This window comes from Manacus vitellinus, unplaced genomic scaffold (assembly GCF_001715985.3).
Source record: "Manacus vitellinus isolate BGI_N305 unplaced genomic scaffold, ASM171598v3 scaffold_19_pilon, whole genome shotgun sequence".
Lineage (NCBI taxonomy): Eukaryota > Metazoa > Chordata > Aves > Passeriformes > Pipridae > Manacus > Manacus vitellinus.
The window spans coordinates 13452088-13596266 of NW_021939395.1; the positions used below are offsets into that span (position 1 = coordinate 13452088).

At 36.8% G+C, this 144179-nt stretch overlaps 1 long non-coding RNA gene across 2 annotated transcripts; it reads left to right on the top strand.

Moving 5' to 3' along the window:
* Positions 1-1333: 1333 nt before the first annotated feature.
* LOC108639323 lies at positions 1334-73250 on the top strand. Of its 2 annotated transcripts, XR_001920382.1 has the most exons (7): positions 1334-1441; positions 14008-14135; positions 23585-23856; positions 25746-25930; positions 38675-38881; positions 49996-50154; positions 72789-73250. It is a non-coding gene; the product is annotated as an uncharacterized LOC108639323 (long non-coding RNA). The 2 variants fall into 2 exon arrangements; XR_001920383.1 differs by lacking the exons at positions 1334-1441; positions 14008-14135; positions 23585-23856; positions 25746-25930 and adding an exon at positions 29984-30086.
* The last annotated feature ends 70929 nt before the right edge of the window (positions 73251-144179 follow it).

Below are 144179 nucleotides of genomic sequence, written 5' to 3' on the forward strand. Positions count from 1 at the left end.
TAAGATTACATATTTAAAGTTGCTTCTGTTGCTAGGTAGTGATGAACTTGCTATCCAACATATTAATTTCCCTTCTGAATCTATCTAATGTATCCTGTAAAAATTTCTCTTCATTTAAGCCATAAAATCAGTTTCTCACTTGTTAGAGCCAAAATCTGGAGCCCATTGATACTTCGAGTGAGCTTAAAACCATACTTTTATAATTGAACATAAAAAGGTAAATATGTTCATTTTTCTATAGTTCATACAAGGTAGTTCCCCCCTGCTGTAGTATTGTGTCTTTTAAATTATGTTACAGATAGCTCTGTTTGCTTTGTTGATTTTCCTTAAATGACAGATGACTGTGGGCAAGTTCTCAATTTTTCTTCCCAATTCTCCAACTTGAGGATTGTCATCCCAAGTCTTATTGTGTTTGCAATGAAATTTTTCCTTGGGAGGTACTATTTTGAGCACAGATTTTCTGTAACAGTGGGAATTATTATCTGTGACTAATAACAATCTCTATGGAGCTTGTTATACAATGAAGACTGGTCATGTGAGTATATTCCTGTGATTGCTTGCAGCTACAAGTAGCTTAAATTTCTGTAAGTTGCTTTCTTATCAATTTTTTTTTCTCTCTACTGAAATAAGGTAAATTATTTAAACTACTGTTTTAACTCAAGTTCAATAACACTTAGGTGAACTCTCATGCAACAATCTAGAAAGATGTGCAAATTAACAGCAGTTAAGCTGGTCCCTAAACTGTTCTAACAGAAATTTTAATTGTCATTTGAATGACAATTAGCTTAGCTAGCCTATTTCTAAAATACCACTTCTTCAGAAGTGTCCCATTGGTGTGCAAAAAATCAAGATACCAGTAGTGAAAATCTTACTTGGAATCCATTTTCTTCCTAATTATTTATTTTTAAACAACTCTTGTTTGGTACAAACCTTCTGAGAATTAGGTATATAAAATAAAACCCAGCAATCAAAACATGAAATCAACCAGGGAAACAAACCTGAAATCCCCAGCCTGTGGGTGGCATGGTCCATTCTATCTGTCATATAAATCATCCTGTGTTAATTGTATTGGAAACATAAATTGAAATGATCATCTCTTGAAAATAGCTTTCCTGTCCTGTAGTGATGCTAACTGATTTATTAACAAATCAGTTATGCAAAATATAGCCATAGCTTGATCAAGGTTTGGTTATTGCCCAGGGAATGTTGTCTAATGGAACTGAGTGTTGGATTTTATAGCAATCTGACTAAACAATAACTGTCAGGTTGCTCGTGACATTCGTTGATACTTCAAACACTAAAACTGGCTTTCATTGCAGAACTACCATGAAGTGTCTCCTGCAGTGATGTCATTACACAGGTCTGTCTTCAGAATAATTCTAAACTTTGGCTACTGTTGAAGGAGATGCTGGGTGTTGTTGCGATGGGCCACCAACGTGAGGTAAGAGAACATACACAGTTTTTGTAGTCAGAGTTCCTCTGAGAGATTAGGTTGTCCAGAGAAACTGTGGTTGCCCCATCCCTGGAAGTATTCAAGGCCAGGTTGGATGGGTCTGTGAGCAACTGGGTCCAGTGGAAGGTCTCCATGCCTGTGACAGGCTGTTGGAATGAGATTATCCTTAAGGTCCCTTCCAAGCCAAGCCATTCTATGATTCCATTACAGCAGACAAATTTGCACAGAACGTAGCAACTGCTACTTTTCATTTGCTTCTATCAAATCAATACTGAGGATGTAAAATAAAAGTGTAAATATGCAAGAGCTTGTTACTCAGGATAAATACCACAGGTGAGATTGCAAACCAGGTGTCATTAGTGAGAGCCACAAAGAACTTCTGTGCTAGGTAAGTCCAAGTAAAAACGAGGATGCAGGAGGCTGTTCCTGGGGCCATGTTGGTTTTCTGCAGTAATTACGCATGTGATGGATTTGATTTATTTTGGAGGGCCAGGAATAATGAAGTGTTTGCTTACTTGTTCAGTAACACTTATGATCTTGTTGACAACATGTTAGGGGAGGAAAATTGGCTGAGCACTGGCACTGCCACCTCATTGGGTACCTAATGTTGTCCTGGGAAATGGGGTCACAACAATTAGTGTGCTGCTGCGGAGGGGTGGTAACGGATGGGAACTGCAAGCAAAGCAGGGAAGGTAATTAGGAAATGAGAAGTAGTTTCAGAAACTCTGTAAGGATTTGATTGCCATTTATGTACATTTGAGTTCTGTCACTTTAGAATATGAACACAGCAGGATTATTGGGAATTAAAGTGTGTTCCTACTGTGGAACACGAAGCAAGGTCAAAAAGCAGAGTGATTTGAATTGTGCAAATTGGACAATGATTTTGAGAAATACACCAGGATATAAAGCTATCAGAAAATGGTAATTGAAGAAAAGAGACCAGAGAAAAGGCTGTAACTGTATATTCTTAACAGTATGAAGTTGTCAAACAGTAGAATAACTTACTTTTAATGAAGTACTAAGACTCCACAAAAGGTCATGAACAGTCAAGTAAATAATGTCAGTTTAATAAAGGTTTTAAAGGTTTCAGGCCTCGTTGTAATGCTGGATTTTGCTCATCTCTGTATAACATGATGGTATCTTAGGAGCAATATCATTCTGTCCTGGAGGACTTTAATGTTGCAGTGAAATTGCAGAATAGAAATCCAGTGCTACACAAAAGTATGGTCTAAATTTTGTAGCTTTCACCTACAGTGAGGTTCAAAAAAAAAGAAAAAAGAAAAAAAGGTAAAACTTTGGAGCAATAAGCTGTAGGGGAATAAACAACACATAGCTGGTCTCTACTTGGAGGTGGAAATGTCTTCCTTTTCCTACGCTCTGGTTCTGTCATGCTGGTTCTGTGTCTCAAGTGAAGAAACCTCTTCAAGCCTTGAAATTTTATTCCAAAGTCGGATGATGATGATGATATGAAAGAAAAATTCTAGTGTTGCATAACACACTAGAAACAGCTTCATCCAATAAGGCAGTCAAAATCCATGGTGCTAAGCAAAGTAGCTGTTAAGTGTGTGCTCATTATGTAAGACTTTTGCCATGAAATTAATCCAGGCAGAAATTCAGGTTTATGTGACCCCTGTGTCTTGTCAGTGGGACCTCAAGCAGAAGAGCAAGGGAAGAAATCAAGTGAACTATCTCCAGTTACCTTTTGGCCATAAATCCTAGTAGACTGAAATAGAGAATTCAAAGGAAAGAGCAGAGAGCAAAAAGTTTCAGCAAAATTGGTTTTCAGCACTTTTTGAATATGTGTTGCTACGATGCAACTACGAAGAAGGAATGATGATCTGTAATTCACTGGAGTTCCAGAATTAAAGTCTCAAAACATTTAAGTTACTGCTATGTGAAGAGAACTCTTTCCAGACTGTGTGTAGTACGTAACTGAGGAGGCATTTATTTACCAGGATGGCAAGCTCTGCTTATTGCAGTTAGTGTTTCTCCAGTAAAAAAAAGAAAATAGAAATGTCAATAATTTTGCCATCTATATTGATTCATAGTTTCTAAGGTTGTGATTTCTGACTGAAAGACATAATATTACTACCAAATCTCTACAGTTTTGTCTCATAGCTATAACCAAATAATTCAGTCAACTTAAAAGTGCTTGAAGTTGACTTCTCCCTTTTTTCTGTTAGTTTTTGTTTCTTAATTTTTGTTCATCAACTTTGGGCTTTGCCTCGGAATTTTATTTTTTTTTTCAGAATAGCCTCTATTTCCAGAGGTTATTCTGAAACATTTGTGATCATATAGCAAAAGATTGCTGAAGTCCATTTTTTTTTTTTTAAAAATACATAATCTTTTAAGAAATGAAGATAGGGAACAAATTCCTTAAAAAAAAATTTGTGTGTTTGTGTGATATTTTGAGAAAATAGGTATTTATCAAGTATTGTTCTTGGGGAGTCCAGTCTAATCCCTTCTATCTGTGTGTAGGTGGATGAGAACATAAAAAGCAAAAAACACTGGAAATGCATTTCTTCATCCTGTTCCCAGCACCACCCTCCCCCCCCTCAAAGGAAAATATAATGCTGTTTCCATGGAAAAATCAACATGACAGAGGACTGCTGGATAGCCAATACCATTTTTTAAATCCAATGGGTTGCAGCTGTACTGAGAGGGAACAAATGTTTTGCTGCCTTTGCTGCCAAATAATAGATTATATTTGGAAGCATAAGACTAATGAAAAAATACAGTTCAGAAACACAGTGATTGCAAAGCTTCAGGCATAAGAAAGGAAACTGTTAGCTTGCTTTGTAAAGCAGACGGGGCTCTAAAAAATTTAGTTTTTTGTTTTTTTTTTTTAGATGCAGTGTTAAGTTTATATATAATGTTGTTTCCTGAGGATCCAGTTTTTCACCATGGCAGTGATCCTAAACTTCCTGCTTTCTGCTGGCTATAATTTATCTACTTACCAGCAGCAGCCATCTGCTTGGGAAATCATTAACTCAGACTTGGGTGGAGGAAGGCGGGGGCAGTGACTGGGAGATGGGATTGTCCTGTGAAGGGATAGCAGGCATGGTGTTCCTGATTCTCTGGCTGTGTTCCATGCTGGTGGACAGCCACCTTCTTTGTAGACACAGAAAAGTGACATTTCCCTGAGATACTACCATGCAACAAACTCCAGTGAAATGTGAGAACCTGAATCACATCAGGGTTTTGGTGTCTGGAAGAGTGTGTTGTTCAGTAAGGGCCTCCCCACCACAGCTTGCAAGATTTTTAACAAGCTTACTGGGTTGAACTTGTAGGTTTGGGCAAATTCCAAGACCAAACTTACTGAAGCTGACTATTGCTAGATAGAGTTATTGGTGTTTGGCTTTCGTGGGAGTGTAAAATGATGTGACATCAGCCCAAAGGGACCTGATCTGTAGGTTCACAAGTTGCTGCTCACCGGCTGAGGTTACCTGTGTCCCTGCAGGGTGACTGCAGCCAGTGCTTTCCATTTTGCACGTGGAACATGCCTGGCACTGGTTTAAGGTTTAGCAGAGGACCAGCAACTCTTTTAACTGTGGTGATTTTACCACAGGTGACCAATATTAGGTCACTCTAATGGTTTTATTCAGTTGTGTAGAATCTATCGTTTCATTACTGAAAACTATTAGATATAAGAATGAAAAAAGAAAAAGTTGTTCTGTTAAGCTCTTTATAATGAGACAAAAGTTAAGTGTATGCCATTAAATCCTGTTAAAGCAAAAAACAGGTTATCTGCTTTTCAGTCATCTGTTCATTGTCATGACAGAAACATTGATTTGTATCTTTAAGAGATCAATAACTGCAGAACTGGAGCTCAGTTTGGTGCAGGTGGATGGAAACACTTCTTCAGTGCTTCTGTAAGAAACTAGTAAACTGAATCAATAATGCCACATGACATAAAGGAAAGAAGAAATATCTTTACAACATCAAGCAGAGGTTTAGTAATCTGATCCACGTTCAGGGTATTGAGCAACTCATCAAATATGTGTGCAACAAGCAGTAATTGATTTTCCAGTCTCTGACCACCTGACGTGAATATGTGTGTGTAATATCACTGAGTAGCTCATGCAAACTTTTGTCTATTGAATTGCTGGGAAGATTTTGCTAAAACATGCTCTGGTTCATGATTTTTTTTTTTTTTCCAGTTTGTTGGTGATGAATGATGTAGGAATTTAAACCCTCACCTTTAGAAACCAGCATCTGTTATAAAATAGATCACTGATGTCTCCCTTAGCAGCTTAAGGCAATGTGATTCAAATTGCTGTTGCCTCTGACAAAGAGGGAACTGAAGAACTTTGTGTTACTACACCTGTAGTATCCTTAAAAAGCTGTGGTTTGTTTTCTGTTGGGAGTATATGGATCAGGCATTTTTAGAGTGATGTGCACAGCAGTGAAAAGCAGTGAGAAATTCACGTCAGAGATCTGCAGCACCTGGGAGTTGGGGATCACAATTGCACCTTTCTGTTGGTTGTAAACAAAGAAGGAATTAGCACCTTGCTGGTCAGCATCTGTGGTCAAGCTGAAGCCTATTTGGTAACATGATTTTAGGTGGGTTAATTGCAAAAACATGTGCTTTTTCCTCCATTATAATGAAGCATATTTTATACCAGATGTTGGATATCATGAAATGCTTGTTTATATAAATAAAAAAATTATCTTAATGGAAAAATGTACTACTTGTACACTTTTAAATGCTGGTGTTACCTGAATTCTACAGTTTCTATTGCTCCTAATATGTATAGAATCACTGTAAATTATATAAAATAGAAACGTTTTAAAAAAGCAGACTGATAAACAGAATTCAAAAACTTATTTTTCCCCCCTTTTCTTTTAATTGAACACCTATGCATATGGACATTGTGCTGGACTTTTCACTTTGGACACAATAACTCCTGAAAGAAAATTCAGATGATGAAAGCTTGCCTGCTCCAAATACTTGATGTTTTTTATCAACTATTAATAGTATATTTGGGAATCAATTAAATTCTAATTAGTATTGTTCACATGAATTTGAATTCATTTCATGATATTTTAATTTCTCAAATATATCCTTTGCCCTGCTACTGCAAGGCCTTCAGGCAAACACAGTCATAACCATGCAGGTGTGTTTAGCAGATATAATAAAACTACGATAAAAGTGCAGGTGTGCATAGCAGGTTTATAAAGTGAGGCTTCCATGGACTGCAACAACCTCTGTCTTAAGATGAGTTAGGAGGTAATCACTGCTACTGTGACTTTCTGATTGCCCTTCCTCCACTGTTTTCCCTCCAGCTCCAGTGGCTGTGCCATTTTGTCAGGGGATGCAATGACTCACTTCCCCATTTTATTTTCTCTCACAGATGGCATAATTTGATCTCATGCTCTCAAAGTGACAAGTGACACCGTGGCACTGACTCTATTGTATTGGGCTGTGCTGGCTGTGATGAATACATAGTATGTGGTGCAACTTTCTTTGTCTTTGCCTTACGCAGCAGTGGGGGAAGTAGGAAAACACAGGGAAGGTAATGTGAGGCTTCATGTGCCTCTGCTGTGACTGTGCACAGAGGCAGGATCAGTAACACCGTTATTGGTCCCCGTGTACTGCACGGATAATGGTTGTTTTTCTGTGTGCCAGGAGCACAGAGGCGTTCAGTGACTCACTGACTGACGTTGTCCTTTTGGCACACTAACAGTTTGTACAGTGCTGCCAGTTCTGTCTTGCTGGGTTGGATCTATTTGCCCAGAGCTTTTAAATTCCTTTCCAGTACTGGCAGTTTCAGTGGAACTGTAACCTGTGCATCCCACAGCACTCAACTTTTTGGGACTGTGAGATGTGGAAGTGTTTGAGGTGTTGTCTAAGTGCAAGATATTCCAAAACCTTGTGCTAAAGGTTTGTTCTTTTCATTTTTATGCTGGTGTTATGATAGGCAGGCACTGAATTTTGTTGAGGATGAAGACATGTGCTGTGAAAGACTTTGCCACCACCATCACCCTACATGCTGTATTTTATCTTTCCTCAGGATTTTCTGTAGCCAGCTGATTTAGAAATAGTTTGATGGGTGATGAAACAGATCTATATTTGTGCTTGGTAACTAGGGAAATCCATTTCAGTGTCTCCACATGACTGTAACTACTCTTGACGGCGTAGTAGAAGGGTTATAGATGGAAAGGGATCTCAAATAAAACGCACACGGATCATTTGGACTGAAATCTGGGCACCATTTTTTGATGATGTACCTGCAGGTGTTACTGTCCAAAAGTCTGGTCTTCAGCTTTAGAACAGTTTTCTGTGTTGTGCTGTTCTTTCTACCACTATCCCTGTTGTGAAAGTCCCAAGAATATTGTCCCTTGGAGCCACATGAGAAATGTTGAAAGTGTTCACAGAAAAAACATTACTGGCATCAAAATTATTTCTTTTATGCTTCCCCTTCAGTAAAGACTTGAAAAAGTCAATTTTCCTGCCCACACTGTTATTTTTCTGAGCTTGCTTTCAGTTGAAAGGGACATTCTGTAGGAATTCCACTTCCATTTGTGTGTCTACTCTCTGCAGTGACTTTATTGACCACATAAAGAATGATTTTTCTTCAGTAGCTCATTCAAGAGACTCTTCTGAAGCTTGGTTTTATTTGGAGAGGGAAAAGGGTTCAAGATAACACCAAAAAGCTTCCAGGTAAATAAACGTATGTTCTTGCCTGCAATAACATTTCTTTACCAATTTCCCTGCATAGTGATCTAATACAGACTCATAGTATGGTTTTTGTACCTAATGGTTTAATAGATATTTTCAGGCTTTCACTGCTTTATAGTGGTGATTAATTTATTAAGCAGATCAGAGAGCTTAAATTGGGAGCCGATTTCCCTGGTAGAATGTAGGGAAATGGGGCACTTTTAGTGTTCTGTGGTAAACTGGAAATTCACCTTAGAGGTCAAGGACTTGAATCTAAGGTGAGATGTGGGCATTTTTTACCACTGCCAGTTGATGTTCCCCTTTCTCTCAAGCTCTCCAGTTAAGCTTGTCAAAATAATATTTGCTGGGACAGAACAAAAACTACTCAGGAATTTGAAATGGTTATGGCAACTGGAAATGTCACCTTTTTTTTTTTTTAATTTTAACAATATTTTTTCCTCTCCAGTGTTCTCAAATACTGCTGCTCAAAGGTCCTTGTCCAAATAGATAATGGAAGCAAGTTGCCAGAGCATGGAACACAGAATTAACCAGATTTCTTTTCCAGGGGACTCTACCAGGGATGAGTGTTCAGCCTCCTGAGAACAAATGCCTGTCTCGATTAGCAAGCAGTAAGAGTAAATATGTAGACTGGAACATGATGCTGAGGACTATGTGTTGCCAACCAGCTCTAGTCTGATTGGGAGATTTGCTTCCAAAGTGTTCTCCTTATACAAATGAAAATGGTAATGTGAACACACTCTTGATATGAAGAATGTGTATTTTAAGTAACCGTTTTAAGAATTTTTTTTTTTGTCTGTCTTTGAATTTTTGGTCTTACAAGTCTGTTACCAGTAGCTTCTGGAGATGATTACAGATACTGAACAGCAGATGAATCTGTTCTCTTGAATTTTTCAGGCAGACAGGAATGCCTGCCAGGCCAGCACTGAGCCAACCAGAAGCTGTGGCAATATGGGCAATATGAAACAGAATTTGATTTCACGTTAGCATGCCTTTCTGTGGGTTTATTGACTTGATTTCTCTATTGTGCTAACTTAATCCATGCAGCTTCCAGTTGATTTGGAGTGATGACTGCTTTTGTCTGCAAAATGCTTTCCAAACATATTCCTAAACCTGCCAATAAACAGAACTACAGGTGAGAAGTGTGACTGCTGAATGAAAACAGTGGGTGAAAAGGTAATTGTTAGAGGGTAGAGCCTTAGAGAAAAGATAAAAAGAACCCTAAAAGAGATTAAAACCATAATTAGACCAACACAGTGAGAAGATAACCAAGTCCACTTTCCAAAAGGAGTGCTTTTACACTTGCTTAGCAAGAGGACTTGTCTCATGAAAGTTCTGGAAGCAGAATAGTCCATTGTTTATAAGATTGATTTGCTATTCAAATTAGTGTATGTAGAGCATTTTACATCTTATACAAGGCTGAAAAATATTTGCATGCGTTAATTATGAAATAAATCTTATTACAATGTTATAAACAGTCTTCAATACTATCATCATCTCTAAGCAGAGACCCCAGAAACAGTCCTGTGTGCTTCAATTTGCCATGTTAATAGAATTAAAATTTACTGTACCCAAAACGAGGTCATATATAAATCTTTTTTGAGCAGGGATCTGTGGTGTTTGTTTAGGTGATGCCACCTCTGTAACCTTTACCAGTTCCACCGTTTAGGAGAAATATTAATGTAATAAACGGGAATGCCTCCCTCCCTCCCTGCCCCCATCCAGCAGTTAATAGTGAATTGGATAGGAACTTTAAAGTATGTCATTACTAGAAAATATGAGCTACTTCTGACCCTTAGATTCACCCTAATATTTCAGGAAACATCCAGAATTAACAGCATTATTGGTGTAAAGATCTGGCTGGAAAGGGGTTATTTGTTGTGTAGAAAAAGTGCATGTAGAAAATGTCTCTTATGGCCTTGTTTCTTAATATACATATAAAAAAATTCCATTTCACTGCTTTAATTGCTATGAGCACCATGAGTAAACTAGTATTTTGCATAACTTAGTCCAGTGAATTAAGTGTAAGTATTATTAAAACTGCATTTGTTACAATATTTGGAGGGAAGGGGAGAAAAATGTGCAAGTCAAACCTTTCTGCCTTGGAGGACAGAGGCCAAATAGATATAACAGAAGTCATTGATAAATTGGGCTGTTCAATTGGGTTAGTGACAAATGACAGCTGAGTAGGAGTCACTGCAATGAATCTAGAGGGCCAGTATTCAAAATACCATCCTTTACTGCAAACACTTTATCAATTTCTCCATAGTTAGAGAGAAAGATGGAAATAAACCCAATCTATATTTTTAACTTTAGATTAGAAGCATAAAGATAGTGCTGTTGTCACCATTTAATCCTTCTAATGCCCCCATAGTCAGAATCTGATGTGGCCAGAACTTTGTGATTAGTCTGTTCTGCTCTTTCTGTACAGGAAGTTTTTCGAAAGATTTTTAAAATGAAAAATTCAGATTCATTAGAGTAAAATTTGAATTCTTGAACTCTTTAAATAGCATATACAGGTGAGATATAGCACAACAGATCTCCCTCTTTTGTCTTCTGCTTCTTCTACATCCTTTCAGGACAGGTCCTTGCTCCAGGACTGGTTTCAATCCATGTGTTTGTTTTAGGAATACTGTCAAAGTCCACATAGCCTGGTGTAGTCATGGGGAAGTTTTTCCTTGTCCCTGCTTTCTCAGAAAGGGGAAGGTATGGTCCCTTTTCAAACCACAGGTTCTCAGCAACATTTTCTGACTTTCTTCCCCAGTAGAAGAAAGCAGAAACCCCATAGTTTCTGGCATCTTATTATCCAGTGGTTTTCCTGGAACAGCTATAACACCAGAGGCCTGCCCCTATGTCCTTCTTTTCTTGGAATGTAACACAGGCACTGAGAACAAAATGGTCTGGTTTAGTCCATTTTAACATAATTCCACCTGCTGATCAAAAAATTAACAGTGGACAGATTGATATCTAATGAATGACAGTGGTCAGATATTGGAGATGCATTTTAAATTAAAAAAAAAAAATTGAAACTAACTTAGGCGTTGAACAAACAGCAAAATAAGATTAATAAATTTCTCTTCTAAGAGAAAAGACTGTCTACAGGGAGAGCCTGGCCTCACTGCATGATAGGTTTGAACCAGAATGCAGAGAAGAGAAAAATTCCTCAGGGTGTGCTTTGGCAGAATTATGAAATAAATAAAAAAATGTGCTGGGTGGGAATATTTTTCTCTCTTTGAATGGTTTGAAGCAACTTTAGGATTTTTGGCCAATTTAATACATAATCCTTTAACTATAATGTTCTTGGCAAAGAACATTCTTCAGCTTCTGTCTCTCCTCTTCCTCTCAGAACTGGTTTATTTTAGTTTGGTGTGACATTAGCTGCAAGGCTTTTCAGTAGTACAGGCAGAGTTTGGTTGTTGCAGGAGGTGCCCAAAACCCTGCTGTGAAAGTGAAAAGGGTGAGAAGTGGCAAAGGAGGGTAGAGAACTACAAGGGAAGAAGAAAAAGTTGCTGAGAGTGAAATTTCCATGTTACTGCTCCGCACAGACTGAGTGCTGGATCCTGCTTCCAGAAGACTCCTTTTATTCCAGCAGCAGTGGCTGCCCTTGCAGCACCCTGAGCCTTCCCTGTGAGCAGCAGCACTGCCTGACACCTCAATGCTCCTGTCTGGAAAAGGAGCCCTTTGCTCTTATGCTGCACAGCAAGCTGTGCTCTAAGGTGTTGAACAGCACTGCTCTCACCAGGGTTTAATGGAGAGAATGCAGAGGCTTCATTTCAGTCTAGGGAAGGACTGAGACTTGACCTGAGTCTCAAGTTTAAGGAACTTAAACAGATACTTTATTCTGGTTTGCTGTTTTATCACCAACACTTCTCAGTTTTCTGAGCAGAGACTCGAGGGAAACATGCTCAAGGATTCCCAGCTGTGAACAACACCTAAGGAGTGATAGGATTTAATTCCATAGTAGTTGTGTGTCTCTCCATCTCCCTGAAAGAGGTTATATCGAGGTGCCTGTCGCCACTGAAAGAGTGGACAGGCACTGGAATAAGTTGGGGAGGTGGTGGAGTCCCTGTCTCTGGAGGGATTGAAGATGTGTCTGGATGTGGCACTTGGGGTTACAGTTTAGGGGTGATGGTGGTGGTGCTGGTGGATGGTTGGACTGGATAATCTTGGAGGTCTCTTCCAACCTTGTTGATTCTGTGATTTGTAGCATATGAGTGATACATAATGGCTTTATAATTGTGTGCAATAGGGCACAAAATGACAGAAGTTTACATTAATACCAGCTGTGTTTATTAGCTCCCTTATTATTTAATAGATATATTTGATTTTTAATGGTGGGTTCCTTAATAAATATTGTGATTTCTTAAATTAGTTACATATTTGACCTGCAATTAATAAGGTGGAGTCAGACAGAGCTGGGTGTTGCTTGGGCTTAAGCTGCATCTCAGGAGAGTTGGATCCAGAGATCACTCACAGAGAACAAAGGTTTCTGAAAGCAAATAGACACAAGGGAAATAAGGTTAAAACCAGTGTATATCTTAAACTCTCCAAAGGATTATGAATGATGTTTTTATAGTGGCAAGTGGGAACTCAGGAAACTAGATGTTCCAGTTTTAGTGACTACAATGTCTGTGTGCTGATGTTAACACAGCAAAAGGTCTCAAGTAACAACAATGAAAAATTGCACTTGCACTGTTGTCTCAATTTTGTATCGGTATCTTGGCAAAGCACTCAGATATTTTGAGCAGAGAATAACAGTTTTCTGCTTCTATACTCCAAGTAAAGGTTTAAGAACAAATTCTTAACACAAGGAGTTAATATAAAATTGACTTACTCCATTCTGATAAATTGGAGAATAAGCAAATTCTGGTACTAGCAATGCCTTTAAATATTTTGTATGAAAGCATTTTCATTATAGAAAGAACAGGGCTGAAGGAAGAGGTTATCTAATCCATTGAACTCTCTCTTAAATCTTTATCTCTGCTTAAAAATCTCTAGTGAAAGAGTTTCCAGAATTGCATTAAGTGGCATGATGCAGGTTTTCACTGACTTACAGTGAAGAGTTGCCTACTGCTGATTCATTTCCCTGACAGCACTGAAAAGTCACCAATTCTGTGGTGATATTCTGTGGATATGGAAGTGATGTTCTCTTCTTTCTCCTTTTATCTTTTTGGGAGATTTTCTTACATTTTGAAGTTTTTTAACATGTATTTTCAATCTAAAGACTGTAAATTCCCCCCTGCCCCTGAGAATGTATTTTCTCTTAATTTTGTTGCTGTAGTTGTGACAACATTATAGCAGCTTTCCAGTACCTAAAGGGGGTTTGCAAGAAGGCTGGATAGGGTCTTTTCAGAAGGGCATGGTGTGAGAGGATGGGGGGGAATGGCTTTAAGCTGAAGGGAGAGCAGGTTTAGAATACATGTCAGGAAGACATTCTTCCCTGTGAGGGTGGTGAGACACTGGCACAAGTTGCCCAGAGAAGTTGTGGAAACCCTATCCCTGGAAGTGTTCAAGGCCAAGTTGGATGGACTGAGCACCTTGGTCTGGTGGAAGGTGTCCCTGCCCATGGCAGGAGGTTGGAATGAGATCAGCTTTAAGGTCCTTTCCAACAAAACCATTCAGTGTTTCTGTGATCTTACACGTATGCAGACAGTGACATTACTGGGGAAGGTGGGTGAATGGATTGCCTTGCCTTTTGCATGTGACATTCCAATTTATATCTGCCAATGTTTGTACGCTTTGACTGGTTTGTGTTGGTGATTTTGTGTATCTGTATCTGTTCAGCTCGAGCTAGTTCTCATTTCCATTATTCTTACTGCCCTACTCTATGCACTTTTTGAAGTACAGTCTACTCCTTTTTCTCCCATCTGTGCAGGCCAGTGCCAAGGCACCTTCTTGGCAAATGATGCAATTTGGGTGCTTGCAACCAGTTCTCTGGAGATATTGAGTGAAGACTGAGTCGATTGTAGCTGAACAAAGGGAAGATGAAAGAGGCTGTGAAAGGTACAAGTATTCTCAGTGTGTTTGCTGTGAGGGAAGAAGGCACTGTAAATAGGCTAATGGATGGTACAACTACTATATCATCCAAGAAAAGTGGGGGGGGATTACAGTAGAAAGATGATCAATATGTATAAAGCTCCAAGAAATGTTTTTTGTCTTTAAGATTGGTGCAAGTTGAAAACTTGCTGAGCAAAAATATTTAGAAATAAAGGCAATAGAACTGGCAGGAGTGTAGCAAGTCTAATCAATAATAAAAGGATAATCTGTCTTTCTTTGTGGTACACAAAGCAATAATCTGTTGTTCAGATGGATTAAATGCCTCAGCTCTGTTTCGATTATTAATCAATCTGTAAAACAGCTTATTGTGACTATAATACAAAGTACTAGAGATTATGGATAGTGGATGGTGATAACAGGATGAGGGAGGGGGAGTCTTTTTTTTCTTCATGTGAAAAAAGTTGAGCTGAAGTGAGGTGGAGGGTTTCTTTGGACAGACTTTCTGTTCCTACATATATTAGTGGCTTGACTGCAGTGTCAAGTTGCAGAGTTCTAAAACAGGGTCTAAAAGTTGAGTTTACACAATTTGTGGTGATTTTCATCTCTGATGTGCAAACACAGGAAGGGCCACTAACTGGACAGAGAAACAATGTGAAATATGAGGACGAAGAAATAGGAAACTCTTGGATAGAAAAAACCTGACCAGTTATCTTTTGGAAATATGCCATTGTCTGATATGTTCTTTGCACTAATAATTTATTTTATTCTTACAAAAATGCATGTTTGTTTGGTTCCATTCTTCTAAGGTAACACTGAATATGTGGTTTACAGACTCATGTTGGATCTTCAGAAGAATTTTCAACTTATGAACAGTACTGACCTGCACGATTAATGATGGATTATGCTGACAGTATAAATTTACTTGCATCCTCAATCTTGACTCCTTTCCAGTTGTGTTGTTTTGAGGGTTTGGACTTTAGGATTTTTTTGTTTGTTGGTTTGTGGGGTTTTTTGATGGTAGAATAAAATAATGAAGCTGATGATAAAATATGCCTATAAAAATTCTGGCAAATTCATTACAAAACAACATGGCTTGATTTCTTATTTTTGTATCCATCTGGTCATTAGGCCTTTCCAACTGTCAGTGTCTAATATAATCTCCTTTAATAGCAGCATATAATTAGCTCTATGCTGATCAGAGGCATTGAGGATGGTGGTGGTAACATTCAAATCTGAATATCAAAATCCCAGAGAAGATAACTCAAAGAGACATATGTCTAAGCCAGCATTTATGACTTTTAGTCCTAAAGTCTGTAACTGTTGATTTAGCATGTGAGCTTTGAACTGTGGTATGGAAATTTATCAATTAAGAATCCTCAGGAGTTCTGGAAGGAAAGTACAGATGTCTCTCCAAATGTGGTAATATTTCAATTTTTTTCTCTCTATACAGTCCTGGTCTCTCTTCAAATATTTGATTTTTTCTTATTTGTTTAGTTTCTTATTTAAAAAAAGTAATGAAAGCTATAGCCTTGACATTGCTCCATTAGGAACAAGTTGTCTCAATTTTTAACCTTAATCCAGAGCTCTATATATATGATCTATACACATGTACTTCATGAAGTGTTTCCTTAAAGGCTGTTACAGGAGTCCAGTTTTCTAGTGTTTTTTACTTTTTTTGGGAGGTGACTTGGAGGTGTTTTTACTGCACATATCTGATAAATGCATTGCAAATATAACATGGTAGCTGTTGTTTAGGAAGGCCCTTGAAGATTGTTGATGTTGCTGAGACTGGAACTTCATTCTAAAAGTATGAATTTCTCTCGGTTCCTTTAAAGAACATTTGATTTTAACAGCTGTCTTCCAGAAGTATTCTGTCTTGCATATGGAGTTGGACAAGCCAGTTATTTGATCATAAAAGAGCTAATTATGGGGCAGGATTTCAAACACTTCAGATAGATATTTATTGACTAGATCTAGCAAATTATTTGACTCATTGGAATGTATTGGAACATCAACCTCTGTATTCTGCTCTGCAGTCAACCAAAATAAACTAAACAGGGCTTCAGAAAAGCAAATACACCTTGACAAGTGAAAATTACATCTCTTGCATTAAGGCTGGAAGCGTCTTTGAATTTAGGCTTTCAGTTCTTCTATAGAAGATCACAGTTCCCTTTTTGGTCTCTGGCATTGTAATCCATTTGAGGATTCTGTCAACACCCCTTTCAAAAAAATGCATAAACCTATTAAGGTTTGTAGGAGAAAAATCTATACAAGTTACCTTTTACTCATAACCTGAAGTGCACAGCTGCAGCTTTCTCCAAGAAGTGTTTCAATACCAGAAAAGGAAAAGCAGACATCTATTTCTTTATGATTCTGTATTGAAAGTAAGTAGTGGTAGCACTATAGGATTTATTTTTGGCCTAGACATTTGCTCAGGGATTTTTTTGGTTGTTCACTACTTGCTGACCAGACTGTGAGGACACATCCTAGCTCTGACAGGACAGTGGGATAGATACCAAGAGAGTCGCTGCAGCACTTGAAACATCAGTGAGATGGGAAGCACACTGACTTCTCCCCAAAGAGATCTGTCAGGATTCATTGCAGGATCTATTCCTTACCTTCCTCCTTTAATTTCCTGCATCATTTAACCAGTGTTTTCTGTGGCAGAACTGCTCTGCACATCACTGCTTTCCTTTATGTTTGTTAATAAATAGTGGCTTCTGCTACACAAGGTTTTTTGGCAGGCAGTAGTGAATATAATCTCTCTGGGTTGCAGATATAAACTAAAGACAACTCCCAGACCTTTTAATAAGAAACCAAAACCTGTTAATGATGCATAGGAAGCATCCTGGAAGTCACTGGACAGCTCCCCACTGTGGGCCTCTCTCTTCTTTCCCCCCCTTCCCAATAAATTTAGTTTAAGATTAAAGTCTTTCCCTGTTCTTTACAATTATATTTTTTGGCTTTTCTCTGGAGATTATTTCCTCCAATGAAGCTTCCTCATACCTCAAACCACCTTTGGTCAAACTGTAGTTTTGGTGTGTAGAGTGGGGAAAAGGGAATGCTACATTCTAAAGTAAATTGAAAAAATATACACTTACATACAAGAGCGGGTAAGAGTGTTTTATACAGAACTGAACTCTTTAAAAATAGTACTAAATATTTTGAGTTGTTATAATACGTGTACCAAGCTGTATATGCAAAGATATTAAAATATTGAAACCCTACAAAGATCCTAAAAGGCTTGCTTTCAAGCTAAATTTAACTGAGTTAATTTTTAATTCAATTTCTTTTTTTTCTTTAATACTCAACCCTGAAACAAACAAACAAAAAATATTCCCAATGCTGTTTAGAGATATGCTGTGTCTTGAAAGGCTTGAAAATATCCTCAGAGGTCAACATTAACAGTTATTGATAATTTGAGGTATATGCCCTACAAGACTATAAGAGAAAGCAATAAATTGGATAACTTTCATCAAAACAAGTCTGTCCTTTTTATTCAGCAAAAAACAAAACCTTCAGGAGTGTAGAGGTGGTATGAAAAATTGTTATAACAGAAGCATCTTTAGTGCTAGTTTGGAAGGTGATGCTTTTTTAGGCTTGTTCCATTAACAGTTCCTTAGGAAACAAAAAAAACCTGAATGATGTTTCAAAACTCCAGTCTAGTCTCTTTACTGATGTTCTTGACATTATCTCTTATACATGCAAAACAGTTCTATGCAACTATTAGTTGGATCTTTTGGGGAAGATCAGTAGAATTTCTACTTTTCAGCAAAACCAAGTGGCTGTAACTTAAGGCTATCTGAGATCACTGTAAGAATATCAACCAGGGGAATTTCACTCTGAAGAATAAGACCTGTAAGAACCTTTATCTCGTGGCTATCCAAAGCTCATACATTTTACCACTGAAAAGCACCCAGAGGACAGTTTGCCAAGGGGTTCTGTGGTGCAAAAAGTTGGCTGAGAGCAATGAACACCAATATCAGAGGAAGGGAAAAGAAGTTTGTGTCTTGTGAATTGTTCATGTTTGAAGAGAATGTTGTTTGCTGAATTCCTTTTGCCGATGTTGCCTTAATCTAGCAAGGTGATTTGAAATACATGTAATATGGAGATTGGTTTGTTACTGGTGGCTGCTTCTGTGTTTTTAAGATGTTGACTGGATCACTCTTATTGGTATCTCTGCACTAATCTGTTATGAGACTGCAGGCTGTTCTTGCCTCCTCCTGGCAGAGAAGGATATTTCCCAGTCTTGCTGCTTAAAATTCCTTCCAGAGCTGAATTCAGGCACAGTCTAGAGGGTGTCAGTCCACTGAAGAAAGAAAGAAACAAAAAACTCTGGTGCCCTGCAATCTAGTATTGCTCTTCTTTTAAGTAAGGTGAAAGACCTTCTTCTAGGTAAATTATTTATCAGTCAGCTCTTTGAGCCACCTGGGAATTGACTCTGTTCAAGTTTGTCAGTTAAGAAATAAACTCCTGGAGTGATTCTAAACATCTTTGCATTTTTGTCATGGAGTGAAGTCAGCTTTTTTGCTGGTCCTAATTACAATCTCCTATATATCCAGTTATTGGACATTTAGAACTCTAAGTGGAGTAAAACTACAGGAAGTACTACCCAATACACTCTATTTTGTTCAGTGGTTCACCTGCCAGAATTAGAGAAAGTTTCACTTTCGTTCCAAAGAAAATAAAGGCAGAAAGAAAAATTCTTGATACCAAGTAAAATATTGGGAGGTTATGGAGGTGGATTGGCATGCAGAGAGCATTTGTTCATACACTGTTTGGAATTTGGTGTATCAGCTGATACATTACAGCTGTTTTGAAACACTTCCACCACTTCCATTCTACCCCCAAGAGAAGGGAGCTGATTCATAAACTTAAGTAGAGAGTATTACTTATACAAAAAAGATACTACACATCAAAATTCAGGAGTGTTGTGTATTAAGCCCAAGTGCAAGACATTAAATTTTATTAGAAAGCTATGAAATAAAACTAGTTTACAGGTTAAATCACTGGTATGACTTTTGTAGGACATTCATCAAAATCTACTTACACAAATTAAAACAAAGAAACACATTTGTTGAATGATTGCAGTTCCTGCTACCTGAGAATTCTTTTTTATTGCTCCTTGAAAGGCATTTACTTAATTTTTCTTGTTCAGTCAGGTAGGTATCATAGCTGATTATGTACAATAATCATTTTAAATTGTGTTGATGCATCACTTAGAGAATGCAGTTGCTAAAATCGCAGTAACACAGCTGATAAAAGTAGAAGAAAGGAAAGACAAGGAAGAAAATGGATATAAACATTAGTGGACTCCAGTAAGATTATTGATTTCTTTTGAGTTGTTTGACAGATAAAATGGAAAAGAAAAATGTCCAACTTCAAAGCATCTCTTGAAGAAAATAGGAGAATGTAGTAAAGGAGGAAGAAAATGATGAATGTTACTTAGAGAGAGGAGCAAATGCAATCGTTCTGCATGAAGTGTTCATCATTTTCCTTTTTTTGTTCTACAGCATTTGATAAACATCCATTTAGCTGTAGTAGGCAAAAAAATCATGTTTGAAGAAGTCTTGGTTCATAGGTCATCTTTCAAAGCATTATATCTTAATAGCTCAAACCTTTATCAGGTTTTGTACAACAGTTCCATGTCTGAGGCTTCAAGCAATTCTCAGAAGAAAGCAGTGAGGCAGTTCACTCTGATCAAGGAGGACATAATGCATATGCATTCACATCAGGGCTAAACAGATTTTATAGAAATACCACTGGAGATACTGATCTCTGAAGAGAAACACTTTACTCCAAATACATGTATTCAGAATAGCAATGAAATTATCCTCTGAGGCTTTCTGTGTGTTACACGTGGACTGTGAATGTTATTATTAGGTAGGAAGGGAGGAGAGGACACATGAGTTATAGTGTTAAGTCATATGCAGGCTGTATTGCATATACATAGAGATGTTTCAGGTGGAAAAAGAAAGGAAGTAAACAAAGATACTGCATGTAGTTTTTTTGTTTTTAAAAACTGCTATCTTGCTTATTCACAAAGAATTCACAAGTTCTATTTCTCTAAAAAGTTGGTGAAAAATGAGGTGTGAATGAGAGAGAAAGACTTTTGCTGGTAGGCGTCAATCTCTTAAACAGCATCTTCACCTGCCCCTACAAAATGCTCAGCCAGTCTGAATCCCTTTTGTAGTCTCTAGGCTTTTTTCTAATATACATTTATATGCAAAGCACTATCCAGCCAAGTTTTTAGTTGTTTCTGAGCTAAATTGCCATAGCAGATTTCCATGTGCTTTTGGGAAGGGACAGGGACAGTGGTTCTGTTCTTGAGGCAGGTACTGTTTCGTGAAAGATCTTTACTATTTATTGCAGCTATCCCTGGTGAAAGATTGCAATTACTATCCTACTTGCAGCAACTCTACCCGAATCATGACAGCTCTTAATTATGTGTGAAAGAAGAAGTTATATACAGAGAAATTTCTCAGAGAGAATTACCTCTGAAATGTATTCAGGCTTAGAAGGGTCTGCAGCAGGGCTATTTGTCTTGTGCTTCTCATTTGGTTATTTTTGCTTCAGGAGCTGTGAAACTTTGCCTGACTTTTAATACGAGAATTTGCATTGGGAAGGAATTTCTGCTCCCCCTTTCCTAAAGTTTCTTCCCCTCTTTTTTTTTTTTTCTTTTTTAATAATCAGATTTGGCTCTGTCTATATTTCTTCCTTTATGTAAACCTCTTGCAGTCTACTGCTGAGTTAGTCTGCTGCTGAGTGTACTGCTCAAGGAAACACAAAGAAATAAGTAACAGGCTTTCAAATTTCTGATCAAGTTTAAGGTTAAATCTTATTATTCAGCTACATAACTTTAATACCCTTCAGTTATAAATGTTGCATTTTCTCTTTAAGTATTTATTGGCAGCAATTTATTACTGTTTATACTTAGAGAAATGTACTGCAATGGCAGTCGTGTTGGAGTTGATTTTCAAAATAATTTCAAGCCTGCAGAAGCTGGCATTTAAAAAATGTTCTATTCCAAGGCTTACTAAATCCAAGATTTTAAATGATGTCCAGCTTCAAGACCATCTTAATGAGTAAAGATAACTGAGCCAGGACAGATGTACAGCTTCCTGGTCCAGAATAGGTAGGGTGTTGGGAACTCTGCCATTTAGTATGGGATAATGTATTTCAAGTCTGTTGCCACACAAAGGCAAGAAAGGAAGTTCCAGTCAGATCTCTTTTATGCCAAAAGAGAAACATCCAGCTGGGCTATTGTGAAAAGATTTTAATGCATAGTCCATCTGATGAGATTTTTATTTCTTTGTGAAGTTTGAGCTTTATTGCACTGATATTTTCAGATAAACTGTTCTCCCTGAAAACTTCTAGGAAGCTCTCAATATTGTACCACAATTAAATTGTATTTATGATAGTTTATTAGTTCCTGACCAGTCTCCCATTATTGAGGGTTATTCAATTATGGATACTAGGTCTGATTTTTGATAAAGCTTTCCAAATTTGTATTTCAACATGAGACCTAAGATGGCTCAAAGTAAACCTCATTTATTAAAGGTAACCTTGACAGCACAAGGTATATTAAATTATAACATGCAAAGAGTTTCAGGAAAGAGATGATGATTGGAGATTGTAGTATTAACTTTATTTTGTGGATTGACTGTCATTGATGACCTGACCATTCCCTAACTGATGTGCTATGGGAAACAGCTGCGTATGTGATGCTGGTTTATCTTTGTTTTCTGGTTCTGCTATTAAATTATCAATATAATTGTCAATAAAGGAGCTGACCACTTGGTGGAAGGCTTATGTCCATAGAGAGTATAGAATGTTCCTGAAAAAGGCACTGGTCTCAGGGCAGCAGTCAAAGTTGGGTTTCAGAAGCCGTGTAAGGGTTTGTACACTGATGATTTTCCACAGTCGGGCCAAGCGTTACAGGGACAAGGTCATCCTGATGCCCTCAGTGGAAGGGAACAGCCCAGCTGCTTGGGGGCCTAGAATTACTGGCCTTTTTTTCCTGCCTAATTAACAATATTACTTTATATTTTGCACATCTCTCTGCATGCAATGGGAAGAAGTCTGCAGGGAGCTCATTATGTTCCCAACCTTGTAGTTATAGGCTCGCAGAGTTGTAGCTTCGGGGGGGTGGGAGGTGTCTTCAGTGGAAAAAATTCCATATCCAGACTGAAACACTGCTGAAAACTTGTAGGAAGTCTGTATGATATCTCCTGGGGGGCATGGTTTATCCTGCCCTGTGTGTTCCTGCAGAGAAGCTGTCCGGATGAATCTTCTTGTCATAGTTTTACTTTGAGATAATGGCTGAGGGCAGAATTTTGGCTCAGATGTCATCTGTTAATGAGTCTCTAACCAATGGATGGGTGTGGGAAGATAAAGGAGCCAATGAAACCTTTCTTATTGCTGCCTTGGTGTGATTTTTTAGAGCCCAGTGTAGTTCCTGTGACTGGTACTTCCTAGCAATAGAATTTAGTGTGAGGGGGCTTTATTTTTTTTCTCCCCTCTTTGGTGGAGAGTGACTGAAACATGACAGGATCCCATTGTCAGCACACTGCTGTGCTAACAGACTCCAAACTGTTGCTGAGAGCAAGACAAGAAGTTTTCAAAGAAAGGATAGAGAGCAAGAGCTTATGACCACCCTTTGAGGACAATAGTGTGAAGGTTTGTTGCAAGAATGTCTGTCTGAATCCAAACTCACTCAGTTCTCTTTGAGTTTTCTTTTTTTGAAGACTGGATCCTTAAATCAAAAAAGGTTGCACGACATACACCGTGGAATTGTTTTGTGTAACCAGTTTAAACTGAAGGAAGTACTGTGTCGTTGTTTTCCAGCCATCATGGAGCTACACCAGAAGATGCTCCTCAAAAAGTCAGTATATCTCTACCCAAGGAAGATGTTACTGTATGAAGTCCCAATTGCTAGAGCTGATCAGCACTTTAAGGAGAATTATTAATTAGATGCAATCAGAATGTCATGGACATTCCCCAGTTGATGAACCACACCTTTCTTACTCTCACTACCATCAGATAAACAATTTTGGATTTGTACAGACATTTCTGTGGGCACTATCCATTATCCTGTGGAAGAAGTTATTGTCTAATTTAAGTGATCAGAGACATAAAATGGTGTTATCAATATACCTTTCACTGAAATACAGTGCACAGGCCCCAGAATAACCCACAATTAAAAGGGCAGTTTCATTTTAATGGAATATAGTTTGGACAAGAATAATTTTTAACAGTTGGAATCTTGATTATAACTGCATTGTGATACGGCAATATATTTAAAAATGTACAGCATACAAACATGCTTTATGTAATGTGTGGTATTAATGACACACATAATTTTAAATTTTAAATAATTTTAAATTTTAAATTGTAATAAATCATAATTTTAACTGTAGATAATTTTGTCATAAGAGTTCTTCGTTTCTGTGCAGAAATCGTGCCATTGAGAATAGACGACTTAATGGAGTTGTGGAGGTGTGTCAGATGGGATTTGTCTTCATCACTGTGAGCTGCCCCTTTGTGCAGCTTCCTATTGCTTAGATCACTCCAGCTTCCAGCAAACTGAAGAATACTCACTTTGTTCAAGCCTGTGAGTTGCAACTGACTTAATTGCTTAGAAAAACATCTTTACAGGACAAAGCAAAAGCAAACAAAGTGCTCCAAGAGTGCAGAAGAGTAGACTGAAAGAGAACTGGCACAGAAGGTAAGCCAGTTCAATAACCATGTTATTTAATGCAAATTTAGTGTAAATGAAAGAATACAGACCAGTAGTAATAAAGCAATTTCCACAGATGCAAAATGTCTTGTTCTTGGAGATTCAGGGAAAACTGTGATGTGAGGTATGACTGTAAAATTTCTGAACACAAAAATATACTAATTTCTGCACTGTACTAGATCTGTCATTCTAACACGTTCCAACAAAAGACCTCTGAGATGTTTTTTAAAACGTTATTTGGATATTTCTTTCAGAGTGGGTATTCCTTCTACACTTCTGCTCTGTGGTTTGTAGAATTACAGTGCAATCTTGTATAATTAACATGTCAAAGAGAGAGGAGAGCTGACAAGTGTGTCCTAATGTATTTATCAATCTTTACCTAATAGCAAAGTGTTCATTGACTGCATGTGTGACTGACTGGGCCTTCAACCAAGTTCACTTAAAAGGTTTTAGAATGTAAAACTGGCTCACCCAGAAGTGCTTTATCTGGAAGTAAACATTACTTGTGTACTCCTAATTTCCACATTTATATGTAGTTTGTCTTGAGATAGGTGGACATTTGTAGTTGTGGTTGTTTTTTTTTTTCCTAATTGCATTACTACTGACCTGGAAGATAAAAAAAGTACAGATCTGGAAGTAGAATTCAACTGCCAATGAAAGTAGAATTCAACTGCCTGAAAAATGATACATAGACATGAATAACATAAATAGTATCCACAACTGCGGCCCGAGACAGGCTAGGCCAGATCTTAAGCTGATCTAGACTTGATTCTCCATGATATCACACTGTTACAGCTGTGATAAGCTGATATCAGCAAAGAGTTTGGACAAGGAAAAATGACCCTCCAAGAAAGAAATAAGTGGGTGAACTGCCATACTTTTTCCCAAAAAATACTTGTTTTCTCCAACTTCACCTTGATTGAATTTGATATTTATTGTGAGATTTTAATTTGACTTCAGAATAAAAAGTGCACTTAGAAGTGAGAGGATGGGATTAAGCTGAAACAAGGGGTTAAATAAATTTATTGCTGTAGTTGTTTGGGAACCTGGCATTAGATATCCTGTGGATTTCTGCAGTCTGGGGCTAATGAACATGTTCAGAAATGCTGACTGAAATATGTTCCCCATTCTGCAAGACACTGGCAGGTTTCTGAAGCTGTGACACTGCCTGCCTCCTCTGATTACTGTGAACAGTTCCAAATTTGATAATCCTTCAAGAGAGAGGCCATGTGTGCCTAAGCAGCTATTCCAACAGCAGTGCCTGATTAACTGGGAATCGAGCACTGACCATACCCAGCAACTTATGTTAGAGGAAGATTTAACTCTTGATTATCTCCATTAAGACATATATAATTGTAGGTGCATTTTAATAACTTTTTGTGTAAATCTAGTAATATTTATTTAATATATTGACATTAATAAATTTGTATTTGTAGTTGATTAAAGGAAGCAAGCATATTGTTAATGTTTAAGAAAATTAGTTGAAGTTCATGGAAGTGAGTGGGTAATCTGTCTAGGGAGTGTAGAGCCAAGGCCTAAATTTCTGAAAGAAAGCACAGAGCATAGGACTTGCCACAAACTATCCTGCAAATGATTCCAAAATCAGTAATGTACTTTTGTTGCACTTTCCTTCTTCTGCCTCATGATAATAAGAGAAGTTATGACCAGATGTGCTATGGGCGATTATTTTGATGAAAAGCACAGAATTTCTGAGACTAGGCACTGTTTGAGCTCTTAAGAATTGACATGCCAAGAGTTGTCAGCTCTCTGTAATTCGAAAGCAACTTGTCCCAAATATGTACTGATGTAAGAAGCACAAATTTGTGCATAGTCAATTAAAATGAAATTACTCTAAATTCTGCAGTGGTTTTCTTCAGCTATCACTTTGTAAACATGAAAAAACTTCTGGAAACACCTCTGTGGAAGACAGGATCCAAACTCTCATCTCCTCCCAGTGACCCTTTGTGGTGACAGTTTCAGTATCAGCAAATGCAGGAGCAGCTTTGGTACCAGCACTCACTGTGCTGTGCTGAATCCTTGGGGGCCAAGCTCAAGTTACAGGGTGAGTAACAGGTCAGCAAAACTTTCTAAGCAACATATATTCCTGGATGCAGTCATTTCCTAAAGAGAAGGTATCAGACTTGAACTTAAAAGTGGCTATTATGGAATATCTTGGTCAGCTAAAGGCAGTGGAGGGTACAGCCTTGATATTCAGTAGAAGAATCATTTGGGTTTCTTGTTTTGCTTTTGGCTGACTGCAAAAGAACAATCTGTTTCCAAAAAAGACTGTTGGAAGGTTTGGCAAATGTTTTTGGGGGAGCAAGTCTCATTTCTCATCACTTTGTTTTCCTTTTAGAAAGCAGTATCATGCAATTCTGCAAATCTTGTCCCTGATAGGATATATTTGGAGGTGGTGGAAAAGGAGTCTCAGTGTCTACAAATATTTCACTTATAACCACAGAAGAACTGAAATACTGACATTAATATTTTTTAGGTGTGTAACTGAGCCCCAATAGCTATTTAGTAGGAAGCCAGGTGGTTGATAAGGAAAATGCAGGTAGCAGGAGACAATTAGCACACACACTGCTTCAGATTACCTGTATCCTGCAGGACCAAAAGGTTCACTGATCAGGTAACTCCTGGGAGCTACCTATTGTGTTTTAGGAATGAAAAATGAAAATTTTTTCACATAGGGAAAAAGAATTGCTACAAAGCTGTTTTGTTTGGTCACAAACAATTTGATTTGGGGATGATCAACCTCGGTATTTCTGGTTTTATTAATCTGACAGGCTTCTAACCACTTAGTCTGTGAGATGTAGAATAGTTTGGGAAGCTGGTGAGAAAGAGGCTGTCACACGATGCCTGAGTTATTATGCAGATAAAATTTACCAACTTTCCTCCTCCAGTTTATCTTATTCGGAAAGATGCACGAAAAAAATGAATGGCTGTTTTAGGTGAAAACAAGTGCTACTTCATTTAGAATAAGCATTCTGTCATTTAGAGATTTACAGCCTTAGCCATTCTCCACTGCTCTTTGCAATCACTGCTTCTGCTCTATCTTTTTCACTCTACTTCTTCTCTGCTCTATTTTCATTTTCAAACCCCTCTCATTTGCCTACTAGCCGTTTTTTCTCTTTTTTTCAGGTAACGTGGAAGGTGAAGAATGACCAGGCAGAACTCAAATGCCATTTTGTTATGCTTAATAGCTGACTCAAAACGAGCTGGCCCATCTCTGGTGTTCACACGCAAATGCTCTCTCTCGGGTTTTTTAAATTGAGTCATAATTGCCTGTGCCAAAAGCTGTTAGTACAACAGGATAGAAAGCAGTCAGCTCTTCTCAGTGTTATATAAAGTTGTCATTTTGGAAGAATGAGCAATGATAAAGAACTGTTCAAGTGCTTTTGCCCATTTTCACAGTAAACCATGATGTTTGTGTTGCTTGTCGTGTTGGTCTCTTCTAATAAATTAAGTTTCTTCTGCAAGAAAAGAATTTAAAACAAAACAATAGGAATTTAAGCACAATACATAGGGAAAATAAGGCATATATAAAGTATTCTCAACTTTGTATATAATATATACAACACAGTATACTGACTTACCTAATTGTGTGTGATTTAGCGAGTAATATAAGGTATATTAATATTTATAGTGTTTGAAATCTTAGCAGAGGATGCTCTCACTGACTTCTGCAGTATTGACATTTTCAAGTGGACAACAGCGTGCCTATTTTGCTTTCTCATTTACATTCTCATTTCTTTGCTTTCTCATTAACATTCAAATTACTTCTAGGGCGATTATTAATGAAAATTGACGTTGTACAATCTAACTCAGCAGCCACTGTTGATTTTTTAGTAAGCAGTAATTTACTTTTGGCTCTCTGAAAACAACAAGGTAATGCTTCTGAAATTCTGCATTTCATAACCATAGCTGAAAATCAGTCTTTAGAGTTCCAGCATCTGTGGCAACATGTGTTCATGCATTAATTTGCTGAGTCAATGCCCCCGCTTTCTGATTCACCTCTTTTACTGAGGTGATAACAGCTTTTCTGAAGCTGTTCTGCAACAGAACTGACTGCTTTTTCCACCACTAACTCATTGTTTTGTATATGATGCTTTATAAATTTCACAGTGGACAATCCGTCCCCATTAGACAGACATAACTTCCCAGGGTTGCTCATCTGCCTCCTGGTGCTATTACTTTTCTGTTGTTATCTGACTGCAGCTATCAACTATATAGACATTAGAGTAGGGAAATATGTTCAGCTGACACACCAGCAGAAATCTACCTGACACGGCAGGCTCTGTAAATCTGCTTTATAAATGCCTCTTACCTTTATAAAATATTGAGCAAAACTAAAAATGGTCAAGTTCTTCTGGAAAGCAAAAAATACTAGAGCATGCAGGTGGAAGGCTTAGAGAGAAAACATTAGATGCACGTGTTTGTAGAAACTGAGAGTTAGTTATAGAAACTTAAATATGAACAAGAAGGTAAGTCTATTCTTATAGATGATAAATTCCCAAGATGGAAATTATTCATTATATTCATGTAATAGCAAACTAGTTTTATGAAGCCAACTGCATCCAAAGAACCTGATTTGCTTCAGCAAATCTGTGTGTCAAGTAGTATAAGTAGGTGGTGGGATTTACTTATTTTTTTCCCAGATAAATAAACAAAATGGTGAAGGCTGGCCACCACAAATTGGCTATTTCTTTCAAGTTTGTAAGTATCCAGGTTATGTTTGATAATTTGAAATTTAAATTTTTTGTCTGGGCAATTCTCAAGGTTGGAATCATAAGAGGATGGCTTCTGTGTATAATTAACCCCATTCCAAACATCCCTAGTTACATTTTGGTCAGACATAAGTAATTAATTATCCTTGGCAGGAGAGTTTTGACATACACTAATGAAAATCTGGAAAATTTAGTAGCCTTGCTGTGCAGGACCTGAGAGGAGCTGAATATTTGGATAGGATTAATATATCTCCCTCTTGCTTCTAAGTTTGACTTAATACTGTGTGATTTCCTAATGAGAGGTCATTGCTGCACTCAATACTCGGAATTCCTTAGAACTCTTTCTCGAAACTTGTTCTAAAGCAAAGGTATTCCTTTGTTTGTCCAGGACTTCTGCTGTTTCCATTAGCAGCCTGTGGCTCATTTAATCCAAGGAAGTTTGTTCCAGCCCCACACCTACCCCTGTAGTCTCTGTTCCCAGCAGGCTCGTCTGCTGGTGCCACAGTTCCCCCCCAGCAGCCTGAGCAAGTGACACTGGGGGATAAATCCGTGAATTTTGGGTGCTCCAACCTTGGCACTTTCCAACCTCAGCCATCGACTTCCTATTTCCCACAGCACTGTGCTAATCTGCCTGCCTTTGGCACAGAAATATTCCTATTTGGGCAAATTACATAATACTCTGATTGCCAGGATGCCCTTGAGCTTATTAAAAAAGGAAAAGAATAAATTTCCTGTACTGTTCAAATGGAACAGGGGTAAAGGTCTTATAAGCGAAGGCTTGACAGTTCTCCAGTCTCTCAGTAGAAGAAATACCACAGCTGGGTATTTTTGGCTTGTTTCATCTGTCACATTTCAGATTTAACTTGATTTATTTTTATCTAAGTTGATTTTTCATATTTAGCTTGATTTAAATATTTTGGAGGAAAAATATCTTCTGGGGCATATCTGGTTTTTTGGATGTTTTTCTCTTTTCCAAGTTGGCTTCTATTTTTGATTAATTTTCTGAGCAACAATATTCTGTTTTTCACTGTACACATTTTATTTAAAGTCCTGAAGCTGAGGTGTTAATATTCAAACAGAACTGTATCGTTGTGTTTATAATATAAAGACATTATCAATCTGTTCATACAGTATTTGATTTTAAAATTATCCCTATTTTGCAGGGGGAATAAATATATAAAACAAATATTTTTTTCAGTTCTGTATTCAGCAATTATGATTATGTGCTTATTGATATTAATAGATACTATATAAAGTTATGATTAGTACTTTATGAATAAGAAAGTGTGGTTTTTATTTTATAATAGGATACAGAGTTAACTTTATTTAATACCCCTCAAAGTGTAAGTACACCTAAAATAGGAGGAGGTTTCCAAAACAGGGACTCTGATACTATAATGTTGTTCATTGCAGAAGTCCAGTGATCTGTGTGGTTCCCATCTCACCCACGAATATCCCAGGGCTGAAATCTTCAGTTTTGGGGAAAAAGTAGGTGAACCTTTTGCCCTTTATCCTTTCTCCTAAAGTAACAGACATACTTGAGAGTAAAATGGAGTCACTCCTCTGTCATCTTGTTCTGATCTGGATGAAACGTCTCTTAGCAGCTTATTTACCTACAAATAAATATTTGGTGATGCTGGGCTTTGGTAATGCTCTCTTCTCTCTTTAGAGAATTGTCTTTAGACAATTCTTTCTTTAAAACTCAGTATTATTGTCTCTCTGTTTGAGAGTGCTTCATAGTTTCCATGTAGCTATGTAACAGAAGAGAGAATGAAACAGCTGAAGCTCATCTGAGCTTTGAAGACTTACATGGATTCAAGTAGTGTAAACTCAGCTCTTGACTCAATGGGATTTCTTGTGGTTTGTCTGCTATGCCCTCAAGAGGCTTCTCTGCAACTCTGGCAGTAGCACAGCAGGTTCAAAAGGAATGGAAATTTTAAATCTGTTTCTTTAAATTTTTCACTTGACTTATAGTTTCCCCCTCACTCATTTAATTCTTTTCTCAGTAATAAGTTGGACAAAATTAAAAGTTAACACTTTTTTTTTTTTGTAACTCTGTCTCTCTTTGGCTTGCATCAAAATAATTTTCTTAATAATGTCACAATGCAGAGCACTTGTACAAATTAGCCTGAGAGATACATGTTAAAATCATTGTGAGACTCTTGCATTATTTACATCATGACATTCTGTCAGTGTGCTAATACTCAAAACTGTTTATATTCCTGGATTTAACAAATATGTAAATTAGGTGTGCATTTCCCTAGGAATGCAAATGTCTCTAATGAGGAAAGACAACAAACTTCAGAACAAACAAACAGAAGAAGAAAACATGTTAAACAGCTCATGTGAAAGTGGGGATAGAAAGTAAGTGAACTAGAGACAGTGGGATATAATCCTTGCCCTGGGATTGTTTAATCAGCTCATCTTGAAGCTCTGACAGATTAATTGTTTCTTAACAGGGAGAGAGCTGAGCAAGTATGGCAGCCAGACACAGTTTTCCCATAAGAGGGCATGAAAATCTTGGTTTTCCTCTTTGTGGCAATCCAGAGAGCTGAGAGGATTGAGTTGCACTGGCTGAATTCGTTAACTCTGGTACAATACTACTCCAGAGGGCCCCAGGTCCCTGAAATACTTGTTTGTATTGCAATAATTAAAATAGTTGTTTGATTTCAGCGCAGAAACACAGAATGGGAATAGCATCATTGTGAATTGAGTTTTAAGTATTATGGAAGGATTTCAATGTCCTTCAGAGAAGCATTCAGCTCAGATTTCATGTCAAAACATACCCCTGATTTAGTAAGAACGACTTATATCCTTGAATCATAATGCTCTAGATTGAGTATATGTATAGTGGGAATGTTCTTTATTGTGCTGTGGTTGTGCTATGCTTTTTATTATGCACTGCTCACTGAAAATTTTATCTTCCATTAAAATCTGAATTCCTTTCAGAAGTGTAATTAAACAAAGTTTGCTTACTAAAATAAGACATCATTTATTTCAATCTGGCTTCTATTTTGAATTTTGATGGCTTCCTGCTAAATATGCAAGCTTTCTTTTCTGTGAGATTAGCTCAGTATCTAAAAATCTGAATTACTTGGTATTTTGTCTTTCATCATGTAACTTCAGCCCCCAAAGTACTGGTAAGCATTATATTTCCCGATTAACAGCCATCTTTAAAAGATCATTATGGTAAAATTAGTTTGATTTCTTAAAACTCTATGAATTATGAATACTGTAAGAGTAACACATGCAGTAAAATATTTTAATTAACATTCTTCAGTAATCCTTTAGCTGCATATTGTATGCAACTATTGCCTTTTCTGTCCAGTGTCAGACTTTTAGCAAAAAATGTGCTAAAATGTGCTAAAAATGTTCTGTTATGGAACATCAGTTGGATTCTGCACTGACAGCACCACATTCATGATGCTTCTATCTCATTTGTCTCTGTCATTCTGTATCTGCTCCTGCTTTAACACATCCTCATTTGTTTGTACTGGCAAAGCTGATGGGTAAGGGTCATTAGTAGTGGAGCAAAACCATCTTGAAAAATGTTATCTTGAACTTCCCATGTGCTGCTTAATTTCTCATGCAGATATAGATATTAGAGGGCTGGAGAACAAGTTATCTGAGCAAAATTATTTCGTGACAAAATCTGTCCCAAAGTTATGCTAAATCTCCAAGCATCCAAATGTCTAACCATGATTTATCAGAAGTATGTGCATGTGGTAATTCTTTGAAATGAGAGCACGTGGTAACACTGACCTCTGTTAACCTCCCTTCCACCACAAAAGAGAAAAGGTTTGCAACAGTATCAGCCAACACAACGTTTATTTCTCATTTCTTTCTCAGTATTACACTTCCAACAACTTTCTACTTTCCCTTTCCTACAAGTTAACAACACGTAGGAGGTGCCAGTTTTGTACTCTGTGCACTCTGAAACCTTGTCTCTGGAGGAGTGAGGAGGCCGTAATTACTGTGAGCTGGTGGGGAAGGAAAAGTTGATATTCACAGAGCTCTCAGTAGAAGCTGGACTAGGACTTCATTAAATTGATACCTCTAATACCTCTAATTAATACCTTCGCTGAGTCTCCAATAGAGCAGGAGTTCAGTGACTTTCTTAAAAATTATTGTTCACTAGATTCACATTAAACTGACTTTTCAGTAGTGTACAATTTCTGTCGACTAAAATACTGCCCAGAAATCTGAACTGCCAGATGCCCTTAAGTCTTGTTGCTTTGGATTAATGTCTTAAGTGCTACCAGAAATTATATTTACAGTGTATAAAAGCAATCTTCAAATGTAACTGCAACACGGAATATTATTGGAAGTCTCAGACCCTCCAGATGAGTATGTATATTTTACCCTAATTCTCTGGAAAACTGTAATAAAAGAGGATGTGTAACAAAATAGCAGATAAGTGCACTGGTAGTTTATGGTAGCAAATGTCTATGGTTGCAAATGTCGGGATTTGCAACTTTACAAAAAAGAACTTTCATGTCAGGCATTTTTTAATTGTTATATTAAGAGCATCTTTCACCTTTTGTACTTTATTCTTGTTTTCAAACTGCTCATTGTGACTATAAAATAAATTAAAGGTAACCAAAATGGAAGATGTGGAATGAAGAATTCAGGAAAGAAAAAATTGCAACTTTAGTAAACGACCTTCCACTTCATACTGTTTGAAAAAAACTTCTTGATATGATGTTTTTGTTAATTTTAATTTGAAATTTTAATGTCTTTTAACTGAGACTTTTTTTATCAGTTAGTTGTCATCCTTTGTGACGGAAGTTGAAAACAAACCTTGATGTAAAATTGTCAAAAATAAGATGTGGATTTTAAAACTACAGGATTGAAGAACAGATTAACATCTTCTTTGTTCCTGTTTGTGGTTATTTCAATATATTTTTCTGTATAGTGTTATTTGATTTTATTTTAAAAGAATTTTGAATTAATTTTTTTTAACTTTTTTTTTTTTTTTCTCCATGGGCAAGGGTAGTTCCATATTTCAAGGACAGTGGCAATAAGGTTTTTTCATCCTGAGTTTATTTTGTTCTCTTTTTGGAACTAAACCTTATAACAGTAGTTTTACCAGCTTTTCAGATTTAAAAGTTTTCTGAGGGAGAGGAGAGCAGAAGGGCTATGTGAGAACAGGGATCGCATGTAAGTTTGATTTTTCTTATGAAATAATCATGATTTCTCTTTCTATATGTTTTCTGCCAAAAAGATTTGAACAGGTATTTAGCAGTAGTAAATAGAGACTCTGTGGATTTCAGTTATGCAGGTTTAAAAAAGACCACCTCACAATATGAAAGTTATCCCATGAAAGCTTGCACGTGAAGTAGCACGTGCAAGTGATGGTTGCCTGGAAAGTTAATGGACAGCAATTATTATCAGAGAACTGAAAGACTGAATCAAAATCTTCCGGTTTGAATTGGATGTTTAATAACTCATTTTTGCAGTTTGAATTTTTGTAATGTTCTGTTGGCTTGTGTGTGCTTATACTTCTTCCTTTACTGAGAGTGGTTTCTGTTCCATCTCAGTGTTTCCTGTCATCCCAAACTGTATCACTTTCCTCATAGTTTTGAAACTTAAGGGATTTCTGAAAATCCTTCATTCTCAGAGTGCAAAAGCTTCTGTAAACCTGGGTAACTCAGCTGTGCTGGAGCTATTTGAGGTAATATTGGTTGACAATCTATCTCCCAAATCTCTTGCTTGCCTAAAGTGTCTGAGCCAGTTAAGTAATGCTAGAAATTTGATCAGTATTCTTATTTTTCACCTAGGTCTTACCGCTGCTGCTTTAGCCTTGATTCAGTTCTCCTCTGACCAATTCTTAAGAAGTAGTGGTTGTTTTCTGATCCCAAGTGGTTTCAAATTCACTTGTTTGTTTGTTTTGGTTTTTTTTTTTTTTTTTTTTAAGGAGTCATTTTCCCATATTTAAACAGAAGACTGTAGTGCTTCAACAGGGATAGAGTTGAATATATTTCCTTTTGAGCTCAGCTAACTTGTGGCCTTTAATTTCAGTTGGAGCTCTGACTACAGTAACTGTAGAAAAAACAAATTCCCCTCTCCCAATAGGAGAGAGTGCTGCAAAGTTAGACAAAAAAGGCAAAATATCCTTGTTTTGCAGTAAGGAAATGGAAGAGCCATACATAGTACTTTTTAGTTTGTACCTTGTCTTGTTTACTCTTAGTTTTTCTTCTGTAGAGTGTAAGGATTGTTTAGAATACTTTGGAGCTCCTCCTGTTGTAATCAGTGTGTTCCACTGCATTCACATTGCCCCAGTTTGTCTTCAGCTTACTCTGTTTTTGTTTTGCATATTGGAGCCCTTGTGAATAAGAGACACATGAGTTGTTTGCAATTTGTGTTAAAACCAGCAGGACGGGTAAAATACGGAAAAATGCAGCAGAAATGAAGGGAAGGTTCACATGAAATGGTCTTTCTGCAAAATAAAATGTTTCCCCTGACCCTGGTGAATGCAAAACTTTACATAATTAAAATTTTGTGTTTTTTTTTTTCATTTTTACAGAGTGTAACAGGTTTCAGCAGTACCTACCCAAATTATACAGAACTGCAGCTGACATAATGATAGTTTTCCAAGGAATGTAGAAAAAGCCTAACTAGCATAATATGTGAACTTTATGGGTTTCAGAATGGTTCTCTATTCAATCATGCTGTATTTCAGAAGTTTTATGTGACCCTGGGATATAGTTCTTTTTCAGAAAATGCAGCTTTAGATTGGCATGTTTGTTAAGTTTGAAGAATGAATTGTGAAAAATGAATTTAGAGTCTTTCCAATACTCTGATGTTCCCAGACTGGATGCCTCTTCCTTATTTTAAATGGTCTCTTGGGTTTCTAGCTGCTGTTTTACAGGTAGATGAGGAACTCATCCAAGCAGTCTGTTTTCAAATATGGTCTTTTATTGCTGGGTTATATCTAATACAAATTCCTATGTGGATTTAGCCAACACTGGATTGTGTTGCTGCATCTGAGTGCCATCACTGTTCCTGGTAGTGATTGCAGACAAAAAGTGCTGCCCATAGCTGGAACTGGATTGGAGACTCTGTCATGGAGAAAGTTAAGGGAAAGACAGGCTTTCATTTGTGAAGCAAACAAAAAATCCTCTATGTTCATTTCAATTCTTCCAGCAAGAGCAAAATAATCTGAGCAAATCAAAGAGGAATCAGACAAGGCATCCCACTGCTCACCCACTTCATGCCTATCACTCAATTTTTGTGAGGAGTAAAAATACTGTATAAAAAGTCTCCTCTGAAAAATATTTATGTCATTCTTATGCCAGCTTGTTTCCTTGTTTTATTTTTTTTTTATTTTGTTATTGAAAGTAAAGGATGACATATTCCTCTGTGGCTTATATCTTTAGGAATATTCGGGGTAGTCCCACTGATTAAGTTTTTCATATTAATACCAAATTTAATCAGCACGAAATTGCTAAAAGAAACCCACTCTTTCTATTTTGACAATAAAAATACAGAATAAACAGTTCAAACTGTCTTCTGTCTACCTTAAATACGTGATGGGTTAATCATTCAGGAACTAATCACTATCTTACAAGTATGACTTGCAGCTTAATGGAAATGAAAAATAAAATACCATACTAGTATTTGTCTTTAGTGTTGGAAGACATTCCATGGTGTCAATGCATGCAGGGAATGTTGGACAAGTGTTTGAAGAGATTAAGGCTACTGTTTGGGAAGGATTTTCAGAGAAGACTGGAAAAGCTATTATGCAGTGTGCTACTTCATATTTTAGAAGGTTATAAAAACACAGAATAGGTAACAAGACAGAATAAACAAATATTTCAAAGCCTTCTGAACTGAGGGTGCATTTTTGCCTAAATAAGAGAGACATAAGCTTTTAATTTTTAATACAAGTAAAATTTCTTTTAAGTACCACTTTTTGTGGTATAACAACTGCAGATCATAGAAAAATATGGTTGAAGGAAGCTTTTCAGCTTTGTATTTTAATTTATTCCTCACCCATAAGAAAGGAGCAACAAAACTATTTATGATCAGTATTTGCTCTGTTTTCTAAATATCTTTCTTTAGTACCTCAGGAGTTTTAATACTTCTTTTTTACAGTTGGGTTTTCCAAAGACATTACATACATAGGCTTTGGGCTTAGTCTTTAGTGCTGATTTTTCCTCTCTGTTTTCTAATGGACTGATGCCATTGCCTGTGTTATATCCCTGTCCAACTTTTCAGCTTCTGATAAGGTTCTGATACTTTGAATTCCTCTCTAGTTTCCTCTGTTTTTCTCTCTCGTGTTTTCTAGCTTCTGTTTCTCATTTATATTAAGCTGGATCAAATCACCATAAATTTTGGGTTGGGTTTGGTGGTGGTGTTTTGGATATATTTGAGCTTTTCATTTATCTGAAATTAAAACACCACCACAAACACACCACAGAAGAAAAAAGGAAACTTGGATATATTTGAGCTTTTCATTTATCTGAAATTAAGTTTCCTTTTTTCTTCTGTTTTCATTCATCCACTCAGGAAAAGGTGACATTTTAGTGGTGGGGCTGAGTGAGGTGTCTGCTGCACCAGCTTGATTTCTGCTCCCTCGGTTACTACATTATGACCCCTCTCCAAATGATTTTCGTACTGTGTACTAGTATTTTTCTTTGGCTCATCTCCCAGTGTTCCTTTCCTTTTTTTTTATTTAATTAAACTATAAACCAGTTCACCAGGTTCACTGTACCAAGCTACAAACACATGATGGTTTGGACATAAAAAGGAAAATTCATGAGAACCTCAGGGAACTTTATATAGGAAGTTGTATATCTAGTAAGAGTTTGACTTTTTAAACTCTGTTTTAAGGGGTATCTAGGGAGAGCAGGAAATGACTGGTAGAAATGTCTAATCTTTTTATGCTTAACAATCTTTTGCTGCAAAAAAAAATCAACATTTCTAGCTGTGTGTAGCCATTATTCTCTTAGTATGTACCCCCCCTTTCCCTCCCCAGTAAAATTTATTTGGGCAAAAAGTGAACTTTGTGGAGCTTAATAATGACTAAGAAATTCTCTTAAGAAAATTATGGCTCTGCCCATCATTTTTAATCTGTATGAGGAGGCATGTGATGGGCACTCCAACAAAGCCACAGAAGCACAGTAGAGATATGAGCAGAAGGTGAGGGTGGTTCTGTGGGAATGAGACTTACTAATGCTGGGTTTCAAAGCCAACGTAATTTTGTGCTGAAATGGAACTATGGGAGGAGTGTTTGAAAAATACCAGTATACTGATGTGAGGAATAAAGCAATGGAGCAGTTCTTCTGTTTGAAGGGCTGCTTTAAATACTCGTCTCTGAAAGCAACGTGTCTGCCAATCTTAGCATTAAAATTGGGCTTTTTCTATTTTGTAGGGTTTATATTATTGTTAGCAATTATGTTGTAATGACTTCTATCCATTAGCACCATGGGGGAGTTAAATCAACTGGCGTGTGCTCTGGGAACAGCCGTGGAGTCCTCGGTCACTGCCAGTTTGTTACAGTATTAAAGGATGTCATGGTGGGTGCATTTTTATGTCAGAAAGAGTCACAGAGTTAAGTAGGATAACATTACTGTGTCAGGATAGGGGGAAAATGAATGCATAACGGTTGTTATTAGACACTGCAAGCACAAAATAAATCTGTTCCCAAGAACACCATTGTGAATGAAAAAGGAGGGAAGGAATTATCCCTTGCTGGTAGCTTTTAGCGTAGCAGGGTAAGCTTCTCTCCACTTTCTTTCGGATGTTTTACAGGGTTTCTCCAGAGAGACTTGGTATTCTTACACAGAAATTGTTAGCTTGGCAGGAAAATTCAGATGTCTGATTTCTATTAAGATTGTTTTTACTCAAGATTCTGTAAACTGCACTCATGGCAGATAAACTAGTACTTATGGCAGATTTGTGTGTTATTTGGTTCTGATAAAAATGTTGGGTTTGCTGAATCTTTTGGAAACTTCAGGAGGAAGTTGAAGGGGAAAATCAACAAATAAAACCCAAGTTATTTTTATGCTTCTGTTGTTCTCTTTGTGATTTCTACTACTTTTTAATTGATGCTGGTATGTTTTTATGTTTAGGTGCTGCACTGTTGTGCCTGACCCACTGCCCTCTCTGAGTTCCAGAAACTGGATGTATGAACTTGCAGTAAACATTTTAAATGCTTACAGCCCTGGAAAGAAGAGTGAGCTACATATGAAAAGGCATTAAAGTCAGTTCATGTGATGCATACCTTTGTGATTCCACTTCCCATGGGAATACATCAGAAGACAAGGCACATTATTAAGGTAACCAAGCACAAATTTGTCTTACAATTTTTTCCATTCATTCAAATGGGACATGAATATTTTGTTTCCTAATCAGCACAATTACCCTGGAGCTCGTGTTGCCAAGTGTCAGTACAGTGACAGCTTCCCTTGAATGACAACTCACATCTATAGTGAACAGTGACAGGATTTGTAAACCAATGTTGTTTAAAGAAAAAACTCAGTTCTTGAGTGACTTTTTCCCTGTTAATCATTGCTGCATTTTACAATACACTTTAAATACACTTAATTTAAAATGGATCTAACTGGCCTACTCAAAGGGACTTGTAATGACATATACCAGAATATTCTGTTCTAACCACTACTGACAGAATATTGTGGATGGCAATTAGAGGATGCTCAGAGACATTCTACACATTTTACAATGTGATCTAGTAAAAAAGTCAGTAGTAATAGGTCTCAGAGTTTGTAAATGCTCACCTTAGTGGCAAGCTGTTTTATCATGCCTCTATTATCACTTGGGCAGTTACTGTCAGCAACTGTTTTTCTAATGCAAGTCTTATTTTTTACATAGTATAAGCCACTACTTGTCTCTCTGAATGAGTATTTGTGTGAAACTCTGTTTTATATGATATATAATTCCATTTATCCTCAAATTTCTTTAATGGCATCTTGCTTAACAAAAAGGCAGAAACGAGTATTTTATACTCTTGAGTGTAGGAGAAAAGTCTTGAACAGAGAGCTGACTGGGAAGCTCTCACATGATTTTTCTTCTCATGAATATTGCTAGAGTTCTGAATATAGATCACTGTAAGGTTTGCTATGTATGTTAACCACAAGTTTTGGAGCTTGAATTTGTATCTTTGCTGTATGTAGACTGTATTGAGTTTCAGATCTTGGGACAAGGGATCGACTCAGGGATGTTTGGATGGTAGCTGGCATAGGCCTCTATTGCAGACTAGGCAAATGGCTGCAAAATATGTATCTAATCCTAATAATAATTATGTGATCCCTCCTCCCAAAATAAGAAAAATAAACCGCAAGTTTGTAAGTGCTTTTGAACACTTTCAGAATGTTCAGAAAGTCTGCAAATTGTCAGAAAGTTTTAAGGTGTAGTAAGGCAGAAGTCTTAAGTATGCTGCAGACATCAAAAAGACTAATGCTGGTGTCATGCTGATTTCATTTTCCTTTTGTTGTATAAATATATATATAGTACGTTAAAAATATAGGAGGTGATCTGAAGTGGTTCATAAAACCTTCCTGGTCTGCAAATCACTACGGTATTTTAACTGCATTGCCTGGTTGTGAGTTAGTATCTGTAGGCATCTTGCATTATATTATACCTTGGAATTGCATCTGAAACTTGTGGATACTGATCCAGAAACTTGCTATTTAAACTTTAAGGAAAAGAGCAACTTCTATGTAAGATCTCTGAAGTGAAATTCTGCCCATGGTGACTTCAACAGCTTCTCCTTTGTTTAAATAATGATGATTTTGTCTTTCGACTGCACTTCAGTGGAAGAAGCTTTTCTTAGGCTCTTTACTCTCAGTTTTCCAAGATTGTTCATGTTTATGGCCATTGATTTTCTTGAGATGTTCCTGTAATGCTTAAAAAATTCTTTTCCAGTGAATCATGTGATATCTTTTCAGTACCAAAACCCAGAGACACTGAAAAGAGCACTCAGTTCTAGTGCATACACCTGTACACTTTATTCAGTACATGTTTGTATCCATGTTTGGTAAATATTTGATATGTTGACAGTTGAAGAAGGTCTCTTTGAAAATAATGACTGAATGATTTTGAATTTCAAGTAATTAAATGATAGTCAAAGAATTTCACCAATAATAAATAATCTTAATGAATAGACAAAATTTCTAATGTTTGACAGTTAATGACTAAGACAATTTGTTTTCAGCATTTTAAAGGCACTTAAAATATTCCAACATTTTACTGTGTTAATGCTTAAATTACATTGCTTAGGATAATAACAGGACTTCTAACATGTCTTTCTGTTACTTACATGTCTGTAAGATTTCCCCAGATATTTAGCTCTAGCCACTGTGGGACAGCTAACTGTACCTAATTACCATTCTCAAGATCCACTAACTCCTTTTCCCCCACTCCCATGCTATATTTACTTTTTCATGTGATGGGTTATAAAAACTCTTATTCTGAGGACTCAATAATCCATTTTTTAGTAGAGTTGGTTCAAAATGTTCTGCAGTCACAGATAGTATTGCCTGGGCGTTTTACATAAAGCAAAGCCAAGTTTATGTAACAGAAACAGAATATATAATGTATAGCAAATAGTATTTGTGATCTTACTTCTCCCAAATTTTAACCTAAAACTGAGTTAAATTTGTTTTGCTTCTTTTTGTGCTCACTAATTCACATTTCTCCTATGTCCCAGGATAGCTGGCCACAAGTGGATGAATCTGTCTAATGAGCCCAGCAATTATTAGAACTACTCTAAAAGCATTTCTTAGGGTTGCTGACATGATGAGATTAGACAGAAAAACACGTAATTAAATACTGTGTCTTAAGAAATGTGTAAAGTTAGTGTCATCTAACGCTTACTTGATGATACATAAGCTAATGTAAATGCACAAAATAATTGTCATCACCTGCATGAAGATAAATAGCTTTTCCTGCACTAACATGCTTTTGCATATAAAATGTTACTATTTTACTAGTTGTCCCCATTTTTTTGACAACTAAATTTTATAATGACTGTAAAAGGAAAGTGTGATATGTCTACTTAAGCATTACAGTATTAACAGTGGCCATTTCTGTGGTTCTATATAATTGAAATCAACGGCTTTGTTATCTTAGAAATTGTTTTAAAGCAGTCATTTGAGAGAAATACTGTTTCTTTCCATTAGCCCCCATATCTAAATGTCAAAATGTGTGGAATCGGATGCACATGGATTATCAGTGTGTGTGTGGCTGGAATTTTATGATCATAATGCTACCTTTTGCTGTAAATATCTAATATGGAGATCTGCATCTGTTGTCCTTGCAGACTGGGGTCTGCACAAGGCTGTCACCTGGAGTGGTGACAATGTGTGAGTGGAAATGTCAGTTCGCTCTGTTCTCTTAACAGCACTACCACGTCCCAAGGGTTTGTGAGGAGAAAAGTGTCCATAACACATTGTTGATATAAAGGAAAGGTCAAGTAATATTATCAAAACCATTCAAAAAATATTATAGCAGTTTCAAAGTTTTTTGTTATGAGTTGGAAAGTGTTCCCCCTCATGCCTGTGTACAATGATGAATATTGTACATGAAGAATATTGTAAACGTGAAAGTTACTAAGAATTCTGGGCTAAACTGAGTTTACCACCAGGCAACTACTTCATATCATATTTGCTAGGTTGATTTGGGGCCCACAACCAGTTGTCTGAAATTTTTACCAGAGGTGTAGTGAATGTCTGCATTACATCTGACACAGTGATGTCCCACACTTAATGAAAGCATCATTTCTAATACTTCAGTAAACATAATCAATACTCATTCACATGAAGGATTAAATTACTTTCATGTCTCCTAAGTACAAACTATCCTGGACATGTTTGGACACCTCCTTGCTCTTTTTTTTTTGGGGGGGGGAGAAACAGCTCTCATTTTGGTTTTCATAGCTAATAGCAATTTAAGAGGTAATAGTTGGCAGCATTTGAAAATGGACATATTTCTCTAGATCTCTTACTGTAACTTTTTCTCCTCAGCCTCATCAGAAAGATCATGATGCCTAGTCTGGCCTCTTCAGTGTATTTGGAAGGATGCCTTTTATGTAGACTGTCTTCCTCTTTTTCCTGGCTTTTCTGCTTTTGCCTTCACTTTAATGCCATAACCATCAGTCTTCCTAAAATACCCACATAATTATACAAAATAGTTATATAATCTAGTATTAGACCTCCCACTTCACTGCTGATACTGAAAAACATCTCCCTGTGAAACACCAGGAGAAACATCCCTTCTTATTTAGTCGCATATGGAAACAGTGTCTGAACGGTTGGGTGTGGGACACCCTGTGTTTGGTAATCACAGGAGTGGGTCCAGCACAAGAGTAGCAGTTTATTCCCACATGTGATTATTCCTAGTTCATTCCATTAAATAAGTAATGCAGTTGTTGTTGGTACGCTAACTAGAGAAATAACAGCTGCACTCTGTTTTTCCCATGTGTTTTGTGCACTGACAGTCCACGTGGGTGTGGTATTAAGGCCTCTTTGACAGATGTTTTGGATGACTTCAATATTCACAACTTCTCAAATGAGTTAAATAGGCTTCTGTAAAAATCTCAAGAGGCTGGGTGGCACCTTCTAAGCAGCCAGGCTAGTGACACTTTTTCCTTCCTGGACAGCTGTAACTGTCCTGTACAAAAACAACAGAAGCATCCTGAATAAGACCTTATTATATGTGATGGGGAACGGAGACCACACTTTGTTTTTAAGCTGCATATGCCTTTTAATTTTCCTCATAAGGAGATATGCACGAATGTACTTTCACACAGCTCATTGGATTTCAACTCAAACGGTATTTTAATATTTGTGTTACTGTAACTGAAGGGGTCATCACTGAAGTACTGGGACCTAGTAAGCACACCAGTTAATGATGCAGAGCTTTCTGGCTTGGCTGGAAAGAGATTTTACTCTTCTTGAGTGAGTGCAGTGCTATTGACTGTCTAAGGCACGCTGATAGCAAGTAGAACATTGCCACCCTTTGGCCATAAAGAAAAAGCACACGAGTAAAGCAGCAGCATTATGCAAGTTGGGGATGCTGCAGCAAAACTATTTAAGAGTATATTCATTTGTAAAGTAGCTGCTCAGCAATGGTAGCCCAGTTGGGTGGAGGTTGTAGGCATCATTTGCTTTGATTTAGTGTATTTCATACCACGGTGATGTGTTTGGAGAGAATATATTATGCTACGCACTAATTATGTTTTCCTGAGAACTGAATTACATATGCATTGTGAAGATAGGATGAAGGCTACCATGGTTACCATTGTGCACCCAGGAACTTATTTTATACAGTGCCAATTAATCTGAGGTAATGCTTGAGAGAGAAGAACGTTGAATAAGAAATGCTAATGTCTCAGCTGAAAGATGGAAATTAGATAGAAAAGCACAGCTTTTATTGAAGATTATATGTCAGGGTCAGCATTTATAAATGAATCCACCTGTAAGACTAAAATCAACAGTTCTCTCTTACATTGAAAAAACACGTATCTCTCTAGGCCTAATCAACCCACAGCACGCTCTGCTGCTTTATCAAGGATATTCTCTGAATAGGAGGTTTTTTCCCTTCTCATGATTTTAACATCATACTCCTGAAGTTGAGACTATAATTGGGGATTATTGCTATGTCAGAAAGAGAATGTGTTTTGTGTTTGCAAAATGCAAAGACATCTAAACCTTATGCAAGTTAGAGTTGCTGGGGACGAATCTTATACCTCTATCCAGAGACTTCCAGATGCTGAGGACTGAGGGAAGCAGAGCTCTGACTCCTTCCTGTGCCTGACAGCTCACTTTGGCTCATGTAACGGTGCTGACATGGCTTTTTACCACTATACTGAGTTTGCATGGCAAGCTTTTGGTAGCAAGGGGGATACAGGGGGAGCTTCTGTGAGAAGCTGCTAGAAGCTTCCCCCATCCCCAGACAATACCAGGCTCCAAGATGGACCTGCTGCTGGCCAAGGCTGAGCCCATCAGTGACAGTGGCAGTGTCTCTGGGACAACGTATTTCAGAAGGAAAAGAGTTACTGCACAGGGGCAACTGCGGTGAGAAGAGGAGAGTGAGAATATGAGGGACAAACAACCCTGCAGGCTCCCAGGGCAGTGCAGAAGAAGGGGCAGGAGGTGCTCCAGGCAGTGCAGCTGAGGTTCCCCTGCAGCCTGTGGTGCAGCCCGTGGTGAGGTGGCTGTGTCCCTGCAGCCCACGGGGGAGCAGAGATCCCTCTGCAGCCTGTGCAGGAGCCCACGCCAGAGCAGGTGGATGCCAGAACAAAGCTCTGTTCCCATGGGAAGCCCACACTGGAGCAGGTTTGCTGGCAGGACTTGTGACCCCATGGGAGATCCACTCTGGAGCAGCCTGCTCCTGATGAACTGTGCCCTGTGGAAAGGGACCCACCCTGGAGAAGTCTGTGAGTAGGTGCAGCCTGTGGGAAGGACTCATGTTGGAGTAGGTTTTTTATGATTAAATTTGATTTTACCATTTTGCAAAAATGTACATGACTGAACATTTAATCTTTAGAAGAAACTCTTCTGTTCCTTTTAATTCACTACAATGCAGGACCAGTTGGATTGAAGTTAACTTGGCTAACATTATGCTGAAACAGATGAGGAAATCCTTGTATCCTGAATTCTGCTGGCTTAGCAACATCCCATTCTATGGGACTGGCAATTTTTGGCAAAAGAGTAATGCTAACAAACAGTTGGGAGGCAGCAACTTCAGCTTCCACAGATGTTCCAGCAGTGAATAGCAGCTCAAGGCAGAAGTTTCGATGCTTAAGCAATGGAATGTTTATCTTTACCAGAAATTTAACTCCTAAAATGCATAGATACCTTTTCTAAGTGTTATTCATTAAACATAGTCCACTGGCTTATGTGACTTGTAGCTATATTATTATTATCTTTCAGGAAAAACTGACTTGCTGTACTTTGTAAGGTACATCAATGAAAATAAAGCTTTTTCCAATTAAATTGCTAAAAGAGAATATCAAGTTTCAATAAGTTTTCATTTTTTAGTGATAATCACTTTTAAACTGATTCTACAACATTCTTAATACACTGGTATTAACTATGATTGAAGATGCTTAACTCTGCAGGACAGTTTACTCGACACCTTTTACCATGTTGTATAATAAACATCTCTCTTGCAATGCTTTGAAATGTAATATGGGTGGGAATATCTATCTCTAGATGTAAATCAGAACTATTTTTTCCTGCTTACTTCATCCTTTAACAGAGGCTTGAGATTCATATATATCTTTCTTTGGTTTCTAAGAACATGATATAATATTTCTGATTTCTAATCAGAATTAATTGTTCACTCAGGGGGATGTAAAAGAGAAAAGTTATAGTGATTTATGATAATTAAACATTTTACTTATAAAAGTTGTTATGTATGATTTTCTTTTTCACGTGAGGACACTTTCTTCTAAGGTATTTTCAGAAGAAATTTCTGAAGGAAATATTTACCAGCCAAATGTTTTTGAAAATGATTAGCTTCTGGTTCAGATCTGATGTACTAAATTTTGTATTGAACTAAAAAAAGAGCTGCACAGATGTGTAACAAAGAATCAAGGGCACTTCTATATATCTGTTGAAGCAAGTTCATATTTAATCATCAGGTTCTTGGCAAGAATATTTCTGCAACCTGTCAGTGGGAGATATATGAGTTTAGAAAGGGAGTTAATATAATTATCTCATTCTCTAATCTCAATAATAAAATAATTGAGTTGTCTAAATGCCTATCAGTGGAAAACCAGTGGTAGATCTGTAGTTACAAATAGAAACCTTAGCTTGTCATTCTGATGGAATCTGCCTGTTCTCTGAACTACTTTTCTTCCTGAGTGAAATGGTTACTTTCTATTAGTTTTTGTTATAATGCCTCCAGCTAGTGATTTTATTTACTAATTATAGTAAATAGTAACTATAGTAAAGAGACCTTTTGCAGGTCTCCCTTTAGCTCTGGCAGCAGAACAGTTGACTCATAAAGAAAACACTGTTTGTGACCAGGCAAACAACTGAGGGCTCCAGGTAGGCCAGTTGTTACTTTTGCTGTAGGGCTGGAAGTGGCAGCTATGGAAGCAACATATTTTGGGTATTGATATGCCAGGCAAGGTGGGTGAGGCATTTTGAGAGCATCTGGTTCTCTGGATGGATGGACACACAGATGGAGAAGTTCTGAGTGACTGAACATCACTGAGGTTATTCAGCAAGCTGGCACAAATTTGTTTCTCAGCTAGGAAGCCTGCAGGAGGGTTGAAGGCCATTACAGCTGAAAATCTGGAACTGAAAGGATGGAAGGTAGTAGGGGAATACAAAGAAAACTATATTAATTAATATTATTTTTGGGAGATTAGCTTTTAAATTAAAATCTTAAGTAGTTATAGAGGAAGTTTATACATTAAGAAAAAGTAGGACACCGAATAAAAGTACCTTACTTCATTTACAATCTAAATGAAGGTACATAAAATGATTTTTTTTCTCAATTTATGATGATCTTAGAAATTAGAACTCATCCTACAAATATAAATCATTACAATGGGACCAACAAAATAATCGTGGTTTGTTTTAACAGTAGCTGTCACAGGAGAGTGTCTGCTACATTATATTCAAATTAATGAAAACTTGAATTATTTACCTGTTGAACAGCACATTGAATTGTCCTTTTGAAGAAGGCTAACCATAAGCTAATGGTATTAGCTTATCCCTCCTACCCCTCCTGCTTTCCCAATTTATAAATTCCTCGATTTTTTGGCAATTTTTGGTTTTGTACTTGGGCAGTATAATTTAGCATCATAAATAGCTGTGACTGGCAAGCAGTGTGTAACTGATAATGTATCCAGCAGTTTCTTTTATGTTCTGGGTAATTGTAAACAAAGAATAAAACTGATTATTTCAGCAAATGTAGCAATAGACACAAAAGTTGGTTTTAATTTTAGATTTTTGTCTATGGCCAATTGAAAAAGGATGGTGATTTGTATTGGTTAACCTCTACTGAGGATGGAAGGAGCCAAGAACTACCATAACTACATTTGTAAAAGGTTCCCATGAATGTCTTTGTTTTGTAGCACATTGTGTGACTGTGGAAAAAGAGTTGAATTTGTGTATTGCCTGCAAGCCCATCATTTCACTGCTGAGTACTTTATTTATCCGTTTGCTGTGAAAGATGCAGTTTGTTGTCATGTTTGATTGTTAAGACTTTTTACAAGGTCTCTTAAGGCATAACTCCATTTGGAATAACTTTAAGGTTATTCTGTCCTTAAGGCAGTAGTAGTAGGACTGTGTTTTCACTGGAGCGTGGGTAACATACAGGAAGATAGTGTTGCCAGTGAACTAAATTCTTCAGTGTGGAAAAAAAAGAGAGTCCCAGTGAGCAGAATTTTGCTCATTTACTCCCTGCAGAGAGATGACATTTGTTCTCCACAGCATTTTCTCTTGAGAGGACCAGTTATTGGCTTATGTCACAAGCAGTCTACCATTCCTCAGTGATATATTCCTTAAGGCGTACATGGATCATTTTCGATACTCAGTGATCCAAATTTCCCTCTTATTGGTTGTATGAATGTGTGATGGCTGTGAGAACAGAAACTGTTCTTCAGCATGTGTTAAAGTTCATTTGGTTTTCCTTCTGATGCAGTGCTGCAAGGTGTTGCTCCCTCTAGGTGTTTGTGTGTATGTATAGACATGTATATGTTTACATGAATAAAGGGCTCCAGTGAACTTTTACTATTAATTAGCTGATCCTAATTCTACCCAGGCCTCTGCCACCGATATAGACTTATAGAATCTGTCTAGATAATCAGAACATCAATGGATAATCAGAATGGCAAAAGTTCCCCTTCTTCCTTTAACCACTGCAGCTGGTTTGAGGGTAAATAGCAGACAATAAATATAAATAACAGACAATATGATATTAACATATATAGGCTAACTTCTTGTTGCTTCAAGGACATTTAAAGCAACCAAATTCAAGACAAGTTGAGGGGTAAAAAATTAGAATGACAAAGTGATGTTAAAATTAGATGGCAAGCATATGGGCACATCCCCACTATCCCCCTATTATTGGAGTTCTCTGTTGACATCACGTTGGTTTCGCTCCTAGAATAAAACTTGTATGCCCTTTTCTCGGTAAAGTTTTAACATTTCTACTCTATTTTGCTTTCTGAAGGAACCATTGTAGATGTTAACTGTAGAAGAATGCAGTAAAATAATTAAATGCTCTGGTACCTTTTGTGATGAGAAAATACCCTAAGGTTGGCTTGGGCCAAGTGTCAGCTCAGTGTCAGGAATACACCCAGTGTGATACAGTCAGCTGGGACTCAGCTCTGACTGGGACTTGCATTGTTGTTATTGAGGCACTCCTGTATTGCATACGGTTATTCCAGAATAGAGCATGAGGGGAAAAATAAATAATTCAAAAATAATCTAAAATATTGGGAAGGTAACCCATTTATGAACTTACTCCAGCCTAGGCTGTTGGCTTTTTTAGCCTTCCTGGTTAAATATACTAAACCAATTGTTCTGGTGCTTTAAACAGTACATTAAACAACTTAATCATACTGTCCTCTCTTGCATTAATAAATTTAGTGTTTGTGTTCCTGAAGCAGCTGTTTTCTTCTCTTGCTCTACTTTAGTTCTTCTTCAGAATACAAATTCCAGCTCATTTCCATTTTTTCCAGACCTAGCACTTTAAAAGTTTTGTTCTCCTGTTTGGTTTTTAACCCTCTAGACCAATAGCTGAGTGCTTTGAGGACCACTCTCTTATTTTTCAACTAAATATTCACTTTGCTGTTAAATATTTCCCAGTATTCTTGATCGCCCTTCTGGAAGGAAGGACAATATATGTGAAACAAAAGAGTTTGTTCCTTTTCTTGAATTTTACAATATTGATTGCTTTCATGCAGAATTAATTGCCATATTTTCACAGGTAAGTCATTCTGGTTGCACATCATAGAATAAGAGAGACTATAGAGATGGTACTTTTAAGATGGAAATTAATAGGGTCTGTGCTTTGTCCTTCAGAAAATCTTGGATCATGTACTTGGCAGTTGAAATTTTTTGTCCTAGTTGCAGATACTGATATCTCCCCCCATACCCCAGATGCAGAACGAACTACTGCAGAGTGAAATCTGCTTCTCTTTAAAATATGGAAAAGATTGCTTAGAGGTGGTGAGTTTAAATATCAGGCTTAGATCAAATTACTTAAAATGAATATTTTTTTATCAAGACTTTTTTTTTTTTTTTTTTTTTTAAAGTTCTGGGCTTGTAGAGGCTGTAAAAACCAGGGGTACACCAGAAGATCAGATGTGCCACAACCAGGACAGGTGACCCCAGCTGACCAAAGGGATATCCCAGACCATATGGCATCGTGTTCAGCAATAAAAGCTCCATGTAATTTGTCTTTCCAGATAACTGTTACATCGATGAAGCCCTGCTTTGTAGAACATTGGTTTGGGAAGTCTCACCTGATCTATCTGAAATAGTCATTGCAAGGAACCTTGTGACAAGCTCCTGTTGCCACCCAGACAGCCACCAACCACCCCGTGAAAGAGATTTGATTCCAGCATGTAAGTGTTACTGTATGCCAAGATGATGATTGGTTTTATTATCATTATTCTTTTGAACAAGCAGTGTCTCTGTGTAGCACAGGATGCAGCTGGGGAACCACATAACAGGTTAGAGATTCGTTTTGTAGAACTCCTTTACTTTAACCTACTACAGAAGCAGACTGCTGACTAGACCTTGAGACTGCATTTTTAATGTGCTTACTACAGTGGATGTTGTGTGACAGTGTCTGAAAGTGCAGGAAGGAGCAATTTAGCAAGAATTGCTTGTAGCTTTTTGTTTTAAACACAGCCTTCCAGGAGTTTTGCATACTATTGCCAGGCCAAAACATCATTTGAACACTGTAGGAATTAGCACAACGTGCTCCACAAAGACTTTAAGGAAGCTGTCTAAAGTTCTAACACTGCTAATGCTTGAGGAAAAAACTTTTGCAAACACTGCAGGATACTGCAAATGGCAGCACTGGAATCTATTTTATTTTAGCTGACTCCCTTCTAGTGCTCTCCTATTATTTTTCTTCAGATCCTGCTTTTGTGTACTACACAAAGGGAAGCGTATGTTTTGTTTATTGCCTTTGCTGTGCCAGCCAACATGCAGAATAAGAATGACTGATGTTCTCTGAGCTTTCTTATCTTTCATGATATGATTTCTTTAACAACCATTCTAACTCTTCTCCCTACATATTTTGGTGCTGAATGCAATTCATCATTTCAAATCGTTTTTTTCTTACTGCCTTCTCTGCATTTTCTACTTTTTCTGGCTTAGAGGACAGCAAAGTTGTAACAATCATGGTTAAGAAAAGGAAAGGAAATGAGAGCTCTGTATTATTGTCAATACAGAGCTGTTTTATCACAGCAGATATTCAATAAACCTTTACTAGAAACCTACATTTTCTTTTAATAGCTCATTATTAAGGAAACTTTTGGGTCTGAGAGTCTTTCTGCCATTACTCCCCTTACCCCCCCACAAAAAAAAATAAATGGGGGGGCGGCAGAACGTTTCAGTCTTGTCCAGGAAGGACCATACTTGGAAACAAGTGACAGATTTGCATTTCATTCTGCTTTTTAATTCCTTTTTTCCTGAACTGAGTATTCCCTTATGAATCCCTGTAAGTGGGAAGGGTTTGATGCTACCTGTTGGCTGGACAGCTGGAATGCCTCCATCAAACCTACTTTACAATAAACCACTTCTTAACCATGATTTCAGAGTAAGTGTCAGTTTGTTATACTGAATTTTGCTATTGATAAAAAGGTGAAGGCATTTTAATTGCATTATGCTACTTATGGATCAAGCTTTTAACAGGACTGAATTGATGCAGAGATTGTTAGAGAGGAAGAGTGATGGTGTTTACACTAAGGAGGTTAAAAAGCCCAGCTTCCAATTATAAAGTCATTTTGCTGCCTTAGAAGGTCACTACCTGTATACAGCAAAGGGTGTCAATGAAAAGGAATGAGTGGAAGTGATTTTTATTGAAGGCACGCAGCAGGTCAGCAGGAGAGTGAGGAATAAATTTCAAATCTTGTGAGTCCCAGCCCTATGTCTTTGCAGCAAATTCTGCTGTTCTGGGAATCTCATTACTTACTGAACAGACCAGAAGGTAAATGTTGGGTTGCACACACTGTGTCAGGTGCCAATCACTGCACTCTGGTTTAAAAAAAAAACACCAAACACAACACTGTATTAAACCTAATTAACCTTGGCCTATCTCTGATTACAAAAAAATCCATGAAAGATGAAATGTCACCTCTTCTAGCATTTTATGATCTCTTCTGAAATAAACACACTTGGAGTAATGGGAGAGCTGTAAGCAGTCCCTGAGAGCAATAGAAATGTATCACACACTGAAGGACTGGGTTGGGAGGGACGAGTCTGCAGACTTCCCTCAGGTTTCCTAGTTCTCAAGATTTGGGGATTGTTGGTGGTTTTTTTTTTTTTTAACTGCCTATTGCGGGTGTGGTTTTTATTTTTTTATTCGAACTGTCTCTATTTTTGTTTCAAAAGCATCTCATTACCTTTTCAGACAAATATTTTTCCCCTTTTCCCATTTTTTTTCCTTCACCACTCATAAATCACTTGGAGTGTGGTGTTCTGTTCTGTAAACCAATGCTCAGAAACCAAACTCTTAACTTGTGATTATGGTGCTCAAACAATTCTGCAAAGAACCCTTTAAAGTTATCAAAAGAGTTGCAAATGTGTCACTCTTTATTTATACAAAATATATATGCATTCACTAAAATAACTAAAAAATCAGCTAAAATTATTGTTCCTTTTTAGAGATTTACAACACATGCATAGAAGAGCTTTCAGAAGTACTTGGGGAAAAGATCTGGCAGAGGCTGTGTAGATTAAGAGCCTAATACAAAATGTGGAAAAGCTTGTCTAGCTTTCATTAATGCCATCTTCTCACTTTGTCCCTGTTCCCTCCCAGAAGGCCAATCTGTAAGCATAGACAGACAACTGTGAAGCAATTTGCAGCTGGCTGGCAGGCTGCAAAAAACCAAACTGAATATCTAAAGTTCATAAGGAAAAAAATAATTTTAAGGTCAGTTCTACTACACCACCAAGGTCATAGGACAGTTGAAAAACAGACCAGAATAACAAATATTCAATCACAACTTAAACTACTCAAAAATGATAACTTTCTTAGTTGGAATTGAAACACATAATTTTGTATCATATGAAATACATAAGGCTCTTTTTTTTCCAGGAAGAGCTTTCCCATATACTAATGTATTTGGATTTCCTTTTGGAATGGATATTTTGATGGGATAGAAGAACATAAAATCACAGAATGGTTTGGGTTGGATGAGACCTTAAAGACCATCCACCTCCAACCCCCCAGCACAAATAGAGACACCTCCTACTAGACCAGGTTGCTCCAATCTCCATCCAACCCGACCTTGAACACTTCCAGGTATGGGGTATCCACAGCTTTTCTGGGAAACCTGTGCCTGTGTCTCAACACTCACAAAAAAGATTTTCTTCCTAACATTTAATCTAAACCTGCCCTCTGTCAGTTTAAAACCATTACCTTTGTCCTGTCACTGTCTGCCCTCATAAACAAGTCCCTCTCCCTCCCCTTTATAAGGTACTGTAAGGCCACAATGAGAACATGGAGAACATTCACTGTAGTTCAGCTGGACATGGCCCTAATCACCCACAAAGCTTGGAGGAAAAGAAAGAGCTTTAAGAATCAAAGCAATTTTACAGACCAGGAGTTCTCTAACATCTCCCCTGTGCTTCTCCTCTAAGTATCATAATCAATTATGTTAACAGGTAGGAATGAGAACTGGGTTGCTGTTTTGATAATTATAATTACTAGTGGTGACCAGTCTGTCTGTATTTTTTCTTGCTTTCCTTTTCTGTCACATATCAGAAGTGCAACAATATTAAGAGGTTTCAAGAGGAAGATGGCCTAGACAGAACTGACATGTTAGTTTAAATTCAGATGCTTCCTACATAATAAAACTACACACAAATGTACAGACATGAAAACTGTTAAAATTTATCACCGGTAATATTATAGATGATTGTATTTGGCACCTAGTGCAGAACATACCTATGAAACAGGAATTACCATCTAAATGACTCCCACAGAGATGATAGAATGTATTTATTAAGTAGCTGACAAGCTGATAACAAAGACTGATATAACTGTAACTCCAGGTTTGTTGATTTAAAGTAACAATTCTACATAAACATTATACAGGAACATAAACTTGAAGATGGTTGAGGGTTTTTTGTTTGTTTCATTGTTTTTTGATTTTAGCAAAGAACAGGTATAAATGATATGCCCTGGAATAAACTTAGACTGGAAACAGCTTCCTTAACTATTAGACAAGAAAGTAGAATTACCTCTGAGGAGGATGAATCAGAGCAAAATTCATTAATTTAAAATGAAGCGCATCACTTTATGAAGGTTTATTTGGCATGGTTACCTACAGCAATGGAGGACTGTACTTGGTGATCCAGGGAACCTTTTCAGTCCCTGTGTTTGTAAGGATTCTGTAGAAATTCCTCTTCAGCTGTGAGTTTACAATATGATGCATTGTCAGGCTCCTGAGGAGACTGTTTATCTTAGTGATGCTTATAGGTATATGATGCATAGAGGTTTATGCAATGCCATCTATCCTGAGATGATACTTGTCCAAATGTTAAATCTTCCAGGTATTTATATGTATTTCCTTGGTACATTTTGCTTTCCTGTGATGAATCACACAAGCTGTGTCACGTGGAGCTTAAACCCAAGTGGAGCTTACTGCTGTGAGCTGGTGGCACAGATTCCCCTTTTCCACTATTCTCAAGGAAATTTAATGCAGTAGCTAAGGCTGAACCCTGGGAGGCCACTGCTGTCACTGAGAGATCTGGATGCTGGGTTACAGTGGCAAAAGGTGGTGTTCAAAGACAGGGAAAGTGTTTGGAGCCTATTCTTTTGTTTACTCAATTGGGAAGAATCTCCTTACCTTGAAGTAACAGGAAATGAAAAAGAGCTTGGTTGTACCATTCTTATTACACAGGGCTTCAATCATGTAAGCCCTGGTGCAATTTTGGGAATATAAATAGTTATGGACTGAAGCTGCTGTTTTATTTTTTTAGCATTTTGTTCCAGCTGTTAGTAAAGAAGTGGTCTAGATAAAATTAACTATTTTCTTATTTCTGTTGTGCTAGGAATTGCTCAACCCAACACTATGTATGTGTATAAACACATCTTGCACATGAAAAAGACAACAGTTCTTTCAGGATGCATCTTATTTCAGTAGAATCTTGATGAAGGGATGGTGCATCACATGCACGACTCTGTGTCATCCCTGAAAGGGCAATTTGAGACATTACTAGATGAATTCTCTTCTGTTTTCTCCTCTCTCTTTCCATGGGAGAGGATCATGGCTTGATTCTGTTTCCTGCCACATGGGAAAACCCCAAACCAGACCACAGATTTACCAGGTAACTGTATAAGTATAAAGCAAGAAAAACTGGGTGCAACTATTGTGAACAGAATGTGCAAAGATCAACACAAACATGAAACTGCTCCTCTCGTATTAGACTGGCGTGAAAAGAAGTGGAGATTTTGCACATTTGCTCCCAAAATCTAAGTGGCCCACTGAGAAGTTTAAAATGCTGGCATAACTGCACTAGGCTTTAATTAACTATGCTCCTAAAGCTTTTCAGTTCCACAAAAAGATCAGGAAAAAAAAGTCTTAGGCTGAAAATAAACCTAAGATTTCACAAAAATACTGGTTAATCAATCATGCTGTAAGAGTTGTGTGTGTGTAATCATATATCCACAATCATATGCTTATGTCTAAAGTAAAAGTTAGAGGCAAACTCTTGGCCAGAATTTTTTCCAAGATTCGTTTCATCAGAAAGTGGCAATTTATTAAAAGGTTTTAAGAAAAGGTCAGTTTCTGATAAAGCTTCAGAAGAGAAGTTATTTCAGGTCCAGCGTGATTACCTGATAATGAGAGACCTAGCAGGCTGCTTCTTATGGCATTCATTAAGGGGTGAGAGAAGCAAGATCTTAGGTCTGATTTAATGGCTATTCCTGTCTTCTCCCTTAGAAAACTTCAGGTTAGCAGAAATACAGAAAGTGAGTAGAAAAAATAAATTATTTTTGCGTAGTTATCTTGCAGCACGAAACTTTTTACAAGGGCATGTGGTGCCAGGACAAGGGGGAATGACTTCAAACTGTCAGAGAGTAAGTTTAGCTCAGATATTAGGAAAAAATTCTTTACTCTCAGTGTGATGAGGCCCTGGCACAGATTATCCAGAGAAGCTGTGGCTGCCCCATCCCTGGGAGTGTTCAAGGCCAGGCTGGATGGGGCTTGGAGCAACCTGGGATAGTGGAAGAGATCCCTGTTTGTGGCAGGGGGTTGGAGCTAGATGATCCTCCAACCCAAACCATTCTGTAATTCTTACTCCAGTCATAGTCCTACCTGAGTGGAACCCCTCCCTCACTTCTATCACTAACTCAGTCAGTTGCTTTACAGCAGTTTGATTTTCAATATTGCCTCTTTGCCAGCACAAGTGATCATTTCAGGAATGGATAGGGAAGTACCCAGTGAAGACCAAGATCACTTACCCTGACATAGCCATACATGTGAGTCAGGTGGCAGCTACTTCTACATTAACTGTGAAATGCCTTCCCCTTCCCTTCCTTGGTTCATTCTGTCCAAGCAGATTTGCTCTGTACATGCTGAAGTTGGGAGTTCTGAATGCTCTCAAACTTTTCTTGTGGAATCAAAAGTAAAATCCCCTGTCTTTGTGTGTCATTACAAAAATTCTGTTTGTGACTGGAGAGAGCACCACTGTTTCATTAAGGATGCAGTCAGAGTCAGATGCCAGCACAGCTCGTTAGATCACTGGAGCAATGAACTCTTAGGCAAGAGGCAAATAATAGATTCAGATATAGATTTTTCTTTTATTTCATCTTTCTTAGATATCTTTATTTTCAGAGGGAATCACATAATGCCTTTACACTGATAAAAGTCAAAGCAAAAATACTGGTAAAAGAGTTCAGTGGTGTTTGAAAGCAACTACTACAACTTTCCAGCATCTGAATTTCTGTCAAGTGTCTCCATGCATTTGATTTCTGCCTTTAGCAGCTTTTTCAAGTCAGAGGCCTTGACTTGTATAATTTAGTACTGATTTGTAACTGGGATACATATGTCTTCAGATAAATATAATATCCAATTCAGAGGTCATAATTACCCTGTGCTCAGCTTCCCAATTACAGAGCTGCAGTCTCATTTACATTCAACCCAGTTACCAGTGCTCCATCTTTTTCTAGAGACAAGAGGAAGGTGTCCTTATATTTAAAAATAAATTGTCTGATTTTCTGCTGGAGGAACAACAAATTAAACCAACTTTGCACTATAAATGCTGTATATTTTTGCATCAGAAGGACTATGTGTTGATACGGAATACTTTGGGAGATATCTTAAGATATTATGAGTTTAACAATGACAGAAAAGTCCATGTGGAGATGCTGAACAATATCCAAGAGAGACAATTGTAGTAGATTGCTTTCACAAAGGTGGCAGGGAGGCCATAACAAGGTGTTTCTTCTTAAGTGAAGGGGGAAATAAGTGCCATGATAAAAGCAGACCCAGATGCACGTGTTATTAGTCTTTGTGGCTATTTCCATGCTTCATTAGAACACAAAGCAAGACCAGTAACTAAAATCTATGCTGACAGGAGTTATAGAAATATGTGAAGCTGTCATTATCAAAACTTATGTAGGTCTCCAGCCATGGTGTGGATAATTAGGAATTTGTAATATTTTGCATTGGTGCAAAAACTGAAGCAATGAATGACAATATAGATTTATAGGCAAATACTATCAAAAAAGTGTTGGATTTTCAGAATTTTAAAAATGCCCATAGCAATGTAATTGATGGATGGATGAAATTTATTTCTTTTTAGGGTGGGATTTAAAGCTTTTTTAGTCCTTTACTGCTGCTTCTTCATTCTTTCTCTCCACCTCTCTTGTATGTCTCAAACTAAAATACCACATGAAAGAAGTATAAGTGTACATTTGTAATCCCTGTAACTGAATAGCTGCAAGGGACTTTAATTAAAGACCTCAACTTCTATTTTTTGAATACCCAGATGATGGAGACATACACTGCATCAAGTCAGACTTCATAACCTTTGTCCCTCTCAAAAAACAAGGAATCCTTCTAGAATATAAAACGGGCTTTGGCTGCAATGAGGTTTGGCAAGTGTTCCTGACTGCCACAGCACATTTGTAGCTAAACTGACAGTGCAGATTCTCTAAACATCCAAACACAGCCAGGTTTAACACATCCTCGTTCTTGATGTTTGTAAATTAGTTTTGCTTCTCTCTAATAAAAGTCCTTGTAGCAGAACCAAGCATTCAGCAATTCGATGACAGGAGACAGTATTATTTTGGAAGCACAGCTATTTTTTTTCAAATTATCTTGTTGACAGAGGAAAACTATGCTGGAGTCACTCAGAATGTTTCCTGCTACATGACAAAAAAAACTACTCTATCACTTGCAGTTTTAACATCCTTTTGTGGATGAAAGAACTTTATACATTGACATCTCAATGCCGCTCACATCTTTATATCTCAAAAATATCAAACTACAGGTCAGTCCAGGAAAACAATTCCAGATCTGCTGAAGGCTCAAAAATTAGCTTTTGTCTCAATCTTGACCAATCTTTGGGTTGACATCCTTCTCAGTCTAAAGGTTTAAACTGCTTCAAATTGTTGGTATAAACTTCCCATTACAACAGAAGATAAAAATAAAGATCATCATGTATGTTATATAAGATTTAAGCTCTACCTCTCTGAATTAGATTAAACTAAAAACAAATGGACATTGTTGGTTTAGTTTTAAGTGTTCTGCTGGTGAATTCATGTTATGAAGCACTACAATTTAATACTAGAAAAGAAAACAGTATTCAACCAGTTCATCTGCTTTCACAAAGACAGACAGAGCATCAGAATTGCTATCAGTCATTTTTACTTAAAAACCTCTAAATTACTTTAAAATGTGTAGTAACTTTATGCAAGTGTATGTCCAGTGGCACTGACTGAAAAACAACTGACATGCAGGAGGGGCCTTGCCCTCCCCCTTCCAGCAGCCTTCTCAAAACCTACAGTGTTTCCCCAAATGTGTGGTTGGCAGTTGTACCTGCACAGAGCAAAAGGAAATGTCTGTGATTCCATAAATAGTGAGGAAAAAAAAAGAAAAAAAAAGGCCTTAACAGCCTCCCACCCCCAAATTCACACATTTCTGCAGCACAGCAAGAAACCCCCATCCCAACTGCATCTGCACACAGAGTAGAGGGAGACGGAGTGATATTTTTTGTTTTGAAGTGCAGAACTTACATAAAAAGTTAGACATTCCACAGTTTTGCCCCTTTTACATTATTTTAAGTGCAGTGTTGTTTTCCAGCACTCAAAAGAAAAGCTATTCTAAGCAATAGCCTTTCCAGGGAAAGTGCTGCAGCAATGCTCTGGAGTATAGATTCTGATTAGACTGTGGTGAGCCTTGCTGTCAGTAGCCTATTTGCTGGCCTCTCTTCAGAGACAAACAGGGATTTTACATCTGTGCTTTTCTCTAAAAGCAGTTAGTGACATGAAAAGATTTGATTTGTAAATGTCTAAGGCAATAGACTTCATCTTTATAGCACACAGAGAAAGGAAGTATGAAGCACTGAATTGCACAGCTGCCTGGAGAAGAACCACTCTCTTTTCCAAGATCACCATTTATCAGACAGATGAAACAGGAGTATTTCTGTGAGAATTGCCTCAATAGCACTCCAGAATATATCTACTACCTCCTCAAGCATGTGCAGTTTTAATGAGTTTCCACCTGCCAACAAAATCTGAAGTTCTGCAGACTCCCTTGCCCTCCTGCTACACCTTTATTTCCACTTGTTAAAAACTTATTATTTAAGCACTCTGCTCTAACTTTATGTCGTGGGCTGAATCCACTGTATAAAGAAGTCCATCAATAATGACTTTTTTTTTTTTAATAAGTAAGAGTCAATAATCAGTTGGGATATTAGGAAAAATTTCTTAACTGAAAGAGTGGTTAAGCGTTAGAATGGGCTGCCCAGGGAAGTGGTGGAGCCCTGGATGTGTTCAAAAAACAAGTAGATGTGGCACTTCAAGTGCATACCTCCGTGCCCACTAAACCATGTCATGAATGTTGGACTTGATGATCTTGTAGGTCTTTTCTAACCTTAGTGATCCTATGAGCACACTTTGTATTTAGTAAGAATCAATAGTTATCAGTAATCCCCCTTTGTTTTAGGGTGTGGGCACCTAAAAAAAATAGTGTATGTCAAGCTTTAATAATATGCACAAACTCATGGCAAATTTTAGATATCTGCAGATGCAACCCCCAAAACCTTAGGTAAAGAACCTCTTGGAAAATTGTACTTAATAAAATTGCATATTTGGACAGCGGTAGCATGTTCTTAGTAGGACACGTGTATTATCAGCTGTGAAGTTCTAAATGGAAGATCATTTAAGGCATTAAAATGCTCTTTCTTTAACTCTCTGCAGATGCACTCAATGCACAGAAGGAACAGTGAACACACTGCTCTTAAATTCTCAGAAGTTCAGACATTGGGGTGGGTGGGAATACCATCTATTTTTAGAAATGGCAAAGGATTTCAGTCTAAACTTCAGTAACTCTTATCCTTTATTGAAGTCAGTTATAGAAAACAACAAAGGGCATAAAATTATAGACAGAGCAGTATTAATAATTTAAAAAATTATTTCAGTGACTAAAATTTAAAAAATGTTTAAAACTTTTACACTGAGCTACACAAAGAAGATAACATTTTCCTTTAATAAACCCCTCCTAGATATTGATTGCTATTTCTCTTAGAAGAGTTTTGCTAGATATCTCAAAGAAACTGTCCTTTGAGCATAAAACCAGTAGAGACCAATTAAATCACAGAACATCCTCCAGTAACTTACATTGGACAACCAGAACTAAAATATTTTTAGTGCAGCTTAAAAAGTCAGAGCGTTCTGAATTTCATACTCTGTTTGATCTTTCTACAGATAAATGGGTAGAAGACTCAGAAGAACTAGCATTTATTTGAAAAATTGCTTTTTATATCCAGTAATAAAATATGCAAATACATAAAGTCTTTCCCTATCCCATGTTTAAGTTATCTGAACCAGCTCCCCACGTATTTCTTTAGATTTTAAGTCAATTTTAATTAAATGTTTCACATCTCGTGAAATCAAGAGAGACGTCTCAAAACTTCAGTCAAATATTTGAAGATAAATTTCACAGAAACACAAAATTTAAACTTGCATAAGTTACCTCTTTCAAAGAAGTTTTAAACACCCGAGCTACCTAGGATGTTTAAAAAGTGAATCTTAGATTATGATATTGCACAGTGTCCAAGTTCTTTGACAGAGAGTTAGTAAGGCTGTAAGAGTCAGAAATATTTATTGTTTAAACAACCCTCTATAATAAGTGTTGGCAAAAATTGATTTTTTTTTATGGCATATCATAAGGGTTTTTCACTAAAACATTTAGGTCAGAGTTGTCTATCAAGGCTCCAGTGTCCCATTTCTGTGCTTTTGAGGGGTCAGTCAGTATAAACACTGGACAGGGAACATCATCTGTATTCTACTGTACATTAACCTATTTCTGGTTACTTTATAAATTGAACAGATTTAAGGAATTTATAATTTGACTCTCACAGAAGAAACACAGCTAATCATTGGATGTTAATAATCCAACTTTTTCTATAGCAGCAGAAGAGTAGTAAACCAGGTCCCCATCCCTCTGGCCCAGGTGATGTTGGCAGTCTGATACTGTTAGTGGCTCATTTGTCTGCTATTGTCCAGCTCTAAGTCCAAAAGATCATGTGGATGAATTCTTTTTCCTGTTTCTTAAATTTGATTCTTCCTACTGCGTTCTTTCCTGATCTTTATTCTACTTTCGCTAAGGTTTATTTTGTCAACTGCAGTCTGAAAACCTCCTGGGTCCCCCACTTCTCCCTCCTGAAATTTTAGCCTCCTCTCAGCCCCTTTTACTCACCTTCATATCTGCAGTCCTCTCAAATCCTCAACCTTTAAGTTCCATTTCTAAAATTTCTGCAATTACTCTCCTCCATTCCACCCCATTTCTCAAGAGCCCAGTCAATTGTCAGTGCAAAAAAAAAGATGTTATTTTTTTCCCTACAGTGCTGAAAAGTCTCGAGCTCTGACTGCACATCACAAAAGTCCTCTTATCTCCCCACTTCTGTGCTGTCAGCAAATACTATAAAATCTAAGCAATCTAAGCAAGCTTTATATCTCCATCAGGCACTGCTTCATGTCCTTTGCTGCTGTTCAGCTCTAAAACTAATGTTCCCAGACCAAGGTCACACTAACTGTTGGTTTTTTAGGCTTCTGTCCCTTACTCACAGATCCTGCCCTATTTTTTTCCCACTGTGTCAGCAGGGGATTACCAAGAGCAGAATATCCCAGCTCTTACCAAGAGCCCTCTCCCTGCTCCCCTCCTTCCAGCTCGAAGCACCGTGGAGCAGCTGTTGCACTCCAGGATGGCAGATTTCCAGTCCTTTCCCTTTCCTGCTCAGTTAGTCTGAAGAGCCAGTTCATTAAGAGTCTGGACATGTAGATGCTGTGTGAGAACAGACAATATCCAGCCTGCTCAGGCAAAAATAGTCGTGAAGGTCTTACCTATATTAACATGTACCTGTGCAAGAATTAACTGAAGTTCTTAGTCTTGTGATTTAGAAAATCTGGACAGCTTTCATGGGGTCACCAAAGGCAGGGAAGTGCTAAAGTCCATCAAATGTAGTTTCTGCAGCAAAGCCTAAATTTTTGAAAAAATCAAAGGCTCAGGAGAATGAAGGGAAAACAAAACCAAAACTCAAAAAACACGCAACAAAACAGTGTAGTACTTCCTGCAACTGCCTTGTCTGAAATAACAAAATAAACTAAAACAAAGCATTACAGGGAATATACCTCTGTGTGGGTGTGTGTCTAAAAATCTAGGAAAACCATTCAGAATGGAAAAATTCACATAGCTTCTTGGCAAAGCTAAGAGCTATTGAGAACTGCTTGTTACTAAAAACATATTAGAAAACCTTACTGATGGCCATGCTGACATTCCCACCTCAAATGGGTGGGAATTATCGGGACAGCCAGCAAAAAATCTCTTCCTAATGGGGCTGTGTAGGCTGTGTACAGTAGTCTGGGTCTTCAGCTCTTGTAAAATGGAAGACTGTTCCCATTCCTAAATGGTGTTTTTGGGAAAAAAAAACAGAACCCTGAACCCCCTGCACAATCTCTTGTGTGTTTCCTTGACGAGCAGCCTTTATTTGCATTATCTTTTCACAGAAAGCTTTCTGCAGCAGAATTGTAACACCCCCCGGGGAAATGCATCAGTTATTCTGTCCTCGGAGAGTACATTTATGCCATATCATTGGTACCTTAAAAGAGGTTGCTTATTGTCCTCAGGAGAGCAGTTCAGCTGCATTATCATGGCAGTGCCTGCTTCCAAATGCATTTTCATCCTCAGGAAGAGCTGATGATCGTCCTTTTGTTGATAAGAAAATCAGAAGATTTTTCACAAACATTTAAATTCTGCCCTACCAGAAATTACTTGTCAGTAAATAAAGTATCTTTGAGGAGGAAAGCATTGTAAGCTTTTTTCTGGTGTCACAGGGATTTGTGTTATTGGAAGGACAAGACACTGAAAGTTACTCACAGAAGTACAAAGAAAAAAAACCAGTGTCACAGTGAGGTAAAAGTGGACATCCCAGAGCACTACTTCATCTGTGCCACATGAGCTAAGGAATGTTAAGAATATCCTGTGCTTCAATCCTTAAAAAAACCCAAAGTGTGCCAGTCACTCCTGAGACCAAGGTAACTCAATAAACTAAGGCAAGTCAGGACAAGCTGAGTATTTTATACCCGAGGGGTATTAGACTGAGGGAGGATAGAAATTGAATCTGTCTTTTGTCCAAGTGCAATTGTGAGTGAAATTCACAATTTCACTGCTGCTTTTCAAGGTTACATTTGTCTTTATTCAACTTTATTAATAAAACAAGGGAAAACAGCTTCAGAAAAGACCAATCCCCAAAATATTCTAGTTTTAAAAATTATTTGAGAAGTATTTAGTGGGATATGGATTTCCCCTACAAAGCATCATGCAGGCTGTTGGGATAAAAATCCCTCATTCCACTTTCATTACTAAGGCAGAAAAGCAAAGCAAATGGGAATGGCTCTGTAACCATAGCAACATTTGCCATTATTATTTTTTCAAAGAATTTCTGAGGCACTACAATTTGGGTTCTGCATTTTGAGGATACAGTTTGTATCAAGAAAAGAATAAAATAACTTTATTTGGTTTCAGGTCCTTATGGAAACTTTTTTAAAGAAGTAATTTAAAAAAGAAGTCGCATACAAATAGAAAAAGTGTAATTGCTTATACTTTTCCTAAATATGGAGCAAGACATCATAGGTAACTTTCAGGAGATAGTGTTTGGAAATTATTATTATGCATGAAAACTTACTTATATAGAATGGTTAATTAAAAGAAATTTACAATAATGACAGGAAGTGTGGCAAAATAATTATAGTTTCCATATAGTATCTGCTCACTCAGAACATGTTATTTTTCATAACCATGAACATAAATTTCCTAGATGCTGTTGCTGGGGTCAAATACAAGAAGCTTTCTTCCTGACTCCCTTCACCTTGCTGGGCACATTTAATCACAACTTATATTTGTTATGAATAATTGTGCTCACAATAGCTTACAAGCACAGCCAGTTCTTTTATCAGAACTCCTCAACCTTCGATTTTACAATTAATACTCATTGTTTATGAAAGTTCATAGTCAGAAATAAAGATACAGTCATAAAGTAACACAAAAAGTATTTAAAATATAGAAGGTTATATGTATTCAAATTCTAAATCTTTCAACCTATGGGGCAATGTGAACTTATTCTTTACTGTTCAAATATTCCAAACAGCTCAGATAAGCCAAAGCTACTGTTCCAGGATTCTAGGAGATCCACTGGATCTCCTTCTAATACCTAGACATGTATGGGCAGAGAGGGAAGGGGACAGAAAGAGACTTACTTACTAAAATAGATTCTATTTATCAGTAGAAAGAGTAGTGGAAGGAAAAGGACAGTGACCAGCAGTTGGAAGACATTCAAATGCAGGTTGAAAAGCCCTTGCTCAGGTTACTTTATCTACATATTCCATTTTTATTTGCGAAGTGAAATAGTACAATAATGACACATTACAGTCAGTAAGGGACTCAAGTACCACCAAAATGGTAATCATAAATCCGTGACAAACACTGCCTAGAGATCCTTACATCCTGGAGCAACATCTTGATAAAATCTTGCATCCAGTTTCCTTTTCCTTTATTTACTTTCTTTAACATTTCTTGTTAGTGCTCACAATTAGGAATGTTCTTCTAAGCTTAAGGTGGTCAATTTTGTGTGATTTATCACCCAATAAAGGTAAAGCATTAGGATTTTGTGTAAACGGTCTGTAGCTCCCATAAGGTAGCTGTTCTTTAGGCAAAACTGAGCTACCAGTTTTTCTCTTGGATACTTGAGAATTTATATCTCCTTTAAGGACTAATCTGTGCTATATGGAGCAAGATTTATATGGATTTACATGAAGGTCATGTTGGCAACAAGAGGACTAGAATTCCTGAGATATAACATACTTTAATGCATGAAGCAAAACGAGGAAAATGTCCTTTCAAATTTTTATGAGAATATATCAGAAAAGAAAACATGATAAAACTGTGCATGGAGCTGATATAATTCATTTGTCCTGGCAATTTCAAGCAAACTGAATATTTGACTTCAAATGAGCATAGTATGAGTGCCCATACACTGCAGGCACTCGTACAAGGAGAGAGGATATTCCACTCTGGGATCCTGATCTGGGCAAAGTGGATGTTTTAAGAATTGGCCAAAAGAGCCCATTTATTATATTGAGGTTTGATCTGCTTTAATGTGTTCCAATTCTAAGTTCACTAATTCACTTCAGGCAAAAAGTTACTATTTAAACTGTTCTGTCCAATTCTGTCCAAGACACGAGAGAGAATTTGCATGAATTGCTTCATCAGCAGATTACTGGTGCATGGCAGTGTAATCTCCAAAAAGAGAACAGCAGCAAGCAGCTGCAGCTGAGAACCCTTTTTCCTTGCACAATTACCTCTGGAAGATATTCATCCACTACTTTACTCTCTGTGAGCACCCACTGGAAACAGAGCAAAGATGAGATGATGTTTTTGAGGAACTCCTATGGCAGACCCAGCTATCTGGCCTTCTGCCAAATCATCTGCCACGTCATCCTACTTCCCATTGCAATCTCATCCTCACGATAAATATCAGCAAGGTTACTGCAACTACTTGACCTAGAAAATGATAGATATACTGACTGAAATCACTGTCCATGTTTGTTTGTCTGTTAACAACAGGATTTGGTTCCAACAGGGAGCCAACAGCTCTAGAAATATTGCTGATGGTAAAAGCAAAGGGTCCTCTCTGGCATGCCAGTAATTTGCTGTGATTTTGTCATTACAGTTTTCACCAAACCCTGGCCTCTTCCAGTGCTTTTCCCAACAATATCATCTCGGTGCTGCTCTGAGAGCGTGGACAGAGAACACTTTGCCACTACAACAGAATGGATTGTGCATAGAATGTTTTGCAGGACAGAATCCTCATGGCCCCTGGCTCAGCTCTGCTTAGTTGCTGGTAACCAAAAAGTTTGTGCAAGTTTTTTTGCAACCAGTGGCTATTTCATCTGCTCCCAGTCAGCAAATTCTGTTTACATAATGTCCTTGAGGTGATAACTATCATTCTTTCAATTATGCAGCAATGACAACTTCCATCATAGGCTCCTCACACATCAACTTGTTTGTATCAGATCTTCCTTTCCTCGGGTTTGTGATTCTTAACCCATTCTAGTAGTGTCTGGTAATAATCTCCTTTTCCTACTGCATTAATTTTTTCATAAGTCATAAGACAGCTTCTTGCAAGGAATGTTAGCAAAGGGAATTCCAAGGTTTTAATCAATAGGAGATAAACTCACAATATCACTGTCACTTTAAATTTATGACTATACTGCAGCTTCGTGCAGTGTCTGTGTTATATTTCATGTATATTAGAAATGTAAGCAACCAGAAACATGCACACAACTCACTAAAATAACTTGTTTTCTTGCTCTTCTAACATTTAAAACTTTAATTTTATGCTATGTAGGAGGCCAAGTATGTATCTCTTACTTTTTTTAAAAATGCATGAAGGTCACGATGTTTTGCCACAATGACAAGTTTCAGTAACATCTGAATAACTCAGAGACTTTTCAAACTTCAAAATGTTAATTTGGATGAAGAAAAAAATTAGTCCAAGACTGGCTTATTTAAAAGTTTCTGGAAGCAATTGTTTACACTTGTAAAACAATTTAAAATGATAAACTCTCAAATTACATAAGAAATCCAAAACACTCAACACTCAGGTAAGACTTTAGCAAAAAAGGATCTTTCAAATATGATTTATAGGAAAATTATTTAACTAAACTTATCTGAATCAAGTGATGTATATTTACCAGAGAAAACTGAGTAATCTAAATGCCAAAGCCTGCCAGTATATCAGTTCCCCCAGCACATGACAGATTTTCGGAATCATCCCCTCACTTATTTTCAATAGGAACAATTTTGTGCGAATCAATCACGCAAATCTTCTTAAGTGATGTCTGTACAGACACTACGTTGCAATTTATAGAACACTGCATTCAAAAAGGCAATAGTTTTGTTGTTGTTGTTTTTTTAAACTTTATCCCTCTTGGTTTAAAAGAGAGACACTAGACCAAGAAAAATACCAGTGTTGTTTGTGAAGGAGCTCTTCTAATATCCTAGAGAGACATCAAAGGCAAAAAGAAAACCCCAAACCCACCTTGAATAACAGTCAAGATATCCATTTAGTAGATTCAGAAGAAAAACCACAGTTGAAATATGAACTTATTTGGTACATTTTATTATATGGCAGATCAACTGGAAGGAAAGTAACAAAGAAAGCAGAGGACGAGGTAAGAGTGCCTTCCTTCCCTGCAACAACAGCTCCTTAACTTGTAACAACACTTATTGTGCTTCATTTTAGATGGGAAAGACGACACTTAAAAATCTATTTATATCCAATCACAATTGATTTAATGAACATTAATCAGATGCAGAAGACTATGCCAAAATATTAAATTGTTAATTGAGATAATTCACTGCAGGTAGACAAACCACCTCATTTCTTCAAACTACCTGTTAAAAAAATACACCTGACCAGAGATTTGAGTCTGCACAGGACATGATGCACTGATACAACAGAACCTAAGGCTTATAAGGGGAACAAGGCACCTTGAATTTCTTCTCTTTAATGTTTTTCTTTTTGCATGATCCAGACATAAATGACTCTGTGACAGGTAGACACAACAAACTATTGGGTCTATTGTGCTAATCATCTGCAAATTAAACTGTAGTAAACCCAAAATAAGTCTCCATGCTAAAGTTGTTAAGACCTTCTCTATCAATATCCTGCAGAAAATGAATTATACAATTATACCTCAGTGCAAACTGTAATGACTACAAATTACAGCAGTAATTGTATTATACAGCAAAGTGATTTGATTCATTGCTTACAAGGCATAATTAATAAAATGAAATAAGATTATCTCTATATTCCATCTTTAGAGTCTATTTTTCTGAGGAGAAGTTTGTTGGGGGTTTTTACCCAACACCTCACTGCTCTGACTGCCAGAAATATTTAATGCATTTTTTTGTGTGAAAGTCGTTGAGCATCATCTTAAATTACTCAGATGAGTCTGGTAGGGTTTGTAAAGAATCAGGATGCATCACTACTCCCAGGAGATGAAATAAAGAGATAAACAGAGATAAATAGAAGGTAATCTTGTATGCAGAGAGCTCTTTAAGGGTGTCTGTTGATGAGCAAGGGCAGGGAAATGACTGAAGCAGATTACATTTGCATTTCTGTTAGGTGACAGTTCATTTTAATTTCATTGATTGTGTTTCAGTTAGGATAACAAAATAGCCTTTATTATTTCCCAGGGGAAAAAGAAATAGGAGGATAAGCCAGGCCGGGGTGACACCTCACAGTCCCAACTCCCCACCCCACACAAGAAGAAATTAGGTTTGGCAGAAAAGCCCCTCTGAGCAGCCCCTCTCCTATGGGCCTGTAAAAACTGAGGTAGCAGAGGAGCATCCATAAGGCAGCCTAAACTGCTTGGTCTAGAGCTCACAGGAATGACATTCCATCTTCAGGACATAAGTAAAGGCCTCCCTGTTTAATATCCAGTCACCTGTGCTGAGCTCAGCATTGGCAGAGCAGCAGAGACATTTTTTTGCAAAACACTGACATGTCAAATTTGGAAGCAGTGTTGAACAAGAAACTGTAAAACAGAGAGAAAAATATCTTTACTCTGGACTGTAGGAAACTTATTAAAGGTTCTTGATAATGACAGGATGAGTGGAGATGATTCATCAATAGCACTCCCCAAAATGCTTCATATTGTTGCCAATATTTCTCTTAAAAATCCTGCTTTATTCTGTTAAGATATTTTTACGTACCAAGAGGTGATCAGCTAAGAATAACAAAGAGGGTAACATATGCAATACTTTCCCTCTGTGTCCTGGTGTGCCTCTCTGTTCATTTCAATCAAAGATTTTGTTGGGATTTTGTTACTGGGTTTGATTTTGTTGTTAAAATAAATGGTCTTGCTTTTGTAAGCCTCCACTAATCTCCTCATTGCAGAAGTTTTTTCAGTGGCTTCCAGCTAGATCTTTCTGTTCTTAAGGACAATATTAAATAACACAGCTGCCATGGAATGCAGTTATCCTCATGCTGCGGTCAAATGAAGGAAATTTGTGAGCTCCAATATTTGGGAAGAAAAGGCTCACAGATACAAAAGGTTTAAGAGTTCTCTGGTTGCTATTTTGCTCCAAAGAAAAAAGACTATTAATTTGTTATTAGAAAAATCTCCTTAATCAAAATGCTGATTCAGCTTGCTATTTATTAGATGATTATAATGAAGTCTATGAAAATCAGGAAAGAAGCCAGAACAGCAATCAACTCTATTTTGCAATACACTAAAGAACACCTGGTGCTTTGCAACTTTGTCCTTTGACATGATCTGTCAAAAACAATTTTAACCATCTTCAAACAAGTATGTTGGTCACCAGAAGCTATGTTAGTTTACCTTTATTTTTCTTTACTGTGTGTTTGATAACATTAACATTACTATATTAAAATGTTATTATGAAATTCCAGTGAAAAGTCTGAATTTCAGAATGCTTGTATCTCTCCATAACAGTCTCTGCAGTTGCTCTCAAACAGGGAGAATAATCTGGATGTCAAATATTTGACAAGACAATTTGAGCAGAAGTAGGTAACTGTGGAGTCAGGAATTATTTTTAATAATTGATAACGCTTCATATCGTGCAAACTACATATAAAAAATATACTTTTCAGCCCAAGAATAAGGTTAATAAACCCTTAATTTTATAAGGATTCTTTCTTCTCCCCTTGCATCATGATCTTAAAAATGCATTACTGCTGTATCTCATTTTTATGCAAATAAAAGGGGGTTTTGGTTGGTGTTGCTTTTGGTTTCTGTTTGTTTGTTGGTTGGTTTTTTTTTTCCTATTTACAGGTAAGTTACCATCAATTGTGATTTAATTGATCTCTGATAGAAGTTCTTTATGCATGTGCAGTTCAGGAAAAAAACTTTGTTTATTGAATTTTGATTACAGCTGTGCAGTAGCAGAAGAGGTTTATCCACATAGCAATTATTTTCTCATTTTAATTAAAAAATTAGATAAAGGGGAACTATTATTTAGAACATTATTGCAGGTCTTCCCATTTCCATCCCAAGAAACACAGCTTTTTTTTCCTTCTATTCAGTAAGCCAAAAACATAACATGCATTCACACATACACAAGAAAAAAAAGTGAAAGGAGACTGGAACATTCTGATGAAAAAAAATCAAGGCTTTCAAGTCATGAAAATGACTGCTATTATAAAAGTTGACATTATAAAGCAGTCTATGAGTGCTAGACTCCTTTTATTTAATATACATTCTAAACCCACTAATCTTAGAAAGTATTTTACCATTAACACAGAAAGCACAGACTTCAGTTTTTATACTTGAAAATTAAGACCAAGAATTTGATATCACTGCCTTCAAAGCTTTTCATTTATTCTCCCAAACACAGCTGTGTTAACTTCCAGACACCAAACACAAAAGGTTGAAAAACTCCAACTGCTTTAATTATGAACATATCTAAACGTCTTGGTGATGTAGAAGAGGAAGTCCTAGTGCCTTACAGGAAATCATTCTTGTAGGCTTAAAAAAAGCTTGTAAGGGAAGAAAACTTTTTAAGTGCAAAATTGTTTTATGGTTTATTAAAATGATCAACTATAGGTGTTTGCTATAAAATGTACTGATTTTAAAAGGCATATTTGAAAATTTATTTTAAAATTTAAATAGAAACCAAAAAATCCTAGTAAGATCTTTGCTTTGAGAGAACTTTTCTTCTCTCACTTGAAAGCAGCATCACCATGTTGTATATTTTGTACACTGCTTTTTTGCAGGACTAAGTTCAAATTAACTGAGTGCAGACAGAACTGAGTGCACTTTTTGCACCTGAAGTAATTTAGCTTTCTAACGTGTATGATTTTTGACAGCAATGTAAGAAACTGAACAAACCCTAAACAAACAAACCAACCCCAAAACTCTGACTTGAATTGCTCCTTCTTCTTTGTAGCTCTGCGTAGTAGTAATTGGCACAGGAATAGCTCTACTCCATTAAAGTTTCTTCTTTCATAAGACAGAGATGAGAATACCTCCGAACGTAATTCAAATAATTGACTGTCTGCATCTATTTTTGTTGATATATGTCAACTAACAGAGCTGTTATTTAGCTAAAGCAATTGCATTGTACCAAAAAATGCTAACCAGAGCAGTACTGAACATGAAATACTTCCTTTTGTTGACATTACTGTAGAAGTATTTTCTCTATTTCAAAACAATGCAGGTACTCTTCAACACCAAAAAGAAAATCAAGTAAATATACCTGCAGGCAAGGTAGATTTTAGGCACTGTGACATGCAATTATACATCTTACTACTTTTCAACTTCCAGTTTTAGGGTAATGAAAAATCAAAGTTCACTGAATTACACCATGCAGACTTCTAGGTTGAGATTCAATTAAATAATCCATGAAGTAATTCTTTTTCAGAGCTTCTAAAAAAGAAGTATAATCAACAGGGTGTAGAGCTATTGAAATAATGAAAGTCAACAGCTCTGAATCATGGCACAGGATCAGCACTATGCTGGGATTTCTGTGTGTACAAGTATATGTTCCAAAGTGCAATGCAAATGTCTTTCAGTATGAAAACCTTAATATTATTTTACTTTTCACTGTGAAACCAGCAACAGTTCTGATATACTAGTCAGCACAAAGAGATGCTTTCTGTCTTTTTTGAGATTGCCCAGAGAAGCTGTGGCTGCCCCATCCCTGGGAGTGTTAAAGGCCAGCTTGGATGAGTCTTGGAGCAACCTGGTCTAGGGGAAAGTGTCCCTGTTCATGGCAGGGGGTTGGAACCAGGTCATCTTTAATGTCCCTTCCAAACCAAACCATTCTGTGATTCTATGATTCTTTGTTTTTAACACCCAGTGATGGAAATAGTGCAGCTTTTTTCTATTCCCTACTTCTTAATTTCCAGATTTTGCATTGAATTCTGTAAGCCTTAGGTGACTATAACTTATTCTAACGCATTTCATTTGTAATAGTTAAACCCACAATGCTGCTTCTTTGACTGGCTGTTTCTAAATCTTAGTTAAAGCTCACTTGTTCTGGTGTTTCAGGGATGTTTAGCTGTTACATGTCAAAAAAAAAAAAAGACTAAACCGACAAGATAGTGAAGTCATCACAACCATACATCACTCTCTAGAGGCAGATAAGGAGGTCCATATTTTCTACATTCTTCCATGTGAACACACTATTCCTTGAGCAGAAATTGGACCTCCCAAAGCTAATGCACTTCCTAAGGCATTATCCCCACCTTTTTCATTTGCTTTCAGATAAATTCCTGTACAAGCAAGTCTCGGCATAACAAAGCCCTTCATCAAGATGAAGCTGCTGCACGAGCTTGAATTATTGCACTCTCAGCCCTGCTGTGAAATCAACATGAAGAACAGGACAGTGCAGCACATCCGTGGAAAATCTGCATCTCTGCATGACTTCACAGATCACAGCACCTCCTGAGATACTATCAGTCTCCTGCCAATATCAATACACCACGAGGAAGTTTCCCAGTGAGCTGTGGTGCACTGGCCAGACCTTTGGTCGAGTCCAGAACTGCGCTGATGTTTTTTTGCTGCCCAGTCTGTCAGACAATGTCTGTGTCTGTGGCACCTCTGTGACACCAAGCCAACAGTGCTGACGGCACCTCATGTCTCACAAAGCCTTCACTGTGCTGAAGACCCTTGGATGCTGATATCTTTGGGTGCTGATGATTATTTTTGCCTCTTGCCAGCTTTTTTTCCTCCTTCATTTTCTTCATTGTTTTCTGCAACAATTGAAAAGGCTGAACAAAATAAATACAAAAATATGTTACACTAGCACTAAATGCTGGTCAGCTACTTGCACTGATTAGACAAAGCCAATACAGTTGAATTTGAATTTCACTGGGAATCTAAAACTTAAATGTACAGAAAACTGTGGTGATACATGCTTTATTTTTAAGTGTTTGCAAAAAAAAGCCATAACTTTATCAAACATTATAAACACTTTCACTGCTGACAACCCTCTTCAAACATCAACTACTGTAATTTTCCACACATTTACATAATACTGGCTGATTAAGCCGTCAGAATTTTCATTGCTGCTTGCCTCAGAAATCAAAAATAAAAACAGAGTTTTCAGTGGTTTGCCCTCTTAAGATTCTGACACTAGAGTGTAAGAAACAGTAAAATGGCTAATCTGAAGCATGTAGGGGAATATTCTCCTCAGTAACTAATTCCCTTATTCTCACATAATTAAGCTTCTTTTCCTCAGTATATTAACTGCCCCAGGTGGCAACAACTCACTTAACAACAACCCAATCCATGGGTCTGCAGCCCTGCCTGGGGAGATCTCTGAACGGACATCTTCCTTCACGATTCTTACTAAACTACAGGGTCTCTTACCTTGACAATTTAATTCTCACAGGAACTACAAAGCCTCAAGGTCTGAATTGTCTGGGAACCCAGAGGGCTGTTACATGAACAGAGCTCTCCCCTGTGTTATTTCAAAGTAATGTGATGTATTTCCAGTCTGTCAGACTTGTCTTTTCTGGGTTATATTGAAGCAGCATTGATATTCATCTCAAGATGCATATGGCAAGATATGTTATCGTATGGAAATACAAGATTTGTAACAAAAATTACCATGTAATTATCTTTGTTTCACTGTCACGCAGTTTCCTCTCAAAAATAATACATATTGTCTCACATCTTATAATTAATTCATCTATTTAACTTCCACAGTAAGACCAAAGTTTTGAAGTTGAAAGGGAGGTCAACAGAGAACTATCAATAATACAGAACATCCATACAACCTAAGAAATACTCTGCTGTGGGTAAAAGAGTAGTTTGAATTCCTTTCCTTTCTGCAGAAAAGGGTAAGTACAAAAAAATTTACTCGGGAACACTTTTGAAAATAAAATTTTTAAAATATCACAGAAAGATAAAAGTGATCAACTCATTCCCTATGAAATCATCCCATCTGGTTCCAATGCACATTAAATTAATCCAGGACAGTACACCCACACCCATACACACATGTACCAGTTTAACACTATTTCAGAAAAGATTTTTAATAATCCACAGTAATCAACCATTAAAACATTTGCACTGAAGCTTCCCATGCAATTTCTCTGTTGTCATCTTAATACTCATTTATGGTAATATCTACAGTTTAGAAAGAAATCTGGTAAACAAGAATAGGGATTTTTTTTCATCCGAAAAAGGTACAGAATGGTCAGCTGCACTGTGGTAGAGCAGGTTGCTTCCACCCTGATTTACAAATAATCTGCTTTCCTCCTTGGAAGCTATCCTTTGACTTCAGGGGAATTAATGCTACTATCATTATGCTTATTGTGAAGTGTTAATCTCTATGCTATAATGAGAAAAGGTACTGCTATAATTTAGTATTTCATCTTTATCCAAGCTACACCCTTTTCTTCCCTTATACTTCTCTGTGCATTCTGAAAGTCGAAATGTAGTAGGCACTTTTCCATCCTTTGTAGATTTGGTCTAATATCACAGAAATTATCAGAAAACTTCAACTCTTAATTGGAATCTGAGTAAAACTGTGCACTGATATGCAAATATTTCCTTTGATCTGAAAAAAGCAAATAGCCCATTACTTGTAATTCTGTATTTGTCTGCTGAAAATGACCTGTGTCATTTGAGCTTTTTGGTTGTTTTAGTTCTTGTGTTAGTGGCAGGGATGAGATAACTGGAACTGGAAAGAAAGAGGGTCAGACTGGTCATCTGGTGAATGCAACCCTGTGCTAACTTCTTACTCTTCATAAAGCTGAAATTAGAGTTTCATCACTTCAGAAATTAAATATCATTGTACAAATGGCTATATGCTAATGCACTGTAGTGAAGATTTTTGTGAACTTTCCCATCTCTGTAATTATAAAAAGGAAGCTAAAATTACTTTGTCATGACCTGAAAAGAACAGGTGAATCTTTACAAGAGAGTTTTTCAGAAGGAATACCATACTTTTGCTCCTATTTCTCAACAAATTTTGTGAGTCTTGAGTCATTAAGAGTTTATAAAATACATTTCAGTGGAAACAGAAAAGCCCACATGATTTGGTTAGTTTTAATTGTAGCAAGTTCTATTTATTTCTTCAAGAATCCAGAGGAAGTAGAGGTTGAAAATGAATGATAGAATGTTCCCTTCGAAATACAAGAGCTATCAGGTGTGTAATAAGGGCTCAGGGAAGCAAAGCAATTATGCAAAATTCAAAGGCAACTGGAGAACATAAACAGTTGGTATAGGAGTGAGAAGGGAAACTTGATATTCCATGCACGAGGAGTCTTAGGTGGTCATGGAATTTCAGGCAGTAATGGTGGGTGAAAGACAGGACAACGAAGCACAAAGGAATTCCAATGAGCTCAAATAAGGGTCAGTCAGGTTCAAGGGAATGTAAGACACTTCAGAAGACTATGAGTGGTTTAGTGGTCTGTATTTCTCTCTTCCTCAGCCTATCCTATTAATCTGTTTTCTAAGACTTTTTCCCTTACCCCATTTCAATGAAAAAAATACTCTTTTTCCCCTCCTGGACCATGTAAGACCACTCCCAACATGTTCTCTGAGCAGCCTTGTTGTCTCCATCCTCTTCTAGGATCCAGAGCAATCTTTCCTGCTGCTGTCCAGCAAGAAGCAGTTCCCTTTGCCCTCCACAACAGCATTTCAGAGAAACTCAGTTTTCCTCTCTCACAGCTTCTGGGAACAAATGGGCGAGAAGGAAGAGGATGGAGCAAGTTCTATCCTAGGAAACAGGAGGTATAGACAATAAGACGTCTCTGCTTCTTCTTTTATCTGGGAATAGCATCTGCTTTGCAGCAAGGTGCTGCCTCATGGAACAACAGACTTCAGACAACAGACTACAGCCCAGTCCAGGTGGATCTGCAGAAACCTTGCCTGTGTTGTACAGGTACTTTCTGCTTGTTATTAAGAGATGCTAAAATGGCCTGTGTGAGTTTGAGAACATGTCAACACACTCCTTTTTTTCTTTGTTTGCCTGAATATATTAATTCTTTCCAAGATTTAAAAGGCTAAAGCAAGATTAACTGTGATGGGGATGAGAGGAGAGGCTCCAAATGTGTTAATGTTATTGTAGGCATCAAGGTGTCTGTACAATGTTGATGAATTATTTCTAAAAATAACAGATGTAGGTAATCAATCTTACATTTTGGTCAAAAGGATAAGCTTCCCCCAACCCAGATATTGATTGCTTACAGTAGGACTGTGTTTTAAGAATGATAAAAACTTTTTCAGTCAGTCCAAACTGTGGTCACAGACACCTTGAGGCTTATGGAACAAAAAAGGGCTTTTTTGGTTTTGATATATTTACTTCTCTTCCTCCTTTAAGTGCTACCTGTTACTCAGCTTCTACCGTCATTGCTGTTCTTACTTCTGTGATTGTATTTTGCAGTTATCTTTTAAAATAACAAATAAATAAGGGCTAATTTTTACAGCAGGAGCACCTCACAAGCAAGTACATAAGCAAAAAAAGGGGAAAAGAGAGAATGATGAGCAAATGATGAAAGCAAGTGATGAAAGGTCAGTCATCCTTCCAATTTGTATTTCTAAGAATCAGCTGCCTCAGGTGCCCCATTTAGCAAATCTCATCTGCATTCCCAAGTTTCTGGTTTATTCCGGGCCATAGCTCATATTGCTGGACTGTCTGACATAAACATATCCTGGTATCTGTTTAATTTGCATGTGGAATTCTATGTTCACAGCATGTAATGTCTTAAGTACTATTTAAAAGTTGTTCTGAGATTCAGACAACTAGAAAAGATGGATTAACTAACAGAACACCAGTAATGTGTTAGTAAATATGAGACAACATCCTATCATCATGAAACAATTTCAAATATTTCTAAAATAACTGTTATTGAAAAGGATAATGCAATTCTGAGCTAAATAATTATTTCTCTTATAACATCATCTATCTTACTGAAAATTTTAAAGTGTGGAGAATATGGAACAATACTGCTCTTATACTGTGAAAGCAGAGATTTTAAACATGATTCATTTTCCTGTCAGACTATCTGCCTAATGCCAGACAAATTCTGTTAACATCTTTCAACCTTCCTCTCCCCTCCAAAATATTGATAATAAAACTGCTCTTCCCTCTCCTACCTTCTAGCACGTTGTGTTGGAGAGAGAAGCAGAGGAAGAGGGACTGTCTCTACTACAGCAGTTTTACAGTGTAATATGTGATATTTAGCAAAACATGGCTCAACTTCTTCTTATGTTTTTAATTTAAAAAGAAGGACAATACAAATAGTGTTGACAGTAACAGGTACATTTTGTTCTGGACTACACAGACAACTCTCACCCTAATTTGACAGGAGTCAAATTCCTTCCATCTGATGCTAGGCCTGCACTGCACATTCCCTCCTATCACTTCCAAACATTTCAGCCTTTGTGAATGGTACTTTCTGGAATCTCATGATAATAGATTATGCATGTTTTATATGTTGCCTCAGAGAACTGCATATTTTAATACCCATACATCTCAACCAGAAATACTCGATCTGCCAGTTTTGCTTTATCTACCCTTCATAGATAATTTGCCTTCTGAACAGAACTGAAAAGAGATTTTAAGTGATTTTAATACAGGAGGAAATCCAGCAGCTGGAGCCAACTGTTAAAAAATTTGAAGCCCTATTAATTTTTTATCACATGTCCAAAAGGACACTGCTTTGTGTAGATTATACAGTCATATTCAAATAAGTTTAGAAAAGAAGCTTCAGACGTCGTTCTCAGAATAATTTTAAGTAATGGATAACGATGCCCATGAAAAGAGGAGTGAGAAAAAAGGACAAGAAGAATCTATTTTGATCAACCAGCCAACTACAGAAGCATGTCAAACACATGCATTTTCATTTCCCTAAGAACAGGTTCAATGAAGCATTAAAGAACATATTACCACAGAGACAGCTGTATTCCAGCATACCAAATCAGGAGACGTACAGGTTACTTCCCTGATTTATGTATCCCATAGCATCCTCCTGCCAAGGCTGAGTCCCTTGACAGAGAGAGCAGACTAATTCTAAAGACATATGCTAGGCTTCATCTTTTCTCAGAATCTCAAGCCATTGTGATCATGGCAGAATTTGACACAGAAACTGAAAGATTTGTAGTGCTCAGCCTTGCTCTGCTTGCAAAGGCTTCCAAAGATGACCAAAGCAGCACTTATTTCATACACTTAATAATTGTATCATAAAAGCCAAATCAGTCTGTTTACAGAGGTGAAGCTTCACAAAAATTGAATCTTTGTTCTAGATTTTTGACCTTTCTCTTTAAATTCTCAATGCATAGAACAAAGGACATAAACTTTCTGTGTTCCCACTGCAGCTGGGATCTTTTTTTTCCTCTTTTAAAGTTTTTCCTGTCAAAAAAGCCCTAATCCTACTCACTTACTGCAAGATTTTACTCAGTATTCTTCAAAACTTGAACTGTATCTCAGAAAACAGCATCACTAAATAGCAAAATGTGTAACAGTATCCCCTACCACCTTGAAATGGCAAATGAAAGCTACAGATCCCTTGGTGTGTGAGCAAAAAGCACTGCTCGTATGGAAATGAAAGAAAATAATGTCAAAATCCTGATAAAAGATTTCAAACTGAAAGCAAAGTTAATTTTTCAATAGTCTAGTTCCATTACAGGGGATCAACACACACACAGATATAAAAGCAGCAAGTTTCAGTTTAGCTTCAAGAAGTTTGGTGGCACATCCATTCACAAAGCAAAAGCGTTCCCTAGTCCCCAGAAATGTATGAAAAGAAAATGTGTTCTCCAAGTCATCACTCACAATAAGCATGGCTGAATTCACCTAAGACTTACATGGGTCTTAAAAAGGCCTGTACTAGTAAATTTGTGAAAATTTTGATTATGCTCCTATTACCAAATAAAGAGCAGATCATTATCACTGATGAGGCAGGAAAAGTTAGAGAAGTTCAAAATTGAAAATAAGACTAATTCCTTGCAGTGATTTAGGTTCGGTCAGGATCTTTCTTTGAGCATATTGTCATTGCATACCTTACTCAGAAATGCTTTGAGAAAAGAAAACAGTGGACCAAGCTGCCATAGGAAATTGGACAGCTGGGTTTTCCAGGAACGTTCCTATTTCTGCTGCACTACCTTTTAAAGGAAAATTAGGAGTAATTACATCAATCCTGCCATGATGCAGAACAATAGAACAATTGATGCATTAGAAATACCTTTCAGTCTAAATAACATGAAGAACAAAAAGTCTGTTGTGCTTCTCTGTGCAAATAGAATCATGTATAATGCCAGTCAGAAACTCTAATTTGCATCACAAATTATTATTAAAAAAAAAAAGATCACATTCTTTCTAATTATATCTATCACTCAAAGATGCCACTCTATAGAATCTCTAGGAAAGCTATCAAGATTCATTTTACTCTCTGCAACTAAAATAAGAAAAAAACCCACACCACTATTGGGGCACAAAGGGCTTTATCCCCAGTTTTCGTACTCCCCTAATATACACAGTTACCAAAAGAAGCAAATTGTCACAGGTCCTTGGCTGTATTATAGGTAAAAGTTACTGGTTTTAAAAAGGACTTTAATTCAAAATATGTGACACAACAAAGAAACAGTGCAAAAATTCAATTGGGTTTTGTGAGATTAAAAATATTACTCAAAAGAGCAAGCTCTGCAGAATATGTTGCATGATAAATGCCACCACAAGTCCCTAAAAAAACAGAAAATTGATCCAAAATCTTACAGTTCTCATGGCCATGTTGTTATTCACTTGTACAGAAGAGCTTTTCAACTTCCCACTCGTACATCTAACAGAAACTTCCCACCAACAGCACAAACCTACACAGAAGGATTTCCAACCAAATAAAAAGTAGCATTAAGCAGACTGAATTCTGTTTACAAGGAGCAGTAGGGAGAAATTCATCAGGTGTATTGACTGTTAACTAACTTAAATACCATTTATTTTTAATAAATGCACTACATGTATTCGTTCTCTAGGGAGTTGCTTCTAGTAACACCTCTATCTCCTGAAATACAGGCTATGAAAACACTTTCAGAATTACTATTCAGCCACCTCAGGGCAAAACCAAATTCAATGTGGAAACCTCGTGTAACTGAAACATCAATTATTAAAAATCCCAATAAAAAAGCCCCAACAATTCTTGCAGTACTTTGTCATGTTGTGTTATCAGTCTTCAATTGTGATTCTCAGGAATGCAAAGATAACATCGAGCAGCAAAGATAAACTGAAAGAAAGACTTGGCGTGTAAAAAGAATACACTGAATGTTGTACTGAGTGTACTGCAGACTCCACACAAGGAATGCTTTTGAAGGCTGATCTATATAACTACACATTATTATAATAGTTATCTTACTCACACAGATATGGCCCCTTAAGACATTTTTTTTTTTAAATCTTCCAGTAGGCAAACTGTTCTGTGCACATTTGTCAAAATCAGGGTAGAGATTTTTATAATTGGCACCCCCCCAGCCTGTTGTTTTCTTCACTTTCAGTCAAATGGCATTGAAAAAGGGATTGGAATATTTTCATATGTTCAAAATTGTCAGAAACTCTTATTTTCACCATAATCCTTGAGTGAGTGACAGCTTCAGTGAGGACAAGCAGCAGTGAGTGCTCCTGAAATATGTTTTGGTCTGTACATAAGAGGTAATGGTCATGAACCAGCAATCAGGAAGAAATAGAAACAAAACCTTTATGGCACCATTTTTCTAAAATTTGCTAATGCTGAAGAACCTCTAAACCAGATAGAAATAGTCATTATATGTTTTTTCCACTTACGGCTACTCAGTGGTTGGTAAAAACTACTCCCTCACTACCTGTCTGTGGTTATTCTGTGGGAAAGCAAAATATCAGAAAGTTTTAAATTGTACAAAACCAAATCATGAGCACATGGCACATGGGAGGTTGTGATTTTGTGGAACATATAAAAAAATCCTGGAATACAGTTGTAGCAACCTCTTAAGAAAACAAAAATTAAATCCCTTTTAAATAGCTTTTACAGAAAGCTCTACAAGGCTTCTCTGGACATACACATCCATATGATTGGTATGGAAGGTCCATTAAAAATTGCATAAAAAAATTATTTCATTTACTCATACAATTTTGTGTAATAAACCACCTTAAGTGTGAAAGAATGAGCTTAAAGAGAGAGATTGCATCTACTTGAATTCTGAAAGTGCCTGTACAAATGGATGACGGGGTACAAAAGCAAAACACTACCATAATAAAAAATACCAGATAGTCTGGTTTCCCATTACAACCATTATGGTAGGGAGGAATTACAACTGAAAAGAGAGAATTATAACTTGTTCTCTTGATGTTAGTTGGTTTTGTTTTTTAAAATCAAGGAACTGTGCTGAAGGAGGATTACAAGAAGATGAAATCTAAGCAAATAGATAGGTCGAATATTTCCTCCAAATTCTGGAAATGTCACCTCTTAATTATTTTGTCAAAAGAATTACATGAGCTGAGAATGTCCTGGAACAAAATAACATAATTTTGACTTTGCAATTTGCCAGTTGTTCAGCTAATGCCAGCTTGCACAGCGGAGAAAATTCTACCTGGAAAATAAGATTATTCTGTTCATTTCTGTACCATTATTTCATCTTGATCTGCCCCAGGTATTAAATGTTCCAGTTTTCTATGGATCTTCTATGCGTGGGTAGCATTAAAAATTGAATTCTGTATTTTAAAACTTCCCACAAGGTTTAATTGCTAGTGAAACCCATTTGATTGCTTTACTGTTTTACCCTGAAGTGTTTATTCTCAATTTTCATTATCTAGAGCATTTTGCAACTTGTGTTTTTTCCTGTTGACAGGCAAGAAATACAAGTCATAGAAGCATTCCAGTAAAACACGTTAGACATCATGATTATGTGATCAAGTACATCCTGCAGAGGATCATAGAAATAGATTAGAGAAAGATGGGAGTCATTGTGCTTAAAGCTTAAAATGTCTGCAGGGATTAGGGGGATGTTTATGACTGCTGAGTTTGGACATATTCTCTTATCTGATCTCAAGTTCTTTTGACAAAACAAGCAAGGCATAGCAATGAGCTAAATGGACCATGTGTCAACCAAAACCTGTCCTACCAGGAGGTACAGTAAGCAGAGCTTTCATTGACAGCAGTGTAGTTATTTGGAGGACAGGACCCACACCTAGTTCTGCTGTAAAGAAAAAAAAATATTTCTGGCCTTTTAATCTGGCTTTGAAATTGCACAAGATGAGCACATTCAGACAGAGAGAGATACGATATAATAGAGGAAGAAGAACAAATAAGAATTCCCAAACACACATTCTTTAGTTATGAAATTTATCTTTAAAGGTATGTCTACTGTGGCTGTATGAAAAAATGCAATTATAGTTCAGAACTAGCAGCATTTTCTTTAGTTACTGAAAGTAACAAAAGGAGCCAGAGATAAAGCACAGCATGGAAACTAAATCCTATGAATAGTATGTCCTTTATTTTTAAATAGTCTCAATATATTGAAGTTTCTATACCTATATCTAACAAACACATGGAGTCATACCCTCAGAATATCCTTTGTTGGAGTGTTTTCACTGAAGATTCTATTTTACTTCTTTTTTCACTTCTGCATTATTTTAGTGAAATGAGTAGTAAAATCCTTATTTTTAATTTTTACTTTCATTATCATTCAGTGCCATCGGCAAAATTCTTGCTTAGAGGCTTTCCTTGTCAACTTTGTCAGACAACTTTACTTAAGGCATCAATTTCACTAGAGTCACTGAGTTAAATCTGCACCCATGTTGTCACGTCCTCTGCTCTGTAAAGAACTTCTGTGACTATTTAGCAGAATCGTTATTTCAAAAGGTAGAATACTCAGTGTTAGACTCAACCTCATCTTGAATACCTGTCAACTCTCCTGAACATAGTCAGCTTAAAAAAACGTGTAGAATAATCTAGATTTTTTACTATCCTTTGACAAGGGTAAAATTGAGTGATTTGCAAGTAAATGGTGTAATAAAGGTTCTTTAACTCCATTATACTAAAGGCATAATGTGCATAGAACAAAGTACTTTGGAAGAACCATTTGGCTTTCACAACATCTGAAATGACTTATGTTAAAGAGCTTGTGCCTAATAATAAAAGAAAGCAAATGCTATCTATTTCCTTATGAGTTATCTCATCTTCTTTAGGGAAAAGTTTTTAATAAGAATACTCTTTAAAATGAATAAGTAAATCTGTGGAGTATTGTTTTAATTCTCAATTCCAATAAAATATTTTTATTATAAATCTGTTAATAACCTATTTTTGTATGAAACTGCTTGATGAAAGTATGTTTTTGCATTATATTCTCAAAAAGTTGGGGTTAGTATTATATACTCTGAGTATTTTATAAATACTGAAGTTGAAACGTTACATAACTTTTCAGATGACAGCAGTAAAGTTGCATTCAGTCATGCACTGAGATGACAAATCTAGATTAAATTCCTCTTCCTGTAAGTTTTCCATCACTCATAGGTGATACAAATCCAAACCTTGGTTCTTTCAATACCACAAACTTCCAAATCCAGTAATTATTGAATGTTAAGGAAAACCAGCCTTGAATTTTGAATTTAGATCAACTCAGAGAAAAGGAATTCAGCAGGATACTGAAGAGCAGCTGAGAAATCACTTTCCTTCCCTCCCCAGTTTATTTCAGTGTAATTAAAAGGAGTTGTGTATATGTATGTTTATATTAGATTCCATTACTAGTATTAAAGAACTACCTCAGCACAAAGTTCCCTTTTTCATCATTCCTGTGACATTTTAAACAGGAGAGTAAAACATCATTTCTGTCCTCTGCAGCTTGCCAGAGGAAGAATGCTGCAAGTCCCGAGTGAAAAATTGGCACTGTGTCTTTACCACAAAGAATCACCACATCTTTGTGAAACTGTACAGTTAGGTTTGTCTGTCTTTATTCAAGGAAACTAAATAAGCTTTATTGAAAAAGCAAGGCAAGAACTATAATACACTCCACCTAAGTAAATGGTGTTACTGGATATTATTAGTTACAATCCAGTTAGTTATGTAACAATCTTATACATTAGTAGCATACACATATTAGTGCCTTACAGTACCACACTTAAAGCATCCTCAGAGTTAGTGCTCAGCCTCTCTACTTCATTAAATGCCTAAACCATAATTTGAACTATGAGAAATTGCTTTTATATTATTTTCTATAGGTAGTCTACTCTGTTCATCCTTTGTTTTTTAAGCTTTAAATTGTATAAGGCACATCTTGTCCTGTAGCCTCCATCCTGCATAGGATTTGACATGAATTTCCTTTTTGATATAGAATAGAATGGATAGTTATTTTCTGATTCTTAATTTGTTCGATTTTTCAGCTGCTATGGTGTAGAAAGAGTATAGGAAAGTAGGGGGAAACAATGCACATTCTCAGTTAATTTCTGAACATAATGTAGTATCATGTGATTTTACACACCTTTCTGCCCATGATTTTATTCCATTATCTTCCCACCATTCCATCACCTGTGTTTGTCATCTGCTTTCTGACACTTTGATCCTTATCTGACTTGTGACAAGCAATTCACTTCAGTGAACTCTTGTACATGATTCTGGTAACATTTTGTAGGACAAGAAAATACCTTCATTTTTACATTCCATTCATCAGTGCTTCTTCAGTTTGCTCTTGCTAATACCCCTTTTGTCTAGGTCATTTGCCTGAGGGAAAAGCATTATTACAGCTCAGACTTCCTTGAAAATTGCTATCTTTTCACTTTAATTTGAAATCAAAGCTTCATCAAGCTTCTACTGTGAACACTGGGTTTGTTTTAAGCTGTTGTCAATAAACTAGATGCAAGTTCTATTGGCCTATTGGTAGTCCTATTGTATTAATCAACACCAGAAATGCCAAATTTGCTTGAAAGCTGTTCTGGCTCTAACCTCAGATCCTCTCTATTGGTTTATAGGCTGACATTGACCTCAGACCATGCATAACCAGTCTGCTGCGTTTTCACTAGATTTAATTTGTATCCCAAGTGTGTCTTTAGAATAATCTGATGCCCTTTATGTTCAAGTCTTAAAACTTGAGTGCTCCATTTCCATGGTGTAATTATTCTGAAAGCCTTCCTTGATTGCTTTATATGATGATTATGTAAAAAACCCTGTAAACTCTGCTTTAGAAACTCCTCTTCAGATCATTTCAGTCAGTATTTCTGTAGATTGTTCCAACTGGTGCCAGAGACTGTGCTGTCTCTCAGAAAGTATGAATTTTGCTTTCTGCTCTAATTTTTTCATCATCTGTAACTCTACTGGTTCTTTTTATAAAAAAGCAGAGTCTTTTTACAAAAAGGTAGAGCATTGGCAGAGCCAGTCTCCCTCAAGTAATATTGAGGCCTCTCCTGGTGTCTGTTGTGGTATTGCTTGGAAAAATGATGAGAGAAATTATGTGACTGGTTGCACTTGGGTCAATCATTTTAACCAGCTGGATAGAACAGCTGGCTGACTTATTTACGGAGGTTTCCTTTCATTCATTAAATCTTCCTGGCATTTCAAAAAGTTCTTATTGAACAAGAAACATCAAAACAAAAGAATATAAAAGAACTTCTCCCCTTGAATTTCAGAAATCGAAATTGCATCTGAATTTGCACTTTGAACTTCAACTGCTTGAGTAGCCAGCAGCAGCAAAGCCAGATTAATGGCTTTTTTTGAATGGTACATATCATACTGTTAGACAGAGAAATTTGAAACTACATGCAAAAAGAGGAGGATAAAGTGCTTTGAAGAGAATGTAAAGTAGACCTGAATCCATGCTTGTGTATCCACTTGCACTTCCATTAGTGGAACATAAGCAACAATCAGGCTGTTCCATGGCCAGGCTTCCTCAGGATTTACTTGTTTTCCAAGGATATAGCACTACCTCAAGAATTATTTGCAAATTCTTTGTAATTCTTGAACACTGATAGAAGCCAGTTTGCTAATGTGGAGATGGTGGGGGAGTGAGCTAAACACTTCATAACACCAGTTTAGTCACAGTAAACATCTACAGTTTTATAACTGCATTCTGAAAACATAAATAACCTGCTCTTTCTACAACTGAACGCAAAAGGAATTGTGTTTGCTCATACATTCCCAAAGCTAGTGCTATCAGTTTAGAAAGTGCAAATCTGCTAGTGCTGTGGTGATCTGAATTTTTCTGTTGGATTTGAGGAGCCACACTTGCACTGATCATAAAAAAAAAAGAAGAGAATGTCAGCAGCACCAGCTCTTGTTGAGAGCACCTTCTACGTTTCTGTTTCCTTTGGTTTTCCCAGAAATAATTCTGCCCTCAACTTTTTGTGTATTAAAACTTATGACATAAGCTGGGTCTTTAGTGGAATGAGTATGAGGAAACTTCTGTTTTGGGAATCATTGCAAAATGCAGCATTTACTACAGTTAAAAAAACTCTCTTGGCTTCCAAGGATAGAACAAACAAACCAAACCAGTATATGTTGAATGTAACACTAATAAAAATCCTTTTTCTTTTCTGTTAATATGCTTATAGCCAAAGATTTACGACTTGTGCTTTCTCCACTTAGTAAGGATCACATCATACCATCCAGGTTAGTATTAAAATATTTAGTACCTCCATGACCTATTGAGCATTAGGGTCTTAAATTGAATTTTCAAGCCTGTAGCTTGCATCAGTGTTACTTTTTTTTTTATGGAGCAGCTTTTTTTGAGAGGATGTTTGTTTTACAATGTGTTTGTATTTGAAAAGGCACTTATGAAAACGCAGTTACAGTACACATGTTGCACCTGACAGATGACTCATTTTAATATGATGTACTTCGTCTGAGCATCGTTAAACGGCACTGAAAGCTTGTTTTCACATGACCTGACACCTTTGCATTTAATTTCCTTCTCCCTGTAGAGAAAATGTATGTTAGCATTTTGCCACAGAGATTCCTCTGTGCATTGTCACACCCTATGATGGAAATAGTGTGAAAATGCCCTTCACTTCTCTAGATCTAGAACAGCTGGGAGCTCTCTGCCTTCAGTGAGTTTCCAACTATTCCTTTGTAAGATAAAAGTATTTTACTTTGTTCTCTCTTGTTTTACATTCCAGGTGCTCAATTAATGTTCTGTTAAATTGCATTTCTCCAGGTTTGGTCTGGAGTAGCTCACTGACGCCTAATAACATCACTGTTATTCTGGGCACCTCAGTGAAAAACTTAATTACAAATAAAAGGAACTTAGAGTTGTCTTGATAGAACATTTGTGATGAACTGCATGAGAAAACTTGTGGTTTTGGGATGCCATAGACTAAGGCAATTTGTTAGGTCTGAAACATGAATTTCAGAATTTAATCAATACACTAGTCAATGCTAAAAAAAACCCTTCTGTGCATTTTGTAATAAATGGAAGAAGAGTTAGATCCTCAGCTGAGCAATGCTTTTAAATTCAAATTCCCTTTTTCCAAAGTAATTGAAGTGACACATTTCCTATGCTAAATTGTTTCAAATGCTGAAGTCCTCTATCTGCTGCTTGCCTTCTCATCATAAAGTCATAAACAAGTTCTACTCTGACTTAGTATTTATCTTCTCTTGGTGTAGTATTCAAGAAGAGTCTTCTAATCAACATTCTATTGACAGGTAAATTTGCAAGAAAATCTTCTTCGATAAATAGTGCTGGTTTAAAACTCTCCCTGCCATTTATAAAAACTATTAGTCTGCTACATCTTTGCTTGAGCAAGAGACTATATTAGATTTCCTCTTTTCTCTGTCGTAGTGAGTCATCCAAGTAAAGTATGACAGAAACTGTCAGTACCCCCATAGCTCAGCTAGCAAGGAAATTAACTCCAACTGTGCATTTAGACAAGATCACACATATTCTCCCCCTAATATCAACTTTGTGCTTCTCTCTTTGTTTGATTTTACACAGCTTGCTCTCAAGTTCCAAGTGTTTCAACATTTATAAACAGGTACTTACAAAACTGAGCCGGTTCAGGTCAAACAGTATCAAAACTGAATATCCTGAGGAGTTTTTCTGACAGCTGGTTCACCAGTTCTCAAACTGTGTGTATTGAAAGCATTCAGCAGGCAAATACTATAATAAACTCCTATTTTACTGTGTAATTTTTCATTTACACTGGGATTTTGAAATTAAAAGGTTCAATGTAAATTATTTTCTCAGTTTTACACAAAACCTTACCTTTCCAAATGTTTTTCATTTCTAAAGGGTGTAAAGACATTAGAAATGTCCTGTCTAAGAGTGATACTGCTGAAAGTATATTCCTTTCCATCACATATGCAGTAGAAGCTGCCATGTCCTGTATAACTATTTTCTTGCAAATAGGCTAAATAGGGTCTGAGAGTACAGATGTAATGCTTGGCATACAAGAACAGTGTTTCATGTGCTCTGCCTTTTTTTTTAAAAAAAAAAAAAAACTAACACCCCTTACCCCTATCCCAGTTACATGGGTTTTTTTCACCTTCTCAGTTATTCAGGACTACATTTAATTAACACAGTTAAAATGATGGGGCTAGTATAGTTGTATAGTAAAATTATAGGGTTGTACAGTCCCTTAGGTTCATTGAGATGGTGAGGCTTTACTGCAAACTAAATGTGACTAAGGGATGAAGAATTTAGGACCCATAAATTATGATGATAATATTCTTGCCTCTGGTTTTAAGGAATGCTGCATCTTTCTTCAAAAGTGACTTTGCAGCAAGAATCCTAAAAATATAAAGTTTAAGTCATTATAAGTACATATTCTCTGGGCTTAGAGTTATATTTTTAAAGGCAGAGAATTCTTGGTTATGTCAAGGTGAATTGCATTTGTGAACCTCTCAAATATACTCATTGCCTCTGAAAAATCTTTCTTAGGCTTAGTTCTGCTATATCCTTCTTACTGAAAGATGTGAAGTCAGATTTCCCAGTTATTATTAAAGTCTGTGTCACAGTGTATAAAGATATAGATATATATTACATAGTGTATGAAGAATGGAAAAATAAATATTAATTAGTAATATTAAATCTGTCTGTATTCTATCCTCTTTTCCCTAGAACAGAAAAGTCCTAGCTCAGAGTGAATTTTACGAGCTCAGTTAAATGCTGATTATTCTTTTCTTGGTACCCAGGGCATCAACAGCACACTCATCTGACTCTCCGAGCACCATTAAGTCAAGTCCCTGTTGCTACTACAGAGTGTTACTGGTGCACATAATTATATCTGCTCTGTGTTTATCAGCAGGGTTCACTCTCCAAATGGCCATGTTCAAAAGTGATGTTTCCTGTGGGCTACCTCGTGAAGATCCAGCACTGCGTCAGTAAAACTCCTCTCCATCTGTTCCAGGGTGCTCTTAACTACAGATCTGGCTTCACTCTGGAGAGGGACTGTCTTTTAACTCACACACCACTTAGAAATGTAACATTCCAAGCAGCAAGAAATAAACTATTGACTTTGAGCCGAGCACCAGAGTAATAAAGAGGACGAGGTAAAGTGCTGCTATGGAAGTATTCACAAAGGAAAAAAAAAATAATTTTAATTGCTGAGTGTGACTGGCAGCTTCTTTTCTGATTGAGATCATAAATAGTATTTCTTCCATGTGAGAAGCTGGGAACGTTTCGCTCGCAAAAATAACAGCTAATAAATGCAATTAGTCTGTTAAGATACTCTCCTGTTTTACAAATCTCATTGACCTTTGCTATTTCCTTTATTTCTACAAAGCTCCAAGAATTTGGATCATGTTTTTCTGAAGCTGGTGTTTATTTCATTCTGATAACTTTGGGGTGTATTACATGTGTATTGTATTACACTGCAGGCTATAGAGGCAAGATAATGAAAGCAGTATAATCTCTGAACATGATGTGAAACGTTCAACTTTTTTTTTGTAACAAAATTAATTCTTTCAGAGCAATTTGCTGCCCTATCTGTTTTGCTTTTAAAAAAAACCAAATCCATGTAGCTGCTGTGCTGAGCAGGACCAACACACATATTTTGGCAAGGCCAACATATTTTGGCCACGGGCTGAGAGGTGAAAGCTATGACAGCTCTTCAGAGCACCAAAACCAGTTTACATGAAGCCCATTGAGAACCAAGATAATAGCTAGCCTTTAGTTGGGTAACAGCCAAACTATGTAATAATAATTATTGCTATTTATATTACTTGAATTACCTGATAAGGTAACCTGATAAGGTAACAAGGATTTAACAGCAGCTTAGTTCGAGAATGTGTTTCACTGTATATTCAGCTTTATGTGGAACAGTTTCTTTCAGATTGAATCATGGCCCAAATTTTGGGTAGTGCCTGTGAGCTGTAGGAAGTTCACATAGGCATTAGTTAACTTTCAAGAAGAGTTGAAAAGGACCTTTGTATTAAATTTTTTGGATATATTTGATCTCTGATGGCTACCTGTGAAAGAAATGGCAGTTTCATAGCAGAGTTTTCTGTCCCTTGCAATTTTTCCATTTGATAATCATGAAGGGTGCTCAAAGTTAACTGTGTAGAACGAACACTCTTAATTCCAGTTTTGAGAACTTGTTAGGGCACAAAACCCAACCAACCAGCACATCAACCCAATGGTCTAATAGTATATATTTTTTTCCAATTTTGCTTTTATTTGTATTAGTTTTTTTTCACTTAAATCTGTTCTGCATGACACTATCCTATTGTGAAGTACAAACCATGGGCTTGTTGAGGTTCCCAGAGACTTTCCCAGAAAAGCAACTGCTCTTCTTTCAACTTCTTTTGGACTTAGCAGGTTGACCAAGCAAAATTGCCACTTTTCTAAGTGTACAGCGAGGGCACCTGGAGTCACTTCAAGCTGTGTTAAGATCAGAATCAGGTTTAAAACCCAAGGGATGTAACGTGCAGATCCCCATTTAAATACCACAGTTCATTCCCTTTTGTCAGCAGCTGTAATACCAGCTGACAAGCAGTGCATGTAATTGGTCCTATCAATTAATAATGTCAACTCTCATCCTGCTCTCTGTAAAGACAACAGGAATTCTCTGTTGTGATACAGGCAGTGCTCCTGATTAATTCTGAAATTGTTAAAACTCCAGAATACTTCTGCATATTTGTAACAGTTTACCTGCTGTAGAGAGGTAGTTTACCAAAAACAGATTAAAAAATGTGTCTTCTGAGTGTCATAAACTCCATGAGCCTCAGCTGCATGGTGCAGTTTAGACATCAGCCTGGAGAGCATTTTAATGGTCAAAATTTCTTGTAGTCCCTTTAGGCACTGGAAGGGCCTCAAAGGTCTCCCTGGAGCCTTCTCCTCTCCAGGCTGAACAACCCTATCTCTCTTGACCTCAGTGAAATGTATTCTCCATCTCTTAAAATCCAAATCCTAAACTGTGGCTCTTAAGAGTTTAACAGGGTAAGTGTTCCCCAGCACAAAGTTATGCTGCCTGTTATTTGCTGATGAAGTCTGCTGATGGAGCAGATCAGCTGCAGTATGTTTTGATGTGAACTGACTCTTCACATCTGGAAATGCAGCACCTCTGCTCTGCTGCAAAAGTCATGCCTCTCCCTCTTGCAGATTAAGTGTCCTGTTAGCTGCACAGGATCAAAGGAGAAAAAAGAGAATTTCTCTGTTGGAATGTAAACCTGACAGGTGCTAAAACAGAGGTTGGTTGTTACCCTTTGACCTTCCCAGAACTGCTGGTATGTTTTTCTATAAATGCACACTGGGAACAGACCAAGTCTTGCTCTTTGACTGTAAAGGTGAAAGGATTGAATGTATGTTGGTTTTGATTTGTATCAAGCAAGTTGCACTTGGGAACTACGTAATACAGAAATATTCAGCATATTTGCACGTAACAAAAAATGCAAAATACTGCAGGATGGCAGGATCAGGGGGACCTGCCAGCTGAAATGGCAACTGGTCAGAGAAAACTAACAATCAATTTCTAGCTTTAGCAGACCCACATCCTTTATATTTGAAAGCTACATGCTGCAGTGTGGAGCTAAAGTATATTTTGTTAGACAGAAGAAATGGGATAAATAAAGTTTACTGTGCTGAAAAGCAACTTTTATTATACAATGTAAATACGTAACTCACAACAATAGCTGGGGAAAATTCAGTGAGGATTTGAAGCTGGAATTTGATTCAGAGGCTTTCAATACCTGATAGCTTATTTCTTAACTCTGTTCCTGGGAGACTGGAGATTTTTCTCATGTAGAAAAAATATACTTTTTTTTTTTTCTTGCAAATAAATATCAAATCTTCTCATTAATTTTAATGACTTTTGCAGAAGCCAAAGTTTCAGCAATGACTTTTTTTTCCTTCAGAACTACTAAGTTCCAAGGGAGTGAAGTTATAAATGAATTGAGAGTGAGTTAATTTTTTTTCTTTCCTTCCATTTGGGATATTGTAATTGTAATTTAAAAAAATCTGCTTGTTTTTATCACCACTCTATTTCTTTCGCAGATTGATTAGGATGTTGCAGGCAGTGCATGTTTGCTGCAGAAATGTGTGCTTCTCTACTTTCTGTTCATTCCATCTACCACAGCTCATCCATCACCAGAAGGATCCATTCTCTCAGTATTTAGATTATAAATAGGAAAATACACAGTGGGCTTGAGATTGATCTGGTACCCTAAAATCTTCCTACTGAATGCTGACTCATTCCTAGTACCTAAAATGCTGTTTTTAAGTACAATTCAAGAATGTCCCTCCAACTTTCTTCTTTCTGATACATTATAAATACTTGAAGGAATTGAGAAGACCAAATGCTAATTTTCCAGTCTTTTGCATTTAACTGTTTTGAGGACTTACAGCATGGTGTTACTGAATGAGTTAAAGCCCTATTTGAATTGTGTTCATTAGTTTACTTTTACATGGTGTAAATCTCCCAAACTTATTAGAAAAAAGGAGCTTTGGCCACAAGTGCTGCCTTGCAGTAGACTACACTTATCACTAATGTGGTTAATATTTTTAACTGTTTAATGAGTGCACATCTATTCAATGCAATCTCTTATTTTAATAGCCAAAATCTAGAATATGGAAGAAGTTAAGGTGTGTGTATACGTGTGTGGGGGAAACTCACCTTTACTGTTTGAAGAAGAATAAAGGCCAAATAAGTGATTCTTCATTAGATTTGTTTGTCTCTCCCAAGGTTTTATTATTACATTTCTTTGGTCTAATTAATCAAACTGTGATTATTGGGAGACACGGGTTCTTGTTCTTTTTCAGACCTAAATAGCTGATCTTAGATAGATGGTAATTTCCTCAAGTTTTTCGATATTTTTCATGTATTGCTTAAGGCAGGGATTGTCCTTACAATTAACATACATTAATTTTAAATTTCTTTACTGGAGGCTTGGTTGTTCCTGGTTTTGCTTTCTCGTCCCAACTAACAGTCTTGATGGTAGTTAAACAGCTCTTACTAAAAGCAGCAACTGCTCTTTTGTACTTTGAAGTGACAGAGACTGAACCTTTGATAGAAAATAAAACCACATAAAATCATTAAAGCATTGAAAATGTTGGGAAGAATTGCAACTTAACAGATGTTGTTTCTGGCTCTTAGTGTAGTGTTGTAGTTGCTGCAATTGTGTAAAGAGAAGTTAAGAGGCTTTTCAGACTGTGGGATCAGTAATATCTGTGGCTTTACACAGAATGGAATTTTTGTGAGGGATAATTGTTTTTAAGGTGTCAGCAAAAGCTCAAACCTTTATCATTGCTGAACAGGCTGAAGTGCTTGAGGGCTTCAATCGTGTACTTTGGAGATATGCAAGATTTCTAAGTGTTTCTCTGCTAAGGGTGTGCTGTAGATGGAATACTGTGTTTTACTTGTAGCTCTAACCATTTTTGACCTTTTCCCCTGAAAACTGGCAACTAAACTTTCTAGGTCTTGTTAGCAAATGAAAATGTGAGATAATTACTGTATTTTTAAAGGTGCTGTATTTTTTAAGAGAAATCATTGCCAGCTGAGTTTCAAGACAAGTACTTTCACCTGGGTAAAGCCTGGGGTGTGGCTACAGTCAGTTTTAAGGGTGCTGTGGTTTTAAGGGTTCTGGTAAAAACTGAAGGGGAAATTTGATTTGCAGTTGCTCAGCTGTGGTAATTTGTGATCAAGGAATGAGCTGGCGTGGTGGGTAAGAGGGCACAAATGGAGAAGGGGCTCAACTGCTTCGTAGTGGGAACTTCAGAGACAGAGCAAGTTGGTGGGAGAAGTTTCCTGTGGTGATGAGGTAGGAAACAACTGTGGCATTGCCTTGTAGATGTTGTGTAATTCCAGGGCTCGAGGGCTACCTTTGAGCAGCAGAGCTGGGCTGGGGAATGGACCCAGCTCCAAGCTAAGGTGTCCCAGGAGCAGTACTGGTGCAAGTGCCTCAAGGGCTACACAAAAAATTTCTCAACAAAATAAAGATCTGGAAGCTGCTGAATTGCTTGTTGTTTAAGTCAGGGTTTACCCTGAAGAGTTGTGAGCATAATGCAAATTGGTGGACTCTAGGAGTCTGCTTTTCATTCTGTCTCCAAAAATCACCTATTTCTGTTGCAGCATTGAGAAAAGACTGAAAAATAACCTATTCTTTTGTCATATATAGTGTTCCAGCTGAAAAGCTGTTATGGGCACATAATTTGTTTTATGGCTAATAGTTTTTTTATCCTGTCTGTGCTTTAAAAGGAGGTTTTTGGAAGAAAAAAGAGCGTATAAGTGACTCTTCTTGAAATTATCCCTATTTTGGGGTTGAGTTGGGAATAGGTGAACTCAATATGGTCCTTCCAACCTGAATTGTTCTATGCTTTTTGTTATGTTTGGTTATGTGAGAAGTTTGTGTGATGTACTTGTTTCAATAGGAAGCTGAAAGAAGTTGCCTGATTTAGTTTCCACTTCTGAGATGATCTTAACAAAAAATCTGTTGGCTGTGCTTCCAATTCTATGTGGTGTCTGCCTTTCAGGGAAACATTGTTCTTTGTGGGAAGATGGGTGACTTCTGCAGGGAGACCTGTAACCTCTGTTTCTTTAGACTGCCACAAATATAAATACTTTTGAATAACAGTACTGTTTTTGTGGAGCTGTTGCAATGCTTAATTAAATATTTTAGGCTAAAACATAAACCAGATATGTTTGTTTTATGGTTAGCACAGTCTCAACAATTTTCATTGCACTTAAGTTTATGGATGAATGCATTTTTGTGTCTATGTTCCAGAAGACCTGCCTTTAAAAAAAACCCAAAAAAACCCAAAAAGCAGATTCTAAAGGTCTTCGTATTGTCATCCAGTTAGACTGATCTACAACTTGTTAACAGTTCTCAGTGCTTTCAGTTTGACTAGAAATTCTGTCCCATCCCTGAGAGTCTTTTTTTAAAAGAACATTCTTTAATAAAACACTGGGCATCACTTGCAGCCTCTCATCTGAAACTTTTGAAATATCACTTGATTTTGGTCTGAGCTATACAAATGCTTAAGCAGAGACTTAGAAACTAATACCTGAAGCAGAAGTCCCAGGCAAACCCCACACTGATATTCAGACTTACCATGCTTGTCCTGTTTTTTTTTCTTTCTTAGGGATTTATTTTTTTTTTAATTTTTCTTTAATGCTCAGTGTTTTGTATCATCAGAATGCTCTGTATTTTTTTAACTATTTTTTCAATATTAAGCCCTATTTTTAGGGAAATGTAGTTATTTAAGATTGGCTACTGATTCTTCAGCTCTGGATTCTGCTTTAACAGCTACACTAACCCATAATACAAGATTAAGTATGATGATAGTCAACAATGGAGGGAACTGTGTTGCTCTGGAGACTGGCTTCCTGTCTTTTTTTTTTTTTTTTGACCCTTTTATATTACCTTTTTAAATGAGATATTACATTGCAGAGGGTAAATGTGATAAAATGCTTCTTTGTGTTTTCCGCCCAGCTGCTAATAAAATAAATAAATTCAGGGAAGTGCATTTCTCAGCCAAGATTTATTGGGTTTTTTATTCTACTGTATTAGATGAAGTGTGTTTTTTTTCTTTAATACTGCATGAGGTCGCTGTTACATCTACCTTTTCTATCTTTTATCTATATTTTAATAAAGCAAGACAAGGGTGTGGTTATCATGAGAACATACTTCTGGAACAGTGTAATAAATGAGGTCTTAATGGGAAGTTGGAAATGCTGATGATTTATGGCTTTGTACAACACTCATTAGGCATATATATCAGTGTGTAACATGCCATAAATTATATTACATGCTGTAAAAAGCCATGAATTGTCATTTTTAGTGTGAGTTATCACCATTAAAGACTTTTATTCCCTGCTGTTAGTATGAGTTTCCATGGCTTCCTCAACAATTCCCTGACTAATGATTTCAGCAACTGCAGGAAGAAGACTAAGAGATACAGTGGCTGATTAGGAAGCACAATTGCCTTAAAGCTGTTAAGTCAGAGGTTATACTACTTGATAGAGAAAATATGATCTACTTGCCTGGTAACTTCCTTAATGTTGAGCATTTTTGAATATAATTTTGACCAACTGCATTATTTTTCTTTACTGTTGATATCTGCTTCCTGAAAACCAGAAATGCTGTAAAAATAACATCACCAGTTTGTACTGAACAATCAGCTGCAGTAGAATGAAGATAAGCTCGTTCCTGTGGAGCAATTCAGTCTCTCCTATTGATCTCCCCAACACAGAATTTGCAGCAGTGGAGATATTGCTAATATTACTAAAGTGTACTGTAGTAATTGTAATATTTTGAAGTGATGAACCATCAAAACACTGGGTTGTGCATAGTATTCTGTGTTATAAATCAATTGGAGTGGAGCTAAATAAGGTGAGGGAATTGCAGGCAGTACTACATTTTTATTTCTTATGCAGCACTACTGTGTTATTTGGCTCCAGGGAAGGTGTTGTGCTCCTCCAAGTTGTAATGGTTATCATTTCCAACTCTGTGTAGAAGTTCATGCAGGAAGAAGTCAAGAAAGGATGTATTAAAATATAATTCTAATTTTAGACACCTTTGGGGTTTATTTTGCTTGAAAAGTGAGTAGTACCTTTCAGGTTGCTGGCTATAAAGAGTCATTATGAAAACTAGACACTGCAGCTTGCAAATGAAATGGAAAACCAAAATAAATTATCATTGATTTTCCAAGAAATTCCTTCTGACAAGTCTGTTCTATTCCCTGAGCACTTGTGTGCACCAAGGCTCTCGGGGAGATTTTTCTTTGCCACACCTTCGTTAAATTTATTTTATCAGGTGTCTTTCCTTATCCAGCCTCCTCCAGTTCAGGGTATTGAAGAGAGAGAGGGGCATCCCTCTAAAAAGCATCTTTGTAATCTTGTTTCAGGCATGATGAAAAGGATAATTCAGATAAAATCAATTTTAACATTTTACTAGCCATTACTGTTGCATTATAAGAGAAGAGCTTTTTGTGCTCCTCCATCCCCTCACCCTGCCGACTGAAGCACATTTTTGGCTAAATCCTGCCCTCTAGTGCGTCAGCGTGGTGGCATTAAAATTACAAAGCATTGTCATGACTGAGGTGGGTTTTTTACCCTTTTTTTAACTCTCGTAACTTGGAGAATTAATAACATATAGTTCATATGAATAGCTAATTTATACTTTTTGCCAGGTGAGAGAGAGGCCGGTGGTTTTGTATTTGTAATGTATTCCTAAAGCTGCCAGACTTTAATCAGACCATGAAGGAAAGGAAAGCTGTGCTGTTTGTACTTTGTAATTCTGATGTAGCAGCAGTTTAAGAGCTGTCTGTCACAGGGATGACCTCGACAGCAATACTAAACTAGGAAAGAAGAGGTTAATTATAGATAAAATCTGGTTTGCTTTTTAAAAGTAGATCTATAGTCTATTTGATTTACATTGAAAAGAGCCAATGAATATCAGGAAATTAAAAAAAAAAGTTACCTGAAGTAAATATCTAAACCAACTGAAGTAACTGTTGATGTAAGCCCAGGAATACCTCTTAGAGTCAGGACCGATGAGCTACTTTTTGCTGACTACTAATTCCAACCATTGTTGGAGTTCAGCCTAAGGACTGCACTATGTTTTAAAATGGGAATACATATTCAATTATGTTCCACATTTCATAGTAATGCAAATAGCATTTGTAAAATGTGTTTGGCATTGTCCAATTCATTCAGACTTATTGCAGAAACAGATCTTGTGCCATAAACTTGCTTTCATATTGTATCAACAGGACTTTTATGATCAAATACTGGAGACACATTCCGGTAGGAATTGTGAGAGAATGAAGCGCTTTGTGTTCAATTTGTGTTTCATGACAGAAGCATATGTTATCAAAAATTTTAAGGCTCTAATCCTATTGAATTGTTTTGCAACTGTTAAGATATGTAATTTATTCATATGTTGAAATTTTTCACTCTTTCAAATCCAGCTTTTGTGGCAATCTTCAACTCTTACTTTTGGTTTGCAGAAAGGAGAAGATTAAGTACTAGTTTTAGAAGTTAACATCAGGCCAAGTTTAAGAACAAAAAGAACACGTTACTATACATGATACTACTCATCAGTAAAGCTTATGCAGTTTATATGAGGAGGTTTTAAATGCAAGTGAAGGACAGAACTATTAAGTTGGTATTTTGGCTGATAACTGCTCTTTTGGGGACTATGCTCAAGTGACTTTATCATATTGTAATAGTCAGAGCTTATGATTTCTCTCCTGTTTCCCATTTACTGTGATTCCAACTGTGTCAGCATGCTCAAGGTCTGTTTTTCACTAACAGATGTTTTTGCCACTTCTGCACAAAGTAACTGCAGCTGATACTTAATCATAAATATCTCTAAGAAGATATTTTTGAATTAAAGTGATATAAATTACTTCAAAATTACCACAGGCTTGAAATATACACACTGCATTTATTTGTTTTGAATTGATGAATTGTTTATGGAGCACATACATACATATCCTTTTGTTCCAAAATGAATGGGTAGAAAAATTTGGAAACATTGGCTGAAAAATTTCTTTCCATTTCTAGCTTGCCTCTCCCCAGCTATTAGTCAGCTGTGCATATAAGAGCTCTGACTGAATGAAAATAAATCAGTTGTGCTAGTTAAAACTAGCTTGGTTGTTGTCTTCCAGTTGCAAGGATATTATAAAGATTTCTCTTTCCAATGGTTAAAAACCTCCTTCTGATTTCTTGCCTAAATTTATTTAGGCCACCGTTTGTCTGTCTGACTTAGGATCTTGAAGGTGTTTTACTGAAATACCCCAAATTGAAGTACAGACTAAACCCCAAATATTTGCTCTTTGGAATTTTTAAAAGCCCAGTGAAAAATCCTCCATGGCAGGAAGTGTGGCAGTATCTTAGGATGGAAGAGAAGAGCTTGTATTTTGGAAGCAAATTTATTCTTAGATTCTCTTCCCTGATGGATGATTCAATGGTAATTCCAATCACTAGAAAATTTTTGAATTGTTTTTTTTTTTCAGGATAATTTTTTGTTAGTCACCATCCAGTATTTTTGAACTGGTTATATGTAAAATTCCTTTAACAGCCAGTTGCTGACAACATGTCCTGAAGGAATTCCAGACTTGTATTTGCCAGTTGGCTTTTTATGTGCTCTTCTACGAAAAATAGTTAACATGAGGTACATATGACCTGATATACATCCATTTAAAATGTCTGAAATAAAAACCAAAATCTTATTTCATATTTAACTTGCACTCCCATTCTTTCTTCAAGCATTAAGTTGGTTATGGTATAGATTTTGTTCTTTTGTCCTTCCCCAACTGGAAACACTTTCTGCAAAAGGATTCTTGCAAGTTTAGGGTATTCCAGTTGTTATTCTGCTTCTCCAGAGCAGGCAGCAATGAGGACAGTGTGTCATTACTACTTGCTGTGGAACAAGTATTTTCATCTGGTAGCTCAGTGGAAACCAGGAACTGATGATCTTGTGCAGGTGTAGGTTTTTTTCAACAACATGGCAAATAACGCAGCCTGGTGTGAAAACTCGGCTGCTAAACTTATAAAACACTTACTGATATCCCCAAGGGTCTTCTGAAGCTGTTAGTGCTCAACTCTATCAAGGATACTCAAAATAATATTTTACTAGAAATTCTTGAAAGTTCTCTGGCTCTGTACCAGCAAGTAGAAGTTAAAAATGAGAATCAAGAAGTGCAAATTCATTGCTACAGCAGCATGTAATAAAACTTTGTGCTGAGAAAATGAATTATCTTAAAAAAACGTGAGTAGAATATTGTTGATTTCTAAGGAAGCCTTATAAAGAAAGGATGATGATGGGGGGAGAGGAATAGTAGTTTTAGGTAGTGTTATTTCTTTGCACTGTGTAAAAGTTGTGATGTGACTTCGAGTAGCCAATGAAGTGAGTACAGTGAATTGTTTCACCTGCACGTGACTCTGTGGCTGTCAGATCACTCTCTATCACTCCCAGTCATCATTTCTTCCACCAAATCACATCCTAACAACTCCTGTAGAAATCTATCTTTTTCTCTCCACTCCCAGTTGTTAAATCCATGCTCCAATCCATGAGTGGGATCAGTGCTTTCCGAGAACAGTGGTGATGGAAAAGCCTGTAGCAACCACTTCTTTTCCTAGTTGCTTTTATTTTTTTTTTTTTTTTTTTTTTTTTCCAGTTCCAGAGATGTTGAAGGCTAAAATGCCGTGGGATATAGGTATAACTAAATTGGTATAGATCTTGTGAACTACTGTGTGTAAACTCTGAAATTACATGCAGTGGAGGAAAGTTACTGCTACTGTTTATTCCCAAATGTGCTTGGACTTAAATTGTAAAATGTCTGTGAGATCAGTTTTTTTTCCCTGGCATCTTCTTTACTAAAGTACCTTTTTACTTTGTTGGTTTATGATATATATGTTGTTGATGAAGACTCCCTGTTAATTTTCTTTTAATATTATTTTTATTGTTTTTATAGGAAAAATTAAATTCATGCAAAAGCACCTGAATGTTTGCTGACATTTTCTAAGTCCCTATGGTTGTAATAATTCCTAGGCAATATATTTGTGGAACTTTTAATAACAAATGTTGTGGCTGCTATGATTTCAAGCACTAACATTGTACAGAAAAAAGCTGTGAAGCTTGAAGTACAGTTACTGAAGCACTTTATGATTCAGCCAATGAGCAAGTAATTAAAAAAAAGTTGGTGGACATACAAGGGAATAAAGGGAATAACAAGGTTGACAAGACTGCACAGATTGCCTTCAGTAAGGTAATTTGCTAACAAAATGTTGTATGTCAGACCTTTGGTTCTTCTTTTGACCTCTGTATAAGGTTTGAGAGAATCAAAATAAACCTTATACAATAGTTAAGAGATTAAAACAAGTACATAGTTCGTGTGAGCCAATAGGCCAAATGGTGGAAGTAGCTATGATTACTGGGAAGGGAAGCAAAAAAAAAACCAATGGAGATGCTTCAGTCATTCTAGAAATACTATTGATAGATTAATTCCCACTGACCAGACATAATCTGCTTTTTGAATATGGTAGAAAAAAACCATGGTGGAACTTCCTGAATAGTTCTGAATAAATACTTCACAGAGGATAATGTATTCAGTGCAAGTAATTTTTTCTTGAACATGTTCAATGGCATTATTAGACTTATCTCAAATGTATTTTGAATGATTAGTGGAATAATCTTGAAGAATGATTTTGAGATTGTAACTGACTTGTACATATTTATTACTGAGAATTCCAACTTGACATACCAGTGGTGTGGCATTGTTTGTAGAATTTGCATAACAAAAGTTTTGGGTTTCCTGCTTTAGCAAAAGTGAAAACTAGGTTAGTGATAGTATTAGAAAAAAAAAAGGAATAAAAGAAAATACGTTTCCATTAACATGCCAACCAAGCCAGCAGAATTTTATGCATGAATGTTCTGAAGAGTGAGAGCAGATGAGGAAAGTATATCAGGCAGAATCAAATCTTATTAATGAACATGTAAAATTCACCCTATTGGGGAACTGATACTGAAACACTTTATCACTCTGACTTGTACAGGCTGTAACCTGTACTCAGTCTGTATCTGCAAGTTGATTGAATCTTTTTCCATTTCCCTTTGCATTGTGTGTGCATGTTCTTTATTTTCATTTCACATTTAGAGATACAGTATCCTTTGAATTATGATAGACTCAAAGACTGCTCTGCTTATCTTTAAACATCCTGATCTGAGTCTAATAGTTATAATCTTAGGCTTTGCACACTCAGAACTGAAGCTTAACTCCGCACTCCTGCCTTGTGCTGCTACAGTGCTTCAGGAGACAAAATGATGCTTAAAATAAGGCACAAACATTTTCACTGACACTACTCCAAATAATTCTAGCTAAGTGTCAAGTGATTGTAATCTCTTGCATGTATAGCTCTGCAGTGGGCTGGGTTTACATGGGGAAAGCTTGGATGAATAAACTGTCAGAGTAGAATTCAATAAAGTGTTTTAGAATTGGATATCTTACTACTTGTCTTTCTCACTTAGTTGTTTCTCTGTCAGCATTATCTGTGGTTTCTCATGTCAAAACAATTATATCAATACCAGTTTATAATCAATAACAATTTCAATACTGGATAGGCACTGAGCTGCTGCAGCACCCAACATCAATTTTCTTCAGAATTGCCAGGGACTCGTTGGTAACCACAGCTGAAACTGGGAAGAGCTTTGATTATGGGTTTGTCTTTGTGGTTTGTATAGGGTTGGTTTGTGGATAGTGGCTTGTGGGGTTTTCTGGTGGTGGTTTTTTTAGTTTGAAGACAAACCAGACAAATCACTGCTGGGTGATGCTCAAAGCTGTGGTCGGCTCTGAGCTGCTGAGATGGCTGGTCATGGCAGGGGGAGCTCCAGAGGACTTGGCAGCTTGGCAGTTGCCTCTAAGACAACTGACAGAGCCAAGACCTGTTTCTGACATTACTAATTGAAATATATATATCTGTAGGACAGACAAACCCTCCTTAAGCCACATATTATAAGTAATAATCACAAACAGCATGAAGGAATAAACGATACTGACAACGACAGTTGTTCTGTCCTTGGTCTTCTTGTTTGAGCTTTGCTGTGCTTATAAACAGATTACACATAGTGTTCTTGTCTTACTGTTTGCAGTCAGCCCAGATCAGTTCATGCTGCAGCCAGTCCAGTGGCTGACTGAAAGCTCTGTGTAATTTCCTCTCTGAGGAAATATATGATTTTTAACAAGTGTGACAAAGTGACAGGGGTTGTTTTGCACTTCTTTGAGTACAACTATATCTGAATTTGCCTTCCAGCTTTACACCTTCCTATACATGTGTTAAGGAGGTTATCTAAGAACAATATCCCTGAGTTTGAAATCAGAATTGAATATTTACTGTGGAAAACGTCAAATTCAGAAACTGTTTTTAATTTCAGGTGGGTCAGTGACCTACAAATCTGTTTCTAGATATCCACTGGTGAGCGGAGTGTTAGAAATTTTGCAGGTAGGATGTTCCTGCCATGTGTGACATTACCCACCTTGAACCACAGCTTCAGTAATCATGTTACATTGGGTTTTTTATTTGAGTGTGTTTTTCTGTTTATTTGGTTGGGGGTTTTTGGTTATTTTTTTTTGCTTTTGGCTGTTTACAATTTTTAGTCAAAGCCCTGAATTTCAATGAATAACTGAGTTTGCTGGTGTAGTTTTCTGGTATCTTGTGTCTGTTTTTTTTTTTTTTTAATGGAATATAGGAATGTTGAGTTGGGATAAAAATAGTACACTAATATTTTATTTTTTATCTCTTCTGTTAAAAAGAAAAATTATTTGCTTAGAGAAAATTTTGAAATAAATTGACTTCAACACTTTGCTGTCCATTCCAAAGTTGGAGGAAGTAAAAAACCAAGTTCATCATATGCCAGACTTAAAACAGAGCTGTCCTAAAGAGTTTGGTGGGTGTGGAAGGAACAACAGTAGGTCTTGCTGGACAGGGGTGTTGTGGCGATAGCTGTCAAAAGATATTGATTGTTTCTGTACAGCTGCTTTAAAGGATTTTTAGTCCACGAAATCGATAATGATTGATTCATCAATCTTAATGAATCAGAGTGACAACTAAAAGTTTTAAGAGTTGGTGAGTTATACTTTAAAATTAGATTTAAATTAATCTTTTGTATTTCTAGATTATAGAAAGGTGTTAAAAACCCCCTTTCTTTTAGAAAGTCAGTTTATTCAGTTTTATCTCATTAACTTTACCTCATTCAGTTTTGTGAATTTGGAAATACTAATGCATTTACTATTGGTTAATTTGTTCAGTGTAGAATTTTATCACTTGTTCTTTGTGTGGTTTTTCGTGCAATGTTCTGCAATGCTTAGCTGCACTTTAAACTGTTGAGTTAAATGTGGTAAATGGTTACATTTTATACTGGTTTGCAGTAATTAAAATGAATTAATTGAGCTGCTCTGGTGTTTGTACTAAGTACAATAGCGTATTAGTACTTAATAGCTTTACCACTCAGTTTTCATGATTCTACAGCTGTAATTGGACTTTTACATACAAAGTTAAAGCATTTATTTTAGTTGTTTTTACTTTTAACAGGCTAATGTTTTAACAATGCTTTTGGTTGAGTACAGTTCCTCCTGCTGCCTGGCACTTGTTCATGATAAAGAAGTAAATATGTATATGCTTTATACATGTGAAATCACTGTGTTTACCTGCAATAGAACACTGCTAGTTTTGGTACTAATGTAGGTAACTTGGTCACAGTGTGCTCTCTATATTCCTGAGTCACTCCTTCATGTAGAACTTTTCTGATAGAAAGCAGTTTAGTGAAGAGATGCAGGTTTAAATTGACATTACCTCTGGTTGTGGATTTTTTTTCAGTCTGTTTTCTTTCCTTTGGTCATGTGTGATTATCTTTGTGGCCTCTGCTGGACACACTGCAGTGTGTCAGTGTCTGTCTCAAACTGGCCCCAGGGCTCTCAGGGGTGCTGAATAGGGAGTGTAATCCCATTTTTCCCCTTGGTAGCCACACCTCTCCTAATTCAGCCTGGTGTGCATCTGCCCTTCAGGGGCACTGATGGCTTGTGTTTAACTTGTCTACCAGGACTGTCAAGTCAGTTGAAAGCTGTTCTTCAGCCAGTTACTGTCAGCCTGTGTGGGGTTATGCCATGCCAAATGTAGGACATGTGCCTTTTTTGAACTTCATGGGGTTCCTGTCAGCTCATTTCTCCAGCCTGTTGACAGTCCTACAGTGTGTTGGCCCCTGCCAGGCCTTTGGAGTGCACTGTGTCCTGTTGTCCAAGTTGTTAACAGAGCTGTTGAACAGTTTCAACTCATGCATTGATCCCTGGAGGATGCCACTAGTACTTGACTGGCAGCTGGGCTTGGTATTATTGATTACAACCCTTTGATTCTGCCAGTCTGGACCATTTTCAACCTGTTAGTCCACTTATCTAGTCCAAATCTCACAAATTTGGCTATGGATAATTCTGTCAGAAGCCTTTCTGGTATATTATTATCAAAATGTTGTGACAATATATTTAACAAAAAAAATATTTAGAGAATAAATTCTTAAAATTTTATAATATATTTATTTTTAACCAGGAAAGCAGCAAAGGGTCCTGTGTGGAAACCTTGGCTTTCTTAGCAAAGGAAAAGTTTTTTTGTGTAATTATATCTTTGTAAGGTGAGAAAAAAGTCTTTGAAGTCTCTATGGGAATCAATTTCCATAAAAATTTAATAAGTATGTCACCATGATGTTTTAATTGTGTGGGATCAAATAAAAAAATGCAGAGTGCATGGTAGCTCAACAAGTTCTAATGTATATCTTCCTGTATTATTGAACTTCTTAAAGCCCTTCCTCAAGTTTAAGAAGGAAAGGAAAAAATAAATGTTTTTCAGGATCCAGGTGTAGTTTGTAAGCTATTTCTGTACTGTTTAATTGAACATGGCAAAAAAGAAATGGGACATTTTTTTCTGCAGCTTTTAAACAGGGAGAGACTGTGCTTTTATGCCAAGGTATTTTTCAGATTTCAGATGAAGCAGCAGGAGGCTTTATGACCGATGGTTTTTAAACTTTGTCCTTTGATCTGAGATAGTTGCAGTTAAGTAGGGGTTTTTTTTAGCCAAGAAAACTGAGGAAGTATTTTGTCCTGAAATATGCATGTACAATAAAGGTGGTCTAACATGTGTGAGAAGCATGTAATGGAAAGCTGTGTGAAATTTCTTCTGGCAAAATGTCAGTTCCTTGCTCAGGAAATTATTGGGAATCAGCGGGGATACAGGAAGGTGTCTAATTAGTGAACAAGGTGAAAATTTTTCTAGGAAATAAGATTTCCTGTGTATTGTTTTATTCTTTTTAGGTGTACTGACTTAAAGGATAGGAGCAAAATGTGGTTTTCTTGTGCGGTTTTTTTTGTGTGTTTGTGAATGGCCTTAGACAAAAGTAGTTTTTCTCTAATCAATGGTTTTCTTTTTTATTTCTCACATAAAATATGATAGAACCACTATCTGAAAGTTTTGAAGAGAGATGACAAAATGAAGATACAATTTCATAGTCTAAAATGTTTAGGGATATTTTTGTTATTTTGTTTGTTTTTTACTTTCTCCCTCTCTCCCCATTTCATCCCCTATTCTATTACTGGCACACAATGTAAAAACTCACTAGATGAGAATTCATATTTCTTTTGATTTGTTGGTTGTTCTTTTTTTTTTAATTATTTTTTCCCTAAAATATACCCCAGTGAAAATAAATCTCATAGCCCTGAACAACTGACAAAGTGTTCTAAAAGTAAGAGCATACTTAAGCCTCAAATCTTCTTATATGCCTATCAATGTGAGTCACATCTGTTTAACTGTGTGAAGCACATCCAAAGCTTTCATTAGTGTTTCAGTTCTCAAGGTATAATCTTTTCTGATTAGTTAGATTAAATGCCCATTGTCAAATGCTGATGAAGTGGAAAGAATAAGTTTCAAACCACGTAAAAGTCACCTGAATGTAATGAATTCCTCATCAGGTACTAAATCTGTGTCCATAGGGGATGAATTAATGGTTTCTCAAGAGCTCATACCACTTCAGGTGCATTCTAACCTTCTCTCTGTCATAGATGGTGCTGGAATATCCTTGGCAGGGTAGTTGACTCCAATATAAAGCCCCATGCAAAAGTCACCAGTCAGTCCAGCCCTGCTCAGACATTCAGGTTATTGCTTTTACTGACTCACCAGAGCAAGGCTTTAACTGGTGTTCTGCAGCCTTGTCCTAAAGGGATCAAATCAAATGTCAGCAGTCATTTCCATTTTGTGCACCCTGTATATTTATAAATATTAATTTATCACTGGTAAAAAACTTTCACTGTCTCATCAGAATTTCTCTGATGAAGAGCCTTTGTCCTGAACGTTTGGAGACTGGGCCCTTATTCACATCCAAGTCTTATACATATGAATTTAAAACATGTATCTCAAGCAAAGCACTCTGTAGGACAGCTGTATTTATTTGCGAAATAATTCTGAATTTTGTAATCATTACCTTTTTTTGAAGGTATTCTATATTTGATCTATGTAACGTTGGATGTCTGCTCCAAGTATGGGATACTTTTGTAGTTTTATGTAGAAAGTCTTGATAGAAATCAGGATGTAGTCTGCTTTGTGGATCTTTTGGGAAGAAGATAAGTACAAAACTAGGGCCAAGCTTTGGGCATTAATACATTAGAAATACAAATCACAAGTGAATAGATTTAATTATTTTCTTCTTACTTCTAAGTGACTGTTCAGAAAATAAAATGTGGGTATTTTGCTCTTTTGTGTGGTTTTTCAATTGCCTGTTGTGAAAGACAATGAATATGGAAGAGAAGTTAAACATGCCTTAGTGTGTCCTGCCTTTGAATCCATTGAAATATTAGTACATTGAAGAGGATTACAACATGAACTCAATTACCACATTTTACTTCTACTGCAATTTTTCTCAATTTAGAGGCTGCTTATTCTATTAAAAGAGAAGACTTGAACTAATGGTGATTGGTGATCTGCCCGACTGACTTTTTTCTACTGATCTAAATCAAATTTAGTTGTGCCATTGAGGATATTATTTAATATCTATCAGTTCATTTATCCAATTTAGACACAGAAAAGGATTTAGAATGCACATTTTCAATAACACAGAGAAAACTGAGGGCAGAACGGATGAATTGCAAATAAGGGATGAATATACTCAATTCAAATGTGCCTGGGAGACACCCTGGGTGCTGGGGCCCAAGTCTCTGTACTGACAGGCTGTTAGGAAGGTCCCTGATGAGATTTTGGTGTGTTCAAACTAATGAACCATGAAAACAAGTCCCAGCTGTGGTTTGGCACTCAGATGTTCCAGAGAATGCCTGTAACAGAGGCTCTGTGGTCTCTGCTCAGGTCCCACTATGTTTTTGCAATATCAGCTGTATGCTAAGCCACTGGAAATTGTTTAATCTCTTTCTTCATCCCTCATGTATTTGGGGTTTTAAGCATCAGAGCATCTTTAATTACCATTATTGAAGGTTTTTCAGCTTTGAAAATTGGAAATATATTTCATCAGAGACTCCACCATGGTAATTGGCATGTTGTTGCAGTGTCTGCACAATGTTGTTCCTATTTCAGTCTGTTACGGAAAAGGTTGTTTGCCCATTTTTTCCCAGAAGCATGAAATTGATTCAATCTAGGCTCTATCAAGTAATTTTTGCTTGTGGAAATGAAATTGTAATTTTTCAAACTGTGAATTATTCATCTGCTTTGCTCAGAAAAACAGATTTTGAGATACAGAGCAGCATTGTTTCTTTTTATTTACATTAATCAGAACAATGTAGTTGCTACAGCTTAGTTTTCTAATGTTATGATGGGGAAGTATATAATTAAAAGTGTCAGTGCTAAAAAGTTTTATATAAAAAAAGAATTTTTTAAATTAAATAATTGCTTAGTGCTTTCACCCAACCCACCTATATTCAACTATAACCAGTATGTTGGTATAAGATTATGAAGAAAATATGAGACCCAAACCAACTGGCAAGACAGTCCTAAAGAGTCAAACTCAGAGTTGCTTCGTGTTTCTCAGTGACATTTCACAAGATGTGATGTGGTGGTTATTTCATGTGAGCAATTAGATTGCACGTGCAGGTTGATAATTAATCTTCTGCATTGACAATTAGGCATCCTGAGGATGGTTAATCATTGGCACAGGTTGCCTGTGGGGATTATGGACTTTATATTCTTGGAGGATTTTGGTAAACAGCAGAACAAACTCCTGAGCAAACCAGTCATTTTATGCCAATGAAATATTCCAAACCAAAAAGTGAGAACAAAACAGTCAGAAAAAATTACTCCAAAGCAGCTTCTAATTATCTTCTTGAGTATTAAATAGTGGCTTAGCTGCACTGACATTTGGTTGTACATTCAGTTCTTTGGAATTCCTCATACTGTTCCCAGGAAGGAAAGCAAGTCTGTGTCATAAAATATGAGCTCTCAAATCTTAAAACACCTTCCTGAACCTTGTTGAACCTGCAAGATGCCAATAATGCTGTTTCAGACTTCATGTGCATGAGAAGGAGAAAGTTTCACAGGTCTGAGTTTTTAGCAGGCTTTTGTCTTCACCTTGCTGAATTCCTTCCATTGTGTTGTCTTATTGATGGTCACATCACTGCTAATTGTTCTCCTCCATCCGGGTTTCTCTGATCCGTCCTAAGGTTTTGGGACGCTTGGGCCAAGAATCTTTTTTAGAAGAATCAAGACATGATGTTGTGTGTTTAGCTCATGCTTATGAATGTATGTTTTTGTAGATCTTCTAGAATTAACCTGCTTAGGAAAACTCTGTAACTAGTAGCTGAGTGGACAGTTAAGACCACCTGTAATAGGATTTATTGCATTAAGATGAAGAGTTTACATGGGAGCAAGAAAGATGTAAGATGTGAATCTGTGCACAGACCTACTATATTCATTGGCTCCTAGTGATCAGTGCTGTTTAACTACTAAAGTGCTAAGGTATAAGTTGTTATTATGAATTATCATATTAGATATAGGATAGTACTCTTTGTAATTTCTAATGATTTTTACTGTATATACTGCTGATATTTTACAAAAATCTCTAAATATTCTTGGCACCATTGTGCCACCAGCTTTGCTATTCTGGACATGTTGCTTAATTCCTTACTTCTGTCCTATATATTTGTCTGATTCCATGTTAGTTTATGATGTTAATTCCATTGTGAGATGCTTGGATGACCCTGTTCTCTTGAATAATGTATAGAGTCTTTGCTTTCTTTCCAAATACAGGGAAAAATACACAGGTTTAATCAATTATCTCTGTAAAGTTTGTCATTGATGCATTTTAATATCTCATAATATGCTTCATACATTAAGAAACAAGATATATATGTTGACAAGAACTATAAATGACTTTGGTATTGGCCATCAGTCATTTTAACTAGCAAATCTCTGAATACACTGGAATTAATTTGTTCAATTAGAAATTAATAGAGGTACCTAGTCAGAGTATAATGTTAGTTTTGAAGTTCTAAAACTGGCAGTATTACCAGATGCTAAAGACAAAAAATAATTGGAACAGCTGGAGTAGAAATAGGATATTGTTAAATATGCTCCTGGTTTATTACCATCTTCTCTTTTACAAATGTTTCCTTTGAAGTGAGGTGGCAATGAAATTGGTCAGTTACTGGATTTGGCTTGATCATTTATTTCTGCTGAATAATTACAGTTCAATTTTATGACTTAAAGCTGCTAATCCAGGACATAATTAATGAAACTTTAATGTACTAATTGTAAGCTGATCACTCGCTGATTTAATTAATAATTGAATTTACTTCCTGGAGGATGTTGTAGTAGCAACACTGAAGTCATGGATTCTTTGCTGCCAGAACTGACAAACAACAGAAGTGATGTCAAAGGCTGTCTGCTCTCTCATTCCTCTTCTGGGGCAGAACCTCTCCTGTAGGATTATTTCAGGTCTACTGTTCTTATTTTTTTGTCTTTCTGAGACAAAAAAAAATATTAGCAATTGTAAGTAGGGTTCTTAAAAGGAAAAAAAAAATATTTGGCTGGTCAAATTTATCCATGGTTATAAGCAAACGAAGAGCTCTTTTGTAAAAAAAAAAAAAAAAAACCACAACAAAACAAGCAACCATCATCCAATAAGAAAACAACACCCTTAACCCCCCAAAAAACAACAGAACACCCAAACCAAACAAAAGAAGCAAAACAACCCAACAACAACAACAAAATCAGATATATTCTGGTTCAAACCTGTGTATTAACGTAAGAAAACTTTCCATTACTAGTTTAAGTTGTTCATTTACACCTCACAAGATACTTTACATAGAAGTGCAAAACGAAAGGCTCCATTTTTTTTTTTTTCTCTGAGACCACTCTCCCTCTTGATTTCCTCCTTTCTAGTACTACTTGTTTCAAAATTCATAAGGTGCAAATTAAAGAGTGGCAGAATATTTTGCTCATAGTTGTGATTGGCAAGTTGATTCTCAATTCCTGTGGGGGAGATTTTAAGATAAATACCTTAGAAATCATGACTGGAAAAGGAGAAATTTCTAGGTGTTGGACTGAAGTGTGTTTTATGTAATCATTGCTATTAAAAATACTGTCCATTTACATCTTGTTAGGTTTTTGCTGGGGAGTGTTAGAACCTGGTGTTCACTGCTGTCATTTTTTTTCTGCACACTGCCTTGTGAGCAGTAGAGTCACTGTCATTAGTGCACTTTCTATGACATTTCTGTCAGCACTTTCTTTCACAGAGGTCTTCTCTTCTCTAGCAAAGAAGGACCTTTTTAACTTTTAACTCTGCTTATGACTCTTATATTACTTTCTCATTTGTTGCTGATAATAACTGGCTTGAAGTGCTTCACCTTATTCTAGAAAGGTATGACAGTTTAAATTTTCTGGGATTATCTCTTTTAACTCATTTCTTAATTTAGACTGTTCAAGATTTAGAGATGAAGTGACAAATTCTCAGAAAGCCTGTAAAATAATGCCATGTTAGTTCAGTAACTTCAATTAGACTAAATTCAGGCAATTTTATACTTGTATAATATTTTGGGTTGAGAGAAAGAGAGAAAAAGGTATCCTTCCATTTCCAGTCTGTCTCCAAAATACATGTGATTGGTAACTGAGTATGTGAACATTAGGCAGTCACTGTATTGCACAAGTCAGGGAGAAAGAGCTGGAAAGGGCAAGAATCTCCCTTTCTTGAATTGTTAGAAATGGCATAGAAATGAAATTGCAGAATTACCCTTTCATATCTTTCTCATCCTTGCTGCAGGTCACTCACTGATGAGCTTCCTTCTTTTCATGTGTGAGTGAATTTGTCTTGATGGGGATTTTTACCAAGTGACTTTTTCCCTCCTGAAACTCTCACTTCATGCCCTGTGTGGTTCTTCTAATGGAAATAAATTCATAAGAATTGTAGGCTGGCTCAGTAGAAGGAAGACCTATAGCAATGACCAGATTTATAATGAGAAGGGAGTTCATATTATGACACTGAGGTATATGTAGAGATCACCAGAATGATAACTAGAAGGAAGAGGTCCCATTTAAATGGAAATATATGACTTTGATTGCTTTCCTAAAAATACTTTGTTTCTGCATATTTTGATGTCTAAATCTTTTGAGGGTTTTTTTCTGCCATTTTTCTAGACTGATATATTTGATGATACCAGTCATAAAATTTTCTGAGGAAATGTACCTTTTCTTTGTTGAAAAATAGAGCACTTAGAATATTGTTATGAAAAATCCTGATCTGAGAATAATTGTGTCCCCAAGCCATGCCAACCATGGAGCTCATCAGCATCTACCTTCTACTGCCAAATTTAACTAAACTTTTTTTCCAGCATTCCATAGTGTTACAGCAAAAGCGAAGACTTTCTGTTTAAGCTGTATCAGTTTGGAACAGAATTTGTATTGCTAATATTAAAACGTGTTGTAATAGAATGATTAGTTAAAGTCATGGTGGGTTCCCATACTGTTCTCTGCAACTGTTGCCCCTTTTTCCTAGAAGTCTGCTTGGTTTGATGGGCATCATTATTCCCACCACCTCTTCAGGATTCCCCCTCGAGTCCTTGCTCCCAGTATGAGCAGGACTGGCATGGCAGCTCCTTGGTTGTGGCATCTCCCATCTCTGTCTAAGAGAGTCTGAGGATACCCAGGGGAGCCCCCACTGTGGTTTGCTGGGCAGGTACAGCTGGTGTGTTCTACCAGGCCTGGTGCCAGCATGTGCCTCACCTGTGCATCCCACAGGGGGGCATGTAAGGCTTGGATGGATTTTACTGAGTGTTGGAAAGTTCACAGAAAGATGGATCCCTACCTTAATCCCTAGTATAGGGATTGTTTGAGTGCTGGTAGGTCAGGGAGTACGGGAGTGTGCATCATCAGCTGTGGGGAAAAGAGGGCAGAAACAGAATACAAGAATTTGAGAGGAATATCTTAAATTTTCAATGTCAGAAACCTTTCCAGAATTTGGAATCTCAACAGAAAGTTCCATTTTTAGTTTGCTTTCGGGATTCAGGTACACTGGAAGAAAGCAAAGGTATTGCTTTGTCATTGTTCTATGAGTGTCATTTGGATTGTCATCTAAAAATCAGCTTCATGCTTACTTGAAATACTTGTCTTACTGAATCAGCTCACATCATGTGAACAGCTTAGATTATGATGAGACTCAAGTAAATCAAAGAAAGATTTTCATCTTTCATCACTGCATTACAGTTTGATTTTAATATTTAGCAAACAAAGTAATGGCATCTTTAAAAATGGCAAGTTTTTTCGTTCCCACTGGAATTCGATACTGGCAAACTTACAGAAATAGGTGGTGCTGGTGTGGGGGGATTGAGAGAGAGGATGGGGAAGAAGGTAAAGTGCTTAGTTACAACAATCAGATACATAATATATAATGGTAAATCCAGCTTGCAGGCAAAGCCACTACTTTTACTTTTTTTAAAAAGAATTTGTTTTAAAGGAGGCATCAAACTGTAAGCCTACAGAGAATAACAAGTGATGTTACTATCCCCAGAAGGAGAGTACACAATACACAATCTTGAGATATTTACCTATTATCATCATACCACATCATCTTGAAACAACAGATTTAAAACAAATTATTGCTGAGTTTTACAGGCAGCAGCAGTGCACAGTAAAGATTTCCTCAAGATTTGTACATTCTTTCTACTTTTGCAGTGCCAAAATTGGAATATTTTTTAACTTGACTTCATTGCAAACAGTGTTGAGAAATAATCATGAGATTTACCTGCCTAGACAGTCTATTTGCTTGTATTTCACCTAATGTTAATGAAAAATGAGTGCTATTTTCCTTACCTGTCAAAACCAAGTTATTTAACCCTGATGAATGGTGAATATGATAACATAGGTAATATTTTTGCAGCTGGTGATACAGAGTTGTAGAAACTCTAATTTACTGTGCAACACCAGGACACAAATATGGTAAGGGGCACAACTTATTTAATGGAAAAATTGTCTTTTACTTTGCAAGAGCTGCTCACACAGAGTTTGACATCTACAAGCAAATCCTGAATCTATTAAAGTTAGCATGAGTCTTGAAACTCAGTTTGAGGTGTGGATTGACCCTGATTGTAAACAGCATGTCGAGTCCTCTCTTGTTATAAAGCTGAACTCTCACTTATGAGGGACCGTAGCTGTAAATGAGCAGTGCCTGCTGTGCTGGGAATAGTCTGAGCTTGATAGATGGTTAGCTTTAAAACGTATTCCCAACTACTTGCATGACCTTGCTTTGAACTAAAAATGTGTTTATGTACTGGTTTCCCAAATAGCTCCATTGTGTAATGCAAACTGTGTATGTGAGCCAGTGGAGATGTAATCTATGACTACTGTGGTCTTTCATCACTAAATCTACCTTCAACCTTTTTTTTTTTTTTCCCTGATCAGCAAGAAAAATATGTTCATTGAACATATCCTGAAATAGATCTCCATCACTTTGCACAGTTTACAAATAAATGTGATGAAATTTGGCACAACTGGCATTCCTACTATAGATGGAGGGTGATGAAAGCCTTGACATTTGGGCATTAAGCATATTAGTAGTCCTGGTTGCAAAATGTACTTTGTACTTTACCTCTGTTTCTAGCTGTTTTTTTTTTTTTTTTTTTTTTTTTTTTTTTTTTTGGTTGGTTTTTTTTTTTTTTTTTACTGTCAGACAGAGCTAAACTGTCTACAAATGTAAGCTACTTGTTCATTTAGAATTAAGACCTTCTCAGGCTATTTTTTTTTGAGTGGAAATATATTGATAGTGCTTAGATAGCAGTAAAACTTTTCCATTTGCAACTTTGGTCTTTAAAGAATACCTCAGAAACTTGAAGGATAATATGTGGATATTTGAAACATTGACAGATACAGAGATAAAAGATATTAAATGTAAGAAAAATAAAAGCTTTAAAGGATTAAAGTAGCAAGATTTAGTAGCATTTTTGTTCTTAAATTACAAAAGAGGAAGATAAAGGGTTTTAGGAATAAGATCAATATAACAATAAGAACAATGGAAGTTGACAGGAAAAGGAGGGGAGGGCTGCAAGAAAAGATAAAAGCAGGAAATAAAGGTTCATGAAACGGAGGAGGAGTAGGAAATGCAAGATCCATTCACAAATAAAAGCACTAATACTTAAAAAGCTGATGTGTTGTAATGAGTCATATTGTTTACATAGTTAGTTTTGTGTCTTGGATAACATTTGAGTATTTTGTCTGTCTATTAAATAAAAGTATCTGTACTTCTATCATTGTGGAAATCAAAACACTGACAGTCTGGTAGGCACCAAAAGGATAACTAAACCTTTGTATGTCTCCTTCAGTCTTGCTGCACATGGGATGAGTCAACCTAATCTCTGTGAAGTTTGCCTGTTACTTCTGTACAGCTTCACTGGGCAAAAAGTTATAGAAAAAGTGAGATGAGACTGTAGACCTCAAGTGTTTTTCATGGATGTTACCACTATGCAGTTCTTTCAAGATAAATATTTCTCAATTGTCAAGTATATTGGTAAATATCTGCAGGATATAAATATTGTCCTCATAGTCTGTCCTTTCCCTCTCCTCTCAGGAGTGTGAGGAGTTCTGAACAGGTCAGGTGGTTGGACTGGAGGATCACTGTACATCCCTTCCAGCTGAACTCTTCTATTCTGTTGAACACAGTGCCCGGACTAGATGAATAATTTTCAACTTCCCTAAAGTCTCCTCATACTTTTTTGTCTCATTGTCCAAGTATAATGGCTTTGAGTTTACGAAGGTGGTGGGAATCTTTGGTACTGGCTGTTGTAATGCTGCACAGGCTTGGAATTCTGTCCTTTGAGTGATTCTAGAGTATATTTGCATGATACTTGTTACAACTTCATGTATGTAGTTACTCAGGGAACTCTGATGGGAGGCTCTGGCTTCAATATGAATTTTTTAAAAGAAAACAGCAGCCTTACAAGGGGCAGTGGGAATCCAGTGTCACTAAAAAAACCCAAGTGTTATTAACTTGGTACTTTCCACAGCCATTCAAAATACTGTCAAAATTACAATGCAATTTAGAAATAAATGTTGAGAGAAGAACTAGAAAGATTGAGATGGGGTTTTTTTTGTTCAAAATATAGCACTAAAATGAGCTATTGCCAAAAGAAGATGAAGAAAATGCACAGGTAACTGCAGTTCAGCTTCACATGAAAATGGCAGCAATCAGAGTAATGTGGGATTTTGCTTGCTGTTTGTAAAGTTGCTAACTGAAATAAATGGCTCAATTTCTATGCATGAAAAAGCAGTTACTGGAAATGGCTCTTGATTACAATAGACCCAAATGCGTGAACCAAACAATTGGCTTTTTATAAGCAGTGGGTAATGGTGGCATGCAATACTATCATCACAAGTGGGACAAAGTTTCTGATGGTGTCCAGCCTTTTAAGAGACTTTAACATCTTAGAAAAGCTTTTGTTTGAAGTTTGTAGTTCAGTTTGCAGTTAACACAAAACTTGTATCGGTTACATACAGTTCACAAGAGCAGGTGAAGAATACATCTTTTATAAATAGGTGGAGTGAGAGCAAAGACATAACTTTCAGTGAACGTTTTGTCTAAACAAGCATTTGAGACATTTAAAATCCTCTTTCATCTAGCTGCTGTGGCTTTCCCTGTTTGCTGAATGTTTTTCTACATTGTGCCTGTGAATGTGCACGTTTTTCCCCATTTGCTTTTTGTTCTGCTTGTGGGTTTTACCCTCTGCCTTAAGTTTTGTCTTTTTCCCCATCTCTCCATTATTGAATTCATGGTTACAATGGACACACTTATGAAAAGGCACTCATAACCCCCCACACCCACTCTGAGATTTTTACTTTGTCCTTCCTACTCGTTATTTATGCTTATTCTCTTCATGTCTAACTGCAAAAGCTCCCAATAAGTACCCCAACCTCTACTGGGGCTCTGTTGTGTGGAGACAGCTGCTCGTCTCAGAGTGGGCAGACAACTTGCCTATCCCAACTACTCCACCCCTTTCTGGGAGATTAGTTTAATCTTTCTGAAAAGTTTTTTTTTTTTTTTTTTTTGGACTAGAAAGATTTATGGGAATAAATTATATTTTTTTTGGTCCATTTTGCACAGACACGTATGTGTAAGCAGAAGCTCACTATTTCATTAGGGTTGTGTGTCATGGTAGAAATAGCAGGGAACTGAGTTGTTGAACATAATGTGGAGAAACAGACACAAAAGAATCTTTCTGGCCTGGTGAAGGAAACCTGACTACAGCAACTGCTTTGAAAGCTTAAAACCAGTTAACTTCAGCCTAGAAACAGGGTGTGCTGATGAGCTCCTAGGTCATTGTACAGGATATGGTCCAGGTGATGCAGCAGGCCCAAAGAAATAAAGCACATAAATATCTGGTTTCTGTGGCTGAATTGTTACAAGAGGAGCACTTAATAACATGATTTTGTGCCTTTTGTGAAATAAAAAGAGCATGGAATCTATTTTGAGCAGTCAAAATACCTTGGAGGAGGGAACTAAGGCTTATGAAAGCAAGAAAGAAGTGGTTAGAATTGTGGGAAAACACTTCTTCCATATTCTTTAAGAGCTGTGTCACTGATGCCGTGGTGGATTTGCATTGCAATGTTTTTCTGTTGTCTCTTCACACATTCAGTTAGAAAGGAAGTCAGTTCAGAGGAAATTATTTCTAATTACACAGAGATATAAAATTTTAGAGTGGGGCATGGGGATTTGACCATGTGACACCCATTAATGTTAATGGAACTCACACAGCTAAATCACTCTTCACTTTTATGAAAAAGGTATCCTAGAGAGTTTACATAAAGACACAGTTGTCTGTCACACAGCTGGACTATAAATCATTGCTACTCTGTGTACAAGTAACATAGCAGGAGAGAGGAACAATTTAGCATAGTGATGTGTTTTTTTTGTGGAAAGACACTTTTTATATACTTGAAGGCTGCAATTTTTCTAATGCTTTTTTTTGTAATTAGCAATCTGAACATATTAATAATTTGGAGAAGCCATGCTGTTGCTCCTCATGTCAGCAAGTGATACATGCCCCATCTCTGTAGTGGCTGTGATTCTGAGGAAAGCTGTGTGGTTAAACAGCATTCTGCTTGATGCAGGGGCTTTCAACTCTGCCTCACATGATTCCCCTATTCACATTGCCTGCCTTCAATGGCTTTTCTTCCTCTAGTGTTATGGAAAATCTGAGAATTTAAAGCCCAGCAGCTGTTACAGGATAGAGTAGGGTAAATCTCAGTCTGAGAAACCCTTTATCTTGGCAGTTACAAATTATCCTAAATTGGGAGTTCATAGTGCAAATATCAGCTAAAAAACCCACGGTTTTTGTCAGCTTGGTGTGTGTTTCCAGTAGGTTAAAACATTAGGCTTTGGAAAGCTTTGAGTAAATCAGTGTTACATGAAGATATATCTGGAGAGTGAAGGGCCTAATTCCAACATGAAATACGATTGGAAGCCCCTAAGGTACTTCTTTTATGCACAGGTGTGCCATGAAATACTTGAAACAGGCAGCTGTGTGACATGGTTTTGTCATGTCCTGTGTGGAGGAATGCATGTTGTGCCTCGTGAATGTACTTTTTGTCCTCCAATTTATTTTAGAAATTCCTAGATGGCCATGTTTTGGGTGTCTAGAACTTCTTTAGAGCTAAGGATGCTGCCTAAGGTGAAGCATAAATCCCTGTAGGTTCAGCAGGAATTGGGTTGGGCTCTGCATAATTGTTATTTGGAGACCTTTCATCTCATTGTTCACTGCTGCTCTTTTTTGAAGGAAAATTTCCAAATCAAACTTTACTTGAAGAATTTCTTCCTGCTATTTCTCATTTGGTTTGAGGGGGAAAAAAACCTCCAAAATGACAATAAAAAACCCCAACCAACCAGACCAAATTAAAAAAAAAAAAAAAGAAACCCCCAAAATAACTAAAAAAAAGCTAGCAGAAACACAACCAGGTCTAAATGAAGAATTGTCACATTAGTTGCTGTTTCACAGATCTTTGTTTTTTGTTGTAGAATATCTCGGTGGCATTACTGATAAAACTCTTCTTTCAAAAAAAAAACCCCAAAAAACTAACAAAAACCCAACAAAACCCCAAAACAAAACAGAAACAAAAAACCCCAACCGAGCAACTAAACATAAAAACCCCAAAAAACCAAACCACCAGAAGAACCTAATGACTACTCTAACCCAGGTTTTTTTTGTTGTTGTTGTTGTTTTTTGTTTGTTTTTTTTTTTTTTAATTGCTTTTAGGATTCCCTTGATGCCATAAACTCAAGCCTCTTAGCTAAGTAGGAAGGCTTCTGGCTGGCTTTCTTGTGGGCTGTTGTGTTACCATGAGTTGGAAAGAGAATTCTGTTGATCACATTCCCTAATACGAGTAAGTAGTGTTTTACACCATATGATTTAATCCCCAGGATTTACAGGGCTTCACAAGAGCTCCTTTAGCAGGAATGATGTTGATAGAACATTAAGTCTGCTGAGCTCAAGAGGTTTAAACTGGGCAAGGGTTTATCACCTGGTGATTTGGTAACCTCCAGTCCTTTTCCAGGTTGTGTAGTGGCTTTAATCCCTAGTTATGCTCTGGGCCATGGTAAGGCCCTGAATGGCAGTAGAGCAATGTTTGCATTCAACTTGAAGTCTTTGGCCCCCATGTATTTCCTTCATTCAGTGTGGTGTTTGGGGCTATGTCCCTCTGATGTAGAGGATTATTCTGGTCAATGCTTTGTGGAGAAGTGTTTTCCATAACTAACTCCAATATTCCTTTAATTTTATTATCAATACAGTTGACTTAATTTCAAAACTCAGTGTCAAAACAGATTTTCTGTTGGAAGTCCTGCTGTTGCCTCTCCTATTTAGGAACTTAAACAGAATAAGTCACAGATGTGTTTTTTATTATGCCAGTCCCATTCTTTCATTCTGGTTTTGTTGTTGTTATTAGTGTTTAAATAGATAGTTGGTATCTTGTCTTTGCACTAGAAGCATTGTGGAAGTGAATTATGTAGCTTCTAGAAGCAAAGGAGGAAACAAAAGGGAAAGGGGACTTAAAAAGGGATGTTGAATTTTTGACTCTGCTCAACCAGCATCCATTACTGCAGATCACAAAACAGATAAGAAAGTTTATTTCATGAATTACTTCCTGCAAAATTAAACTGTTGAGTGCTAGGGATGTTAAAAATACAAATTTCAGTATAATAAAACCTCTTTCCTTGGGAGGAAAGAGGAGGAATTCATTACAAAAAGCAGATGAAAGTAGTTCTTTAACATCTCATTAGAATTCTCCCTATTCATGCTAAGTCTGAATATCTAAAGTAATTACTTTAAATGCCTATTTCTTTTTATTTCTTTTTATTTTATTGTTACTTTATTACTGTCACTTTATTACTATTATTCATTTTTACTGTTTTTTATTACTTAAAATTACATTTACAAAGGAGTTCTCTGATTTTTTTAGGAACTAAGATTTTCTTTTACTCTCTGAACAGAGGAAGCTGGAGACAGAAAATTAGAGAGAATGAATAAATAGATGATTAAAACAATAAATAAATTCTATGGGTTTTGTAACTTGGATCAAAGCCAAGATTCCAGTGGTTTTTATTCATCCTTGGCTGAGCAAGCTACAAAAGGAGAGCACATACTGAGAACAGCAACATATACAGCAGAAGCTGTAATGCAGAAGCACAGCTAATTAGAATTCCTGAAGGCTTTATCAACAGGTCTGCACGATACAATAACTAAGATTTTACTGTGAAAACATGTGACTTTGATGTTTTTGAGATGAAACTAGCTTAAATTTAGCCAGTTGAAAATTATCACTTAAAATCTTTATTTCTATAGTTGGATATATAATGCTTTTGCTACTACAGTGATTTTTGTAGTTACTGCAATCAAAGCCAGCAGTAATTTAATAATAAACTGTACAATATGGACATTTCTGGAGGCTGGTACTCAAATGAAGCTAGGTTGGGAGAGAAATACTTTATCTTGGTGGAGCAAAAATGTGTGTATTTACTCAAAAGGTGTGTTTTGTGGTCGGAAAATGGCTGTATGCAGTAGATTTGCATAAAGACTGCCTGATATTTATATCTGGTAAATGTTCTGGGAAGATGTAGTTAATTGAGTCAGCTACTTTCAAATGAAATTGCTAGTGGTGGGCAAAGTCTAGTAACAACTGAAGGTTTATTTTGGGAGGAGGAAATTCATGGTTTGTCGTTCCACCTGTATATTATCCTGCTGAAAAGTAAGATGGAAAAAATGCATTAGTTGACAGGTTGATGTGTCAGTGCCTTTATTAAAATATTTCATATAGGTAAGGATGGGGGTCTGATTTAAACCTGCAAAGCATGTTTAAAGAGCTCTGCTGTCTAATGGTAATGGTGGTCTGAGGGTGAAAGAGGGATGGGATGTGGAGGGAGAAGGTGATGGCTCTTAACAGGTTGATTTTTTCCCCCACCCCCCTTCCCTCTCCAGGAGATTCGTATGGAAGAATCTGTATTTTCTTTTTTGCTACTTGTATTGTTGCTGGGTTCTCTCCTGGTTTCCCATCTTTACCAGCAGATTTAGTGAGAATACAGCTTCTATAGGTTTCCTGTTTCCAGCTGCCTTTAGAACATTGGATTTAACTGCAGCAGGAACTGATCGGGCTGTTGCTGTCCTCAAAAGACGTGTTAATGGTCTGGGGTTTGTTTTAGCAGAATTCATGTATGACAATACTGAGAACTCTGAGAGAAACTGTTTCCTTGCCTTAGTAGCTGAGGATAAAAGGGGAGAGAAAATGTAACTTGACAACCCTTTCCAAACAGGAATACAGTGGGGCTAGGGTTTCTGTATGTGAAAGCAGGCTTGTAGAAAAGGAGGTAAGTTTGAAAGAGCATTACTTGCACCACAGCGTGTTTTCATCTGATATGTGTAAGAACCCACTGGATTTTGGTTTGTTTTTTTTTTTTTTTTTTTTTTTTTTTAATTATTATTACTTTGCTAATTCTTGCAGTACCCCAGATGAAGCAGGCTTAATTAGAAAAGATATTAAGGAAAGCCTTCTCCGGGGGAATCTTTTTTTTCCCCTCAGCTGTTTTCTCCCTGTTCCGGGGGGGATCATCCTGCTGCCTCTGTATCTGCCGTGTGATGCTCAGGCTGCGGCAACTGGGCCAGATCTCTGGAGCTGCAGCACCCTCTTCTGGGAAGAAGCACAGCATCGTCCTATGTCCGTAGTCGATCCCTTTTCTTAATATAGTATTATTAAAATTGTAAATTATTTTTACACTGGGGCGTTTCACAGTGTGTGTCTACACTGCCTCTCCAATACAGTTTAACTACAGCAGGTATATAAATGCTGCCATCAGGAGAGAAGCTAATGAACGTATCATCTCTAAACCTTTTAAAATACTTGAGTTTTCCTCCCTAGGGTAAAATTTAACTGCACCTTAGAGTGGTTTTGTATTTAGTCATAAACTACAACTGGATTATTTTTATGTTTGCACTTCTCCCTGCTTTTATTTTCCCTAATAATATAAAATGCATCCAGCGTTTTAGGACAACTGTTTCTTGAAATAAAAGTAATTAAATCCCAATGAGACTTTCCATTAAGTCGAGTTTGAGGTGTACCTAGCAGCCTATCTTTAAATGGCTTCTCTTCTTCCATATGTGCTGGGAGCAGCAGGTATTCAGAACAGCTTTTATATGGACTTATGGGAAACTGGACCTAAAAATGTTAAGGAAAATCATCTCCAGTGTTATGGATTTCTCACAAAAAGAAAATGTCATTGTATTTTAGTGTCAGTGTATTTTTTTTCTTTCTGTTACTCCGCTCATAAATTAGTGTATGGGGTTGGGGGTACTTCTACCTCATAATCATTAGAGTCAAAACTGGCAATACCCCATGGCTTTCCTGTGCTCTGAGCATGTACAGAATATTTTCTGCCTGTCTAACATAGGAAAACAAAGTTTTTGAAACAATGTGCTTGTAGAAAATTAAACTTATGGTTACATCAAAGCACCAGCTGGAAAATTGTCTGTAGCTCTCTACACACAATGAAGTCAAGCTTGTGTGACTTTGTGTATGAAGTGGACGGAGGTCCAACAAGTTAATTTTGAGGAATTATGTCCTTGTGACACTTCACTGAGATTAAATGAATTTACAGCAGTTTTGTCCAGCTTGGTTAACATAAGTAATATGTTGTATATTCAGAGAACTATGGCAGAATTCACTCTTTCCTCCTCAAGTCATAGATGGGTAAACACAAGGGAGCTGCATTAGCCGTGTTTAACAAGTGTGGCTTGGCAAAACACCTACTGCTCTTGGTAGACTTCCTCTGCATCAAAACTAATATTCTGCTGAATTATTTTTATGTATAATCCCTCTACAAGCCTGTGTCTGGCATCACTGCTGCTGGAAATAAAATTGAAATTTTTATGGTTATCTTAGGACTTTCTACTTGTGTTGAGTTCAAAGTCAATGTGTTTTAACAGCAATTGCTTCATGGTGTTCTGTTCCATAGTTCTGATTCTGGCTTACAACATAAACTTGTGTGTAATAAATTCTGCAACAAACAAACCAGAAGAGAAAAAAGAGGACCAATGCATGTATAAAAAAAAAAGAGAGATATATGTTATAGCCTCTATTCATGTAACTGGGATTTTTTTGATCCTGTAGTTCTTTGAACTGTGTCTTTTTGAAGATTGTAAGTAGAAATTGTACGAAAGCAGATACTTGAGATCTATTTGACAGATAAAAATAGCATTTAGAGAAGGTGTATTCTACTTGAAACTGTAAGAAATCCTGTTTTGCAGCGAGGAAAGAAACTGTTACAAGGTATTGCAAAACTTTGATATCAGCCTTCCATTCTCAGTACCTCACTACTTCTCAGTGCTTTTTCTGCCTTCTAACAAGCTTCAACCTTTAGTGGAAAAGTTCTGAGAATATTTATTTAACTTTGAAATGCTTCTCATTTGCTTAACATAGCAAACATAAGACTCTGTATGTGTTCTTAAGTATTAATAAATGAGGTAGATATTTTTCAAGTAAGTTTACAGTAAAATTTCAAGCACAAAAAGCTTTTAAATCACTTCAGAGTTCTCTCTGTCATGCAGACTTCTTGACATATTTTATTTCTGTATTACTAGAATAAGAATAATTTAGGAAATTCCTTATAGATAGCGTGCTTTCCTTAAGGCATCATTCTTGTCCATTCCAAAATTCAAATAATGCAGCACTGTTTTATGTTTGTTAAAAAGAATAGCTTTAACCAACCCATTGAGAGTTTTTGCATTCCTTTTGCTGCTGGTAAAGTTGAATTTCACTGATGTCTTTGTTAAATATAACAGAGCTTTCTGTCAATGTTTCTTCTATAACTCTGCAGTGGGTCCTCAATATGTTGCATTTGATCTGGGTGGAATGTTACCAATCTTGAAATACTGTGATGTAAAAGATGAAGCTACTAAACCAATTCTGTATGGAGAGAGTTCCCTCGATGGCTGAGCAGTATTAAAAAAAAAAAGTTCTGAAAACTCCTAAGCTGAATACTTGTTGAACTTTAGAGAAATATAGATGAAGTCCTGTCACTATTGGCTCTGTTCAAGGATCAGATTTTGCAAGGGAAATATTAAGCACCATTATTTGGCATTACAAGCACCACAGTGTTTCCAGCCTTAGTTGCTTACAGCAATAAGTAATTAGTAATGTCTGGCTAATGTAGTAAGCTTACAACAGTAGCTCTTGGACAGTGTGGCAGGGGTTAAGAGTTTAAATATGCCTGCACAGTGCTCAGTGAGAAATAAGTCCCTCAAATTATTGTTTCCTTATAAAAATCAAGGAGGATTGTTGTTTTTTAAGACTCTAAATTCCCATAGTATGATGCATACCAGATACCAGATGATTCTGTTAGGGATCATCAAACAAAAATCAAAATAACTTATTTAAATGGCCTGCTTAATGATTTATGCTTCAGATTCATTGTATGCAAAGCTAAGTTCTTATTAAATATTTTGATTTATTTGTAAGTAAATAGCATATTTCTAACTAATGTGCAGCATGAACAAATATCAGACAAAAAATACTTTACAGAATGACAGTTCTTACATGGAATATATTATACATATGTTCCACAAAGACAGCTTTTCAGCTGCAGTCAAAACAGTTCTACAACAGGAAAAAAACCAGCAAAAGCCACAAACCCAAACAAACAAAAACCCACAAAAAACATAAACAAGAAGACAAAGCAACAAACAAAAAGCAACATACTCCTCCCCAAATTAATTCCATTCATCACATGGTGGTTTCATGGCAAGAGATTTTGAAGTTACTTAAAATGTGATAATCTCTTTGCTAACATTTTTATTTCCTTCAGAACATTCAACAGGACTAAGGAATGTCTGCTACCCCATGGTTTCAGAGTGAAGGAGGGATTTCAAATACTTACAGCCTTGAATAATTGAAGACAGAGTGGTTTTATCAGATTTTTTTATGAACTTGAATCTATGCCAGTGGTTGTTCAGAAAATAAATCCAAGCTCTCTGAAGTAGTAGTGAAAAATTTCCCAGAGGTTCCTGTTATAATGTTAATATAGATTGTTGTTGGGATAGAGATATCAAACATCTAGAAGGTTCAAAAAAACCAAACCAGCCTGTCTTTACTCTTTGTGCATATATAAGGGTGATGCCCACTTTTTCTTGGGATAATATTTCTGACACATGAAGTGTTAACTAATATTTTAAGTACTGGAGAGTTTTGGCAGTATCTGTTTGTCATGTTTGGGTTTTTGGCTTTCAGCCTTATTCATAAGGCTTTAATAGGCATTTAAATAAATATTGCAGGATGATACACTTGTACATAACCTCTGCCTAAAGAAAGCTGTAGCTACTGCAAGCATACTTCCTTTCAGTACTGACAACTTAAAAATGGCACAAAACTCAGTTCATGTTTTGAATTCCATTCTAAAAGGCTCATGTTTTTGTACTCTGACCACCAAGCTGAAATTTTAACTAGTATACAGGTATTTTCCTCCAAAGACTGACAATATGGAGCTAATGTTGTGTACTTAAGGAGCCAAGGATACCATGAATTGCACTTCTGAGTCCTTTCTTTTTACATTAAGTATCACTTTATAAGGAAATTTACATATACCTCTGTTGGTTGTAATATTGCTCAATTTGATGATGTCTTTAAAATTTTTTCCCCCTATGAATTCTTCAGAGGCTTATTTGATTTGCCTCAGTGCTGCAAATCTGTTCCTCTCCTGTTTTCCAGTATGGATAGAAATAAAGCTGTCCAGTAACACAGAGTTATGATGATGGTTATTAATCTTCTTCCTTTTCAAGAACAAGAAAGGTTGAACTAGTTTCAGATCTTCAACTGTCAATTTTTATCTGATTCTATGATAAGTTTGAGAGTACTTTGTGCAGTTTTTTTGGGAAATAGCGTTAACTTCCATGTTGTAAACACGTTCTTTCTGTTTGCATTATAAAAGCACATATAAAATCAGTGATCAGAATTGATGGACAGTCACTGTAGATGTTTCTGTCTATTAATAAAGTTATTACTGATTCCTTGGACTAGATACATCAAAATAGAGTTCCTCCTTAGACAGTTTTCTTGAGATGGAGTATGTGACAGTGGATGAGATACTGGAAAACCACAGATCTTTGTTTTTTTTTTGTCATTTTGGAACTTACCTACTGTTTGTGATTGTGAGGTATCAGTACAAGAGTGAAGCAGAGTCCTCAGGGCACATTGTCTCTGCATCAGCAACCCAATGAAATAAATGTTTGTGTTTTCCTGGGGGACATAATGGCAATCAAAGACAGAAAAATGAGACTTTGAAACATTCCTGAATCAATGCAGCCTGTCATAAAATAAAAGTTAATACCAAATAATTAAAAGGGAGCATATTGAGCAAAACAATGCCAAATGAAATATTCCGTTTTGAGAGTACCAGAACAGTGTTACTATGTAACACTTCCTGTTGTCAGTTTGAGTTCTATTAAACATGTAAGTGTTTAGAGGAAAATAAGACTTAGCTAGGAATTTTTTGACAGCACAGAAATGATGACTCTTATTTTTCCTTAAATTTATCATGGATTCTATTTATGATTGTCACCAGTTGAGGCTTTTCAGACTTTTAGCATCCCTTTTGCAACCTTAGCATCAAACCTGGCCCACTTGTAGTGTCCTGTGATCCAATGTTCTTACTGTGTGTACGTGGGGCTCTTGTCAGGGCAGTGCCCTGTGTTTAATAAAATTAATTTAGAATTCAAGAAGATGTGAAATTACTAGTTTAGGGACAAGACAGTCTCATTAGATTGCTTGTGAAAGAAAAAAAATTATGGACGGAATTTGTGCTAGTTTGCTCTTTAATGGTGAGCTGAAGTGTTTTAGACCTAATGTTTGCAGTAGGAAATTGGATGGCCTGAGCTATACACAGTATATTCTCATGTAAAACCTAAAGAAAGACCCAAACTTGCCAGTTTTACATTTTTTTTTTAATTGTTTGCTATTTCAGAGTTTGAAAAGCCATCTTTGTAGGAATTTATAGTCAAAAACTAGTCCTGTAGGACAGCTGGTAGTAGCTACTGGCTTGAGAATGATTTTAAATTAATGACATTTGTGAGAGGTATTCATGTTACCAATTTCTGGCCCCTTACGTTCTGACTTTTGGGTTCCTTAGAACTGATTAAATGGAAATAGGATTCCTATTTTACAGTCTGTCAGAAAGTCCATCATATTTTTAGAAGAAGATGCAGCTTCCAAGAGGCATTCACTGACTTTAGGATTATACTGATTTTCTTAGCTGGTAATTTCAGGTACTGTATAACGAAGAAGGGAGCAAGATACCATCATTCCCAAGCCATAATATTGGAGAGGAGATGAAAAGGTATTATACTGGCTTTAAATAGATTGAATTTTTGTGTGAAGTAAGTTGGAGCTTTCCCTGCTGAATGGTTTTTCTGCAGCAACTCATCCAGTTGCTCCTTTTCTGTGCTGGAGCCAGAGTATGAGTAAAGTGACAGGGTACAGTACTGGGAAAATAGGTTGTCTCATGTTTTTTGGGAGATAAGTCTGTTATAGTGGTACCTGTCTCACTGGGCAATTTATTTCTAAACCCAACAGTGTTTGTAGAATGAGTAAGGATGTTGTATTGAAAAATGGAAAGTCTTGATTTTAGACTCATTGTAACGAGAAAAGAAAGTAACAATGACAAAATGGTCAATGCACTTATATTTATACTCCTAATTTTAAATAAGAGAAAGTGCGTCAGAATAGAAATATTGAAAACATAGTATTTGATTGTATCCCTATAGTTATAATAATGGCAGGCATGCTTTATTCTGACATTTATAAACACCATTAGGTTAAATATCTTGAGTGGATTGTCACCTTAACTATGAAAGAGAAATTAAATTGGGTTGATCAAATAGCTGACTCTGTGGCTCAATGATTAACTTATACTTGTGAGGAAGCCTTTAAATTTCATTTTAGAATCAAGCTGTGGGTTGTGTTTTTTTTTTTCCTACATCATTTTGAATAATGATGGTCAGTAAATACAAGTTTGGATTTGGTGTACCTAACTCAAAATCTCCACAATGAGTTGAGCTATAATTGGTGACCACTTCAAAGAGAAATGACAGTTTGCTGCACAGGGCAGAATGGTTGCTTGTATTATAAAATAAGGATCAAACTTGAATGAGGAACACGTAGTACCATTAGCAATGTTAGGTATTTGATCCTGTGTGTCTGAACAGTTCTCTTTGGTATTTAATTAAATCTTTTAGTGTGTTTTATTATATGCTTAATGCTGATGTCACTGATGACTATGAAGATTATTATTTTCCTTTTATCACTTAGCAATTGAGTTTTGTGTGTAATTTACTGCTCCACCTTTTATTATATAAAATAGATCAAGGGAAGTTTCCATTAATCTTGCTCTTTTGGCTATAGCTGACTTTTTACAGAGTGAATAGCCATCAGTGGAGGCAGGCTATTAAAAAGAACAGTGACAAAGAGCATTTAATTTGCTCAATAGCTTGCTTGCAAAATGTATTTGGAATGGTGAGGAGATCAGTCCTCTATTACAAGTTTAACACTGAAAAATCTGTCAAATATTTAATTACAGTGTGACTGGTAATATACATAACTTTGATTCTGCTATTTTATTTGCTATTCCCTGTATCTTCATAGATACTATTTAATAAATAGCAATAGCTTGGTCTTGTTTATTAAGAGGTGATGTCCTATTTGGATACCATCAAAACTGAAGAGTAACTTTATCCATTCTTTTAATGACTTAGAGCTAAAAACCTAAACCAGATATGCCTGCCCAGTAGAGTAATGATTTTTAAAGCCTCTTTGCCCAGTGCAGAGGAATCTTAACTCTATAGGATTAATATTAATTACCAACTTTGAAGCTTTCTACAGTCATAAATGTCTGCTTTCTCATTTCCCATTATATTTAATGAACTATTTAAACAATGTTACTAAGCTGATTTATTTGTTTGCCTTATTCAAAGAGTATTTGCTTTACTTTTGAAACCAAATATACAATTTCAGTTTCTTGGTGAGAAGTATCTAGTTAAATAAGTTTAAAACATAATTTATGTTTATGTATTCAATTAAGAAAATATATATTTAGCTTATATTAATGCTATATCTCCAGCTTCTGGTACTTTGAAATAGTCTCAGCTGCAGCTGGTGGTTTCCCCCCAGACATAAGTAAAATTTAGGCAGAAATATTTATATACATATATTCAGTATATAATATATGCTATTATATTGCCAAAACTCAGAAAATGAAGGTTAATGGTTTGAAAGGAAGCCTCATTCAAAGACAGAAATTTTAAGCTTGAGGTGTATTAACTTACAGGAGAGATCATCACCTTCCTCTGAGCCCCTTGAGCCACTTGGCTTCCCTTTCCCTGTTGCTTTCTGAGGTTTTTGGGTTGAATACATAAACTTCAGGTGACTGAAGCACATTAATTCTGTCTGTTGCTTTCAGTGTGACTTCATAGGAACCTAATGCCTTTTGAATTTGTCTTTATTAAGTCAACTGTATCACACTAGAAAAAATTCATTTTATTTAAATAATTGTCAGTGAAAATTTATTTATTTTTCTTTTTTATCCAAGCAATGCATTGGAAATATTCATGGGTTTTTCTGTTGGTTGGATTAGTATTTTTATTATTGCTGTGGAAAAATATACCTAAATAATGTTAAGGTGCAATGTGGGGATTTTGTGAAGGAATCAGAGATCAGTCTGAAAACTGAAAGCACTTCCTTAATTAATATTTAAAGTCACCCCCAAAGTATTGTTTGAGGTGTGATCAGGGCTAACTTGAGTTTTACTTTTTAAAATATTTGAGTAGGTTCTAGAGAGCTGGAAGTTCTTGGGTAACTCATAGTGAGTTAGAGTAAAAAGTGTTTTTCTTGTTGATTGGAAGAAAGAAATGGTAGCAGATGACCCAGATGACCACATCCTAGGTACCTTTTTGAGTACATTGATACTGTAGTGATGATTGGCTCTCCAAATGATGGAAACAACCGTAATAATTAACAAATCTCTTGAAGGATTCAATTTTAAGTGGAGGTGGTACTTTTGACAAGTAGCCAGGGACTGATCAAGTGCCAAGACAGCAGTTGAAGAGTAAGATATAACACCTATGAGATGTTTAATTCCTCTGTCTGGATATATTGTTTCTTGAGGGATGATACCTTTTGTTAAGATTCTACTTTCCTAAAGTACCACTTTTGTTCTGCTGCTTTACTGCAGATATTCAAGGTAGTGAAGAATTACTCTAATTTTTTTGTGAATGCAGAAGCTACTGACTCCTATTTGAAGCTCTGAAGAGTGGGTGGGGGGAAAACCCATTACAGAGGCACAGTGTAATTCTGATGGTTTCCCACTGCCCTCTAAGTAAGAGGACAAGGAAACACTGGTCCATATGTTTTCCTTGTTATAAATCCATGTGCAGATGGAAACAATTGCATGTAGAATTCTCTTAGGTACCCCCCAGAAAATAGTTAACGTTTATGGAATCTCTGAGGGGAAGAGACACCCTGAACTCAAATAAAGGATTTAGCAGAAGACTTTAATTCTGATGTATGAATGTTTTATGCACACTGTGTGCACAGCATGCTAGCTGCTCACTGACATTGAATAGTCTATAAAAATCAAGGTTCCTTAACTCAGTGTGGGACCAGCAGGAGACTTAAAGAAGGAATAAGAAAGTGAAGCATGAATTCACTGGAACAGCCTGAATTAATTGATTTTTCTGTAGTAGCAAATCTGTTCCTGTCTCCAAAAGAGAAGTCTGTGTAAAGACCTTAAAATAAAGTGATCTCTGGAATGGATAGTAAATTCACAGGAGAAGACTCTAATAAGTAAAATCTTATACAAATCTAACATCAGGCAAAAATAACTGATCTCAGTTGACTGCCTACCTTTGACCTAAAAAAGACTAAGCCAGTGTTTATACACTTCTCCAACAGTTCTTATTGCTGATTACAACTGCATTGACCCATTGTAGTGCTCATTATGTCCAGAATATAAATCTTGATCAACATCTTAATTTACCAATTTATTATTTTTCTAGCTGAGGCACATTATCCTAATCACATATTGCAAATCTCCTGTTTCAAGCTTGTTTGCAGGAGGGAAGGAATTCCAGACCATCGATCTCTCTTTAGCAACTAACTTTAACTCTCCATCAACCTGAGGCTTACACAAGTGGGAAATTACTTCCTCAAAGCAGTTGAATTACATTTTTTCTTAGTATATTAGGATCTTGCAGTTTGTTACTGATCTAGCTTACAGATTATTCTAATAGATTTGTGGGGTTTTTTATTTAAGAATAGTCAGTGTAGTCACAAGTGGTGTACAAACAATTTTTAGATGGCTGTGAAGAGAGGAAAAAAAATCCTTAAAAATTGAGTTTAATAAATGACACACAATTTTTACTGAAAGTAAGGCACAAACTCTTGAAATGGAAATATTTAGGATTAACATGAACAGTCCTAATAAAATGTTTTATGAGATAGAGTAATTTATTTCTTTATATTATCTAGACATTAGTAATAAGATGCATTATAATACTATGGGAGTTGATGTAAGGATGTGGCTAAACAGGGTGCAGTCAATATATATAGATGCAGTCAATGCATAGCTGTATGTGGGATCAGATTGTGAACTTGAATTAAATAAGAGTTATGTAGTCTTACTGTTTATTAAGCAACTACTCAGTTTTGTTTTGTTTTGTTTTTTTTCCAAAACATTTTATAGTCCTTCACTTTGTAATTGTAGGCATTATATTATACTCTTGTAAAACTGCTGTTCACAATCCTTTCCTTGTGAAAGGAAAAAATAGATATTTTGGAAAAGTTTATTTTCCTTCGCAGAGTGTTTTAATAGTGTTGAAACACATCACTAGTTTTTGATTTATAAAGCTCTAAAATGATTAAAGCCTTTTATTCAGACAGCTTTAAATGGCTTAGGACTGACTTTTAAGACTAGATTACATGGCACCCCATTGAGATAGCTGCAGAATGGAATTATAGGCTTGCAGGATTCTGAATCTGGAAAGAAGTTTTGTATAATGTTTGGCTTGGCCCAGATGAGGGATGATGGAGATTGGAAAGCAGTGTTCCCTCCTGGAGGGATTTGATTTGGGGTTAGCAGGCATCAGCTGTTGCACCCTTGGACACAGTTCAGTAGTTATGGCAAAAAGACCTTTGCTGGCCTAAAATACATTCCTGTAAAACATAAAATGCATTATACTGGGAGAGGGATGTGATAAGGGAACCATTCCTGCATGGACCAGCCTTGAAATTTCTTTCTGCTGATTGACCTGCAAGGCTGGAGCAGCTCCCAGCTGTGGTGTGTGGGCAGTGCCATCCTCGAGGGGCTGTCCAAGGCTGTCAGCAGAATCAGAGGCATTAAGCAAGAAGTCAGTGATGGGTCAGGCAAATTATGAAATCTAAAGAAAATTGAAGCTGTGGAGGGACAGTGGAAACCTTATTGAAGCTACTGGGATTCCTGTTATTGCTCACATGGAATAAAGATTATGCTGCAGGTTGTGCAGCATAAACTGGGACTGTAACTACTGATATTTTTACAGACTTGATGAACAATAAGAACCACACATGGCAGCCTCTGGAAAAACTCTCTGGGGTACATTGTCTCAGGAAGACTTTTATGAAGGGTTGTTTTGAACACAGAAATCTAACAGACACAGAAGAATGCTTTTAAATATTTTATTTTAAGTTAGAATTGGGGTTGAATATCTTCATAGGATATCTTGATTGATTCTGACCCCTCTCCTCCCATGCCTACTCTTGGTCTTCAGCAGAACTTGCTGCTAATGTGACGTCAGCAAATTTCTGTTTAAAACCATCAGAGTGCTGCAGGTAAAACCAGGGAGTGGATATATTAAATTAGGTACCTCTTTGCTTCTGAGTCCAAAATTATGTACAGGATGTGTCTTCTGGATGGTACATACATAAACTTTTCAAAGGGATAAGTAAGGCAGTTATGAGAAACAGGATGATCTTAGAAGGATTACTGTCTTGTTCACTGCGTCTGGTTTGAGATTAGTCCTGCTGGACTCTCGTAGATGCCTCTGGGTGCTGCTGTTATCCTTATTATGGTTAATCAGTGGGAAATTTACACTGTAAGCAGACTTCATTAGATTTAAAATTTCAGTCTCTATGTTATAAAGAAAGCCAGCTGTCTTTGCAAGGAGAAGAGATGAAGAATTACTGTCAAGTTTGGTATATAGGATCAGATTATAAGAATCTGATGCTGTGATACAAGATAAATTAAAGGAATGCTACAGATTTAGGATTAGGGAAAGCGGCACTGTGGGGAGCAGGGACACTTATCCAAAAAAAAAAACCAAAACCAAAAAGACCCCAAAAAACCAAACCATAAACTCACTCAAAAATCAACTCAGGCTGCTAATTTGATAGCTTAGGTACTCCCTAAATGATTTGGATGGTAGTCTTTTTCATCCCATGTAATCAAGAAAATATTCAGTAAGTAACACTTCGAATATCAGCTGTGTTATTTCTCAATTCGATATTTTCAAAATTACGTTGAATACATTACAGAAAATAAATATATTTTATCAATATTATTATAGAAATTATAGAATAAAATGTTACTGCAGTAAGGCAGAAGTAAATCCAAAACAGTCCTGTCTTGAATATAGCTGAAGTATGGCTAAATCCCAGTAAGGAATCAGAGCTTGTGCTGCTGAGTTTTCCTTGAGTGTACCCACTGAGAATGTTCTGTTACCTGCCATATAATCGGGTTTTTTTCTTTCTGTTCTTAATACTCCATGTAGACTAAGTATAGCACTACAATAAAGACTGCATAGCTATAATGAACACTTCTTGATTTCTGCTCTGAAAAGCTTGGGTTTTGTCATCATTATTAACTTAATGCCCATTATGATTGTAATTATGGCCACAGTCCCCAAGTACTTCATCTTTGCTGGAGGTCTTTATTAAAACTTTGCTATTGTTTTGATAGAGTACACAGATAGTGCTCAGGATTTCACAGACCTGAGCCTAAAAATAATTTAGAAACCTTTAATCAAAGTACTCTTGAAGTTATATAGCACAGTGTCCTATTTTTGTTCTTAGCTGTGGCTAACTCTCTGTACTGTGAAATAAGGACTAAAGAGAAGCTTTTCAGGTTTAGTGATGGAAAATTCATCTTGAGAAAAACCATCATGGTACCATTATCAGGATGGGTTAAAAATTGTTGGTTGATGAAGGTAGCATACTCCTATGATTTTTCAAAACTATGATTTTTTTTTTCAAAGATCAGTATCACTACAACTGGAATGTGCTTCTGAAAGCTGTGTGTTCAAAATTTTAAATAATGTTTTCCGATACCAACTCATTTACAAGTAAAAAGTCACTTTTGGAGATGTTCTTCTCTTCAAGTCAAAAAAATTTAAGAGAGGTAAGAGGCTCTTGGGTGGTTTTCAAAGTCAGGACACTTAAAAATGATTTTGAGTTCTTTGGTTTTATGATAAAAATAATTCAAAAGTCAAGACTGTATGCGATACTGTATTGTAGGCTACAAACCTAAAGTCAGTTGTCAGGGGCCATGAAAATACAAGTTAACTGAGAAGAGGAACATGTACAAGGTTATTCAGAGAAGGAACAAAGTGTTAGTGCATCTTCTGGAGTCAGTTTTCTGTTCAGGTAGGGAAATCAGCTTCCCCCCACCTTTAGGACATGGCCTTCCAATCCCTGTCTTGACTGCCTAACATGCTACAGCTGCTGCTGTTTATTATGCTTGTGACATGGCTAATGTGGAAAACACAAAGCAGGTGAATGTGCAGCCAATTAACCTTTAGATGGAGCTGTTTCTCCTTGGATGATGTAAGGGTTGCAAATATTGAACCTAATAAGTTAAGTAAGAATGAACTGATTTGTGCTGCAGTTCAGTAAAAGATTTTATTACCCTGTAAATGCTTGTTTATTATTGCCAAAGAAAGCAAAGTGTATCCTGTTCATACCTGTTCAAATATCTCTTAAAAGAACTAAATATGGATAAGGAAAAGGATATGTATACTAACACTTTGGAAAATAGGCAATTATAATCTGTATAATTTCAGTTGGAAATAGTTTTGTGAGATGAAAAAAATGTGAGTGCTGCATGTAAGATATGTCACACAGTTAGTGAGCTGAGCTTCTGAGCATTTAGATATTTCACTTGGAGATGAGGAAAAATTTGTTTTTCCTCGTGAGTTGTAGTGTTTTGTGGGAGTGATCCTCAAAAGGGTAAAAGCTATTGTTTGTTTCCTATCGTGATTAACACAGACTTCTCTCATTAACAAGGCTTTCATGCTTTATCAGCATTAACTCCAACATACCCAAAGCAATTCTGTTAGTTGGTCCTTAGGAAGTTATCTAATTAAATTCTAATTAAATTCACTCTTTGAATTAAGTGCCACTTCAGAAGGATGTGTTCTCTGACATGTGTAGTTCCAGGTCTCTGCCCTTCTGCAGGATAAACATGTTCAAGTGCTCTACAGATTCAGTGATGCCAAGAGCTCATCAGCCCCTCCAGAGCATATAGTTAATCTGGCCTGCAGTTCTTTTACTGTCAAGAAATGTGGATTTGGCAATGGGCTCTATTAATTGTTCTGGCAGCACTAGCAGCCTGATTCTGCCTTTTTGGTACCCCTCTGAGTTAGGGGTGAATCCATGATTTGATGAGAGAGCAGTTCTCCCACAGGGAATAAGTGTCTGGAGTTGACCTGTTGGCAAATGAACAGTATATTTAGCCCAAGGACATCTCCCTTTTTTCTCATACAGCTTGAATTGTTAAGAACAGAACTGACCTGCTGGGAACATTGGTCCACATAGGCCAATATATGATCTCTAACAGTGGCATTTTAGACCCATGCTGTTTAGGGCAGCTGTGTGAGCCCTGTCACTTTTGGTGAGCCTTTCTCCTCGTGCTTCTCCTGCGTCCACACCTGATCATTTAGGGGTGTTAAGATGCATCTCTACCCATTCACTTTCCTGTGTGTTTTGGCAGTTCAGAATTATACGAATCACAGTTCTGTATTCAGATGGATATGTTACTTTCATGATTTTGAAAACATTAACTGTGTATCCCCTTCAGCCTTTGCCTTTCCAGATAGAAGAGATCTAGCCTTTCCACCATCCCTTGCAAAAGCAACTGTGTTTCACTCCCTTGGATCACTTCAGTTGCCCATGTCTCCCACCACTGTATCCTGTTGAAGTAGAAGCTTAAACTGTACCCTGTACTCACGCCATGATGTAACTTGGTAACCATGTTTTTGTCATTACTTGTGGTCAATATGCCTTGCAGTGACCTGCCAGTGCAGGTTCCTGGGACTTTTCTGGGCTTGGTCTTTACCTAAGCCACTTTTGAAATGTTCTCAACAGCTCTCTAGAGTGCAAGTGACCTGGTGCATATTTGAGATGAGCATTTCTGGGAAAGTCTTGAGACTGGGTACTCAGTGCCTGGCAGCCCATAGTCCTCAGTGGCAGATGGGAAGTTATTGTGTCATTGCAAAACAAACAAACCAGCCTAATCCCAATAACCCCAAACCAAACAAAAAACCTAACCCAAACCACCTATAGGAAATGCACTAATATGTGATCCAGTTGTTTTCATTTTTCATCTTTGAGATAGCATTATTCTTAAATGAAGGCAGCGTAACCTCAAAGCAGCAAGAAACTTGCAATCACTGGGCTAGGGACAGACACTGTGGGATGCAGTAAAACACTTTTAGTGATTTAATTTGACAATTTAAAATATAAATTATATTATTTAAAATTTCAAGGTGTTTTAAAATTATTGGCTTTCATGTCACTGATTTTTTTTTTTTTTTTTTCCCAACCTTGCTAAAGACTGTTTCTGGGAACAGCACAGAGTACATTAATAAATGACTGTGACACATTCTTACAGAGAGCTTTGCTGCTTAGTGCTGGTTCCTGCCCCAACTCTGTCTGGCCAGTGCAGGTGAAAAAGGCCCATTTTGTAGCCCTCAGGGTACAGCAGAAAATAGGCTACAGAAGTGAAATATTTATTAAGGTACCCAACACTCTGACTTTGCAAGCGTGTTGACTACAGAATCCCAGGATCCTATAGGTTGGGAAAGACCTAATATTGACCATCTGTAGACCTAAAAACAGGAAGCATCCTTCTGTTTCATGGTAAAAAGTATGGAGTGTAAGAGAGAAAAAGAAATATAGTGTAGTTATGAAATTGGCTGGAATCTCTCACAAAACACCCTATGGCATGATCTTAAGAATGCTTGAATGCTAAATAACAGCTTTTTAGTGTTTGAATAATGAAAAGCAGATCTGTAGTACTGTCCTTTATATATTACTGGCTTTGCAGTAGTTAAAAAGGCTGGTCTGTGGTGCTCACAGAGGTGAGAATCCAGAACAGCCTAATAGAAAATATGTGATGAAGAAAGAGAAATTACAGGCAAATTAGAGACATCAGATTCATTCACTAATACCAGTATAATAAATGTCATTCTTTAATAGGAATTAAACATCTTCAACTGTCTTGCCTGATAATATCAAACTCTTGAGAAGCAAGAATATTGCCCTATACCAACGACACAGAGCACTTGTGTCAAATTAACCTAAACCTGCTCACTGCTCTTTGGAAACCTAGATGTGGGAGATATTTCTAGCAACACAAGATGGCTTGAAACAGAAGACACTGACATAAATACTGTTCTCTGGTTAACTGCCAGTGTACCCTGGCATTACATATTCTTGCCAGTATGTTATCAAGTTTTTGTTTAGTACCTGTTCCTTTCTTGACTTTCTGAAGACCTCCCACAACCTAATTCAGATACTCTCTCTGGCTTCTGGTAAGATCCCTGCAGGTTGTGATAAAGCTTTATTAGTTTCATTAGACTTTCATTATGGAATAATCAGAATCATGCTAACAAATCCTCTCATTATTGCTGTATAGATCCTGCATCACAGCTCCTTGTTTCTTATTAGTGAGTAGCTGAATGTTCTGCAAGTGCAAGAGGTAAATAAATCATTGCTGGGCAAAGGCCTCTCAGGCTTCCATTTATTTCCAGACAATCCTGCAACTCTTCCTCAAGCCTTTACTCATATTTATCTTCCATGAATGAAATAATTGAGTGGCTGTTTCACCTGTTTAGCAGCATCTTGGAAGGCACCCAGTAACTGGAACAGGATGTACTGGGAAGCAGTGCTGCCCTATAAAGCCCAACCTGCGAGTAATAGGCAGAACTTTACTTCTCTCTTAAATTTGTCTTTATGAATGTACTATGAAGAGAATATCCAAGATCTTCTCTAACAGAAGCATCTTATATAGATTTTTCTTATTCTACACCTACGCAGTGTTGTAATTAAAGAAATTGCAGGGTGACAGGATGACTTCTAACCTTCTATAATAATTTGCCTTTTGATACAATAGTAATTTAAAACCACTTTAGAGCTGTGATCATCTGGAGCAAAAACGGAATCAGGCTGAGCCTTGTGACACAAAGGCAAGCTAAGTTTCAGTTAAAAGCACTCTAACTTGTAATTTTTTTTTCCTTTTTTAAAATACAAATGTGATTTAAGAAACAACATTTTTTATGTACTGCTCTGTGTGATGCATAAACATGCACATTGTGCTAGCTACTGTGAAATTAATCACATTTTGTACTGCACTTACACAACCTTGTTCTCTAATCAGCATTCCTGCAGATTTCTTCTAATGTTGGATCATTTTTAGTAGGCTTTTAGAAAATATTTATGATTCTAGAGATGTTTCTCTGCTAATTTATTACTTTGAATTGATTGCTGAATGTGAACATGGATTCAGTTTTACACTTGTGCTCAAATTCTGGTTGCGAGTGCTGAAACATTGCCCTGAACAGCAGCAAGTTATCATAGAATGATTGAATAATAGGTAGAAAGGAGACCTCAGGGATCATCTAGTCCAACCTGTCTTGGAAAAAACATGGTCTAGACAAGATAGCCCAGCATCCTGTCCCACTGAATCTTGAGTATCCACTGTCGAGGAATCCATTACTTTCCTGGGGAGTTTATTCAATGGCTGATTGTTCTCCTTGTGGAAAATCTTCCTTTTGTGTCTAATTATAGTCTCCCCAGGAGTAACTTTTACCCACTACCCTTCTTTTCTGTGTGAAAGAATCCCCATCTTTTTTGTATACTGGAGCATGGTCTTTTCTCAAGGCCGAGCAAACCCAGTTCTCTCAGTCTGTCCTCACATGGCAGGTTTTCCTCAATGTGATGTGCTACTACATCCCTACATTAACAAAACATAAGATTGAAGAGTCTATGTCAATAATAATTTTTACCTGTTTTGAGAAAGACCTGAGCTGCTCAGGAGTGCTGAATACAAACTCCTGTTCTCCTGCTGAGTGGTGCTGAGAGGTCACACTGTTTTTATCTGATCTTATAAGCACTAGTGTAGTTTTTTTTTTTCTGTGTAAAAAAAACCCAACCCAACTGCAACCCCGCTACATTTTGAGAGTATGTAGGTATTTCTAATTAGTGGATACAGTTTTGCTTATGGCTCTTAAGAAACCGTGAGCAGATTTCTGCTCTTTATGCTCAAGGTCATATTTTGGAAGGATATTGCTGTTTAGGGAGAGTGGGAGTTGGCAAGTATATTTTATTTTTTATTAATTTAAATTTCTGGAGTGTTATCATGGTTGTTTGTAGCTGTTATCTATTCCATCCTAGTCATTGTGATACACAGATAATTTAATGTGCGTATGTTACTCTGTTTGCCTGCCATTACTGTCCTGATATTCTGTTAGAAAGCAGCTCAAACTCTACTCTCTGCCACTTCAATTTGCCTTTTTGCTTTTGGCAATCAAGAAACACTGTTTATTGTGTTTTAGTACTTGTGTGGTTGAGCCTATTTGAAAAAGAATGTGTGATTCTGTTTGTTGAAAAGGGTTGATTGGCTGTTGCCTCCAGAGGTTTCATTATTAAGATTTCTGGAATGTTTTTCATCAGCAAGACATTATAGTTGAATGTCAGTCAAACCTGCTGCATACAAAGTTCAGGGATCAAACCAGTTTACTTCAGAAGAGAGCCTGATGCAGTCAAATACACGTTGTCACTTATTCTGGGTCTTTTGTGCAGGGATAAAATGGCTGGGGGCTTTTTGTCAGTACCAATAAGACATTAATCTCAATTTCTGGACCCCTGTTGAGATGATACAGTTGCAAGATTCTTATACCAAAACTTCTGTTAAGGATTGTACCTTATTTCTCTTAAATGTCCTTCCTAGAGTGGTGTACTTGTATATTTATAAATCCTTGTGTGTGGTTACATTCATAGTTTAATCCTCCTGTGATTCAGAATCAAATTTTATTTCTCTCATGGGAAATAAAAGCTTTAACTGACTGGCTGTGGTCTGTTCAGTTTATGATAAATTTTTGAGTTGTCAGATCACGTTGAAAGGCACCTATTCTATTTCAGGATCACATGTGTATCTTAAAACTGGGGAGTAAGATGGGGTTGCAGAGTTGTTTCATATTATAAACAGATTTTTGCTCAGCATCTTCAGAAGGAAGCTAGTTTACATAAAAAAATAAATAAAAAGAAATTATAGAACCCTGTAAAGTGGTTACTTTTTTAATGACTTAAGAGATATTTGTCTTTATTTCTAGTTTTAATGTTTTAGTTTTATTTACATAATGTATCATCTACCCTTTTCCACTCTAATTAAATTTTTTTAGTAGCATAAATATTTAGGAAGTTAGAAGGCTGAGCAAACACACCTACTGAGCTATATTACTCTGGAATTTGATTATATTGTTTTCTGCTTTCTTGAACAAAAGAGGTGAAGTAATAAAGGTGGACAGGGGAACTCCTTAGTTTGCACCGAGGCCTCTCTGCACCTCAGGGCAGCATCTCTGAAATACCCTCAGTCTTGAACTGTTTTAGTCAGGTAAAACTGACTGCTGTGGTAAGAGTATGAAATAGCTCCCAGAACTGAAATCTAATAAATAGATTAATCCTCCTGGCTTTTCTAGCACCACAAACTTACAAACACCTGTTCTCCAGGCTCTTGGCTTTTTGCTGTGATGGCTTGAGCCTAAAAACAGTGTTGCTCACAGAAACACATTTGCAGTTCCACATACCCTTCTACTTATATCCAGTAAATTCAGGATTTATGGCTTAATTTTCTGTAGGATGCAGGAAGATAAAGTAACAGACTATTGAGAAAAGAAATGAAGATAAAATAGGGAGACTTCAGCCTGAAGAGAATTCTCCTTTCTTTCCGACCTGCAGTTTGCTTTCTTAGAAAGTAAAAGAACATCCTAAAGTGTGTCATTTGTTGGTGATTCCATAGCTCCTTATTGTTCCTTCTGAAAACTTGGGTAGAAAGAATCTAAATAAAGGAATGAAATTCCTGAGTGTTAAAACTGGTCATTGACCAGTTATATTAATCAGCCATTTTATCTGATGAATATAAATGATGACTGGGAAAGAGAAATTATGTTAATTGCTGGGAAATGAAGAAGCTGGTCTGTGTACTGAAAGCACCTTGTTGATGGGCATTGATCAAGTTTCAGTTTGATTATTACATTTGTTATGGTTTGAGTACCTTTAAAGGAAGACCCAAGATCACTTAGATGATAATGCATAAGCAGGGTTTAGATAATGACATTAGTAAACCTTTTACATTAGTTGCTAACATCAGCTTTTAACATCAACCTTTCTTGAGATTTTATTGTTTCCTGGAAAAATTATTTTTTAGTGTGTCCTTTGCTGTACAGAGAATAGCTGTTCTTTCACACTTCACCACGTGTGGCTGCAGTGATCCATCTGACTGTAAAAGTACACACTGCTAGCAAACTAAACAATTTTTGCAGGCTGTCAGTGTTAATAATTTGTTCCATTTTGTCATAAGAATAAATCTTACTTCAATGAATTTTGTGAAAAGCTAAGTATAGCACAGGAGATGGAATATTTGGGCCCAGGTAATGATACAGTGCTTTTCTCTGAAAAAGATTATTTCTGTGAAGATGATGTACCTATTTTAGTGAATTTGTATAATCTTTTTTTCTACCTATTTGACGTTCTTGAATTTTCTGAAATTTTTTTTGCTTTTATGAAGGGATACATGCATACTGTGAGAAATCTAATTTTCTGGGAAAAATAAGATCATAATGGAGGTGTGGTGTATTCCTTGCTGAAGTTTTTCTTATTTTGATCTGTGTGTTTCTTTGCCTAGCAGTATTTGTTTTAAATCCCTTTGAAAACTTTTGAGGGGGAAAAAAATTAATTCTCCTTTCCGTCAATTGATCAGTGACTCAGTCCTTTAGAAACTAATGCTTCAGTAATGTTTTAATTGTTTTGAATTTCTTGTTTAAATTGAGATTCAGATAGGGAAAACTTTTTCTCACAATAGAAAGAAATATTTTTCATCTTTGAATATGTAACCTCACAGTTTTTGCTGAGTTTCCTGTGTCATCTTTCACAGCTCCTTCAGAGGAGACCCATGTGAAGTGCTTAGGGTGGTCTACCAAGTACTTGGAAGTTCTTGGAAGTGCTAAATAATGATTTTACTTTTAATACAATGAAACCGTCACTGTTAGGAGAAGAAAAACTGGATTTAGAAGAGGAGACATCTCTGCCTTCTTCCTCATTTGTTTAGTCTTTAGGGGGACTGTCTCCTTTCTCCCCTAGTTTATTTCTGTACTTTTTATTTCCTTCTGGGGTTCAACATCAGACACATTAAGAACCCAGGCACTTCTCTGAACAGCTGCCAAAGGTACTAAATTACTCTGGTGCTCACAACA